This window comes from Panthera tigris, chromosome D1 (genome assembly GCF_018350195.1).
Source record: "Panthera tigris isolate Pti1 chromosome D1, P.tigris_Pti1_mat1.1, whole genome shotgun sequence".
Taxonomy (NCBI): domain Eukaryota; kingdom Metazoa; phylum Chordata; class Mammalia; order Carnivora; family Felidae; genus Panthera; species Panthera tigris.
In genome coordinates this window covers 78,268,361-78,412,539 of record NC_056669.1, presented here as the reverse complement: position 1 = coordinate 78,412,539, position 144,179 = coordinate 78,268,361, and the positions used below count along the sequence as shown (strand labels likewise).

The following is a 144,179-nucleotide window of genomic DNA, read 5'->3' as shown; positions in this document are numbered from 1 at the left end:
CACCATTATCTCTGGTCTGGATTTTTAAGGTAATTTGTGGAATTTTTGTCTTGTTTTCATCTTTGCAGTTCCTGCAAAATGTTCTCACTTCACCAGCTAGAATGTTTCCTACAAAGTTTTCAAATTGTGTCACTTCTCTGACCAAAATCTTTGTTAACACCCCCCCCCATTTATTAGGGTGCCTGGTGTCTTGGTTAAGCGACCAACTTCTGCTCAGGTCATGATTCACAGTTCATGGGTTCAAGCCCCGCTTCGGTCTCTGTGCTGATAGCTCAGAGCCTGGAGCCTGCTTCCTACTATGTGTCACCTTCACTCTCTGCCCCACTCACGCTCTGTGTCTCTCTCTGTCTCTCAAAAAATAAATAAATATTAAAAAAATTAAAAAAAAACCCTCATTTCTTGATATTAAAGGACTTGGAAGGCTCTGCATGATCTGACTCCAGGCTTCTCTGACCTCTCCTTCTCCTTCTCCTCTCTCTTTTGCTCACTCTGCTCTAGCTACACTGCCTTCCTTACTGTTCTTCAACACAGTAGGCCCAATATTCTCCCAATTCCATCAGCCAGGGATTTTTTGCATTCTCTTACTATGGTCTGGAATGTTTTCCCCATCGACAGCTGAATGATGCTTCCCCTTGTGTTTCAGGTGTTATGCAAATGCTATCCTCTCAGTGAGGATATCCCCCATAATAATGAAACTTTTCTCCATTATAGTTATCACCTTCCAGCCTCCTTCAAAATATATACCTCCACCCCAGAATTCTAATTCCAGACTTATATACACACCTGCTCTAATACTCCACTGGGGATCTGGACATTTCAGCTCAACGTCCCAAGCTGAACTTCCAAACCTGATTCACACATTCAGTTGATGGCAACCATATACTTACATTTTCTCAATTGCTCAGGTCAAAAGTCTCGAAGTCAACTTAACTTCCTTCTTTTATTAAACCTCAGGTCCAGTAGATCAAAAATTCTATTGGCTCATTACTTAAAATGCATTCATAAATCCACCGCTTATCAGCATGTCCAATGTTACCACCAGCTCAAGCCTCCATCATCTCTCATCTGGATTATCCGATGACCTCTCTTTGATTTCATTGCTTCTATTGTCAAAATAGAGCAGCCAGAGTGATGAGTTTATGACATGTCAACTATTTTACTCATTGCTCAGAAACTTCAGGGTTTGCCAGTTTTAGTCAGATTACAAACCAAAGCTCTTGCAATGGCCCACAGGACCCCACTATCCTTCTTAACATCTTAGCAGTTTTGCTCTTAGCAGCTTAGCTGTTCCCACTTCTTAAAGTACTCTACCATAAGATATTTGGCAAAAATCCTTTACCTTCTTCAAGCAATATCTATCTGACTACCCTATTTATTGCTGCAAATTACTCAGCAATTCCTACTCCCTCAGGTCCCCCTTGCCATGTTATTTGTTTGCTTATTTTTATATGACTTATCACCTTTTAGCCATGAGTATAATTTTATTTTTTAATTTTTAATTTTTTGTTGCTTTTGTAAAATTTTCAAGTATCTACCTCCTCTCAAGAAAATGTAAAATCTCAATAAAATGTAAAAAATAAAATATAAAATGAAATTCAGAACTTTTGTTTATTTTCCTCTTCAAGATATCCCAAGTATCTAGAACAGAGATGTGAGTAGTACACAAAAATAGTCACCAAGATATACCGAATAATTAAACTATGTTTTGTGTTCACATTGTTCAGGGTGTGTCATATTATGTAATATGCATCGTGTAGTCTATGTGAATGGTATTGTTGGTAAGATTACATGCACAGTCTCTGAAACCCAAAAAACTAGACAGAGATAAAGATTACTGTCTATTTTGTTCCCTGCTGTATCTTCAATTCCTACAACAATATCTGACATAGAGTAGGCATTCACTTAATTACTATTTAATAAATGAATGAATGATGAAATAATCCATTATAAAATATTAGAAGGTTGCAACTCAACTGAGGTTGATAGCTTAGACATTTTAAATGTAGGGCTCCTTGACATTAGTACAGTGAATGAAACATTTATCTATATGCTGTCAAATAATAGATAAAATCAATGTTTATGATTTAGTTGGAAGAGTAAAAATCAAGAATAGCAAGCTATAAATTTTATTTCTTCACGTTCACATTCTTTCACACTACACTCCATCATATTTAATAGCCACGGGAAAAAGGAAAGGGCAGAGAAAATCAAAGATACAAAATATTTTTTGCTACACACAGGTAGGGAATTGGTATAAGAGATTCCATGAGCCAGATCTGCAATAAACAGGGTGAAATTGATATTCATTACACGCTGGATCTCTGATAGAGTCTAGTATATACCAAAGAAGCCTCTGAATGAGGTACATAGGCATTTTGATATCTTATGTCAACAATAAGAAATACATAAACAAATTTAGAAATGACAAAAGAACATTTCTGGAAAAAAGAGAAAAAGGATGCAGTATATAACATTCACATTCTCTTCCTTTCTCTCTCTCTCTCTCTCTCTCTCTCTCTCTCTCACACACACACACACACACACACACACACACACACACACCTTGCTCCAAACTCTTAGATTGGAATTTCTGTACTCTGAAGTAAGATGATTATAGTGGGGGTAGTTAGGAGACTTTCAGTTTCTATTATTGCTTATTCATGATCATATTTCACTCTGCAGTGAAAAATAACAGGGACTGTAGGTCTGCAATTTTAATCATCAATATGATGCCGGAAAAGATCTTTGGCTACTAGATTTCTACTTTTGTGCCACTGATTGCCTCAGACAGATGCTTGTCCACATTTAATTTATCCTAAAGATTCTACTGTGTTAAAATTGTACACATTTTCAAAGCTCAGTCATCATTTATGAAGATAGCTGCTTTTTGGACTGTAATGGGGTTTGTGAAATTTCTATGGTAATTGATACTTTGCCCACTTTTCACCTGGTCACTAAGCATCACCCTTACAGGGAAATTTCTAATATTCCCAAAGTAATGGAAGGAACAAAACTTACTTAGAGCCATAGGAAAAAAAAAAGCAGACAATGATTCTGTGCTAGTTGAATTTACTTATTAGTTGTGGAAGACAGGCAGTAAATGGAAAATGGGTAAGTACATTGTATAGTAGAAGGTGATAGGTACTACTGAATAATAAAGAAATAAGAGGAGCGCCTGGGTGCCTCAGTTGGTTAAGTGTCTGACTTTGGCTCAGATCTCATGGTTCATGAGTTTGAGCCCCACATCAGGCTCTGCACTGGCAGCACAGAGCCTGATTTGGATTCTCTGTCTCTCTTTCTCTCTGCTCCTACCCCACTCACATTCTCTTTCTCTCAAAAATAAATAAATAAACATTTAGAGAAAGAGAGAAGAGCTAAGAGACATGTATTGTAGGTGATAGAAATTTTGCAGGTTTAAATTGGTAGTTACATCAGGTTCTCAGGAAACTGACCCAGAGGTCAAAGTAAGGGTACAAATGACTTATTACAAGTGTTATCAAAAGAAAATGTTGGGGCAAACAGGATACTGATGAAAAAGAAAGCAAAGATTCAATTTCAAGTGAATTACTGGCCCTAGCCTGATACTGCACAGGATCTCTGGACTCTAAATCAGTTTCTGTCTCAACAAGAGATGAGAGGGCTGGGCTATTATACTTCCACATCATGCTGAGGGCTACCCTGGTGGGACTGAGATGGGATGTAAGCTCCCAGGCACTTCTGGATCTCTGGAAATGGCAAAGCGGCTCCAGTGGCACGAGAACAATCTTTCATAGAGTGTCGTGGTTGCAAGTGTTAGAAGGAAAGCTAGGAAAATGGTAAAAGGAAATGGAAAAATGAACATTAGGGGATTGGTATAATGGTGTCTGCTACAAGAGTCATGGGAGGTTTCTTTGACAACGTAGATTTGCACAAAGACTTGACAGCTGATGAGTGTAGCCAAGCAGAATCAAAGAGGAGAACATTTCAACAAATAAGGAGAGCTAAAGCAAAGGCCTTTCGTAATTTAAGTAAGTCCACAAATTCTTTGGCACTTCCTTCAAACATTGGATCTAAATTCCCTTCCTTTTTAATGTGGCCCAGACTTTGTAGTTTGCTTTCAATGCATCCAATAAAACAAAAGTGATATTATGTGGTATCTGAAACTAGGTAATAAAACACATGGAAGCTCTGTCTTGGTCTCCTCTTGGGTCAGTCACTCAGTGAAGCCAAGTGTCATATTGTGAGGACACACCAAACAGCCATAGGAAGAAGGCCCTGGTGAAGAACTTAGGCCTTCTGCCTGTAGCCATGTGAATGCACCATTGGGAAGTGGATCTTCAAGGCCTAGTCAGTCTTTCAGATGACTACATCTCTGGCCAATATCTTGACTGTAAGATCATGGGAAACCCTGACTAGAGCCACCTATTTAAGCCACTCGTAAATTCCTGACTCACAAAATCTGAGGTTATGTAAATGTGTTATTTTAAGTCACAGAATTTTGGGGTAATTTGTTGTGCAGCAATAGATAATTCAGACCCTAAGTATAAGACATATCTAGCAGGTTCAAGAAACATCAGACAGGTAGCTTGATGTATCAAAGACTAATTTAGTAACAGGAAGACAGATTGTTATAATGCCAGATTGTTCTCAATAAGCTATATGGTTTATAGATTTTTAAAAAATCAATTGCATATTCAAAGTCAATTTTTCTATATAAAGTAGCATAGTCACAGGTTCTGGGAGACCTAGATATATTTGGGGAACCATTATTCAGCCTACCATGGTTGTTAACACTCATTTGCGCAAGACAGGACTTGCAAAATTAAGGTCTGTGAAAGCTATTTCTGCAAAGGCAAACAAGGCAATTGAGTTTCTTTTGCTATCTTTTTTTTTTTCTATGAAGCCTCTTGAAAACATATGGTACCAAGGTTCACTAGGATCTGATTAGAATAAACAGGCCTCAGCAAGCATGTCTCTAATTTCCTTTGGGAAAGAATAGCAAAAACCCCAATAGTGAGGGCTGAATGCTTGAGCTTTTTGAGTTTTGTTTTTATTTTTTACTTTGCCTCTGATGACCAAAATAACTATTTCAAAGGATGCCAGTTAGAAGATGGAATGAAATTATAAAATCTATCCATTATTTATATTGGCAAAATGTCCAAAAGATTCGTCATAGGTAGAGAAGGTGTGGAGGGTCCAAAATGAGCCCAGGCTAAGTTGTGGCCCTGAGATGCGGACGAGGGGCCATGGGCACAGTGTGGCTGTTTCCTGGTGTTAGAGCAGAGGTTCTGAAAGAGGACAAGGAGTGGAAAAGAGAATTCTGGGAGAATATAGGGTAGAGGAATATATATATTTGAAAAGTCACGTGTAATGTTATAATTCTGTTTTATATCTGAGAAACAAAAGACAGTATCATTGTTTTCATAACACAAATCAGAGACATTTTCATGAATTGAGAGTTAGGGGTTGAAAATGATTGGGAAGCACTGCTTTAGAGAATATGCATGCTTAATCCATTAAACACACGAATATATCATTTGATGAAAATCTTCCATATTCGATTACATTTTCTTCTTTTAACTCTTCAATATATTAGGAAAAGTTATCATGCATCAATTTAAATACAGCAATGCTCCAGAGTGTCCATGCAAGGCGCAGCAAGATAGAATGGTTTTATGTAAGAGAAAGGCATGAAGATGAAAGAAAAGGCATGACTGTGTTTTTAAAATTCTCATGTACTAAATCTGTACACCATGCAGTTAGCACTGAACACAGAGAAAGATTGTTGGTTTTGTGAATGTAATCAATTAAAGGGATAAGAAAGTCAATTGTTAATGCAGGTTTAGAATATGTCTTTAAGGGGCACCTGGATGGCTCGGTTGGTTGAGCATCTGACTTCAGCTCAGGTCATTCGTGATCTCACGGTTCATGAGTTCGAGCCCTGCGTCAGGCTCTGTGCTGACAGCTCAGGGCCCGGAGCCTGCTTAGGATTCTGTGTCTCCCTCTCTCTCTGCTCCTCCCCTGCTCACACTGTGTCTCTCTCTGTCAGAAAAAAATAACGATTTAAAAAATTTAAAAGAAAAGAATATATCTTTAAGGCAGGTTTATTGAGGTATAATTTACATAGACAAAATTTGACTCTTCTAGGAAGATAGTTCTATGAATTTTGTCGAATGTATACAGTCATATAAACACTACCTCAGAAAAGTTGATACCGAATTATTTCCATCACATCCAGGAGTTCCCTCCTGCTGTTTTGTAAACAATCCATCTCTTCTCCCTCCATTCCTGAAAGCCACTCGTCTGTTTTCTCTTTCCAAACATGTCTGCCTTCTCCAGAATGCTGTATATATGAAATCATGCAGTAGGTAACTTCTAACTTTTTTACCTGGCATAATGCTTTTGATAGGAAATGCATATTATTGCTTGTAGTTTATTCATTTTTATTGCTGAGTACTCAAATGTACAGAGGTACATCAATAAGTTTAAGTAAAGCTGTGCAAAGTATTCATAAACAGGTTTTTAAAAAATTAACATGAAATCAACTCTATGCACTTAATAAATATAATTAGGTAAGTTTGATATTTTTATATGCCTATGTGAACATCAGAAATCGAGTTATGGACGTACAGATGATTGTGAAATTTTCCATATGCTCCTTTGCAATCCCCCTCTCCTGCCCCTCCCCCATTTTCATACAACAGCAGCTTGCATTTTCAAGAATTTTCTACAAATGAAATTATACCAAATGTAGCTTCTTTTAACTGGCATATTTCACTCAGCATAATTATTTTTAGATTCATCTATGTTATTGAGTTTGTAGTCATTCCTGTCTATTGCACAGTAGAATTGTAGGGATCTCCCACAATTTGTTTTTATCCATTTACTGTTAATGCACATTTAGAATGTTTCCAATTTTTGGCCGTTACAATGAAGATGCTATGAACATTCATGTATAAGTACATGTGTGGACATTTTCTTTCATTTGGGGGGTAAATACTTAAGAGTACCTTGGTAGGATAATAGTTAACTTATATGATATGGTGAATATTTAACTTTTAAAAACCACCCAACTGTTTTCCAAAGTGGTAGTATCACTTTACATATTATCCATTAGTGCATGAGAACTCTAGATGTTCCACGTCCTTGCCAAAACTAGATATGGTAAATCCTTTAAATTTTATCCATACTTATAAGTATTTAGATATATTACATCGTGGTTTTAGTTTGCATTACCCTAACGACTAATGATATTAAGCATTTTTCTAATGTGCTTAATTATCATTCCTGTAACTTCTTTAAGTGTCTTTCCAAATGTTTCACTCATTTTTTACTGGATTGATTTGTTTTGGTTATTTTACCATTATAATTGAGATTTAAGAGTTATCTATATATTTTGGATAAAAGTCCTTTATCAGATGTATAATTTGCAAATATTTTCTCCAAGCCTGGACCTGTGTTTTCATTCTCTTAACATAGTCTTTCAAAAAACAAAATTTCTTAATTTTGATGAAGTCAAATTTATCATTTCTTTTTTTCTTTTTTGGACTGTGCTTTTTGGTGTTGCATTAAAGAAACATTTGCCTAGCACAAAGACAGAAAGATCTTTTCTCATGTTTTATTTTTACATTTAAGTCTGTGATCCATTTTGTGTTAATTTCTGTATGTGGGCTGAGTTATACATGAATCAATGTTGTGTTGTGTTTTGTTTTTGTTGTTTTTTCCATGTAAGTGTCTAGTTGTTGCCCCGTCATTTTTTGAAAGACTTTCTCCCTTGAACTGCCTTTGTTCTTGCATCCTAGGATAAACCCCACTTGATCAGGATCTATTATCCTTTTTACATATTGCTGGATTTCATGGGCTAAATTTTTGTTCAGAATTTTTTCATCCATATTAATAAGGGACATCGGTCTGAAGTTTCCTTTTGATATTAGAGTAATTCCTGCTTCACAGATTAGTTGAAATATGTTTACTTCTCTTCTGTTTTTTTGGAAGACTTTATATAATGTTGGTATTATGTCATCATTAAATGTTTGACAGAATTTTCAGAGATTTTATCTACCTCTGCAATTGTATTTGTTGGAATGTTTTCTTAATGGACTTTAAAAAAATATGTATTTATTTTTGAAAGGTGGGAGAGAGTGAGAGTGGGGAAGGGGCAGAGAGAGAGAGAGACAGAGGATCTGAAGCATGCTTTGGTACTAGCTCAGAGACTGATTCAGGGCTCCAGCTCACAACCATAAGATCATGACCTGAGCCGAAACCAAGAGTCTGATGCTTAACCAACTGAGCCACCCAGGCCATCCAATTTGCTGGAAGGTTTTTAACAAGAAATAAAAGCCTTTAATAGATATAGAGTTATTCAGATTATCTTTTTTTTTGAAGAGTATTTTCATCTTTCAAATTATCACTCCATTTTGTTTATGTTGATCAATTTATTAGTATGAAGCTATTCATAATATTCCTTGACAATCCAGCATATAGCTAAAATTTTGGGATACCCGGGTGGCTCATTCGGTTGGGCGTTCAACTTTGGCTCAGGTCATGATCTCATGGTCTGTGAGTTTAAGCCCCCCTGTCAGGCTCTGTGCTGACAGCTTGGAGCTTGGAACCTTCTTTGGATTCTGTATCTCCCTCTCTCTCTGCCCCTCCCCTGCTCACGCTCAGTCTCTCTCTCTTTCTCTCCCTCTCCCTCTCTATCTCTTTCTCTCAAACATAAACAAGCATTAAAAAAATTTTTTTAAAAAATAAACAAAATCTGTAATGATACCCCTTCTTCTATTCCTGGTATTGGTAATTTAGATACTCTCCCTACTTACACATACCAATGCTTAGGTAATTCGTTTTCAATGTGATGCACTATTGCTACCAAGGTCTTGAAAAAGTAGTTCTTGCCAAGATAAGAAAAAAGTTAAAAAAATCTTACTCTTTTTATCTGAAAATCACAGATATATATATATACAGTATATATATATATATATATACAGTATAGAATACACTGTAGATATGCACCATACAGATACACACAATACAGTAGATATGTACCATATCTGTAGTATTAAAATTTCAAAAGAGGAAATTAGGCAATTATCGGAGAAAGAAATAACTAAAAAAATCCCCTTCAGGACTAAAAATTAGTGAAAGTTTGAGAAACACTGACTTAGAGATTTAGTAATTTTATTGATCTAAAGAATCAGTTTTTGGTTTTATTTTTTTTTTTCTCTTTCTCTATTTCACTAGTTTCTGCTCTAATCTTTATCTCCTTTCTTTTTCCAGCAAATTTTTGGTGTCATTTTCTCTTTTTTACCTGGTTCTTAAAATGGAAGTTGGGTTCACAGATTTGAAAACATTGTTTTTTCATATATATTAACTACTCTAGTTTCCCTTAAATACTTCTTTAGCTGCATCTCACATATTTGATATGTTGGCCTGTCACTCACAGTCAGTTCACATAAGATCTGTTTTCTATTTTGCCTTTTGACCTTTTAAAAATGTATTTAATAGTTTTTTGTGTTGTTGTTGTTGTTGTTGTTGTTGTTGTTGTTGTTTTAAGTTCATTTACTCAGGTAATCTCCACCCAATGTGGGGCTGGAACTCATGACCGAGAGATCAAGAGTCACGTGCTCTTCTGACTGAGCCAGCCAGGACCCCCTATTTTAAAATTTTTATGCATAAGGGTGCCTGGGTAGCTCAATAGGTTAAGCGTCCAACTTAAGCTCAGGTCATGATCTCTTAGTTCATGAGTTTGAGCCCCACGTGGGGCTCTGTGCTGACAGCTCAGAGTCTGGAGGCTGCTTTGAATTCTATGTCTCCCTCTCTCTCTGCCCTTCCCCTGCTCACACTCTGTCTTTCTCTGTCTCTCAAAAATGAATAAACATTAAAAAAATTAAAGGTTTGATGTATTTATTTTTTATTTAGTAATCTCTACATCCAACACGGGTTAACTCCTGTCCTGGAGATCAAGAGTCACATGCTCTTCCGACTGAGCCAGCCAGATGCCTCTGACCCAGGAGTTATTTAGATGTTTCTATTTAATTTACAAATATTTTGGAATTTTCCCAGGTACCTTTCTCTTATTCTAAATTTCTAAATTAATTCCATTTTCTAGAGAAAATACACTTCGCCTGACTTGAATCATTTAAGTGTGTCAGTACGTGCTTTATGGTGAAGAACAGGTCTATTTTCATAAGTTTTCTGTATATATTTGAAGGAAATGTGTATTCTGGTATTCATAAATGGAGTGGTCTTCATATATGGGTCTATACATCCAGTATTATGTAAAGGTAGTTCACAGATTTCAAGTTTTCTTTATTCTTTCTGATTTTCTGTATACATTCTATCATTAGTGAAACACTGATGTGAAAAGTTCTGACTGAAATTATGGTTTTGTGTACTTCTGTGTGTTATTTTATCAGTTTTTACTTCCAAGTGTTCTGAAGATCCATTATTAGGTACATAACCATTTGGGGCTATTAAATTTTCTTAATGAATTAAAAGTATTATCATTATAAAATGATCTTTTGTATCCCTGGTAATATTTGTTGCACTGAAATAGACTTTGCCTGATATAAATATAGTCACCCCAGTTTTTTCCCTTAATACTAGCATGGTATATCTTTACATCCTTTTGCTTTCAACATAATGATGTCTTTATATTTAAAGTGGATTTCTTGTTGGCAGTGGATAATTGTGTCTTATTTTTTTCTTTTTCTAAATAAAAGAGACAGCAGTCTTTGATGAGAAGTCTACTAAAATGCGTATCTTCTAGTTATCTGCATAATGCGATTATGGAGCAAATAAGAGATATTTTAATGGCCTAGAAGTAGCAAACATCACCTTTGCCTAACTTATGGTAGCTATAGTCAACCACATAACCACATCTAACCGTAAAAGAGGCTGGGAAATGTAGCTTTGCTATGTTTCCAGGGAAAAGAGAAAATAGGTTTTGGTGAAAACATCACCTCTTCCACATTATACCTTTTGGATCACCAAACCTTCACATTATCCTTTTTCAGTATATAAAAACATCACATTCACCCTTCCCCAAGGGAACAGCACCAATAACTGCTTTGAACTCAAAAGTCCAAGATCTGTGTATGATGTGCCATTTTCCCATATCGAAGCTCCGTATTATCTGGCAGACTGTTAAATAAAAAGTTGCCTTATTTATCTTCTGAATACACATGTACACTCCATTTGTGGTGGTGGATCTGAGATGATAGCTCCACCAAGAGATCATAGCAAGAATTCCTCCCATTGAAACAAAGAGAAAAATGGAAAACATACAACATTCACTGGCTCATAGCAATAATGCCAGGCAAAGATTTTGAAGCTCTTTTTTTTTTTTTTTTTTTGTGGACAGAGGGCCTTTATAATTAGACTCTCATTATCCTGAGTTATGTGAATTTCCTTGTCCATTGTTTTCTATGGTCCCTGGATCTCCCTTCTGTGCAAAAGGGTGTCGACTCTCTGCTTTCATTCCTTTTGCTAACGTCCATCTTCTCTAGCTCAGAGTCAATGGTGAAGAAGACTAAACAAAGAAGTAAATTACAGGTAGCTGGTTCATTAAGAGTCATCAAGGTAGCATAACTTCAATTAGTTTTGAATTAGAAAGCTGGAATTGTACTGTAAATCCAGCCCCCAATTTTGGGTTTGTTCTACTCTCTAAAACACCAGAATGCTTGAGGTTTCATTAGATAAAATGTATTTGGAAAAAAAAAATGGTGTATCAAATTGATAGTCAATTTTAAGACACTGAACATTTGCTTTCACACTCAAAGTGAACTTTACTATTTGGTTTACTTTTTTTCTGAAGACACAAGGTAACACCACAAAAAAAGCCTCACATAATAATCATCCTGCAGCATTCATGGAAAAGAACAAAGAATACTTCGACTTCTATAATTTCAGCCTCAGACCAAGGACAAGGCTCTCAGTCTTTGAATTAGAACGACATAAATCTTATAGCTTCAATCCAACACACACACAAAATCCCTGCTCTTGTCAGTTTTGGGGTTTTATTTTAGAAATTGGTGAGTAAACCCTTGAATATAAGAAATTATAAAGGACATTAAAGATCTTAAATTTCCAATCTCCTTGTTTTATGCACAAGGATAATTAATTTAAGGGAGATTAAGTGATTTTCCCAGGGTCTTATAATTAATTAATGATAGAACTTCCAATTTGATAGTTCTTTCCAGTAAAATGATTACCTAACACATTTCTATTGCCTGTGTCTTTTATGTCAGATTATGCCCTCCTCCCAGACTTTTCTGTCACGAAAAAGGAACTGCTTTTCTCAGGCATCATCCTTTCTCATCAAATTAGGAAGGACATAGTTTTAATACCAGGTAGTGGCACAGCTCTAGAAACTCATTATTGCTGTCTTTGTCCTGAATTTTCACACAGAGAGGAGGTGCCATGGTTTGACAGCTGATGAAATGCTTTACTTTCAAGATAAATTTTGATGGCATGCAGATTTTCAACATTTTTGTGCTGATAATTTTTGAAACTATGCAGGAAATAAGGAGTTATTCAATGTATTATTCATATTACAATATGTGTGGTCAAGCATGAGAAATTGATCTTACTGCCTAGTGTTTGTATGCGTGCCTAAGTAACATAGCTGGTTTTTATTGTGAGAAAGTGAGAGACTGACTTCTTTGTCTAATTTTATTTTGTTCTTGGATTCTGTATTTTGCTGTACTATAACCTAATGGCAGATCTGAATTCATCCAATTATTTAAAAAATGTGTCCAGTAACAAGAAAAAAAAATCATTACAACGAATCAGCAGCATTGTTCATTCTTATTGATTTTCCTTGTAACAAAAACTATATTCTAGGAATTGTGCTAGCCATGTTCTGAGAACTGTTAAAAGCTGTGAATAAAAATATGAACATGGGGACACCTGACTGGCTTAGTATGAGGAGCATGTGACACTTGATCTTGGGATTGTGAGTTCAAGCCCCACATTGGGTGTAGATATTACTTAAAAATAAAATCTTTTAAAATAAGATGAACACAAAATGGCTTTTGCCTTCAAAACTCAGAGTCTAACATCAATGAAGTATGTGCCATAGAAGTGGAGAGCAGGAAATGAAGCCCTACCTAAGTCGTGAACACAAGTAAAGGGGTGATAAATTAGAAATCATGCTTTATTCTTCTCAGTTTTCTGAATTCTTTTAGATAAACTTCTATATCCCATAAAAGCTTCATCTGCATCTACCTATCACACCCTCCAGCTCTTCCAGATCAATATTAAAGATGAACTTTATTTTTTTAAAGTAGCTTTATTGAGGTATTTGATATACAAAACACTGCCCATATTTAATGTATACAATGTGATGAGTTTGGACATATATATGCCCCATGAAACTATCACCACAGCATGGTAACAGACATATGTATCACTTCCAAAAGTTTCTTTGTGTCCTTTTTCCTTAAACTTTGTAATATAAATATTTAAAATGAGATCTACTCTCTTAACAAATGCACAACATAGTATTGTGAACTTGGACACTAGATGGTACAGCAAATCTCTAGAACTTTTTCATCTTACATAAGTGAATCTTTAGACTCATTGAGCAAACTTTCTATGCTACAATCTAAAACAAATCTTTGCATTTAAATGCTGGATCAATTCCCTATTCAAGGACAATGAACAAGTAATTTTACTTTATTTTGTTTTATCATTTTTAATATAATTTATTGTCAAGTTGGCTAACATATAGTGTATACACTGTACTCTTGGTTTTGGGGGTAGATTCCCTTGATTCATCATGTCAACATCATGTAGATTCCGACTAATAATGACCAGTGACTGTAGCATGCTTTCCCGAAATGTACAAAGGTTGTACTAAATAGTCCTTTGATTTTAACATTAGGTCAGTTCTTAAAGGTTGCTTTCCCATGATACAACCATCATTTCTAAAATGTGGAGGATACAAGTTATTCTCTAAGGCATTTATCACAAATGCACTGGTGTAAACCCTAGCCCAGACACAGAACTGATTCATTGTTTTTTAAAAGAGCAATCTATCAAGTGATATAATTACTGTATATTTTCAGCAGTTTAATTCAGATGTTTATTCAAATACTGTAGCCCAGATGGCAACCAAGGCATTGTAGATAATTACCATGACTAAGATAGTGTTATTTCTTTGAAGAAACTTAGCATCTAATGTGAGATAACACAAAAAAATGTACATTATTTAAATATATATTATAGGAATATATGTGTGATTATATGCATTTGATAAAATGCTGTGAGGAAGGTTTGCTTTCTCTAGGGCTATAATAGAGGACTTAATATGGGAAGAAGACTATGAATTGGGTCATAAGTATGTGCTTAATTTCACCAAGTGTATAAAGAACAGAATAGTAGCTGTATCCTAGAAAAGCTTGGAAAAGCTTGGAATTCACTTAGTTCTATTTCTCCATTTTAATAATAATGAAACTAAAGACCAGAGAGGCTATAGGATATAGCCAAATTTTCATAAAGATTTTGAGATTGAGTCAGATTGGGTCCCCAGAACTATTTGTGGATTAATCACCTTTCTGTTGTATAATATTATACCTCAGATTGCAAAGGAAGGATGCTGGTGATTTTGTTTCTCTATATCTTCCATTAATAACTAGCCACTTCTTTATTAACAAAACCTTTATTAACAAAAACCTTTTTTTTTTCTCTGTCTTCTCCTATGTAAGAGACTGGAGGTAATTCCTAATAAATGTAAATTCTTTTACCCTTTTAACAGTTACTTTCAGAAAAAAACACCTGATACAGTTCTGCCCAATAATGTCACAGGAAGACCTTTAAGAGTTGCTTTCTGGTAAATCTTTTATCCTTGATAAAAAGAGAATTATGGTGTATCAATCAGAATTCCATCCAGATTCAATTTGCCTAGCCAAATGGACACATAAAATTATCACCCATAGTGGAAGAAAGGCCTTCTTTTTCTGATGAAAGCCTTTCTGAAATGCCTGGAACTTTGCCAGTCATCTTGTAACCCTGGGTCAAATTAAACTGACACACTGAAGATGTCAGAGAATAAAGATGAAAAATTCTGGATCCTTATAACATTGTTAGACCACAGATTAAACTAACCCTGGAGCTACTTTTATAAGATGATAAGTCTTTTTTGTTTAAGCCAAGTGAGTCAGAATTTACTGTTGCTTGCAGCTAAGAGCATCCCACTATACTTTGTTCTGAACAATCTCAAAAATAGGTATTAAAATAGAAATACTTTTAAGATTACTATGTTCTTGCATTTAAGGTTTGTTGTTTGTTTGTTTGTTTGTTTGTTTGTTTTTCTTTTTTTTCCCCCGTGAATGTTACCCACAACTATACCAGATAAATGAATGTGGCCTCTGCCTTTAAAAAGTCCATCTAACTTTCTGGTCCTAATTGGTTTAATTTAGAATACCGGCATGCTTTGCAATAAGTTGCTTGATTAATGAACGATGATTTGAGGTCCCTCATTAAATACAATATTCACATTTGGGGATATCTTAATTAGCTAAATCCACAGGCTTGCCTATCAGCGTGTGGGCTGATTTTGAAGTCAAAGTCAAAGTAGAGTGTTAAACAGAAGTGAATGTGGAGAGAGTGAGTGCCTGCCTGCTGGGATAACCCCACAGTTTTCACTGCTGGTAATGGTTTTCCCTCAGGAAAAGGAGAAATCTGATGGACATCAGAAAACTGGTATATATAGGGCCCTGAGGGTAAACAGGAAGAACAATGAGGATCAAGGTGACTCATATGTATATGTAGATGTACACATAGTTTATCAGCAGAGTAATACATGTCCTCCCAGCGTGTATCCAGACCGACAGAAACGTTATTGGAAAGACTTACGCGAAGTTGTCCCCAGCGATTTTCCCTGGATGTGTGGAATTTGAGATCACTTTTTATTTTGTTTCTTTTCATGACTCCGTATTTTTCTCTAATGTCGATTGCTATTATATGTGTAAATGTGAATGAAATTAAAATCGTGTTAGTGAAATTAAAATTACTGTGGTGGCAATTTCTCCAACACTTCAAGAGATCGCTGTTGGTTAACGGCCCAGATAACTGAGATCGAATGGTTTTTGATTAATAGTCCTGGGGCTACTACCTATTAACTCGATAACTGTACTGGTTATGTCTTTGTGTAGTTTTGTTATTTATAAAATGGGGTCATAATGATACTATGCTCCCATTGTTGTAGTGAGACAGTGAGATAATGCATGTAAACTACACAGTAAGGGTCCAATAAATAATAGATATTTTGTCACTCTTGCCTTGTCTAATTGAGAAATAACCGACATAAAACATTGTGGAAGTTTAAGGTGTACAAAGTGTTGATTTGATACATTTATATATTCCAAGATGATTACCACACTCTTGTTAGCTAACACCTACCTCTATCATGTCATATAATTGTCTTTTTTTTTTTTTTTTTTTTGAGTGTGTAGTGAGAGCATTTCGGATCTATTGGTGACTATAGTCATTCAGCTGTACATTAAATCTCCAGATTTTATTCATCTTCTAGGTACAAGTTTGATCCTTTGACCCGTATCTTCCCAAGTGCTCTACTCCCCAGACTCTCGTAAACCCCATTCTACTCTCTGTTTCTTTAAGTTTGGCTTTCTTAGAGTCCACGTATAAGTGGTATCTTACAGTAATTTGTCTCTCTCTGACTTACCTCACTTAGCATGATGCCCTCAAGATCCATTCATGTTGTCACAAATGGCAAGATTCTCTTTTTTCTCATAGTTGAAAAAATATAGTCTATTATATATTTTTGTCTATTGAGAGAGATATTGATATCTATCCATCTATTTTTTTTTATTTTTTTTTACATTTTTATTTATTTTTGAGAGACAGAGAGAGACAGAGCGCAAGTGGGGGAGGGTCAGACAGAGAATGAGACACAGAATCCGAAGCAGGCCCCAGGCTCTGAGCTGTCAGCACAGAGCCCAATGCGGGGCTAGAACTCACTAACTGTGAGATCATGACCTGAATGGAAGTTGGACGCTTAACCAAATGAGCCACTCAGGTGCCCCTATCAATCTATTGACTGATAAGATACATATAGGTATATATATCCTATATCCTTTATCCATTTATCTTTTGATAAACACTTAGGTTGTTTCCATATCTACCTTACCTATTGTGAATAATGCTGCAATAAATATGGAGTGCCAATAGCTTTTCAATATCTTGTCTTCACTTCCTTTAGATATATATATGCAGAAGTAGAATGGTGGGGTTACATGGTAGTTCTATGTCTAACTTTCTGAGGAATTTCTAAACCATTTTCCATAGAGGCTGAATAAATTTACATTCACCAATACTACACTAGGTTTTATTTTCTCCACATCCATGCCAACACGTATTTCTTGCCTTCTTAATGACAGCCATTCCAGTAGGTATGAAGTGATGGCTTGTTGTATTTTGTTCCAATGTTCATTTATTTAATTTTTTGGGTTTAATTTGAGGGGGGGAGGGGCAGGGAGAGAGGGAGAGAGAGAAAGGATCCTAAGTAGGCTTCACGCTGCCAGCACAGTCCAGTGCAGGGCTTGGACTCTTGAAATGTGAGATCATGACCTGAGACGAAATCAAGAGTCAGACACTTAACCAACTGAGCCACCCAGGCACCCCCTGCTCCTTGTGATTTTGATTTGCATTTCCCTAATGATTAGTGATGTTGAACATCTTGTCACTATTGTTGATGTTCCTGTGTCATGAATGAAGTCAAGGAAGAATAATTAGTATCACTTTTGCAAAACAAAGAACACACACATGCACATACACACACATGATTAAAACCAAACCTTTTAAGCAATAGAGCAGAATGTTAATGCAGCAGGTTTCTAAGGGCACCGAAGACTCTTGTAGCACCTGACATCATTTTGCTACTTGAGGTTTAGCCCTAATTACTATCATAAGCATAATCATGAGGCCACAGTTTCAGCGATTGGAATCTATATCAAGAGAACTTTCACCTCTGGGATGTAGCTTAACAATTCTATATAGGCTAAGTGCTCAATATCTCAGATACTTTGAATATCTAAAGTCTTTGCGTCTACATGTTTGCCCAGTTGAATAACTTCAGAGTTGAAGGAAGGATGAATTGAAGGTAAGAATCAATAGATGTGTAAATATTTACTAGCAGCTGCCTTATAGGGTATATAAGAGCATGCACATATACAGATATTTGTATATATTAAAGGGGACAATGCATAACACAATATTCCCTTTTCTACCCAGATAGTATAAAACTGTTCTTTCAATACACATACATACGATTGGCAGAGACACTGTGACTGGAATGATATATGCTAGCACAAGAATTTTTGGCACAGAGATCTCTTTGGGGTGCCTGAGTGGCTCAGTTGGTTAAGCGTCTGTCAATTTCAGCTCAGGTCATGATCTCACGGTTCATGAGATCAAGTCCACTGTCCAGCTCTGTGCTGACAGTGAGGAACCTGCTTGGGATTCTCTATCTACTCCTCACCCACTTGCATTCTCTCTCTTTCTCTCAAAATAAATAAATAAACTTAAAAAAAAGAACTTAATCATCCTAAAAATATTTTAGATGTCTTCACAAAATGCTACCCATGCTTTATTTTTTTGGGTTTTTTGTTTTATTTTTGTTTTTTCTTTTAATATTTTATTATTTATTTATTTATTTATTTATTTATTTATTTATTATTTTTTCTTAGGGGGCCCCATGTTGAGGAATTTCCACTCTCATTGAGAACACAGAATTGTGCTTATGTTCCATTATCTGTATAGCCGGTTGCCCTGGTTCACTGTCCGTGTCAGGTGTGGGGAATGGCAGTGTGTCATGTTGCAGTGACACAAAGCTGTCACCTACTGGGGCAGTCACAGAAGTACCCAATAGTATTTTGGCTCTGATTTGACTGGCATGAATTTATATGCATATAAATTATAATACAAAATAAAGGTGTATGTTGTGATGTACAGTAGAGAGGGGGATGGTGTTTTGAGATGCCTGGACTAGGATATAAACCTGGCTAAAGCAATATAACTTCAAGTGGTCTGGATTTTTTAGGCCTGTCTTCTTGCTGTTTTGTTTGTGTATGTAATGGGTACAGTGATGCCCAACTCTCAAGTCTGTGAGGCTGAAAGAAAAGAATATAGAGGATCCCCTAACATGCAGTGGAGTATCTAGGAGGCAGTAAAAATTGTTGACCCTCTTTCCCTTCTCATTTATTTACATGACTTCACAGATTGTGTGTACTTGCACACACAGTATATGCACACACACATATGCACAGACATAGAGGGTTTTCGTTTTTTATTTTTTTATTATACTTTCAGACTTTTTTGTATGGTTCTTTAACAACGTTCCAAACAAAGCACTTACAGATCTTAGGAATACCAAAGTGAGAAATAGATAATGGATGGTGAGTTCATATCACATATATTTGATGGAAATATATGAATCTTCTATTTTTTGTGGTCAAAAATTGCTGAATATTGACAGTTATACATGCTTCAACCTGATACATTAGAAAGGCTCTGAAACTTTTTTGAGGAAGTTGTGAGTTAGAGAAAGGATATGCTTTTCTCCATGAAGAATGGACAAGTTCTAGATAGACAGCAGTTGGGGAGGAAGTTGTAAGTATCAGAATAAAGCTCTAGCCACAGCAAGCTTATTTAGAGTATACCAAGCCAAATAAAGCCTGCCAGGTGTTCCCAGTGACAGAGACAAAAATCTACCCTTCCTGCTCAGCTAAATGTATTCAAAATTTAAGGGAGGAAATGACTTAATACTTATTGGTAACTGCTTTAATTACTTGCATTCATTATAGCTTACTTGTGATCAAGTCTGGGTATTTTGAGGACAGTAAAAAGTTATTGCAATTCTTTACTTCATGAATAATCTTTCTCTTGCCAGGACGTGTATTTTATAAAGAGATTCTCATTACAATCCAATGCTTCATTCAGATCAAATTGTCCATTGCAATTTCCAGGAAATAAGATATGCTCAAGCATCAACATAGAGTTATTTGCTAGATGCCTTATGTTGCCATTAGAATTACTCCTGATGGCTTTTGTTTGGTGCAAAACCTAAATTCCCTGATGCATTAAGTGCAAATGATGACAAGCATAAAACTGTGTCTGAGTCTTGCAGCTAATGAGGAAGCCTGTCAGAAGAACCATCGTTTCCATGTTGAGACTATTCTGTGCTACAGAAGATATAACAAAGGCTTTACTCTCGAAAAATCTACTGTCACAGCTAGTCTGCTGCTTGTTAGCTCTGACTTTGGACAATTACCTTAACCCCTCCATGCCTCAATTTCCTCATCTACCAAATGGATATAGTAATAATTGAATATATAGTAAATGAGTTCATTTTTTTTAACACTATGACAATATTCCTAATAGTGTTTATAAATGGTAAAGGAAGGTCCGTATGCTTGTTTTGGTTCAACAAAAAGCTTTTAGGTGGTTACTAAGTGTCAGACACTGGATCCACCTCTAGAGATACACAGATGAATACAGCAAGGTCACTACTCTCAAAATCTTCTAGTCTAGTGAGGAAAATGGTAAGACATGATTTCCCTTCAGTGTTGTAACAGCTGGTGCAATAGGTAAAATTTATGGAGCCTTTCCTATGTTTTTGGATCCTCTGCAAAAGACTTTATTTGCATAATATCATGCAATCTTCTCAATCTGATGAATTTTCATTTTAAACTTCATTTTGGAGATGAGAAGAGAGTTTTTAGAAAGGTTAAGGTAATTTTCCAAAGTGGGGGAGGAGGGATTTGAATCCCTATGCACTTATCTCCATAGCCCCAGTCTTGGCCACCACACCATAGTGCTAGGATTGAGGAAGGAGCAATCTGCTAATGCAAAGGTCGTTTACCTAACACATCCTTGAGGTTAAGACTCTCTAGAATATATTCATGGAGAACATAACTGAGTTTCGTATTATAGAATGAGTACAGGTTACTTTTGATAAAAAAAATAGAAATTTATAAGCACAGGCAAAAGATTTAATCAAATATCAGAACACTGAAATAGCATGATGTTTTTTCAGAATCGCAATAAATATTTTGTTACTGGAGCATTCTTTGTGAAAGAGGAATAGCTGGTGATTGAGGGGAAAAGAGGCAGGGCCCAAACCAAGGAAGTTCCTGTAAGCTGTGCTATAAAATTTATCTCTGCCCAGAAGATTATGAGGGACCATTGAGGTGTTATAAAATGGGGAATGATATGGTCAGACTTTCGTTTAAACTATGGCATCCCGTAGAGGCAGAGAGTCAAAAAAGGGTATCACAATAGTTTGAGTAATGGACAATTAAGGGCCTAATCTTTGACCATGTAAGTAAGGATGTTGGGTACAGAAGAAACATAAGAAATATTAAAGATGTAAAATTAACAGAACTGCATGATTGATTGGATATATAAGGAAACATTATCTACAAGTTTCAAATTTCTTGCTTGGCTGATATAGACAAGTTACAGGCTGATATTCATTGAGCTATGAATACAGAGGGTATTCACTAGTACTGTGATCATTGTTACTAAGAGACCAAATGCCAAATGTGACAACAAATGAGCAGACAACACAGCCAACTTGGGAAATGCTATATCCAACATAGAAAAATATATTTGTTAATTCCCATTCATCCATATATCCAAATTTAAAATTATTTAGTACATATAAAGTTTCAGGAAATGAGGGTTAAGTGTGATAAATGCTATGTTTTTAGTAATCACACAGTTCCAAGAGCTTATATAATGAGGTTTGTACCTCACTTTTTGTATGTAGCAAGTTATATTCTGATTTATTCAACGTTAATTTGTTTAACGTTATCTTTTATACTAGGTATTGAATTTCTTAAGATCAATGACTATCTTACTAATTTCTTTTTGTCTAGCAAGGATTTTAACTTTTTCAAACAGAACAATTTCCAAATAATTCTTTCTTTGGATTGATTTAAATGAGAATGTAATCCAGATGAATCATTAAGCTTTTTATGGATTATGTAATATACTTGAATGTTCAGTTTTGCATGTGTATATTTATTTGGGTTATAAAAACACTCAGCTTTTTTTAAGTATCATAAATATCTCAGTTACGTTGCAATCATCAGCCAACTTGTGACTTTAGGGAAAAAAAATCAACTAGTATCCTTAATACCATCTATTCCATCAGCCTTATTTAATCAGTTAATCTTATTGCTGCTGGGACTCTTTGAGCTTATATCAACATGTGAGGATATCCTGGTAGGTACAGCGGAAGCTGTGGGTGTATAGCAATCAGAAAATAGTTATCCTTATCACTTTCTATGAATGGACAGAGTCAGGGAATTTACATAGTATATGCTAGATCAATAAGTGGCAAAACAGAAAAAAAAGCAGTGATCTTTAATCAAGTATCCATTAAGACTTTCACATATTTTCTTTTTCATTTCTTATATCAACTCTAGGAGATAGATGTTGGTCAAATGTCATTATCATCATTTTAACAATTGGAAAATTGCAGCTTTGGAGGTACTCCAATATTATTTTTGATGTGTCAATATTGTATTCTTTTATTTTGTGGAAATCACCTTTCAGTGGAGCTTGAATTTTTCTATGCTTGTGCCCAACTACAATAATCATCTTCTATTTTTCCCCTAACCAATCAGATTAGATTGCAACTTTAATTAGGTGTTAACTATTTATACACCCACTTACAAATAATCACACCCTAAGAAATGTTGAAAGAGTCACTACCTTTTCTTTTTAATATCTTTTTTGTCTTCCTCTATGCTATATCCTAGGATTCTAGAGCCCATTTCTTAGCAACTGAGAAAGGTTTATTTTTCCATTCACAGATTTCATTCTCATTTCACTATATCAACTACTGAACTAAGTGCTAAAGTGTGTAAAAAATCTCAAGCAGCAAAAATATCTAGGAAGTAAAAACAATATGTTCAGAAGGAAACACACATGCACACTCAAGGTAATAAGTGCAATCAATGAAATAAACAAAAGGTGATAAGGAAGCAAAAAGGAGTGACCTATTAACCCTTCCTGGAAGATAAGCATTTTATTTGAGACAAATGTCAATTATGTTATTTGAATGGTCACTTTGAATTCAGATTTTTGGCTGACTCAGGTTAGAGAAGACTCAGTTTCAAGATATTAATCAGAAGAGGCAACCTGGAAACTATACAAGTTACTCTCTTACATAATTCTCATTTAACAAGCCAACACACAGTTGGTCAATTTAACAATGAAACAGCTATGAGCCAACAGAAAAGAAGGTATGCACTACCTTGTTCCAGGACATTAGTCACGTTCCTACTTTGGCCTACTGTTTACTTCTAAATATTGCATCAGAGCAATCCTTTGTTTGGGTGTGTTCTTTAACAAAACAGTTCTAGGTGATGCAAATGACCTATGCCATTCAGATATTCTGTGTCAGGCTAGGCTCCTTATGCTAATTAGGATCTTGGACCATTTAGAAACAACTTGTTTTATTGGCATAACAGTGTATCATCCCTATCAGTACTTTCATATTGTAGTAAACAAGGATGGGACTTACACATGTCACTTGTATGCAAATCATGTTTTCATATACATCCTTACAATTTCATACTGTTTATGGTATAAGTGTATGTATATCAGGCAGTTATCAGAGAGTAGGTGGGCTAAACAACACTGGTTTATCTTTGAGGGAAGCAACTGTCATGAATAACATGTTATATTTTAGTAAATTAACCTAGTGCCCTAGCAACAATGATTAAAAGTTTAAATTTTTTTTTAATCTTTTTTTTTAACGTTTATTTATTTTTGAGACAGAGAGAGACAGAGCATGAACAGGGGAGGGGCAGAGAGAGAGGGAGACACAGAATCAGAAGCAGGCTCCAGGCTCTGAGCCATCAGCCCAGAGCCCTATGCGGGGCTCGAACTCACTGACCGTGAGATGGTGACCCGAGCTGAAGTCGGACGCTTAACCGACTGAGCCACCCAGGCGCCCCAAAAGTTTAAATTTAAAAATATATTTATTTACAAATTGTTTCTTTTGCCCACAGTAAATATTAATAATACAAATTTTATAAATTACACATATCAAGAGAAGGAGTGTGAAGGCTAATAGATGATCCCTTAGGATAGTGCTGAGCTGGAATTAGCATGAGCTAATAGGTCAGATTACATGAATTTGGATTCTCATACTTTCACTTACTTGTTGTAAGTATACCTGTAAAGTCTTGTTGACCTTAATTTGTAGAAAGGGTTAATGGCTAAAATCCCAAATCATAGGCTTTTAAAGATGTAATTACAGAAGATATATATAATATGTACACATAAGAGACATTCAATATGTAATATGTGTGGCACCTGGGTGGCTCAGTCAGTTAAGCATCATACTCTGATCTCACAGTTCCTGAGATCCAGCCCCGGGTAGGGCTCTGCACAGAGCCTGTTTGGGATTCTCGCTCTCCCTCTCCCTTTTCCCTTCCCCTCCCCCTAAATACATAAATAAACTTATTTTTTTTTTTAAAGTATGTAACAATCAGGACTATAAACAAAGGTAGTATTGAATTAAAATATGCTATTGAGAGTATAATGCTAAGTAAAATAAGTCAGAGAAAGACAAATACCATATGATCACACCCATATGTGGAATTTAATAAACAAAACAAACAAGCAAAAGGAAAAAAAGAGAGAGTGAGAGAAACCACAAACCAAGAAAAAGACTCCTAACTTTAGAGAACAGATGGTTACCAGAGTGGAGGTGGGTCGGTGGGGTGGGAGAAATAGGGGGTGGGGATTAAAGAATGCACTTGTTATCATGAAAAAAAAGAAATAAAATGAAAGAATACAATAAAACCCCCAATATAAAATAAAATGAAATAAAATATGCTATTGAGAAAATAAATGACTCTATTTATTTATTTATTTATTTATTTATTCATTCATTCATTCATTCATTCGTTCGTTCATTCATTCCATGATTCTGGAAGAAAGCATGCAGATATTGGAATTAGGTTGTTTGGAGTGTTTTTTAAATTTTTTTAACAATAATACCTACTGATGATGAAGTTTTAGAAAAATGGAAACTTGTACACTGCTTGTGGGAATGTAAATAGTATAAATATTTTGAAGATAAATTAGGTAATATGTATTCAAAAGCCTAAAAATTCAGAAGCATCACCTATATCATTCCAGACTCCTGGTAGATGACAGTATCCACTGTACCTAATTTGAGACAACAAAGATTTATTAAAGAGTATTCATTTACAGAATTAATGGGGCCTGTAACCAACACATCTGCCACAGAAGTCAGAAGAACTAAACACTACCACCTCTATGCTTGAAGGAGGACCAATCCCCTTGCAATGGCCTTGAACCCTGGAATCTAGTAAATGTAGTTTCTCAAATGCCAGAGTGCAGAAGGGAATCTAGAAGGGAGGCAGTCAGTATTTAATGAGCCAATCTGCAGTATCTTCCTCATTATTTATAATGCTCTTTTGTATCATGCGGGAGAAAAAAACAAAGGGGTTACACAAAAATGGAAGTAAAAATCTTTATTATACCAAGTTGAAAAGTTTGAAATAATATAAACAAACAACAATAAGTGTATGGTTAAGTAAGAAATATTTCATTTCATACAAGGACGTAATATTTGGCCAATTGAAATGGTGCGGGTGAGGATTGTATAATGGCATGTGTATGTGCACATATGTATGTGTAATTACTGTGAATGGCTTTGGCTGCTTTGTAAAACAAAATAGAACAAATAGTACCGAAAGGATCAAAGCTAGTTTAAAATGACAGAATGTTGGAGGCCATAGCTCCTTCAGCAAGGGGAGGGAGGACAAAGCCCCATGGACCTTGCGAAGGGGCAGATGCTATGGTGACTAGCTGAGCTGCTACACGACAGTGACTGTCTATCTACATCTATGAGCAAAGGGCCGTCAGCAACTTTGCAGTAGTATTTCTTTCAACATGTCACATATTCAGTATTAAAACATGGTACCAAATTTCAGAAATAGTTTTTGAACTCTTTCTGAACATTTCAGAAATGTACAGTTTCAGAAATAGTAACAGCAACCTTATTTCTTTGATACCTATTTAACTAAGGACCTATTATGCCAGAATTTGGGAGATGAATAAGGCCTGGATCTACCCTCAATAAATTTTCACAATCCTGTGAGCATTATAGACATAGCAAAGGATTTCAAACGTGTTAGGATTCTTCCACTATCTACCTAAGTGAAAGGAGTAGGACAAAAGAAGGAGTAAGCAATTGCTCTGCTGCAGGGGGAGGGTGATAACAAAGGTTTACAAAAAAGGAAATAAGCAGGTGTAAGTAAGACAGCCAAAATAGGATAGTAATAAATGAAGCTTTGGATTTCTTAAGATGTGCTAAGTACTTGGCATAATTTATCACATCTGATCATATCACAGCCTATGACATAATTATTATTATTATCTCTATTTTGAAGAGAAGGCCCTGAGGAACAGAGAAGTTCAAACTTTGCCCAAAGACAATTAGTTCAATAGGGGAGGGGAGTTCGATCTTTGCTAAAGCCCTTGCTCAACCACCGTACTATACAGTTGATCTTATAGAAGGAAAGAAAAGTATCTCTGGCAGAAGGCATATGTATAAGAGCCAGAGGTGAAACAGCACTGTGCTTTTGGAGAGCTATAAATAACTCAGCATGGCTGGAACAAAAGCTGTATTTGGGAGTGGTGGGGTGAGGGGTCTGATGGAAGCATCAGGAAGCAGACAAAAAGATGTGAATGTGAAAGATGAAATGCAGAAAGGTAAGACTAAGTAGGTCAGGTAATCAGTGAGAGAAGACCACAGTAATCAAGGTAATAGCACGGTGGTAGACTGATTAAAGAATAGTAAGGATAAAGAGGCAGGCAGTGCCGAGCAAGGGAGTGATGGCAGAGGGTAGACAGAGTTTGGAAGTTCATTGAATGTGGTGAATGAAGAAAACTAGAATGACTTCCAGATTTATCTCTGAAGCCAAACTGGTAGATGCTAATGCCATAAGCCAGAAAACAGGGAAGAGTTGCTTTCTCAGAAATTAGAATCCTTCAGTCTGCTGTCTTTGAGTGTCATGCACATCTTTTAGATGTGCCTACACCTAGTGAACCACTGTGAAAGCAATCATTATTCATCAGAAATTTATTCAAGGTAGCCAAGCCTCTCTCCTTAAACCTTCATGCAACCATAGAGGAATGGCATCCCTGGTGCAGGCAAGAGAGGATCTCCCTTCACCTTTCCCCAGTATTCATAAAGTCACTGAAAGAATGCAATTTCATGGGTTTCCTTTTCAGCCTCTGGGTCAGAAATTCCAGCAAGCTGCTCCAAAAACAGTTGGCCCCCCTTTTTTTCCCTAAGACATTCAAATTGTTTCATAGACATTATCTCACCAATAGCCATTTCATCTTGGTGAGGAAGGCCAAGGAACAATTTATTCCTATCTTTAAAGGGTAAAGAGAGGTTAAATGACTCATCTGGGGAGCTGGAAATAGAAGCTCAGTCTCCAGAGTCAGCTCTGTGTGTAAGAGCAAGTGCCAAATGACTCTGTAAATGGGTGTGAGTTAAGGGTTATTGATATCTCACAAGACCTGAGTTGTTGGAGTCATCATTTACGGGTAAATAAAGAGCTCAGAAATGGAACAGGAATTGAAGTTTGTTTTCAGAGGGTAGGCAGTTTTTCTGTTTTCTGCGTAAGCTTTCCTCTGACTCGTAGACCCTGTAAACAAGAATAATAGGGTGATTTTTCAGTATTAATAGAATATCCATAGCACATGGACAAAAGTGTGTACTATGTTTAAAATAATATAAAATATGTTTATATTATATATCATCCATTATGCTACTAGTCATCATTATATGAGGATGGAGAAGTATAGGTGACATTTAATATCTAATGATTTTATATAATCCAGATGTTTCTTCCATACAAAGACATCCTAAGAACTGGTCTGTCTCTATATTTTTTACTATAACTTGGTAAAATCTTGGATACAAAACTGTAGTCCTGCATTCCTAATGAAGGAATATATATATATATATATATATATATATATATATATATATATACACACATATATATGTGTGTGTGTCTACCTTCTGAAAGGTAGATTATATATATATATATATATATATATATATATATACACACACACACACACACAAATATATAACCTACCTTTCAGAATTTCTCAATCACTTGATTTTCTTGATATACTTCTGGTCATTCTGTGCCAAGATTTAGCTCTCAGACCCCTTCTCTTTTCTGTGTGTGCTCACTGCCTACATGATCTCATGTAGTTTCTTTATCCTCCCTCAGGTTTGCTGTAGTCTATCCACGTTGGCTTCTTGCCTTTACCAGGCACTCTCGCTTCAGGGCCTTTGCACTTGCTATTTCTTCTGTTGGGATTTTAATAATCTATAATACATTAGAATAATTATTTTGTCACTCAGTTCAGGTTTTTTTCTATTCCTTGAGATAAGCCACTTTAAACTGCTTTCCCCATTTCCACAACCTAATCCTCTTTCTCTGCTTTTCCTTTTTTCTTTGAAATTATTAGTATTGCAAGGGAAACAAAAGCAAACATGAAGTATTGGGATTTCATCAAGATAAAAAGCTTCTGTAAAGAAAAGGAAACAATCAATAAAACTAAAAGGCAACCAACAAAATGAGAGAAGATATTTGCAAATGATATATCTGATGAAGGGTTAGTATCCAAAAAATCTATAAAGAATTTATCAAACTCAACACTCAAAAAACATATAATCCAGTTAAAAAATGGGTAAAAGACATGAACAGACATTTCTCCAAAGAAGACATCCAGACAGCTAATGGACATGTGAAAAAATGTTCAACATCACTCATTATCAGGGAAATACAAATCAAAACCACAATGAGATACCACCTCACACCTGTCAGAATGGCTGAGATGAACAACACAGGAAGCAACAGATGTTGGCAAAGGTACAGAGAAAGGGTAACACTCTTACACCGTTGGTGGGAATGCAAACTGGTGCAGCCACTCTGGAAGACAGTATGGAGGTTCCTCAAAAAGTTAAAAATAGAAGTACCCTATGATCCAGCAGTTGTACTACTAGGTATTTACCCAAAGGATACAGAAATACTGATTCAAAGGGGTACCTGCACCCTGATGTTTTAGCAACATAATCAACAATAGCCACATTATAGAAAGAGCCTAAATCTCCATCAACTGATAAATGGATAAAGAAGAAGTGGTGTATATATCAGTGGAATATTACTCAGCCATCAAAAGGATGAAACTTGACATTTGCAATGACATAGATGGAACTAGCATGTATTATGCTAAGTAAAGTAAGTCAGTCAGAGAAATACAAATACCATATGATTTCCCTCATTATGTGTAATTTAAGAAACAAAATGGATGAACATAGGGGAAGGGAAGGAAAAATAAAAGAAGATAAAAACAGAGAGGGAGGCAAACCATAGAAGACTCTTAACTGTAGAGTCTGAAGCAAACTGAGGGTTGCTGGAGGGAAGGTGGGTGAGGGCATGGGCTAAATGGATGAGGAGCATTAAGGAGGGCACTTGTTGGAATAAGCATGGGGTGTTATATGTAAGTGACAAATCACTAAATTCTACTCATGAAACTAGTACTATACTGCATGTTAAGTAACTTGAATTTAAATAAAAACTTTTAAGAAAAAAATAAATTTTTACTATTTAACACATCGTAACTACCTTTTATTTATTTATATTATTAATTTTCATTTCCTCACTAAATTGTGAATTTTGTGAGGGTAAAGAAATTGTCTCTTCTGTACTATGCCCTATACATAGCAGCATATGGTCATGACTCAATAAATATTCACTAAATGAATGAAGAAAAACTAAATCTATGATTAATAGAATAGCCTAAAATTTTACAGTGCATATTGATCATAATTTCAGCCATCTCATCATGAAAAATACCTATTAGCTGTTACAGACCTATCAAAAGTTTTGTGTCTACTTTCTCTATTAAATTGAACCATATGAAATTGCCAATAATTGACGCATTTTGAATTATAAAAGCATTAATTTCATGATTCAACCTAGATGTAAAATGAGATCTGGGAAAAATGCACAACAATCTAGACAAATATACTACTAATAAAATTGTTCTGTTTCTTCCTCAATGATGATTGTTTCCACTTTTGACTTCCTGAGGTTTACAAATACAGTTCTCCAATTATAAAATTTACAAACCAAATGGAGACCTGTTATTTGCATTAAAAAATAAAATTAAAAATATGACAATTACCCAGAACCCAACAGTATGTGATATAGCCTTACCTCTGCAGTTACCACTAGGTTTCTGAGAAAGTTTTATGCAGGAAAGGTAATAGAGTTGGCAGCTGAAATGTGTGTCCCATGGATGATTGACAAGTATGTAGTTGAGGAATAACAATGTTCAACATCTGGTTGAGTGGCAGCAATGGTGGAAACCAACTTATGTGGTAAAGTATCAAGTTAATGGGTAGGCTAACACACTGATTCCTGCAACACTCACTATACAGTGATTCTATACTTCATATTTAAGTCAAGAAATGCTTCTGTGGCATGAACCTTTTTAACTTCAATTTTATCAGCTAAGGAAATATATTGATAAGAATAGTTATTGAGTATTGCAATTTTTCAAATTTCACAGTTAAGTAGATTGCACATCTATTTAGAAGCACTATTAAAGGACCTCAGAGATAGGAACCAAACAATTACTTAGAATTGATCTTGTCTATTTAGGAAAAAATTGTTTGGACTAAAGTATATGGCAACAGTTACAATATGGATCTCTTGGATTTTCCTGGAGTAACTTGAATAATTTGAAATTAAAGATGATCATATATGAGAAAGTGCTTTAGAAACTATAAAGATTCACAAAATATGCATTGTTGTTTTATTTCTATTACTATCATAATAACTTCTGTTTAAATGTTCTTAACTGATTTACTAATAAAGTAGCACAAATTTGAGCAATATTGTCCCCCTATCTGTTTCTGGAGAGACACGGTTTCCATTTGATGAAAATAGTTTTATTTCACTTCTGATCTCATTCACCATTTGTATGTAACCTCTGTGACCATTGGCTCCACAGTCTTCTTTCAGTTTTCATGCATTGAAATAGACCCTAACCAGAGTTGCCCGGTGTGAAGTATCCAGATCATTTCTTTCCCTTTTCTGCCCTTTGTTGTCTCTAATGGATCCTAAAGAGTACTACTATTTGAATCTCAAAACATTTAGTCATCTTTTAAATTGGATGTCTATTTCTGTCCTTTCCCCCTAAACTGGGTACTTCTTTACCACCAAATAATTCATGCATTATTCCATAGAGATATGCACAAGGATCTCTTTCAAATAAGAAAGCTATGGTTGTTAGAATTTTCCCTCTGAAAGTAGACTAAGTCTTTGATGTTATATCATAGTTTTTCTGAGCTGGGTATTCTTTTCATGATCAGTCCCTTTCCAGGAGCCTCAGTCAACACTCATGTGGATTTGTTTGACTTACCCACCAATTTTCTAGAGGTAGTTGATCCCCAGGACTAAAACAACTGAGGATCAATATAAATACAAATAGCAAACTCAGAAAAATAATTATTGTATGGAGATACAGTAAAACCTTGGATTGTGAGTAAATTGTTCTGTGAGTGTTCTGCAAGACAAGCAAACATTTCTAATAAATTTTAACTTGATAAACAAGCGATGTCTTGTAATACAAGTGGTACGTGACGTTGAATGTCACATGATCACAACTGAGCTAATGGTTCTTGAAATTCACTTTGATATAAAGCTGCTTTGGATTACAAGCATGTTCCCAGAATGAATTATGCTTGCAAACCAAGGTTTCACTACAAATATTACATTATAGCTCAGTTGTGGGTTGAGGCTACTTGGTGTGACTTCCGTCATGGTTTTCCTTCACATTGTGGCATTTTCACAAGGTATGCCATATGAAACTCATGCCTGAGAGCTACCAGTTTATGAAAAGTGATTTAAACTTTATACCAGATCACTACAACTCTGATTAAAATATTCTAAAACATCAACTCAAGGGCTTTGAGAAGGGAGGAAAATTGGTGTAACCAGTACCAGCCTCAGCTGGTCAAAGCCAAGGGTTTGATTGTTGATTCAGATAACTTATTTCATCACATTTCTCGGCCTCATGTTCTCGCTTAGTAAACAAGAATAACCCTCCATGCATAATTTTTTATATGGATAATAAATAGAAAATAAAGAATTAGAAGTTCTCTGTTGAGAAGAGGTGAAATAATAATACCAATGGCATATTACTAATGTATTGGTATCAATATGCTAATATATTAACTAATATTAAAATATCATTATATTATCTAATAATACCTAATTTTATTAGGTAATCATAATTTATATGATGGTTATAACAAAATGTGTATTTTAGACACAGGTTGCTGGAAAGCTTTGGTCTCAGAAAATAGAGCCAGTATTAGAGGCTAAGAAGACAATAGATAGAATTAGAACAAGGAAGATGTGGTGTGTTCCGATTGGCTGGAGGCCAGCAATGCAGGAGTAAAAGAATTCACCCAAGACAGAAGAAAGGAGATAGAAGTTTATTGAATACAAGGCAGGGGAGCAGCTGAGAGGACAGCAAAGGAGAGTCTCTATGCCAGGAGGTGGTGGTAAGGGACTGTAGTTATAGGGTGGAGTGAGGAAGTATGGGAACACGGAATTTTCCCTTTTTTGGTAACTGTGCCTGGTTATAATTAGCCCATTTGTTAGTTAGCACCTATGGCCATTTTGGGGTAGCCTGTTTGTTACTGAGCCTGTTTGCAGTCTGTCATCACTGTGGGCCCTTTTGCCTTACTCAAGTTTGCATTGTTCAAGTTTATTGCCTAAAGGCGACCTCTACAGAAGGAACAGGAAATTGTTGTCACAGATTCTGGTTCCCACTGCCTTAACTCTTACCAGACAAATCTATGTCTTCTTTCTACATTTCTGCACTTTTAGTCCTTACGAACATATTACTACTTCTATAAACCTAATTTTCCTTATTTGTAAAATATAGGCAATGAGATTAGATCTTAGAACTCTAAAGTCCTGCTAAGAAAGTCTAGTCCTATACAATGTTTGGGAGATAAAAGGAATGTTTGTTAAACTGTGTGGCAATCACTCATAATATACCCCTATCCAGACGCTACACAATATATATTTCATTCAAATACTAATAGAACTGAAAGGACCTAGAGTGAAAAAAAAAAAACAAAAAAGAAAACAGAACTTGCTTATGTTTGCCTAACCTAGCTCTTATCAAAATAATGTCTAAGTTTATAAGGGCGTTAGCCCCATCCAGAACCCCTTCCTCTTACCATTTTAGTGCAAATCTGCCAAAATTCAATATGCCATTCCCTGCTTCTTCTTGCCTGGGGGCTTTCTCTGTCCCAACCCTCAGTGTTTTGTGTGCCTATAACAAGACTAGAAATGCTGAGTAATTAACTCCACCCTATCCCAGCATCACTGCAGGAGTTGAGGTGCTGGTGTATTCTAGTTCCCTCACACTCTGAGGTATGTGTGTGACTGGCTTCTGGACTAAGCTCAGGTCATCCTAGTAGAATCTGTCACTGTAATGTACCCCTTCATTTGGATTTCCTTACTTATTCTTCTTTCCTGATCTTTGCTTTGCCTCCCAATAAACTATTTCTACTCAGGATCTGTTTGGGGTAAAGGGTGAACATAAGTTAATTTACATATTTGGAAATTAGTGGGCTATAATACCTTAATGGCTATTGCCAACTCCACTATTCAATGACCCAAATGCATTAAGAGATTATTTCTGACAGTTTCAGGACACAAGTCTCCAGTACCTGGCTTCTATGAGTCACTTAATAAATGTTTCCTGAATAAATTAATTTCTTCAGAGGACAGTACCATAAGTCTTTGCAAAGGAAAAAGCATGAATTCAGAAGACCCCCACTTTTAACCTTCCTATTTCTTAGGAGACTTAATGGACATGTAGTCTATGTCCTGGCTGTTTTTCCACTGCCTCTTTGATAGATCTTTTTGTCTCTCCTGCGACACTTACCTCCAGTGACTCAATGTCTTAGTGCCCTTTTCTTCTTTCAGTTTTTGAATACAAGAAATTCTTATTCTTTCTATGTCCTTTACAATTCACCTTCAAGAAGTGGAGGAAGAAGAACTCATTAAATCCAATATCAAAGCCACCTACTAAAAGTCTAATATGTGCACTATGGTAGAATATATATATTTACACATATATAGTGATTTCATTAACTCTTGATTAAATCTTGGTATATATGATTTCATTAAATCTTCAAAGAAGCCATCGTCATAATATTGTTAGTCCAATTTGCAGATGAATAAATGAACTCTGGGGAGTTTAAGTAATTCTTCCCAAAGTCATATAGCTATTTGGGAACAAAATCAAGTTTTTTTTTAATTTTTTTAATGTTTATTTTTGAGAGAGAGAGAGCTGTCAGCACAGAGCCTGATGCAGGGCTCGAACTCACAGACCGTGAGATCACGACCTGCGCTGAAGTTGGATGCCCAACTGACAAAGCCACCCAGGTGCCCCCAGAATCAAGTTTCTAAATGACATATGTAGGATGTCAAGTTCATCTCTTAATCTCAATACTACCTTGCTTTCTGCAGTAGTTTAGCTTTTTTTTTTACATTTTAGATAACATTTATTAATATGCTTTTAACACATAAAAGACTAAGAACAAAAATGACTCACATTTTCATTGCCAAAAACAACCTGGTATTTTAAGCTTCTTTAAAACATTCAGTTTTAAAAATTACATATAATAAAAATGTACCTTTTTGTCATTTCGAGTCTTTAAATTCTAGGTAGTTAACATACAGTGTAATATTAGTTTCAGGAGTAGAATTTAGTGATTCATCACTTACATACAACACCCAGTGCTCATCACAAGTGCCCTCCTTAATAACCATCACCTATTTATCCCATCCCTCACATAATTCCCTCCATCAGCCTTCAGTTTGTTCTCTGTAGTTAAAAGTGTCTTATGTTGTGTCTCCCTCTTTTTTCCCCTTATGTTCATCTGTTTTGTTTCTTAAATTCCACATATGAGTAACATCATATGGTATTTGTCTTTCTCTGACTGACTTGTTTCACTTAACATAATACACTCTAGTTCCATCCATGTGGTTGCAAATGGCAAGATGCCATTCTTTTTGATGGCTGAGTAATATTCCACTGTATATACGTACCACAGCTTCTGTATCCATTCATCAGTTTATAGATACATGGGATCTTTCTATACATTGGCTATTGTTAATGCTGCTATAAACATCAGAGTACAAATTTCCATCCAAATCAGGATTTTTGAATCCTTTGGGAAATACCTAGCAGGCAATTGCTAAGTTCTAGGGTAGTTCTATTTCTTTTTGAGGAACCTCCATACTGTTTTCCAGAGTGGCTGCACCAGTTTGCATTCCTAACAACAGTGTAAGAGGGTTACCCTTTCTTTGCATTCATGCCAAAATCTGTTGTTTCCTGTTTTTTCATTTCAGCCATTCTGACAGGTGTGAGGTGATATCTCATTGTAATTTTGATTTGTATTTCCCTGATAATGAGTGAGGTTGAGCATGTTTTCATGTGTCTGTTAGCCATCTGAATGTCTTCTTTGGAAAAATATCTATTCATGTTTTCTGCCCATTCTTAACTGGATTATTTGTTTTTTGGGTGTTGAGTTTATTAAGTTCTCTATAGATTTTGGATACTAACCCTTTATCAGATATGTCATTTGAAAATATTTTCTCCCATTCCGTCAGTTGCCTTTTAGTTTTGTTGACTGTCTCCTATGCTATGAAGAAGATTTTTATCTTAATGAAGTTCCAGTAGTTCATTTTGGCTTTTGTCTCCCTTGACTACAGAGATGTGTCTAGCAAGAAGTTGCTATAGACAATGTCAAAGAGGTGGCTGCCTGTGTTCTCCTCTAGGATTTTGATGCTTTCATGTCTCACATTTAGGTCTTCATCCATTTTGAGTTTATTTTTGTATGTGTTGCAAGTGGTCCAGTTTCATTATTTTGCATGTTGTTTGTCCAGCTTTCCCAAAACATTTGTTGAAGAGACTTTTTTCCATTGTATTTTCTTTCCTACTCTATCAAAGATTAGTTGACCATATAGTGTGGGTCCATTTCTGGGTTTTCTGTTCTGTTCCGTTAATCTGTGTGTCTGTGTTTTTGCCAGTTCCATGCTGTCTTGATGGCTACAGCTTTATAATGTAACTTGAAATTGAGAATCGTTATACCTCCAGCTTTGATTTTCTTTTTCAAGATTGCTTTGGCTATTTGGGGTCACTTGTGGTTCCATATAACATTTTAAGATTGTTTTAGCTCCGTGAAGAATGCTGGTGTTGTTTCCATGAGGACTGTATTGAATGTGTAGATTGCTTTGGGTAGTATAGATGTTTTAACAATATTTGTTCTTCCAATCCATGAGCATTGAATAGTTTTTATATTTCTTTGCGTCCTTTTCAATTTCTTCCGTAAGTGTTCTATAGTTTTCAGTGTACAGAAATTTTACCTCTTGGTTAGGTTTCTTCCTAGACATCTAATGGTTTTTTTGTGTCATTGTAAATGGGATTGATTCCTTGATTTCTCCTTCTACTGCTTTATTATTGGTGTGTAGAAATGCAACAGATTTCTGTACATTAATTTTGCATTCTGTGACTACTGAATTCATGTATCAATTCTAGCAATTTTTTTGGTTGAGTATTTTAGATTTTCCACATAGAGCATCATGCAGTCTACACATAATGAAAGTCTGACTTCTTCCTTGTCAATTTGGATGCCTTTTATTTCTTTTTGTTGTCTGATTGCTGAGGTTAGGACCGCCAGTACTATGTTAAATAACAATGTTGAGAGTGGACATCCCTGTCTTGTTCCTGACCTTAGAGGAAAAGCTCTCAGGTTTTCCTCAATGTGGATGATATTAACTGTGGATATTTAATATATGGCCTTTATGATATTGAGCTATGTTCCCTCTATCCCTACTTAGTTGAGGGAGTTTATCAAGAATGGATTCTGTGTTTTGTCAAATACTTTTTCTGAATCTATTGAGAGGATTGTGTGGTTCTTATCCTTTCTTTTATTAATGTGGCCTATCACATTAATTGATTTGTGAATATTGAACCATCTTTGCAGCCCAGGAATAAATCTCACTTTTTTGTGGTGAATGATTCTTTTAATATACTGTTGGATTCAATGTGATAGTGTTTTGCTGAGAATTTTTATATCCATGGTCATCAGGGATATTTGCCTGTAATTCTCCTTTTTAGTGGGGTCATTGTCTGGTTTTGGAATCAAGGTAATGCTGGCCTTATAGAATAACTTTGAAATATTCCTTCCATTTCTGCTTTTTGGAACAGTTTGAAAAGAATTGATATTAATTCTTTAAATGTTTAGTAGAATTCCCCTGGGAAGCCATCTGGTCCTGGACTCTTTTTTTGTTAGGAAACTTCTGATTAATGATTCAATTTCTTTGCTGGTAATTGGTCTTTTCAAGTTTTCTATTTCTTTCTGTTTCAGTTTTGGTAGTTTATATGTTTCTAGGAATCTATCCATTTCTTCCAGATTGCCCACTTTGTTGGGCATTTTATTTATTCATTCATTTTATTTATTTGGGTCATTTCTTTTCTTTATTTCTTTTCTTTTTCTTTTTTGATAAGTTTGGCTAGGGGTTTATCAATTTTATTAATTCTTTCAAACAACAAGCTCCTACTTTCATTGATCTCTTCTACTGTTTTTTGTTTGTTTGTTTGTTTCCTTATCATTAATTTATGCTCTAGTCTTTATTATTTCCCTTCTTGTATTGGCTTTAGGCTTTTTTGCTGTTCCTTTTCTAGCTCCTTTCTGTGTAAGTTTAGGTTTTGTAGTTGAGATTTTTCTTGCTTCTTGAGGTAAGCCTGTATTGCTATATATGTTCTTCTTATGACCGCTTTTGCTGCATCCCAAAAGTTTTGGACTTCCATGTTTTCATTTGATTCCATGTATTTTTTTTTAATTTCTTCAATTTCCTGGTTCATCCATTCATTCTTTAATAGGATGTTTTTCAATCTCCGTGTGTTCGTGGCCTTTCCATTTTTTTTTTTCTTGTCTTGTGGTTCACTTCAAGTTTCATAGTGTTGTGGTCTGAAAATATGCATGGTATGAACTCAATCCTTTTGTACTCTTTGAAGCCTGATTTGTGACTTGGTATGTGTTCTGGAGAATGTCCCATGTGAACTTGACAAGAATTTTTATTCTGCTCCTTTAGGATGAAATGTTCTGAATATATCTGTTAAGTCCACCTGATCCAAGTTGTTATTCAAAGTCATTGTTTCCTTGTTGATATTCTGCTTAAATAAACTGTCTATTACTGTAAGTGGGATGTTAAAGTCGTCTACTATTATTGTATTATTATCAATGTGTTCCTTTATTTTTGTTATTAATTGATTTATATATTTGGGTACTTCCAAGTTGGGGACATATATTTATAATTATTAGATCTTGTTGATTAGACCTTTTACTATGATATAGTGTCCTTCCTCATTTCTTATTACGGTCTTTGGTTTAAAATCTAGTTTGTCTCATAAGTATGCCTACTCTGGCTTTCTTCTGATGCACATTAGCATTATAATGGTTCTCTATCCCCTCACTTTCATTCTCCATGTGTCTTTAGGTCTAAAATGAGTCTCTCGTAGGCAGCATATAGATAGGTCTTGTTTTTTTATTCATTCTGACACACTATATCTTTAAATGGAGCACTTATTCAGAGTGCTCCATTCAGAGTGATTATTGGTAGACTTGAATTTAGTATCATTGTATTACATGTTTGTTTCTGTTCTTTTCTAGTCGTTGTCACTTTTGGTCTTTGTTTCCTCCTCAGAAAGTCCCGTTTAATATTTCTTGCAGGGCTTGTTTAGTGGTCACAAACTCCATTAGTTTTTGTTCATCTGAGAAACTCTTTATTTCTCCTACTATTCTGAATGTCAGCCTTGCTGGATAGAGTATTCTTGGCTGCATATTTTTCCCATTCAGCACGTTGAATATATCAAGCCACTCCCTTCTGGCCTGCTATGTTTCTGTGGAGAGTTCTGCTGCTACTAACCTTATTTATCTTACCTTATAAATTAGGGATTCTTTTTCTCTTATTGGTTTTAGGATTTTTTTCCTCTCATCTCTATATTTTGCAAAATTTTCCACAATATGTCTTAGTATGGCTGGCTTTTGTTGATTTTGATGGGAGTTCTCTGTGCCTCCTGGATTTGGATGTCTGTTTCCTTCCCCAGATTAGCGAAATTTTCAGCTATAATTTCTTCAAATAAACCTTCTTCCCCTTTTCCCCTCTCTTCTTCTTCTGGGACTCCTATGATATGAATGTTATTATACTTTATGGAGTCACTGAGTACCCTTGGTCTACATTCAAATCCAATATTTTTCTTTCCTTCTTTTTCCCTTTCATTATTTTCTACAATTTTGTCTTCAATATCACTTATTCATTCCTCTGCTTCTTCCATCCTTGTGGCCATTACATTTAGCCAGTTTTGCATCTCAGTTATAGCATTTTTTTTATTTTCACCTGACAAGTTTTTGGTCTTTTATTTCTGGAATAAGGGACTCCCTTGCATCTTCTATGCTTTTCTTAAGCCCAGCTACTATTCTTATGATTGTTTTTTTAAATTCTGGATCAGGCATATTACTTATATCTGTTTTTATTAGATCCTCAGTCATGAACTTTCCTCTTTTTTTAGATAAATTCCTGTCTTGGTATTTTGTCTAGGTGTCTGTCTTCCTGCTCTTAAGAACAATGGGTTTATTAAGAAGAGGTCACATACTGTCCAGGACCTGGTACTTCAGGAAGTGTTTTCTACTTCATGCTGTATGCACTCTGCTGCCGTGTTTTGTCTGCTTTTTCCCTCAAGTTAGTCCTCTGCAGAGTTTCTCCTTGCCTATGGGCCAGAATGTGTCAAGTTTTAACTAGATGTGATCTGTCTGCTTGTTAAAAGAGGTCTGATCCTATTTTCCTATGTCTACTAGAGCTGAAGCTTTGTAGCACTCTATGGTCAGTAGATGTGGTGCATTCAGGGGTGAGGGCAGGGAGGGGGTTGAGCTGGTTTTCTGGTGAGGGGCCTGCTGCTCTGGTTCTCAAGCACATTCGCTCTAGTAAAGAACGACCTGCAGAGAACATTAGGGTGGGGCTTGGTGTAAGCAATTTTGGCAACTACTGTTGGCTTACTGACTAAAATAAATAAATAAACATACATACATACATACATACAATCCCTGGAGAGGGGCATTTGCACCTACTGCTGTCTGGAAAGAGCAAACAATCTCCCATTGTGTATCCCAGGCATCCCTCAGATCCCTACCTTCACTTTATCTTCATCTGGGCCATCTTCCCTCCCAGAAGCACAGTGCACCTGTGTTTTATCCCTAGCATATTGGCTGAGTTTTAAAATTTCAAACTTTAGGGCCCACACTGGTCCTCTTGGGGAGGGTCTCACTGTGCTGGGGTTGGTGCACGTTTGTCCCAGAAAGGCAGTCCCACCAATGTATGGGACCTTGGAGTTTGGCAGAAAGTGTGGCAAAAAGCCAGTGTCCAGTGCCCTCAGCAGGTATTTTTGTCCTTTTGTTAAAGGACAGGGGAGCACAATACTGCCCACAGCTCTTTTGTCCCTGAAGAGGCAATGACATGTCTCCCAGATGCAGTCCAAGAAAGGGGAACCATTTCTCTCAATGCATCCCAGGGGATCCTCATATCCTGTCATCTGCTCCTAGGCTTCTTCCCTCCTTGTCCACAGGAGCAATGCTGCACCCACCAGGCTCAACACCAGCCACAGCATGGAACTCTAAAATGCATCTTTGAACTCCACCAGTTGTAAAAACTCACAATAATCAACCCCTCTCATTTCCCCAGTCAATGGCTTTGGAGAAGTGTTTTCCTTGTGCAATCCTGTGCACTTCTCTCTCTCTTTCTGTCTCTGTCTCTCTTTCATCTCTCTTCTCTCTGTGATGAGGGATTCCTCTCTTTATCAGCACCCATGATCTTTTTCTCCCTTAAATCATGTCTCTGCATCTCTTACCTTCCACTATGTGGTCTCTTCTCTCCCTCTGGTTGTACAGTTTGTTCTGTTCTGTCAGTCCTCAGATCAATTTACTGGGTGTTCAGAATGACCTGATATTTATCTAGCTGTGTTTAAAGCATCAGACAAGCCTAGGGTTCTCCTACTACTTTACCATCTTTGCTCAAAAGAAAATTGTCCCTTTTTATGTGTACTATTTTTTTTTTAAGTTTATTTATTGGCTTTTAGGTTGGGGGGGGGCAGAGAGAGAGGGAGAAAGAGAGAATCCCAAACAGATTCCGCACTGTCAGCAGAGAACCAATGTGGGACTTAAACCCACAAACAGCAAGATCATGACCTGAGCTGAAATCAAAACTCAGATGCTCAACTGACTCAGTTACCAGGCACCCCTAAGTGTACTATTTAGTAAGTTTTGGTAAGTGGTTTAGAAGTTTATTAGAAAAAGCAGAAGTGGTTCCAAACATTAAGTCTGTCACTTACTAGCTTTGTAGCTATAGTAAAGTATCAAAGATATTGTAAGCATGTTTGCTCATCCTTAGAATCATGCAAATTATAATATCTATTTCATAGTCATTACTAAGCACAGTTTAATTGCAGAGGGGATTAGGATACCAAAATAATATTTCTGTAGACATTTTTGTGTGTGTGCCTGGAAGTTAATAAAAGTTTAATGTTCCCTACAGGGACGAGTCTAGACACCAGGAAAAATTTAACAATTGATTGATTGCTACAGTCAGGGTGACTTTTAATTGAGGTTCTGAATTAATTTAGTTAATGAGTTAAACAATGCTTGATGTCATGGAAAGTAAGCCAGGGCAGGAGTCCCATGTTTTCAGTGTCCATAGTTCTGCTCCATAAACACCAGGATTTCCTTTCCTTTCCTGTGTCTCACTTCATATAACTATCTCCTCTTTTATTTCCTCCTTAAGGAAAGAAGAGATTTTTCCAGGGTTGGTGTCTTATCAACAATTGCTATGAAAATATTACAACTATTTTTATCCCCATTCCAACTCTTCTGTACTTTTTAAACCTCCTTGACATACTACTAGGGATCTATTTTAATCAAATCTTCCAATTGCCAACTGTTTACTAATAAAATAGTTACTGGTTATTGCTGTCTTATCTGGGGTCACCAGATAAAGTACAGGACATGTTTCTTTAGTATGAGTACATCCTGTACCGGTATATTTGGAACATGCTTATATTTTTAAAAATATATTTATTGATTATCTGAAATTCAAATTTCACTGGATATCCTTTATTATATTTGTTAAATCTGGTGACAGTTTTGTATCTAACTCAGCATTTTTATCCCTTTTTTTTTTTTTAATTGTCTGTATACAGCTAATTTCTTAGGTGGCTTTTAGACTGATTTAACATCTTAATGTCTCTCAATTATTAATGGATTAACTAAAATAATTTTATATTTGAATGAAAGCCATGATTTTACCTTTAAAAAATGATACATTAACAATTTATATTGATCTGTTTATTCACTGGTACAAATTACTTCGCCAAAATTTTGATATATTATTTTTATTAAATATCAACTATTCCTATTTAACGATTAATTTTATAACAATTAATTTTAATGAAAACACACTGCAATATCCAAATTGTGTTCACCTCATGTTAAAATAAGATAGTAGGGGTGCCTGGTTAGTTCAATTGGAAGAGCTGGAGACCCTTGATTGACCTCAAAGTCGTGAGTTTGAGCCCTACAGGGGTGTAGAGATTATTTAAATAAATTTTAAAAATTAAAAAAAAATCCTTCAAGATAGTAATACTGTTTCTATGAAAATACAATATTCAAATATTCAGAAATTTAAAACATATCTAGATTATCTCAAAAGTATTGGCATTTTGAAAATACTGGCCTAGATAGAATTCCAGCAGGTTTTAACTCCATTGAAAAAAATTAGTACTCTTAGAGAACAGTTATAAAATAATTCTCAGAAAGACAATTTATTTTTTCAAAACATAGTAATTATGCTTAGTAAAAGTCAAAGGTTAAAACTCTTACTTTTAGACAAATTGCATTTCATGTAGAACAAGTAAAGCCATAAAAATCACCCAAGGTAGTAAAATGTATAAAATGCACTTTAATATCTTTAAACACGCTGGCCACATGTGAGAGCACATTTGCTTTCAAAGTCTGTAAAGGTTCTCTATTAAGAACAGAGGTTTTGATAGATTTGCCACTTTGATTATGAGAAGGGAAAGAGCATAAGGGGAAAAAAGTATTGTGAAAAGAATTAGATCAAAATAAGTTCCCTGCTTAAAATCTGTGCTTTACTATATTTTGATATAGCATCTAACACCATCTTCCTGCTTAACAATATTTATTTATGAATTTACTAAATACTATGGGTATTCAAAACTTTGATTTTTTCATAAGTGATATATACATTTTTTCCCTTTCAATGAACAAAAAGCATAATGATAAAATAATGATAATAAATTCTAAGAAATAATATAAGAAGGATTTTTTTAAAATTTTTTTTAACATTTATTTTTGAGACAGAGAGAGAGCATGAACAGGGGAGGGTCAGAGGAAGAGGGAGACACAGAATCTGAAACAGGCTCCAGGCTCTGAGCTGTCAGCACAGAGCCTGATGCGGGGCTCGAACCCACGGGCCGCGAGATCATGACCTGAGCTGAAGTCGGACGCTTAACGGACTGAGCCACCCAGGCGCCCCAAGAAGGATTTTAATAACTTTATCAGAAAGAGACTTGAAGTGTTCTTTAACATTCAGATTATCAAATCAATATAATTAAATAGCTTATAGCTACTAAAGAAATATGAAATGTTCTCTTTGTAATTGGAAAATTAATCATTATGTAATATTGAAAAGAAGTGTTATTTTAGTACATTCATGTATATGTGGCGTGCATGCTTGTCATACACCCTGCACATTCTTTCATAGTTAGAAAAATTTTGCAGTGGAAAAGTTGACACTTTTAAAATCTGTTGTTGGCATGTCAAAGAGCTAGAATCACAGGTGATTTCTATTTTTTTTCTTTTCCTTTTCATTTTGTATGTGTCATTTGTGTGTTAGTTTGTTTTCTTTCTGTTTTGCATTCTGTTCTAGGACAAAGCCAAGGCTGTTTATTCATTTCCCTCTTGATGGACAGTTGGGTTGTTTTCAGTTTGGTATACTTATAAAATGTTGTTATAAACATTAATATAATTCTTTCATGAACATAAGCACTCATTTTCTTAAATGTTTACTTAGTAGTAGTAATCACTTAGTTACCGGATACATGTAAGTTTAATTTTATAAAGTAAAAAGACTTGTCTCAAGTGTTTGAACCATTTTATACTCCTACCACAGTGTGTAAAAGTCTCAGCTACTCCATATCTTCATCAACACGTAGATTTGTAACACTTTATTTTTATTTTTATTTTTTAGATCAAAAGACAGAAACTTTTAATTTTTTATTTTGTATTATGGAAGGCTATTCTTTTTTAAAACTTTATTTTAATTCCAGTATAGTTAACATACAGTGTTATATTAGTTTCAAGTGTAAAATACAGTGATTAAACAGTTCCATACATTACTCAGCACTCATCACAAGTGCCGTCCTTAATCTCATCACCTATTTCACCCATCCCCGTCTACCCTCCCCTCTGGTAACCAACGTTTGTTCTTAATAGTTAAGATTCTGTTTTTCAGCTTGTCTCTCCCTCTCTGTCTCTCTCTCCCTCTCTCTGTCTCTCCCTCTCTGTCTCTCACTTTTCCCCCTTTGCTCATTTGTTTCTTTTTTTTTTTTTAATTCCACATATGAGTGAAATCATAAGCAAAAATTGAAATCAGGGCCTTGTGTGTGTGTGTGTGTGTGTGTGTGTGTGTGTGTGTGGTGAGAATCATATTTCTCTTTCTAAACATGGGGCTGCAATTGCTGAAAGATTTGTAATTTATAATACTTTACCCGTTAGCCATTCTGGGAGATGTGTAGCAGTATTTTCCTGTGATTTTAGTTTGCATTTTCTTGATGACTAGAGAAGTTTAGCACATTATAATATGCTTTGTGGCCATGTAGATATATTTTATGAAGTGCCTGTTGAAGTCTTTCCTTTATTATTGTATTGGGATGTTTGTCTTTTTCTTTATTTTATTTTTGTTTGTCTTTTTCTTATTGTCTTATCAAAATATTTGTATATGAAGGGTATAGGCTTTTGTCGGATATATGTACTGAAAATATTTCATATGGTTATAGGTTACATTTGTTTAATGGTATCATTTGATGAGTACAAGTTATAGGTTCCATATATCTGTTCTATAAATTTACTATGCATTATATATATATATATATATATATATATATATATATATATAACATATACATGTTATGTATATGCCCACACATGAATTTATAGATAGACTATTAACTTGTGTGTTGTTTAAGAAATTTTTTTATACCAAATAACAAAGACATCCTCCAATGTTTTCTTCTAGAATGTAAACATTTTAGACTTTCTTATTTTGACCTATATTCTATTTTAAATTAATATTTTAGTATAGTATGATTTAAGGGTTGACTTCTTTCCATATGGATAGCATTTACTTCAGCACAGTTCATTAACTAGATCTTCTTTTCATAACAAACTAAATTTGTTTGAAAATAAACAATTAAAAAAAGTGATTATACACACACACATACACACACACATTGACTCTTATACCCTCTATCTTCTGTTCCACTGAACACTTTATATTTCACATTAATCCCTCACTGTATTAATAATTGTAGCTTTTTGGTATGACTTAAAATATGGCAGTTTAAATTCTTTAAGTTTTTCCTTTATTTCAAGATTATAGTTCTATAACTTTAGTAGAACCAGATTGTTTATATCTTCAAAAAACCTACTGAGATATTGATTAGGATTATGTTGAACCTATACACCAAAATGGAGCAAATTTTTATCTTGGCAACAAAGACTCCACAAATTGATAAGTATCATATATCCCTCCATTGTTTTAGGTATTTTAAAAATTTATTTCAGAAAATTTATGTAATGTTTTAACACTCTTGCATATTTTTGTTAAATTCATTTCTAGGTGTTTGATGTTTTTAATGCTACTGCAACTGGTTTTGATCTATTTTCAAATTTGTATTTGGTAATGTATAGAAATACAATAAACTTTTTATAATATTTTGTACCTACTAATACATAAATTCAGTAATTGTAGTTACTGTAGATTTTTATGATTTTTTAAACAAGATATTGCATATGTGATTGAAAATATTTTGCTTTTTTTTTATATTTATGCCTTTTTTCCCCCTTTCTATAGCACTGCCTAGGACACCTAGTACAATGTTGAATAGATGATATCATAGTGGATATCTTTCTATTATTCTGATAAAAGAGAGTCATAAACGTAATATTTTATCATTAATATGATGTTAGTGTTTTTTTTTTAATTTTCTGTGGATATTCTTTACCAGATTGAGGAGTTCCGTTGTATTTCTACTTTATTGAAAATTTGTATATAAATTAATATTAAATTGTATTAAATGTTTTTCTTAAATCTATTGAGGTGACCATCAAGATTTTCTTCCTTTATTTGCTAATGTGATAAATTACATTGATGTTCAGTTGTTAAACCTTTCATTCACCTTAGTTATGGCCATCATGTATTACCCTTTTGATATATTGCTGGTTTTATTTTCTAATACTTTATTTAGATTTTCTGCATTTATATTCATGAGCAATAATTGGGCAACAATTTTCTTTTCTTCTCATGTCAGATTTTGTATTAGAGTTATGTAGGTCTCAAAAAAATTGTATTTGAGAAGTGATTACACCTTTTCCATTACCTAAAACATTTTATTTAAAAAATGGTAATATTTGTCCTGAACATATTGAGTGGAATTTATCAGTGAAGTTATTTGAGAATGGAGTTATCTTTATGGAAGATATTCAGTTACAGATTCAATTATTTAATTAATTTTCTATTTATTTTCTCTCATTTAATAAGTCATGTTTTTCAAAGAACTTGTCAGTTTTATACGCCATATATACTGTTATAAAAATTTCCACGATCTTCTCTTATCTCTCCTATAACCTTGGATTGTTCTTAATATGGGTAATTAATACTATTATCTTTGTTCTTGATCGTTCTGATTGGGACTTTATCAGTTTTACTATATTATTATAGCTCTTGATGCTACATATTTGACAGATTCTGCAACAAATTGCTCCTTTTGGTGTTTAAACAGCCAGTAGTCTTTTATTTTTTAATATTCTTATATTTCTTCATATACTTCTTATGTTTTCAGTAATGATTATTTTTCTAATAGTTCCCTATGTTCTTGTATATTTATTTTCATCATCCTTAGGAATTTCTCTCAGTATTTTAAACATAAGGAATACTATTGATAAGCTATTTTTACTGCTTCTTGTCTTGAAACGTGTATATTACCTTATCAATCTCTTTGAGTTGACTTTGAATGACCTACAGAGATCTAATTGCTTCTGTAGTTTAATAGAAAAGAAAGAAAAGACATACAAGTAACATATATAATATGCTGGAAAGCGATTCCATTGACAGCTTACCAGGATGTGAATTTACTAGCTAGAGAAAAAGTTACCCAAGTCTTGTTAATAGAGTGAAATTTATTACTCCTAACTGAGGAGTACTACTCCTAACTGAGTAATTCTTATATACTCAGACCTATGTCATTATCAGAAATACTTTGAGGCCTAAGTCATTCTGTGAAAATGAAGACAGAAAACTTCTCAATATGAACTTTGGAATGGTCTTTTTGACTAGAGACATTGAAAGGAAGCCTATGCCAGAAGCACTTTTCTATTTTTGGTAACAATCATGTTAATGAGGTGGGCTCTCTCTGCTTCTCTTGCTGAAAACAGAAAGCAACAACGACAACAACAAATATCTTTTTGTTCCACAAAATTACCATGTATAATAGATGGCTTCACAAATAATTTCTGTTTTTAAAAAACATCACTATTTTCTACTGAAAAAGAACAAAACAAAAACAAACACCCAGCCCTGACTGTTGTCAGCTGGCTCTAATAACTATGCTATACCAAACATGACTAATGTCACAGAACACCAACATAAGACATGGTCATTATCTGACTGTAATGGAAGGAGATAAGATGAAGACCACTCTGTGGTTATGTCTGAACACAGACAAAAATAAAAACAAAACTACACACGTGACCAAAAGTCTACTTCTAGCACACATAAGTGACTTCTGCATCTTTTTCAATTATACCTTTTGTCTTGCTCTTTACCTTTCACCTGCTAATTTAAATATTTAGATACCTGACTAAATACTTTATCACAAGTCCAACTTGCCCTGAGCCCTCCTTAGTCCCTTTAAATGAGATCCCCACACTTCACTTTGGTATGCTATCTCTCTTGTTGCCTCATTTCAATTAACCCAAGTTTGCCTGTCTATTGTTATGGTTTTGGCCTGGAGGATATTGACTTTATCAATGAGATATCTTCTCAGAGAGATCTAATGTTAGATGAGATTCTGTTTTCTTTTGTTTCTTTTTTAATTTCCATTTTTTTTAATTTGAGATGGAAGAACAAACTTATTTAAGAAAAAATAGGAGAGAAAAATCCATTTTAAAATTTAAAACTTTCCAATTTGTGTTAGAATTCCCTCTCTTAGTTCCCAAAATACATGCACATGAGAGTTCTGCTTCCAGTGACATAGAATAAGCTCCTAACACATAATTCTCCCAGAAGAAATTACTATAAATCTTGAGCAAGATACAAAAACTCTCTGGAGGATGAACAAAAGCAGTCAGATTTTGGCTATGAGTCAAAACTTGAATTAGGGACTGTCACTGGGTGAGTTCTCCAATTTTCAGATTTAGCTAGAAGTTCAACTGCATTTGGAGCACAGAATAGCTATAGCCCTTATCAAAAACTCATCTTTCTAGCCTTAAAAACAAGGGAATAGAGCTTGGACAACCGCAGCTATTACGTGTATAAACTAATTCCACGTATAAACTCTACATTACTGACAGGCTGATTCCTGACACATGCATATGCTAGACAGTATCAAAGAAGCTTGTAATTAAGACCAAAAGAACTAAACAGATTGAAAATGTTCAACAAAGACAGAGTCTGAGTGTAACCTAATAAAACAAAAACATCAAAACTCTTTAGAGAAATATAACAGAACCAAGAATCTCTACAATGTAACATAAAATATGTCCAGAAGTTGTTATTAATACATTGTAGAAACCTTGGATTAACTTAAATTTTTCTGAAAAGTTTTTGTTTGTTTCTTGTTTTTTTCTTTTCTTTGCTTCTTTCTTTCTTTCTTTCTTTCTTTCTTTCTTTCTTTCTTTCCTTCCTTCCTCCCTCCCTCCCTCCCTCCCTTCCTTTCTTTTTTCTTTGAATTAATTGGCACTTTATTTTGTTGGACTCACACTCCAATCTTTATCTCTTTTATTCCAGGAAACTTCTGAAATCTTTGCTCAGTTCTTTCAACTTCCAACTGCTGTCTTTGTCTAACACTTTGAATTATCTTCCATGCATGTGTCGTTCAGTGTTCAGGCAAGCATTTGGAAAGGGTTTAGTACAGATTGCAAATATTATTCTCCCTGCAGCTCTCTCCTTTTTAGGATTGTATTTTATTATTTTTCTTGCTGGTCTGACAGTCCTGAAAACTGTCTTCTGACATATCTATCCAGTAAATATTAAGCTTTCAGTATCCCACCCTCAGACAAAAACGTCAAATTCCCATCTTTAAATGTTGATTTCCTTCTAATTTCTGCCTATTTTGGTAAATCTACAGTTCCATTACTTTGTAAAAAAATAACATCTTGTCAAAGCTTTGTAATTTTTATATAGGTGGGGGTTAATCCAACTCCACAATTACTGCATGCTGAATTCCCATTGCTCAGTTTTTGGTACCATTATTCCATAGCACTCAACATAATTTTGTCTACCTATGCATAGGCAGAAACTTACTGAGGTCTATCTGACTAAGGTATGTAGAGGTCAAAGAGGTCAAACTATGTTCAAAAATTTTAGTAAAAAGTGTTTATGATACATTTATATATTTAGCAATCTTCTTCCTTTTCAAATTCTTACTGAACACTAAAATGCATCAAGAAATACAACATGAGCTTTTTTTTCTATTTTTTTAATTTTAATTTTTGTCTTTGATTTCCTGTCTCTCAAACTATTGTACATTTCAGAGTTTATCTTGGAAAAATAAAGATTTATAATTTTACAATAGTCAATATGGCAAGCAGATCTGGAGATGGGAGTTGGGAGAGAGAATAAAAGCAGGGGAAATGGAAAAGAGCTTCCTAATTCTAAATTTTAGAAGTTTCTGAATATTATTTGTGGTTGTTTCCTCGTGGCTTTCCAAAGACTGTTTAAAAAGGGGGATGAGACAGGAGTTTTTTGTTGTTTTTTGTTTGTTTGTTTGTTTGTTTGTTGTTATTTTTGGTGAAAAATGGAGGTTAATGTTTCTTTTAACTGTATGGACCATGATATGCCAGCACTTATTCCTAGAAACAGTAATGTACATAAAAACCATGCTAGTGAGCTCAGTTCTAAGAACACATACAGGAATTTATGATACCTACTGATACATCCCAGTGCCCAGTGGGTCAAACTGAATGAGATGACTTTGGGCCTTTGTAAATTCAATAGGGGGAGAAATTGTTCTACAAATAATCTAAGTCTCTTTTCTATAAGAGAATATAAAAATAGTATCTCCACTCTGTTTCAAGTTTTACTGTGTTCTCTACAGGTATGATAATACTGGGTCCAGTTTAGTTTTTTCAAATACAAAGAGAAATAAATAGTATCCTTACATAAATCCAAAAATCACACAGTTCATGATCAAAGAAGTCAAAGATTAATAGCCATTTATTGGTCCTTTCTATTTGGTCCTTTCTATTTATTATTGGTCCTTTCTATTTATTATTTATGATCAATACATTAAGTCCACAGAATTCTAGAACCATGTTTAAAAAAAAATTTCTGTAGTGATAGGGTATTAAGAAAACTGTTAAAATAATAGAATTCCTCAACCAGTAGATGTTTGTTTAATCTGAAAAAGCCAAAATTAGCCTACAATGACTTAAGTAATAAAAGAAAAAAAACACTGATATTTTTCTGATAGGCAAAGAGCTGCTGGGCAGCTTCTGAAATGATTACCAATGATCCTTCTCTCTTAGTGTCCATTGCCTTGTGTATATAATCCCTTCTTGTTAAATGTGGATAGGACACAGTGACTTCTAGCCAATAAGATATAGCACAAGTACTAGTATGTCATGTCTGAGATTAAATCACCATAAAATTGACTTCTTGTATGCATGTCTGTCTCTCTCGTTGTCTCTCTCTCATTTTCTGTCTGGAAATCCCCACTCTGGGAATAGTAGGCTAACACACTGTTAGCTCCCCTGTGGAAAGACTCCTGTCTTATATAAAACATATCTCTAACTAATAGCTTGTAGAGCCCTAAGGACTGACAACAGCCAAATGAATGAGCTTAGAGGTGAGTCTTTCCATAGTCACACTTTGAGACTATCATAGCTCAGGCTGACACTTCAGTTGCAGCTTTGTGAGTAATCCTCATCCAGAATTACAGCTAAGCCAAATCCACATTCCTGACCCCGAGACCATGATAATAAATGTTGTTTTAAGCTACTACATTTTGGGGTATTTGTTATATAGCAAATACATTGTCTTATTAAGCATCCCTAAGAGATTTCTTAGTTGAACATTATTATTTTTTTAATGTATATTTATTTTTGAGAGAGAGAGACAGAGTGTGAGCAGGGGAGGGTCAGAGAGAGAGGGAGACACAGAATCTGAAGAAGGCTCCAGGCTCTGAGCTGTCAGCACAGAGCCTAACATGGGGCTCAAACCCACTAACCTCGAGATCATGACCTGAGCTGAAGTTGGACACTTTAACTGACTTGAGCCACCCAGCCGCCCCCTTAGTTAAACATTATAATCATTGTTAGAACTATCAAGGTAACCTCATTTCTATTACTAGTATTAGCAGTTGATTTTTTCCCCCTTTTCAAGCTTTTATTTAAATTTCAATTACTTAACATACAGTGTGGTATGGTTATTAGATGGGGATGGCTTCAACAGGTAGGGATAGGGACCACAGAAAGAAAACAAACAGTTACTAAAGAAATATAACTTTCCAAAAATTATAAATAACTTCCAAAAACATAGTAGCTGCTATCATGAATCTTCCAATGTAATAGTGAATAGAGACAAATTATAATAGAGTGTGATGCATTATAATGGTGATGCAAGATGAACCTCTCACTATGATGAATGACTGATGAGTTTAAAGTTCGTAATCAAGAAACAGTCAATGAAAAGAGTTCTGCCAATTTGGAAACAATAATTTGATATTATACCATGGACAAATCAAGAAGTGAGCTTAAAGTGAAAAAAAAACCAAGTTACAAAACATGGATTTAGAGAATAAAAATGCATAGTAGTCATCTGATCTTGGGCACGTCACAAAATATGTTTCTTAATTTCTGTGTATTTGAAAAAAAAAGTAATTTTGATAAGCCTACTTCAGAGGGTTATAAAGAGGGCTCAAAGAGATTACAGATGTCTACATATACTTGGCAACAAGTTGATTACACACATATTTATTACATTATCAATCATCTGCTATACCCTAATCACTCTAAAAAGAAACTAAAATACAACCAAATATTGATATAACTATATTTTATTGATGCAGTGTCTTGGGTGTCATGGAATTCTACCACTTTCCGGTGTTGTGGATACAGTGAAGATCAAGATACGTTTAAAAAATATATTTTATCTGAGCAAAATCTTAGTCATGATCAATACATGATCAATACAAAGTAAATGTTACTACGCATGTTTTATATCTGGGGAAATAAGACTTGGATTGGTCGAGTGAATTGCCCAAAATTATACAGCATATATGATGGCCCCAGTTTTCAACCCAGATTTGAATGGTTCCATAGATCACTGTAAGTAATGTTTTCAGACTAAGCTTCCTGAGGTGACAAACTTTGTCTATCTTGATCATCACTGTATACACAGCACCTGGAGGTGGTGACACGCCATGGAGTGCAGTAGGCTGTGTTAATTAAATGATAGTTACGTCAACCTTTGTTTCCTCAACTATTACCTGTTTGTAATCACGTTTGATTCGCTCTTGCTCATTGGTTGACATTTAGTAAAAATGTAATAAATTATAATTTTTATAATTTATTCTGTTTTGTTATCCCTTAAGAATACATTTACCAAGTACCTTTCTAGCTTTGTAGGAAGGTGATTGGGTCCAAGACTCCTAGCCAGGCATAGAGAGACCTAGTGCCAGAAGTATTTCAAGCACAAATCCCTTCACAATCGCTCCTGGTTACACAGCTTTGAAGAATTCTAGCATGTACTTGCATTGCTCTAAATTCACATTGCTTCTCAAGATCCTATGATGTACAGATGCTGGTTACGCTTTCTCCAGCCTTATTCAACTGGCAAAATCTTACTCAATATCATGTCGCTGCCTACAGTGCTACCTGAGGAACCTTTCATCCAAACTGGGTTATATTTCCCCTCAACACTGTTTCTTCATGCTCCAAACATAACTTCTAGTTCCTCTCTGCCATGTAGATTTCATATGTCTCTGCACAGTGAAAGACTTTTTTTTTTCAATTCTGTATTCTCTATACTCTACCCAAATTCAGGTTCAAAAGCATGGGCTTTGGGTTTAAATCCTGTCTCAAAAATTGACTCACTCTGTGTCATTGGCAAAATCACTAAACCTTTTCAGACCTCAGTGTTTCCACCCCTAACATGAGGATAACAATAATAGCTCTTCTGTGAAAATTACATGTACTTATTTTAGTGGAATATCTAATACAAGGTCTTGCAGATATTCAATAAATTGAAGATGTTGGCACCGTCATCACCATCATCACATAAATGCATAAGACCTAAAGAGAATGGGGACACTGGTAGACAATGGTGACTGTCATGGTTCAATTTCTTGCTGTTAGCTCTTTCAACAAGTGACTTATCCAATTTAAGCTTGCTTCTTCACCAAGAACGTGGTGGATAATTATAATAATATAAACCTTTTAAATTTGGCATGAGAATTACATGAAATAATGCATGGCAAACTTCTAGAACAATAGTAACTGTTCAAAAAAAGAGAAATATAAGTTATTATGAAGGTGATATATTGCATGAGATATCTGTTTGCCCTTGTTTTTTTTTTAACCTGAAACTTCACCTGTCACAAATAGCCATTTTCATAATGGTAATTACCTGTTGCATTTTTAGTAAAACCTTATGCTTTAATTGACAATGGTGTCTTTGGGACACCTGGGTGGCTCAGTTAGTTAAGTGTCCAACTTCTGCTCAGGTTGTGATCTCATAGTTTAAGTTTTGATCCCCACGTTGGGTTCTATGCTGACAGCTCAGAGCTTGGACCCTGCTTCAAATTCTGTGTCTCCCTCTCTCTCTGCACCTCCCCTGCTCACACTCTGCCTCAAAAATAAGCGTTAAAAAATGACAATGGTGATTTCTTATTTGTTTACCTTCTAAAAATGTTTAAAAATATTTATAACATATTTCATTTTGCAATAAACCTTAGTAAACCACTGAACCCATGGTAGTTACCTAATAAAAGTATAACAACTATTTCTGAAGAGTTTGTCATGCTTCACAGAATTTGCTTGTTACATGTCCTTAGTGTCCTCCAGTCTGAGACATTTTGTTCAGATTTTTCTTATTTTTTTAAAACCTTGACAGTTTTGAAGTATACTGGGCATATATTTTGAATAATGTCCTTTAAATTGAGTTTGCCTGATGTTTTCTCAAAACCAGACTATGGCTATGGGATTTAGGGAAAGAGTACCATAGATATGAAGTAACACTTTCTTCATATCATGTGAGAGGATACATGACTGATCACTGGTGATATTATTAAGTATTTATTGATTATTTGTTAAAATCGTGTCAGCCAGGTTCCTTAAATGTAAAGCTACTCTTCTTCTCTTTCATACTCTATTTCATGAGTTGATAAATCCAATCCATGCTCAAGAGGAGGGAAATTAGTCTTGACCACCTAAATTGGTGTATATCTATCTGCCCTTAATGCTTTGGGAATTGTCTGTAAGAAAGATTTCTCCTCTTTCCACCCTTTGTACCCTCAATTATTTATTTATATAAGTAAAGGTTCATACTTAATTTGTTCTTTGATTATAATCCAATATTACCATTATTTATTTTTTGTGACTCAAATTGTTCCAGTGTTGACTATTGAGAGCTCTTTAAAATTGGCTCTGTGTCCACAAGGGCTGTATGAGGAACTAAATTTCTGTTGTTTAAGCTACCATTCTGTGATATTTTTGTTATGCAGCCCAACCAAATATATTTTGTCCAAAGAACTTAACTAATTGACTCAACTCTATGACGGCTCAAGAGCAGTGGCTCTTAAACTTTGAGACTTACAAGCTTCTTTAAGAATCTGGTAAATATTATAAACATTCTACCTATAAGAAAAATGCACTCATACACTCTAAAATTCTACAGAAAAACAAAAAGCCACAGATGTTCAAACCCTTTGTAACCCTTTCATGGATACCTTGTCATTAACGTAGGTACCTTCACTTGTAATTAATGTAGGTACCTGCCACACACTCTTCCTTAAAAATAAAACAACAAACAAAAACAACAAAACCTACCTTAGTTGAAGTCATTTAGATATTTGAAGTCTTTCTAAAAGGGTCCCACAAAGTAAGTAATGGTGTGATTCATCCAATGTCTGTACTGAAAAAGAAGATACACCTATAACTTTTTATTTACATCTATGTGTTATTTATATATTTATATCTGTTAGCTTCAAACACAGCCGGAGAGATGATAAAGATAATGGCAGGAGGATTTATGCCAGGTTGTTCAGCAACAAATTGAGCTTCTTAGAGCAGTGCATGGATTAAAAAGCTGCTGTGGTGTCCCGCCTCTCTGAACTACTGCTTTAATCATATCCTTAGATTAGGAGGCATTGTAGTAACCAAGTGGCAAAGTCTGAGCTCCAGGTAAACGTCCCCACTTTGGGAAGTAATACAAATTCATTCCTCTGGCAAAAGCATTATCTTTGCCCCCAAGTTGACTATGATTATCATTTCCTAGGACCAGACCCACTTAACATTTTAATAGGCCTCTGTCTGTGTCTTCAGGAGCAACTGTGAGGATCAGTGGGATGGCATTTGTGAACCACACTGAGTTCCTGAAATGAAAGGATTTATATAAATGAAAGGTGATGATTTCATTACTATAAAGGTGCCTTTGGAGATCGCCACATGTACAAGCAGAGGAATCAGGCAGGCCTATGGCTTTTCATTTATTTTCTCATTGTAGAGTCATTTCCTAACTGGGTATAATGTGCACATGACAGATTTGAAAACCACACAATATACAAGGATTGTCAAATGCAAACAGTAGTCCCCTTCTTATCCATGGGGGATACTTCCAAGACCCCCAGTGGATGCCTGAAATAATGGATTAGTACAAAATCCTATATATCTATATATCTATATATCTATATCTATATCTATCCTATATATACTATGTTTTTTCATATATTTATATGTATGTATGTATGTATGTGCATACACACACATATATATGTATGCATGTATTATATATATATATAATATATACACCTATGATAAAGTTTAATTTCTATATTAGACTCAGTAAGTGATTAACAACAGTAACTAATAATAAAATAGAACAATTGTAACAACATACTATAATAAAAGTATGTAAATGTGGTCTCTCTCTTTCTCTCTCCAAACATTCTATTATACTGTATTCACCCTTCTTAAGACGATGATGATGATGTGAGATGATAAAATATCTGCATGATGAAATGAAGTGAGGTGAATGATGTAGGCATTGTGACATAATGTTAGGCTACTATTGACCTTCTGACCATACATCAGAAGAAAGATCATTTGCTTCCAGACTGCAGTTGACTGTGGGCATCTGAAACCACAGAACGAAAAACCACAGGTAAGGGGGAGATTGGATATGGCTCCGCCATCAGATATAATGCAGAAGGTTTATATCATAAACCAGTCATGAATACCTCCACTACTAGTGAAATGTGTTTTTTAAAGGATACACACAGTTAATCAGAAGGCAACATATCGATCAGGTATTGACAGAGCCAGTTTTTCTATAGTTAGTCTCACATTCTTTGCTACAGCTAGCCTCTGATTTTTTTCACTACCTCAAGTCATTTTTGTGTTTTCTTTTTCCGAGAACACTCTGTTTACAGTTATTTTAAATAAGAAAACAAACGATGAAATAAGTACTCATAAGGAAGTTTTAAGATATCATATTTCAAATAGTCTTTAGGATTCTTGGTTTAGCTATATTCAGATGGCCTTAAAATTTTTCTCCCTATCACTGAAGAAGCGCATTCTTCACCTCAGTGAATCCTTTTGAGCATGAGTGAAAGAGGCCAATTGATGATTGACTAGTAAAAGTTAAAAGTTTAGTAATTTAGTGTTTTAAAATACGTTTGTTACTTTATGAAATACTCCTTATCTTTGTCTTTTTTTCAACCCATTCAAGTGCCTCCCATTTTTCTGGCACTATGATAGGTTCTGGACATAAAAAAATAAATAAGCATCCTAAAAATAGAGATATCTCTATTATATTTCCTACCTTGGCTATATAACTAACAAGTTTTGGGAATACAAGAAAAAATATTTTATATATCATGAAATTCCCAATATATAGAGTAATTCTTGGCACCGAGAAGATTTTTACAGGTCAAAAATTTTCAGGGTTTACTAAATCCTATAAAATACCAATACAATGACTTGACATAGAGCAAAATTGATTTTATAATTTTACTGCCTTAAAGGGGACCACAATTAATAACCTCTCAGAGGGAGTAGGGGAAAAGTTGGACTTTATGGCTTTGGAGTAGGTTAGGTGGATCATTCAAAAAGGAGGTGGGATGAGGGATTTGGTAAGCATTGGAAAAAGTTCATGACATAGTAATTTATTTTATTTTATTTTATTTTATTTTATTTTATTTTATTTTATTTTATGTTTATTTATTTATTTTAAGACAGAGAGAAAGAAATAAGGGAGGGTCAGAGAGAGGGGGAAAGAGAGAGGGAGAAAGAGAATCCCAAATAGACTCCACACTGTCGGCCCGGAGCCCGATGCGGGGTCATGAGATCATGACCTGAGCCAAAATCTCCACCCAGGTGCTCCAGTGACATAGTAAGTTAGAAATGGTGAACAGAGCAAGGTGATATCTGAGCAAACCTTCAAGAGTAAACAGTCACGTGATGAGCTTTCAACTGTCTTATGAAGGAGGAATTTGCCTAGGAGTCATCTGTTGTTCAGATAAATTTGTTTATATAAGTTCCTGAAAAAACAATAGTTATTTGTCATCTCAGCTTTCAGTTTTTTTTTGATTATTGAAACCATGTTAACATAGATAATAAGTGGTGTGTGTATAAATGGATTTAGTTCTTACAAGAAGTAGGTGCCCAGTAAAACCGAATGTAAATTGCTAGCTTTTCAAAGTCAATTGTAAAATGTGATATGTAAGAGGCAGTTGTACAAAGTGTACACAGATGATGCAGAAATTGTGGTAAGCAATAAAATATAATGGATTTCAGGAAATAGATGTAAATCATGACTACACAGAGAAAAATTGTCACCGTGTATTTGATTTTTGAGGGGAAAGTGTGTTTACTCAGAGTCTTTTCTTCTTGTTTTGCCAAAGCATGTCTAGTACTCCTTGCCACATCTCTCTGGAAACTGCTACCATCTTCAAGCTTTCCTGAATTCCAGTTGATGTCACTAAGTCCTCTTATTTTGCTTATTGCACTAAATGCCAGCTTTCTCCTAAAAGACTAAATGTAATTCATATTTTAAATAATAATAATAATAACGTCAACTAAAAACAAAAACTCAAGGGCAAGGGCTCATGCCAACAGACATACTGCTATAAGTGAAAACTCTATCTCCCCTAAACTCTGACTCAGATAAGCTAATTAATCTCTGAGCCTCAGTTTTCTTATTTTAAAAGTGATATCCACTTTTTAAAATACAACAATTGCATTTTTAGTGCAAAATCCCTTTTAGGTGACGATTTTGTGTTCTTTTAGTTAGCAAATACATTGATTGTAAATATAGGTTGAAGCTCAAGATGTGGAAGATGATAAATAAATAGATGGCTGGTTTGATCTGTCAAAGAAGTATGACTATTTCTGTAAGAGAAGAGAGGAAACATGAGGTGTGCCCTGAAAACGTAGTGTTGGGTGGAAAGAAGATAGAAGGAAAAAGTAAAGAAATGAAAGGAGAGAAATAGCTCAACAAGAGACAGAAGAACAGGGATGAGGCAGAAAACTTGGGCCATGGGAATTAGCAGTAAAGGAAATGGCTAATCAACTTTCAAGAACAAGGATGCCTGATAAGGTATTCAATTTTACATCAGTTTCTGAAATATGCTGTTCCTTGATTGTCCAACATTTTCAGTGATTGTCTTATGTCAGTTGGATGTTGGAAGCCATTAAGGGAGAGGAAGCACTTTTGGGGTCTACTTGGGGTCTATAAGATATATAGATTAGAGGATAAACAAAGAAAGTAACACAAAGAAGAGCAACTAAACATGACTAGAAGTAAGACATGTTAGCAAGACTTTCTTAGGTGGGAGAGAAAGAAGATCCCAGAAAATTCTTAAGGGTATTGAAAAATGACACTGGATCTCCATCTGCATATGGCATGGAATTGGGGATTGAGACAGTTTTTTTTTTTTTTTTATTTTTTAAATTTGTTATTTTGAGAGTGAAAAAGTACAAGCGGGGGCGGGGGGCGAGGTGGGGGAGAGGCAGAGAGAGAAGGAATCACAGAATCTGAAGCAGGCTCCAGGCTCTGAGCTGTCAGCACAGAGCCCAACCAGGGGCTTCAAATCACAGAGCACAAGATCATGATCTGAGTCAAAGTCAGATGCTAACCCACGGAGCCACCCAGGCGCCCCGAGACAGTTTTTAAAATAATTTTTTTTAAAAAGAAAAGTGGAGCTCCTGAGAATATGTTCAAGCCCGTGATACTTCCCTTACAAAAAAAATCACGTATGTGGGAACCATGTAGCATTCAGTAAATGTTCTTTCACTTCTTTTTATTTGTCATCAATATATTAACATATGTGATTAACTTTGAAGGATTATCAAAATCATTTCATCTTTAGCACCACCATCATATCATTTTCATAAAAACATTATACATAACAGAGACAGAGGTCATATGGTCAAGTTTCTGGGGCCTCAAAATATGTCTGTTCCTTCACCCATCTGGAAGAGGTGTGTCAATATACTTACTTCGCTACACCACTCACAAGGAAAAATTCCCCATTGTTTTAGGAAGTAGTGTCACCCAGATGGTTGCATGCTTTGGTTTAGCTGTCACTCAGCACTTTCTAAAATGGCAGTCAGCTGCTTTGGGAGACATTTTTTATTTGTTTGTTTGTTTGTTTGTTTGTTTTACTGTTTAATTTAATTTTTAGCATTGCAAGCACACAATTTCACTTTAAAAGGATTTTGGAATGTAAACAAGCAATTTTTTTGAAATTATGCATCAATATTATGAATAAGTATACATTTGCACTGATTACATTAATGGCCACATTTAAAACATAAAATGTCCTTTTTTAAAGGCCCAGGTGGCATCGTAAACAACTATTAATCAGGGTGAGCAGTAGTGCCTATTGGCATTATTCCAATTAGTGGAGGCCATCGGCAACATTTTAGTTATAATTGTTTAATATCAGTTCCCAACTTATTGTTTTAAAAGTGAAAAATTTTCATACTATCTTGCTATCACCAGGTTGCTACTTTCCAAGAGTTTCCAGCAGGCACAGCTGTTTCTTATTAGCAATCACAAGGAATATATGTTGAGGGTTTATTTGTAGTAGATATTGAAACTAACAGCTTCACAATTGTTTAGCTTCATATCTTCAGAGAACACTCTACCTTGTTCTGGATTTTCTAAAATTTGTCAACTGACCCATTGGTCCACAAACCCAAATTGGGTTTAATGAAATTTTAGCTGTAAAGAGTTGATTTGAAGAACTATTAGGGAAAACAAAATATGACTATAATCGCCTCCTACAAATACTTGTAAGAATTTTTTTCTCCTTAGTCTTTGCTTCCATCATCTCTGTTTTATTATATTCTAGCAACAAGTACAACCTACTTTAATTACAAAAGTTTAGAAAGAACAAAACACACTAAAAAATGTTTTTAAATAATCACTGCTCTTGAAAATTAAAATTCAGATAAGTGGTTTATTACTAATTTGATTTCCCTTTTTCCTTCACAGAAGGAGGAAATAACCTGACTTTCTGAATATACAGTGATAACTTGCAAGGTTTATAGTTCAAATAAAACTATCACTATAACTGCTATGTCAGACTAATCAGCTACACATGGAATTACTGTGGTGTAGGTGTGCCTGTTTAAAATTTGATGTATACTGCCAAAATGCCTTCTCTAATCTTTTTTTTTTTTTATTATTCCAAAGTTAGATAACATACAGTGTAGTCTTGGCTTCAGGAGTAGATACCAGTAATTCATCACTTACATATAACACCAGTGCGCATCCCAACAAGTGCCCTCCTTAATGCCCATCACCCATTTCCCCACTCCCCAGACCTCCACCCCCATCAACCCTCAGTTTGTTCTCTGAATTTAAGAGTGTTTTTTGGCTAGCCTCCCTGTTTGTTTTTACCGTATTTTTCCTTCCCATCCCCTGTGATCGTATATTAAGTTTTTCATATTTCACATATGAGTGAAATCATATGATATCTGTTTTTCTCTGACTTATTTTGCTTAGTGTAATACCCTCCAGTTCCAACCACATTGTTGCAAATGGCAAGATTTCATTTTTTTCATTGCCATGTAGTATGCCATTGTATATATACCACATCTTCTTAATTCATTCATCGGTTGATGGACATTTGGGCTCTTTCCATAATTTGGCTACTGTTGATAGCACTGCTATAAACATTGGGGCACATGTGCCCCTCCAAATAAGCACTCCTGTATCCTTTGAATAAATTTCCAGTAGTGCAATTGCAAAGTATTAGGGTAATTCTATTTTTAATTTTTTGAGGAACCTCCATACAGTTTTCCAAAGTGGCTGCACCAGTTTTCATTCCCACCAACAGTGCAAGAGGGTTCCTGTTTCTCCATATCCCCACCAACATCTGTTGTTTCCTGAATTGTTCTCTAAATTTTGTATCACATTACCAGAAAACCAATAGGGTCTACTACTATTTCCCCTCGTCTTAAGCAGAACTAGCTACCACTGATTCTCTTAAATTTGGTGTATCTGATTAATAAAAAAAAACATATACTTGATGATTTATTTTATATTTATCATCATCAAAGAGTGTACTTTAATATGTGTGTTGCTCTTCTGTATTTATGTTTCACTTGAATCATTTTATTTTATATTTGTGTGTATGTACCTAATGTTCTCACTAGAACTTCATTGAAAGGTTAAGATTTCTTTTGTCTCTGTTTCGTCACATTAACAGCCAAAGTATCTTATAAAAACAGTGTATGAAAATATGCATTTACTATTGGATATTTACCCATGGAATACAAAAACACTAATTTGTAAGGATATATGAATCCCTATGTTTAATGTATCATTATTTACATAAGCCAAATTATGGAAGCAGTCCAAGTACCTATCAATAGATTAATGGATAAAAGAGATGTGATAGAGGTATATAATTCAGCCATATAAAAAATTTAAATCTTGCCATGACATGGATAGAGCTAGGGAGTATAATGCTAAGTGAAATGAATCAGTCAGAGAAAGACAAATACTATATGATTTCACTCATATGTGGAATTGAAGAAACAAAACAAGTGAACAAAGGAGAGAGAGAGAGAGAGAGAGAGAGAAACCAAGAAAGACTCCACTATAGAGAACAAACTGATGGTTACCAGAGAGAAGGTAGGTGGGGGGAAGGGGTGAAATAGGTGAAGGGGATTAAGAGTACACTTATTATGATGAGCACTGAGTAATGTATAGAATTGTTGAATCACTATCCTGTACATCTGAAATGAACATAACATTATGTTAACTATACTGGAATTAAAATTAAAAACTAATAAAATTTTTAAAAAAGGAAAAAATAATCATGTAATAAAAGAGCAAATAATTGAAAGTTCTATTATAAGTTTAATTCAAAATGACCTCTAAATTGTATAGTAAGCACTACTATTCAACTCTCTTATACATATTATTTGTGATTTTCTTCAGTATATAACTTTTTGCCAAATAATTATCATGTGTTTTATTTAGGATTAAACATGAAATAATGTCATAACTGTGCAGTAAAATATATTACAGACAGTAAGCCTGTGAGATCAAGATGTCCCCTTTTTTTGTTGTATAAAGAATAGTACAGTGAATAGAAAAATCAGATTTGTACTCATGTTGTTCTGTTTTCATTTTCATGGTAAAGGTCAACACAAAACAACAAGAAACAGTCAAGAGAATTTCGTTTTAATTTTGAGTGTAGTTGACACACAATATTACATTAGTTCCAAGTACTAGGACATAGTGATTCGAATTTTCTTTATGTCATACTATGTTCACCACAAGTGTAGCTACCATCTGTCACATACAATGCTACTGAAATGTCATTGGTTATATTCCTTATTCCATACCTTTTATTTCCATGACTATCACTCTATAACGGGAAGCCTGTATCTTCCACTCCCCTTCCCCCACTTTGCCCTTCCCCCACTCCTTCTTTCTGGCAACCATCAGTTTGTTCTGTGTATTTATAAGTCTGATTTTTATTTTCTTGTTTATTTGTTTTGTTTTTTAGATTCCACATATAAGTGAAATCATATGGTATTAGGCAATAAAGCTTTTAAAGCCAATTTACAATGCTTTATACCTCTTCTTGAGAGCCTTAATGAGATAAGACTGATTTTGGTAGCTTGTGAAATAAAAATTATAGCACCACTACCAAAATTAAAAAAAATTATAGGAGAATATTGAATTGGTCCTGAGATTCCATATTTCTAAAAGGAACCATTGAATAAATATTTGGATTTAAGTAAATAGAGAGACAATAGGGAAAAAGTTTCTGAAATAAGTGTGTATGACTATAAATTGTTTTAAATGATCTGATTAAAATAATTTTTCTGAAAATTTTAGAATATGCACTATATTGTTTTAATTACATAACTTTATAATTAGTGTGATAGGAAAATTATTTTTCTATAATCAACCCATGAAATCAACCTTTGAATTCTCAATTCCTGTTACTAATAGTATACATTGCATCCTATAGAGATGGGTGCTAGGAAGACAAGGACAATCATAATCAATAGAAAGCTCCATCTGGCTGGCTGGATTTCACTGGGTTTTACTGGCCCATGGAAAACCTCATGCCTTTGGTACAAGATATGTACCATTCTCAGCCCAACACAAAGGTATATTTTCCTATGTTTATAAGGTCCAAAATTAGAACAATTTCTCAAGTCTCCATCCACGATTTCAATTAATCCTCCTACATAACTGAAAACTGGCCCCTTTTATCTAAGAGGATTAATCTTGTTCTCCATTGTTTCTATAATGACAAGTCACTTTCTTGCCCCATGCTTATCCCCAAGGAGAAAATTTTTCATACTTTATTTTTATGTCTTTTGCTTTTAGGGGCAGATCTAGGTTTACAGACCTGGAGTTTTACAACTTCTTATTGCCTTTTTAAGAAAAACAATAAGGGTGCCTGGCTGGCTCAGTTGGTTGAGTGTCCGACTCTTAATTTCAGCTCTGGCCATGATCCCAGTGTCGTGGGACCAAGCCCCACACTGAGCCCCATGTTGAGCTCTGTGCTGAGTGTGGAGCCTGCCTGAGACTCTCTCTCTCTCCTTCTACTCCTTTTCCCTGCTTAAGCTCTCGCCCTCTCTTTCAAAGAAAAGAAAAGTGAAAAGAAAAAAAAGAGAAGAAAAGAAAAATAATACAATATTATGAATACAAAATAAGATATGCAAATGATTATGTAAAATGAAAAGAATAAAAACAAATTACTAATTAAAGAAACCTGAGAGTTAACAAAACTATTACAATATCCAGAAAAACATAGTATAGTATTTTACCAATAAATTACCTGCTAAATCTCATACTATTCACATTGATTCATTCATGGGTCTCCACAAGAGTTTTTCCAGGAATATTGCACTTCACTTGAGGTCTTTTCACTCCACCATGGTAATTTTGCCAGACTTTTATCTAGAATCACTCGACTTCATCAGGATAAGTTGTGTCAAATACTGTAAGATATAATCCAACTCATAGGGATGTATGAAACACAACCTCACACAAGTGGACATATCGCATGTTTCAGGAAATACAAGATTTATGATAAATTTCATTCCATGACATTTCCACCAAAATTAAAGTATAGTATGTTTACAGTTGCATATCCTTCATTATTGGATAGAATCTTAGCAGAAGTCAGCTTCCATGTCGACTTGATCACCATGTGAATTGAATCCTCTGCTTAACAGTTTATATTCTGGATAATTATGGGATTGATTATGTTGCCAGCTTTTCATTCTGTACATTTCAAACATTACTCCTCTTTCTGACTTCACATTTACTGCGCTCAGAGTATGTACTAGTATCTCAGCAAGACCTCTGAACCTATAGCTTCAGATCATGACACCAGATAAGTTGACACAGTGGACAGTTGAGTTCTGGACCTATCTCCATTTCTCACCCCAGACCAGTCCTGTAACTTCCCTGTGTCCTTAGTTATTTATGTGTGTAAGATGAAAAGTCTAGACTAGCTGTTCTTTAATATATATCATTCAACTACTAAAGTTTCTAAAACATGGGGAGAAGAAAATTATTATGGGATCAAGAAACAAATACTTGGTTAAATTAGATAGAATGAGACAGAGAAAGAAAATGGTTGAGGGAAGGGCATTATAAAAAAGGGATGCATATATACAACTGAACAAAAGTTGGGGCAGAGGCATGAGATCACTTCTGATGACCCAAAGATAAAAGATATCTAAAGATATACGATGAAAAAGGTAAAGTTAGTAATTTCAAGAGGAAACTGATTTGATAGTAGTGGTATCAGGCAGGTAAGAAAGCCTGAGATCTCCAGATCTGACAATCAGTAGAGAATTGCTCCAGAAGGAACGGCAAGAATACTTTTCATATTAGGAAGAGAAGCCAAGGTCAACAAGCGAAGCATAATAGCAGACACATATGAAAGCCTTAGTAGCTTTACCAGAACTAAGGACTTCCATGTGTGTCTATGGAGTTTTGATGAACAATCAGAAAATGAGCACAAAGAAGCCAGGGCCAAGTCGCATACAGTGATTGATGCTATCGTCAGCATTGGAAAAATATGTCAGCAGACAAACTGAGGATTATAAATAAGATTTCAGTCTTTGGAAAAATGAATGCAAAATGCAGCTGAACCACAGTCCTATACAGCTAAGTTTAATCTGGAGACCGAGTCTCAAAAGTCCTATTTTTAAAGCCACACAAAAAGCACAAACCGGGCAATGACATTTTAGACATTCTCATTGAACATATTGATTATGAAGTCTGACTGCCTGACTTCCAGCCCACATTATGTAGTTCATCAACTGACTAACGTGGGGTGAGGTATTAACTCCTCTGAGTCCACTTTCCTCATTGTGAAATTGAGGATCGTGATGGTGAATTGGTCATGAGGATTAGATGAGATTGTAGGAGTACATAAGATTTTTTGCTGAACATGTGGCTCAGATGATCTATAAATGTTAACCATCATTCTTGTTAATATTGTTGTCATTGCTGCTGTTATCTTAATCTACTTTTGGTTAAAAAAAATGTATGTAGGAAAAGGAGCTGTATTCTATATGTGGACAGCTCCTGAGAATGAAAACACTGATTGGTAAAGAGAAAGTAATAGAGATTGCAGGGAGGAACAGTACCTGGGCAAGAACCCATTTCCAGCCACAAGGTGAGTTCAGTAGAGGACGTGAGGTGGAAAGATTGAAATGGAAGAGATTACATTTATAGCTCATTTATAGAGATTCTGTGCTTTTGGACCTGTCCTAATGGCCTCAAATACATTTATTCTTTCGTACCACCTCTGGGCATTGGCATTCACATTTCTGGTCCGTGTATTTTATAGGAAACCAAACCCCAGAGAGGTTGTATAGCTTGCTTGTAAAGGAAGAATATATGCTGGTACATGGATGTAGAGATCCTGTGACATCAAGGAGCTACAGCACCAGTGGAGTAATTAATAGAATCACCTGATAAGCCAGTAGCCAAGAGGAGTGTGTGGAAAAAAGCAGTGCAGCAGTTCAGTATAGAAATTGAGAGCCACATGTTTGGCACAAAACCACTTTAGTCCACAGCCTGCCTCTAACATTTATGTGACTGTAGGAAAGATATAAAACTCCTCTGAGCCTCAGTTTCCTCATCTATAACATGGTCCTAAAAATAGTGTCTCACAGTGACATTATGAGTATTAGAAGAAGTAATATGTACAAAGTGCTAGAGAGTGCCCCAAATACCGCAAATGTTAGCTTACTTAGCAAACACTGCTGCTTTTCATAATAATTCTAATCTTTTGAATTTCACAGGCAAGTAAATATCTCCAAAATATGTTTTGGGGAAGAAAAGTAAGTTTTAAGAACTTTGATTTTTCCAAGTAAGGACATTTGAAAGTAATTAACATCCGTCTATTGTCATCACCATTTCATAGGACAAGTGGTATTGTAATACAAAGAACTCAGGAAAAGACATTATCTCAAAACAAAGAATATACGTTAAATGAATCAAATCAACTTGCTGGAAAATGCTGAGGTACAGTGTTTTTTATTTTTGTTTTTTTCTGCTCAGACATATGAAACTTTATCATAGACCAGTTTATGAGGCACAGCCCAGTGGATCCCTTGGCCATACAAGTAGAAATAAAGCTTCTTCTACGAAATTCTACATTTGGAACACCATGGAAGTCAAGTTCCTTGGCATCTTTGTGGAGGATAGAAAAAGCAACAAGAGCAGGGTCAGACCTTCCTCATAAAAACTCTAAGGACTTCAGTTGTAAGGTAAGAAATCTGAGGCCCAAGTATAATGGGATGGATTAAAAAGTGGCCATGTACAATGAGAAAGAATGAAATATGGCCTTTTGTAGCAATGTGGATGGAACTGGAGAGTGTGATGCTAAGTGAAATAAGCCATACAGAGAAAGACAGATACCATATGGTTTCACTCTTATGTGGATCCTGAGAAACTTAACAGAAACCCATGGGGGAGGGGAAGGAAAAAAAAAAAAAGAGGTTAGAGTGGGAGAGAGCCAAAGCATAAGAGACTGTTAAAAACTGAGAACAAACTGAGGGTTGATGGGGGGTGGGAGGGAGGGGAGGGTGGGTGATGGGTATTGAGGAGGGCGCCTTTTGGGATGAGCACTGGGTGTTGTATGGAAACCAATTTGACAATAAATTTCATATAAAAAAATGGCCATGTAAAGGTAGTAGAATTTTGGATGACACTGCTCATAAACACTGGACCATATTACTGCCCAAAAGGGTTAGAAGTCAGCATTTGGGAAGCCAAATTCCTAAGAAGAATTGGATTGTTTCCTATAGGTACCATATGAGAGACTATTTAGATGAGCCTCAATATGAGAAAAATGTAAATGGATTTTGGGTAGATGTACTTAGATCTCTGAGTGGGGGGAATGATTTTTTAAAGCATAATTGCTGAGTTACTCAACTCTACAAAGGGGAAAGGTAACATAGGACATACTAAAGCTCCTTTTCTAGTATATCTTATAACTAGCTTGGGCACATTCCAGAGTGGCCTTTGAATTAAATGTTATGTTAAGAGACAAATGTCTAGAGAGTAATAGTTCCAAGCACTAAATGATACCACAGTTAAGCAGAGAACATGGCTTAGCAAAGGGAAATTAAAAGCTGCAACAATAAGCTATTCCAATGACAAAGGAAGTAACTCAGTGAACTATCACTTGTAAACCATATTTTTTTTCCTTTCCTAGTATTTCTAAAATCCTTCCTGCCAATGTTGTACAGACAATTTCTCATACTTCCTTATTTCATACTGAAAACAAAGCACAAGGTGATGTTTGCCAAACTCAGTAACTATTAATGTTATTGGTTTACCTAGTATTTCAATATTCTGATGCATAGTTTTTAAACTATGTCAGGAATGAGTGACATATACATGATAGTGTCAGTCAAACATGAGAGAATAAATCCTTACCAGTTTAAGTATAAAGTAGTCTAGTATAATACATGTTTTAATTCTCTTTCAAAAATATTTGGAAACAGGTCATTAAAGTGCATTAGGTAGTCCCATCTTATAGGCAAATCAAAATTCTAATAACAATTAATTAATTTATTTAAAAACATGTGTTGATCATCTATTCTATGCTGGGTAGGGACTGTAGAGTCACATGAATTAAAAGCAAAACATAGTTTCTGTTGCCATTACTTAACAGAAATAGGCAAGCAGACATTAAGTAGGATCAATGTCTGACCAGGCAACTACAACTTGTAACAGAGAAGGTGAGCGATAGACTAGGTCAGAATGGATGGGTAATCAGAAAAGTCTTTTAGGAAATGATGTATGAGCTGGTTACAGAATGAGACAGGGAAAATTACATATCATGTTACAGGTAGAAGTCACAGCATGTTACAGGTAGAAGTCACAGGAAGTGCAAAGCCTCAGAGGAAAGAAAGCATGGGACTTTCAGAAAAAAGCAGCATTCGCTGGGGGAAGGACTTATGAGGGAGGTTGTAAGAAAAGATAAGAGTTGATAGGTAGGTAGATGCTGGATCCTGAAGGACTAGGGAACTTGAATTCTATTCTGAGGAGAATGGGTGCCTATTTGCCATGCAGGTGGTCCCATCTGAGCATGACTCTCAGAAGGGTAAATTTATACTTGGAAGAAAATATGAATTTTATTTTTGAGAGGATTGGTAAGGCTTATAGAAGAGACGTAAGGTTAACTTAGATTAGTGTCTCAGAAATGCAGCAAAAGGCCAGGTTACTAGGAACAAAAGTGTCTAACAAGTCATTCTTGGCATCTAGCAAAGGCTAATATAATTTGATATGTGTCTTAGTCCATTCAGGCTGTTGTAACAAAATACCACTGACTGGGTAGCTCATAAACAACAAAAATTTATTCCTGGAAGCTGGGAACTCTAAGATCAAGGTGCCAGCAAGGTCATATTCTGGTGAGTGTTCATAGCCAAGGCCTTCTCATTGTGTGCTCACATGGTGGAAAGGGACGAGGGAGTGCTTGGTTTCTCTTTTAGAAGAACAACTAATTTCACTCCTGAGGCTCCACCCTCAAGACCTAAGTATATCCCAAAGGCCCCACCTCCTCATGCTATCACCTTGGGCATTAAGATTTTAACATATGAATTTTGGGGGAACACCAATATTCATACCACAGCAATACATTATGTTGGTAATTATACCATTATTTCTTGCATCGATAATCCTTAGCAAACTTCAGTAACATAATGCTCACTGAAAGTGGAACTTTATGGTAAAAGTGGTAAGGGAAAGTGACTGTCTGATTAGGGTGAACCCGGGCTGAGAAAACAGAACAGCTTAGGTGAAATTATGAGACAACAGAGCAAGAGTGACCAAGAAGACAGAAGCTTAAGAACCTTAGAAGTATTAATGGGAGATAGTGGTTAGGATTCAGGTACAGAGTTGTGGAAAATTTTATTTAGATTATTTTGTTTGCTTGCTTGCTTGCTTGCTGTAGGCAGCACAGAGCAAAGTGAAAGGAGGTGAACAAAACTAAGCTCAGAACAATGAGCCTTGTAGTCACGTGTGGGATGGATTAAAAGGGGGAACATTAGAGAATGGAGAATAAGGAGAAATTATGAGAATTGAGAAAAGATTTAATTTTTAAGAGAAAAATCAGTTTTAAAAAAGAGAAGAAAAATAAGAGAAATATAAAGGAAGAATTTCCAGGGCTTGAAGTTCGTCTGTAAGAGGTGCAATAAAAAGTGAAGTTAGATATGACTCCTTAATCTTACTGCCCTTTGAAATCAAGGATTTAGGATATTGATTTTGGTGTGGTGAGGATGTGATGATAAAAGGACAATGGGTCCTCTTTTGGATGATCAGTTGAAATCCGTAAGATGAACACACGTGCCCAGGAAGGTCAAACCTCAGATGGGTGGGTTGGGGCACGTTGGACCTATTAAAAGGGATGAAATGGTTCATCTAAAGGAGAATGGTAAGCAAATGTGGCACTGTTGGAAGGGTAGGGTATGTATCTGGGGAAAGTACATGCCAGTAATGGAGAATGAGTAAGATGTAAATAAGAAAAGACTGACCAATGTCTTCCTAACTACAGTCAACAGAACATGCTATGCAGTGTTGAAAGATGAAGCCCAGTTCCATGGAAATAGACTTCTCTGTAGAAGGATGTGTGATACAAGACAAGGGGGAATTCAGTTCATGACTTGTACAGCTTGGCATTACTGAACATTATTAGCAACTGATAACCATTACATAATGATTGGCATGAAGTAGAGAAAGAAGGGAAAAGAAAATTAAAAGGAGGGGAAACAAGGAAAGAAGACAGAAAAGCTAAAGTTCTCCTCTCTAGGCACATAAAAAGGAAATGAAGACTCTCTGATGCCTTTATGGCAGAAAAGGAGCGAGGCTCAGGACTTCCACATTTTTAAAGCTCTTCACAGCTTCCCTGTGCTGCTTGCATAGGAGCACTAAACTTGCTTAGAAGGCAAACATGTCAGATAGTTTTTAAATCTTAAAAAGATATCTATCAACCTTATGTATATATCACCTCAGGGTGATACTTCACACAGCAAGATTAATAATGTCGTAAATATGCTTCCTCAGAATGATTCAGCTTGGGTTCAACCCAGACTTCTCCAAGACCAGCCTTCCCTTTACCTCTTCATTTCATACAAAAGGAAACAAATAGTTAATGAAATTAACATGGTATGTCAAGGCTGGACAGAGAGTGAGCCAGTGGTACAACCAATCTTTAGGCCCTGTTGCACTTTCTGCCTCCATGATTCCTAGGGTTAGAATTTTCAATTGTGTTTTGAGATGATTAACTGAAAATGTCTTGCTGTGAGGTCACTGATCATACACCTCTCTGATCAAGGCGATAAGAAGGGCTCTGGACCACAAAAATTACATATAATATTTACAAAGTGCATGTTTAATGGGAGATATTACCTTCAATTAAACTAAACTATCCTTGATTTAAAAAAAAAAAAGGAGCATGGAGACTAAATTCAGTTTCAATCTATCACTGAAGTCTATACTCTTCCCACTCTTGAGGGGCAAATCACTTGCCATTCATCATGAAGGGACTGAACTTGATAAACACCTTATAAATCTATGACTACATTACTTTTCAAATAGACTATGTTTCTAAGATTTTATTACCTTACAAGCCTTCTCAAGCATTTGTTAATATAGTGGCTTAGAGGTTCTGATTTCCTTTGAAAGAAGAAAGACTTAGATGGCCAATAAGTTTGCAATTTGGAAGGAGATATGGTGATTAATTATTTCTCTGAGTTTATTGGTGGATTAAGGCCATTGCTATAGCCTCTATGGCTTTTACTTACTATGTTCTTACTGTTAGTACCTATCCACAGGCATAGATGATACTAGGACTATATTAGACATCTATACTGATAAACTATCACGTTGAAGTGTTGCAGTAATGGCACCAATGAATCACTCTTCCCTTTGTCTATTCCTTTGCATAATTACTAGCCACAATGGTCCTGGGTTTGGTCAGATGACTTTCTGCAGCTAATGGGACATCAGTAATCATGGCATAAGCAGAGGCTTGAATAGCATTTGCACCTTGGGGCTTGCCTCCGTGGAATTCTGTCAACATACAAAAAGCCAGGCTAGGACAAAATTGTTGGAGACAAATGGCCCAGCCTACAGCTAGCACCAACATGTGAATGAGACCATTTCTTATTGTGTAGCCCAACCAAATTGTTAGATTTTACAGGCTTATTAATGGCCCAAGCACACGGCCAAGCAGAGCAACAGAATTTTGGGTAAACTACATCGTTCTTATTTTAAGCTACTAAGTTTTGGGGTGATTTGTTACATACCACTATTTTGTTGTTACAGTTACATAGTCCTATGTGCCTATACTATGATATTCTTGTTTCTTTTTGTTTTTCACTCCTTTGCCATATAGAGGTAAAACACATTCCCTACAGGAAGAACTACATGTTTCTTAAAACACAAAATATATTGGTTTTCATTTTCCCACATTCAATAACCTCTAGCTTTTCAATTTATTTGCATTATACACTATTTATATTAGTTTGCTATGTGTAACAAAGTGCAGACAGTGTGATTTAAAGTGCATTTTCCCTGAAATAAAGTGTATTTTTCAAATGAAAACATCATACTATGCTAACACACATTTTTAGTTAAAATGCAGACCTTCCAAATGCAAGAAGAAATATTTGCAAACACTTTTTAGTAGAAAGTCTTGATTCTACACCATCAAAAATTGGTTTGTTGGATTTCCCCTATCTGCTTGACATTTTAAGGATTCTATGTCAGAAGACAAAGCCATTATTATAATAATGACAATAGGACTTATTTGTAAAATATTCCACAGTTAATAGATTGTCCTAGACTACCATGAAGACTGTATAAATAATACTTTATATGTTAAAAAGAGAGAGAACAACTGGTATTCAATAGTTTATGGCATATTTATTATGATTTATCCAAAATTATCAGTATATGCTATGTCTATATATGACAGAAATTACAGAAAAGCCAAAACTCTGCTCTATTTCCAACTTTTAACTTTTCCGTAGATGGTATATATCATTGAAGGTTTTCTAAGCACTTTAGTTTCTCTTCTTTTGGCCTTGTCTCTGTTCAGTAATTTACAGATGATATTGTAAGTAGGCTTAGCAAGGATGCGAGATGAGGCTCATATTACTTTATTTCACCATCTTCCTTAGTAGGTGTCCAATAATTCTTAGAAAAAACAGTTGATGAGCTGTAATGTGTTTAGGGGATTATTTGAGAGTCAGATTTATCACATTATCTCTGCCACACAATAGCAGGTTGAACTCAGGGTCACCTTTCCTGATTGTAAGGGCTTGATTAATTGAGTCTATTGATTTCCTAAAATCCCTAGATAATATGACTACCTACTCAACACTTGTACCTATCACTCTTTAATTTCTCACGTTTCCTTCCTCAGATTTGGTCCAAGTGAATTTAAAATGCCAGCAACGTTGATCCCTGAATTTGCAAAAATTATTTTCATCTTATATTAGTGTTTCAAGATGAAGTGTGAATATTCAGCTCATAATGGAAATAATGGGACTATTCCTAGAGGGATTAATTTTCTCATTCAATATCCAGTGAGGGTCTCTTATGTGTACTATGGTAGATGCTAATAATAAAGAGCAAATGTAAAACGTAGCCCCTACATAAAAGAAGCTTATATTCAAGCAGAGCTAGTCACTGTAAGCTAGTGTAATTACACTATAATGGAGAATTACACAGAACTGTATGAGCATATTGGAGAGAAAACTATCCACCACATCAGTAGCTCATGATTGCATAGGACACTTCCAAAAGTTGTTCAAATGTATGAAGAAGGACCAATATTACATAAGAGGACACCAAGGCCTACTGAGGTTAAGTAGTTGCCAGTCATCTCATACCCAGTGCACATCAGAGCTGGAGTATTACCAGTGTTTGATTTTGAGACCTGCTGCCTTTCTGCTTAACTAGAGTTCTTTCACAGAGAGAAGTAACTTAGTTTTGTCTATCTGCTATTTCAGTACCCCGTGATGGTGAGGGTTATCATTGCCTCTGAAAATGCTTAAAGGATCAGAAGTTAGAATGAAAAAACTATCTAGCTATATGACAGCACTTAGTCCTGAGACTGGAACCAGCTCTTTTGCATTCAGGTCTGAATACAGGAAGTAACACTGTATCTTACTTTGCAGAAAATAACCATTCAAGAACAAATGTATCTTCATAGATATATGAGCTCTCTCACAAATAAATTCACCTCTTAGTTGTTTTTCCTAAGTTAATAAATTGAATAAGTGCTATGCTTTCTAGAGAGATTGAAAGTCATGCATTGAAGCCAACTTTATTCTTTTTGGATACATTTCAAAGCTAGTAAATACATATTATAAGCAAGAATCAAGTCAACACAATAAAAGTGACATTGAAGAGTCCTGAAAAATGAGAGGAAGCCAGTGTTGCAAAGAGTAGGAAGTTTGGAATTCCATGTAAAGAAACAGTATGTGCTGATTCACAGGAGAAAGTCTCAAATGTTAGTAGTTATCAGGAGTTTATAAGCTATTCTTCCAGAGGAGCAACCATAGGAGAAGTGCCAGTCTAAAAAAAATCGAATTAGTCATTATGTATTAGATAAATCAGTCATATTTTTACATAAAAAATGAATTTCGATTTTCAAATTAGAAGGGCTGCTACCCAAAATTTCTGAATTTTCCCCTAGCTTCATTCTACCTGTGAAACAATTGCACTAGCAAAGCTTCTATTGTATCTTGTGGTCTGGAGCTGGTAAGGTTGGAGGGATGGACAAGAGGGATGAGATGAGGAAATGGGGGCAGAAGAAAGAAAAGAAATGTGGGAGACAAGGGTACTATTTTGAGTCAACCTGTGAAGAGTTAGTTTTGAACTTGCCCAAAGGACATAGAATTTAATGATGAAAACAATCAAAATAAAGTTTAGAAAATAACCTTTGGACAGAGATTGTCCATGAATAATTGAAGCCAATCTAGACACTCAAATTTGCATCCATATGCACGTATACCCTCTGTTGTGCTTTTATTCACTAAAATAAAATAAAAGCAGTAGAGGACATGTAAATGTCATTTTGCATATCCTAAATTATTAAAAAGTTAACTTTGTCTTCTATCATCATTTCCTACTGTCAGTGAATTGTATATTTGAATGGAGAATCGGATGCACAAAAATTATATATTTATAAAACCATTACCTATAGGAGAGCAAGCTGTGTAGACTATATTGCCTGGTGAAAGGGGTTAATCCAGAAACAAAGTTTGCTTTTTTAATTGTATATTTTTAAACATTATGATTTGTTATTCATATATATAGTGAAATGATTTCTACAGTCAAGCTAATTAACATATTCATTTTCGCACATATTTATCTTGTGTGTATGTGTGGTGACAGCATCTGAAAGCTATTCTCTTAGCAAATTACCAGTATTCAATACAGTATTGTGGACTGTAGCTATCAGTATTATTGACTATACTTTACATCTCTATACTTTTTCATTATATGTAGCTGCAACTTTGTACACTTTGGGCGTCGACCCAGTCCCCGTTCTTGGCTTATTTTATCTAGCATAATATTTTCCAGTTTCTTCCATTCTGTTGCAAATGTCAGGGTCTCCTCCTTGGGGACAAACCTATTTTTAAGTGACAGTTTACATGCAAAAATGACAGTTGCCCTCATACAGTTTACTTTTCCAGGGGAACCAGAGAAAAGGAAACTTAGTTTCTTGATCTGAAGAAATCATCAACTACACTGTTCTAAGAATTTAGAAAACTGTGTTACCTCACCTGTTTATAGCTACTGTTATTGCTGCTGCTTTTGATGTTATGCAGACTATTATCTCATTATTTATAGAGAAACTGATAAGACAAAAAAATATCTGGGTATTTCGCGTTGGGAATATCAGAAAGGAACAGAGATGGTGATTGTACTCCACTTTGCAATGCTCTTATCAGAGCAAATGAGAAAACATACTTACAGGATGAAGGAGACTTTTGTAAGTAGGATTCATATTAAATCCCTGGGATCATTTGGGAGGGAAGAATAAAGATAAATAAGTCTGGACCAAACCTAGGACTTCAGGATTGAAAAGTGATAGAAACATGATGAGGGCGAATGCTTTTCAAGAATGTATTAGCCAGTAGTTCCAAAGAGACCTAATAATTCAATACCAGGGAGATACTCTGAGGAACAAATCATACAACAATGTGCTTATATATAGTCATTGTGTAAATTATTTCCCCTTCAGTAAAAGGCTAATTTATAATGTGTAACTCTTCATAAAGTATCTCAAAGTGCAGGGTGCTCAGTAGTGTCAGATGTATTAGAATTGAAGGAAAAAGCAAAAGATCCAATGAATTTAGCAATTAGAAGCTTAATGATTTTTTTTTAATAAAAATTTTTCATACTGAAAATACTAGTAGAAGCTCATGTGAGGTTAATTTAAGGGCGGATTTTGCATGATAAACACATATATTTATATATATCAAGAGCATCCCAGAACCCAGGAGCTTGACTTTGAAGCAAATAAACTAAACATAAGTTCATGGGAAGGTCTGTTTATTTAACCTGAGGAGAAGTAAAACACATATATGCTTACATCCTGAGAGAAAACAGTCAGCATAACATATGAACTTAAAGGAGAAATAGAGTCTACTTGCACAAAACAGACATCAGAAAAGGCAGGATGTAGATTCAAAGCAGAGACACTTTGGTGCAGACCATCCCTCAGGAGGGTGACCAAAGATGGAGGGAAGCTAGACTGGCATCTAAAGCTGCTTTGGCATTTGTGGAAACAAAAGACAAGAAATTCCCAAGGAAACAGAGAGGAAAATAGGGCCCCTCAAGCACAGCTTCAGAGTTTCTAAATGACTATGCTGATGATTTTCCCTGAAAGAAAGATTCAGACCAGTGGTCTACAAATAAATGTGTACAGATCAGGATACAATGACAGACAAAACCTGGCTGCTTTTAAAAGTGAGAGAATTTTTTTTATATATGTTTGTGGGTATGATCGCTATAAATTATTTTTAGTATGTTGTTTTTTAAGTACTTCTTTCCTGCTATGAGTGCAGTGTGTACATGAGGTTCATAAGTCCCCATACAGATACAACCCAAAGAGGACTTCACTAAGACACATTGTAATAAAACTATCAAAAGACAAAGATATAGAGAGAACTTTGAAAGCAGCAAGGAAAAAGAAACTGAGGTCATGCAAGGGAACTCCCATAAAACTACTATAGCAAATTTCCTAGCCGAAACCTTACATGCCAGAAGAGAGTGTAATGATATATTCAAAGTGCCAAAAGTCAAGAATGCTTTACCCTAAAACAAACCACAAGAGACTCATAATGAAAGAGAATAAACTGAGTGTTGATGGAGGTAGGTGGGTGGAAGATGGGCTACATGGAGGATAAGTATTAAGAAGGGCACTTGTGATGAGCACCGGGTGAAAAAGAATGCTTTACCCTACAAACCTTTCCTCTAGAAATGAAGGACAGATAAAGGCTTCCCCAGACAATCAGTTAGACCTGCCTTACAAAATACTGAAGTGCATTCTTCAAGTTGAAATGAATGGACACTAATTAGTGACATGAAAATGTATGAAAGTGTAAAACTCATTAGCAAAGATATATATAGATATATATAGATATATATAGATATATATCTATATATATCTATCTTTAAACAAAATCAGAATACTCTGATATCGTAATTGTGCTTTAAATCGCTGAACTCTAGTATACAGGTTAAAAGACAGACATTAAAACTAGTGATAGCGACAGTAATTTGTAAGTGAATACACAATATAAAATATTTAAATCATGACAACAAAAGCATAAAATGTGAGAAGAAAGGGTAGAGTTTTTCTATGTGATTAAAGTTCTAAGCTTAAAATAGATTGTTATAATGAAGATGTTTTACACAAGCTACATGTTACCCACAGGGCAAAAACCTACAGTAGATACAGAAAAGCTAGAGTAATAACAGCATACTACTAGAGTAAATCATCAAATCACAAAGGAAGATAGTAAAAGAAGAAGAAAGGAGCAATGGAACTAAAATCATCCCCAAAACAATTAATAAGATGGTAATAGTAAGTCCTTACCTATCAATAATTATTTTAAATGTGATAGATTAAATTATCCTATGAAAAAACATAGAGTGGCTAAATGGGTTTTTAAAAAGACCTAATCATATGCCATCTCTAAGAGATTCACTTCAGCTTTAAGAACACACATTGGATGAAAATGAAGGGAAAACTAAAAGAGAACAGAGGTAGCTATACTTACATCAGACAAAATAGACTGTCACTCAATAATTATAACAATGAAAGTCATTGTATAATGATAAAAGAGCCAATTCATTAAGAGGATACAACAATTATAAATATATATGCATCCAACATTGGGTTGCCATATTTACCAAGAAAATATGAACAGAAATGAAGAGGAAATAGAGAGCAATTCAACAGTGGTAGGAGACTTCCATACCCTACTTCAACAATATATTTCATCTAGGCCAAAAATCAATAAGGAAAATATGTATAAACCATAAGGACTTAATGTCTAAAATATAAGGAACACATACAACTCAATAGCAAAAAAATAATAATAATAATCCCATTTAAACATCAGGAAATTGTATGAATAGTCTTTTCTCTCAAGAAGATATACTAATAGCTAACAGGTACATGAAAAGGTGCTAAACATCAATAATCATCAGGGAATTGCAAGTCAAAACTACCTCTTACTTCTTAGGATGGCTATTACCAAAACAATAGATAACAAATGTTGGTGAGGATGTTGAGAAAAGGGAATTATTGCTCATTATTGGTGGGAATGTAAATTGGTACAGCCATGATAGAAAACAGTATTCCTTGAGAAATTAAAAATAGAACAACCAAGAATCCAGCAATCCCCCTTCTGGATAAATATATTGCATAGATATATGCACATTAATGTTCATTGAAGCATTATTCACAATAACTAAGATACAGAAATAGCCTAAATAAGCTCACAAAAACAAACAAACTCATCAAAAAAAGAATTGTTATTGCCAGGGGTTTAGGGGGAGGGGAAATGGGGACATGTTGGTCAAAGATCATAACTTTCAGTTATAGGATGAATAAGTTCTGAGGATGTAATACATCATGATAATTAAATTTAGTAATACTGTGTTTTATACCTGAAATTTTCTAAAAGAGTAAGTCTTAAATATTCTCATCAAAGTGGGGGAGAAATAGATCTATGTGAGTCAATGGACATGTTCGTTAACTTGATTTCTGTAATCATTTAACAATGAATACATATACCAAATCATCACATTGTATACTTTAAATATATACAATTTTATTTGTCAATTACATGGCAATCAAGCTAGAGAAATGAATAAATATATAAGCCATGATTCTATGAATTTCTCATTATTTGATCTTGAGCAACTCATTTAGTTAGCACCATTTAGCAATACCTGTGTATTTGGAAAATTAAAAGAAAATGCCTATGCTAAATGCACCTGGTAGCTGTATAATACATATTAATTCTTCTGCTTTAAGAGAGAAATTAGCAAAATCATTTCATTTTTCATGAAATAATAGCCACTAAATTCATAAAAATAAAGTATGATTTACACTTAACTGTCGTAATTATTATTGCATTTCTCTTGAGGAGCCTCATTTCGCCATACAACCTTGCTGGTAAATTTGATAACTCTCTAACTGACCCAAGACTTCAGAAGTTTTGTCGCAGTGAGCGAGAATATGTTGGGGCTTATTATGTAGGTCAGAAAATATAACAATATAATTTCTTCCTAGCATTTCCTGAGTGTATGAATGAGTTCAGTACTTCCCCAAACCGAATTGCACATTTAATACATCACGCACCACCAGAGACATCTTTTGATTACAAATACAAGTTCACACTCTAGTCTGCTCAAGAGTCCATTTCTTTACAACATATTTTGTCTCTTAATAAACACCGTACATATAGAACTAAATATATGTGTGAATGTGTGTGTGTATGCTTGTGTGTGTGTTTCTGCTAACTAAAGCAAAGCAAACATCTCCTATGCTCTTCCATTTTTTTAAAAGCTGAATCAAGGGGCGCCTGGGTGGCTCAGTCGGTTGAGTGTCTGACTTTGGCTCAGGTCATGATCTCGAGGTTTGTGGGTTCGAGCCCCGCGTCGGGCTCTGTGCTGACAGCTCGGAGCCTGGAGCCTGCTTCCGATTCTGTGTCTCCCTCTCTCTCCGCCCCTCCCCTGCTTGTGCTCTGTCTCTTTCTGTCTTTCAAAAATAAATAAAATGTAAAAAAAAAAAAAAAAAAAGCCGAATCAGAGTATCATTCCTCATTCATTTATTCTCCTGATCATATCCATTCCTGTGATGTCTTACAATTAGTAACACTAATGACCTTTAATGCTGTCAAAGATTTGCAAACAAAATTTTAACAAGGTGCATCTAATATTCAGGAAATGAGCTCTTCTTCGATTGCTCTGTATGAAACAAACAGGAACAATAACAAACATAAAAACCACCTCTCCCGTATACTGATTAAAAGTGTTCCTATGGTGAAAGCAGCATCTGTTGAGGTCAGTTAAGATACCTGTCTCAATTTCCTTTGAAATTAAGCTCGTGAATTAAGAATGTGTAAGTAAATTGAAATTTTTATAATAAATTCTAATATAGTGTTTTAAGCTTTAACAAGATTGGAGACATGACTTTTATTTAAGTAATTAATAATGTGATTATTAATAGGATTTTCCAGTGTGCCAAGCATTATTCTTTTTATATTTACCCTTATATATGATATAATGGAGGTATCCACATTCTGAACATGAAAATAATTTATTTCATTTTATTTTTTTTAAGTTTATTTATTTATTTTGAGAGATAGCGTGCTCATGAGTGGGGGAGAGGTAGAGAGAGTGGGTGAGGGAGAATTCCAAGCAGGCTCCACACTGCCAGCACAAAACCCAGCGGGGGCTCAATCTCACGAAATGTGAGATCGTGACCTGAGCCAAAATCAAGAGCCGTACACTTAACCAGCTAAACCACCCAGGTGCTCTGAAAATAATTGACTTTAATTGGCAAGGTATTTTATTCAAGATCAGCTGGAAGACTCAAAACCAGGACAGTTTTAATTCAGGTTCTGTTTTAATAAGCATTCCCCACTGCCCAGACAAAATGATTATCTGTGATCAAGCTTATGATTTGCTCAGCGCTGGATTGTTTATAAATCATGCGAATATCTCATTTTATCAGAGAGGATGATTTGATCTTAAAGAGAGAAAATTGCTGAAGTGAAAGAGCAGGACTTACAATTCTAAGACACAGTCCTATCTGGTGAGTTTGCCGGTCCAGAGTATTCACTCTAAATTCACTGATAAATTTTTCAAACCTTAACCCCAACACCAGAATCATGTTTGGTCTTACTTCAAGGGGAGAATCAAATGAGGCAATAGAAAAGGAGCTCTGGGGCTAACAGAAGCATCTGTCTCTGGCTCATTGAATAGGACCCACAGAAACCCAAGAAAGGATGCAAATTATTTTAAAAGGGCAGCAGGTGTTGCTTCTAAGTTGCAACAACCATCAGGAGGTTTCATTTAAATTCACATGCCAACGTCTGTTAGATTTTTCTCCTAATAGGCAATCACTTGACAATGAAGCAGAGTAGCTCAAGTTGAAATTTTCCTGGGATTCAGTATTCAATATTGCCTACAGATTGGTGAGAATTGCCAAAAGCTTAAGTAACAAAGAATATTGTATTTTTTAGTATAATTCAAAAGTCTGAAAAGAATGAAGTCAATTTTTTGCTGTTTTATAGCAAATAAAAATAATGACTTAGAGATCAAAATCTGTACTGTATCAGATTCATATTTTTCTCAGTCGAGGGCTATGAATTCAATGTGTTAGTTAAAATATGTGATTATAAAAAATAAAACATGTCTGAGAAAAACAATGACAGTATAATCTATGGGGGGAAAATGTTTTATTGTCAGAGCATAAAAAATGTGGAATTTGCTTCTATAACATAAAACAGTGTAGAAATTACTAGGAAATAGGTTTCATTTTTTCAAAGTTCATTAATTTTTTTGGGGGGGTAGGGGCAGAGAGCGAGGGAGACAGAGAATCCCAAGCAGGCTCTGCACTGTCCACACAGAGCTTGACGTGGGGCTTGATCTAGGGAGCCAAGAGATCATGACCTGAGCCAAAATCAAGAATTAATTTAGAGGTCTGGGAACTTCCTCCTCCTTGGGTTCAATTAATTTGCTGGAGTGGAAACTCAGAGGAACATCTTACTCACTAGGTCGTAATGCAAGAACAGCCAGATGGAAGAGATGTGTAGAGCCAGGTATGGGGAAAGGGTGCAGAGCTTCCGTGCTCCCTCTGAGCCACTCTCCCTGAATGTCCACATGTTCACCAACCTGGAAGCTCTCTGAATCCAGTCATTTTGGTTTTTTATGGAGGCTACATTGCATAGGCATGATTTATTAAATAACTGGCCACTGATGAATGATTTCACCTCCAGTCCCTCTCCCCTCCCAGGAAATCAGGGAGTGGGACTAAAAGTTTCCCTCCTCTATGTTAGGTGGGTTCCTCTGGCAACCAATCCCCTTCCTCAGGTGCTTTCCGAAAGTCACCTCATTAACATTAACCCAATTGTGGTGGAAAGGGGCTTATGAATGACAAGATATCCATTTTACCCTATGGTCCAGAGTCAGATTTCAGGAACTGAGGGCAGGATTAAATATTATGACAAAAGATGCTCCCATTGCTCTTATCACTTAGGAGATTTCAAAGGTTACGGAGCTGTGAGCCAGGAACCATGAAGGAAGGCCAAATATATACCAAATATGCATTTGGTCATCAGCATGAAATACATATTTCTTATAAATCACAATACTGCAAATTCATTTTAGTATATTTTGTTTTGTTTTTAATAGTGTATAGTATATTCATTGAATAATATTCTGAGAAAGGTCTATAGGCTTCATCCAACTGACCAAGGGGTCTATAGCAGAATAAAAATTTAAGATCCCTAACTCCACTCCAAAACTTTTCTCTTTCTCCTATTCCACATTCAGTAACATCGTGACCTGTCCCCTCTACCTTCAGAATATATCTCAATCTAACCATTTACATTATCTCTAACACTACTCTCTTATAATAGGCCACCATCTTTCTGACACTACTGAAACAGCCTTCTCACTCATCTTCTTGCCTCCAATCTTGACCTCTAGAGCAGGTGTATCTCAGCTGGGGGTTACTGTTCTCTCCTTCTTGCCAAGGGAATTTGGCAGAGTCTGTGGACAGTTTTGGTTGTCACAACTTAAAGGGTGTTATTAGTATCTACTGGGCAAAGGCCAGGGATGTTGCTAAACACCCTACAGTGCAAAGGATAGCCCTGTACAACAACAATTTACCTGCCTTAAAATGCCGATGGTTCTTAGGTTGAGGACTCCAGCTCTATAGTCTTTCTCCACATATAATATTCTTTTAAAAAATTCAAGGAAGATTGGGTTCCATGCCTTTTGTAAGATTCTCCTCACATTGAGAAGAAACCCAGTACTCTTTACTGTGTCCTATAAAGCCTTGCATGACCTGCCCCCTGACTATGTCTGCGAGACCTCCTCCTCATTCACTCTGATGCAGCCACACTAGCCTTACTGATTTTAAGAGAACTCCACCCCTTTTGGTTTTCTCACTTAAGGGCCTTGCATATCTAAATTCTAGGATCTAGAATATTCTACTTTTAGATATTTACTTGGCTTACTCCATTCTGGGATCAGAAGTCACCTTTCATAACTAAAATAACATCTCACCAATTCACCTGTGGTCCAACAGTACTATTATTATTTCAATCAGGAACTAATGAGCATGTGCAAATCTGTACCTGGTAATTCTACTATCAGTAACCCCTATGGGTCAGATCTTTCTTTTCATGTCGGTTTTCATTCAGATGGTATTATCTTCTCATCTGCATGGATATGTTTTACTTTGTGCAGGTCATTACATTTGTAGTGACTGTTTGTAGAACTTTGAGCCCTAAGGTAACATTTTTGTCCTCCAGGTAGAATTTGTCTGCTTCTATCAATACTTTTAGTGAAAGATCATCTTCATCCACTTTCAGAGACTAAAACTATTTGAAGCTGAGGCAAAGGCCCTGATAAGTTCCTTCTAGTTCATTTGTGCTCCTAGGGCTTTTGGCGGGGTGGGGGTGAAAGCAACCCAAAGTGAATTGGCTCCATCAGGGCTTTCTGGACCAGAATAACATGGTCCAACATGTCTGTGAAAAAGTCCAGTTTAGTCTTTGGAGCTCAGCTGTCCCATCTGTAATCTAAAAAATTATTCTCTGCATTAACTCCTCAGTATTGATAATAAAGGGAAAAGCCTGAAGTGGAAAAAAACCAGTAATAAAGCTAATAGTGTAACCTAAGCATTCTCTGAAAAAGTGAACAGGAATAGAGGCCAGGGTAATAAGCAACAATAACAACAACAGTTAACAGAACACTACTGTTTAAGGTGAATAAAGCAGATGAGTGAATCAGATGTCACTGTGAGTGATTAGACTTGGAAGACATGTAGTCTAAAACATAGTGGAAACATTAATAGAGAGGGTTTTTGTTTTCTTTTAGGAAAATTCATTTAAACTGTTCATTTAGGATTAATTCATTAAGTCCCTGTATGTGTGTATAATACATGCTATATGCCAGGCCCTAATCAACGTTGACTACAATTGTGATTAAAGGAAGCTCCTGGTTTTCAGCTATGCAAATTATACTGTGAAAGGCAGAGAAGTGGACAGAAAACTAGAGTACAGTATAGTATGGTACAATACAGTGTGGTATAATAGGGGTGTATATGAAATATTACCACAGAGAAGGGGTGACTATCTCAGGAAGAAACAAAAATGAAAGCTAAGTAGAAGTCAACCACACCAAGAGTTGGTAGAACATGTATGGAGTGTTTTCACCTTAAGAAAGAGAAAATGTCAGTGAAATCATGGCTTGTTTAAGTAAGCACAAGACACTCAGCATGTATGGAACTACAGTATGAGGTAGATAGTGATAGAAGAAAGCAGGTCCAAAATCACACTTGGACTTTATTTTGAAGACAGTTGAAGAATTTGGGCATCATGATATTTACCTGATCACAAATAGGTATGACATGTGCTTGTTGTCCTTCCAGAGTAGGACACCTGTGTTGCAATAATGTGTTTCTGGTATTGATGGGTTTATCATTCTCATTTGACGTGAATTATTTAAAGTCTGAAACAGAAACTTTAAAAAAATCATGACAGGAGTTTCTGAGCGGCTCGGGTGGTTAAGTGTCAGACTTTGGCTCAGGTCCTGATATCACATCTTGTGAGTTTGAGCCTTGCATCGGGCTCTCTGCGGTCAGCGCAGAGCCAGCTTTAGATCCTCTGTCTCCCTCACTCTGCCCACCCCCCTACACTTTCTCTCTCTCTCTCTGTCTCAAAAATAAAAACAAACATTAAAAATTATAATAAGTTCTTAGGTATTTGCCTTTATGACTTAAAATGAGTGTGGGCTTTGAAATCTCACAAACCTTTGCTCAAATCTCAGCTCTGCTCCTCCTGTATGTGGGTGTGAGCAAACCATTTAGCCTTCCAGACTGGGGTGTAATTTCTAACTAATGCTTATATCACACAAATAGCTAAACTAGAGGATTCCTGAAGACCCGGAAATACTAAAAAATATAGATTCAGAACTTTGCCTCTGAGAATACTAAGAATGAGATAAAACATTTTTAAAAGTTACAAGGCAAAAATGAAAGTGCTTTAGAAGAAGCTACACTAGTCACTAAGTTTTAAACATTGAATCTTTCCTTTTGACACTGCAGGTTATGCATGTTTCTTAGAATTCCCCACATGGCACACAAACCTGGCAAGAGATCACTCGACTCTGCACTCATCGTCTTATGATCTGTCTAAAATTTTACCTTTCGCTTTACCAGTTTTTATGCTATTACTTCTTATAATGCCCTCTTCAGCACCTCCAGTCTCAGGAGATTATGGTCTCCAGGACCTAAATGTTCAACATTACCTTGCGATCTCTCACTCTAAGTTCATTTCCAGATCATAATCCTGAATAGTCTCTGTGACTCTAATTATTGAGAAAACTATAAAAGAGAAAAGCTATAATATTGATATCATTATATCCAAACATACACATACTGTCACTTCCCAAATGCCTCTTTCTGGGACTCCAGGTAACTATAACCAAGGATAATTGGAATTCTAACCACCTGCATGTAATTAACCAAACATCACTGTCTTCGTTTATGATTAGGGTCCCTGTTGACAATAACTGAATTCAAGGGCTTAATTATAGCAGTGTGTAATTGAAACAAAGGTGGCAAAAACTCAAAATACAAAGCAAAACAAAATATATATTTCTTCCATGGTTAATTGCTACTGCTCTTACAAAGAAGCAAGTTCAAATGAATTGAATTCCATAGAGTATCTATCTATCAAACTAAATTAGCTTTTAACTTTTATATGCAATTAGAGAATATAGGATTTCTACATATACATACACATATACAATATATCCAAGATAATTACCTAAAAAGTACTGCCTATCAGGTATTACAAATATAAAGTAAATCAAATGTAAGGTAGTGCTGTCCAATAGAAATATCATGTGAGAAATATATGTAGTATTAGATTTTCTAGTAGTCACATTTAACAGTATAAAAAATTAAAGGTGAAATTAATTTTAATATGTATTGTATGTAACTCAGTATATCCAAAATACTATCATGTCAATACCATATCAATATAAAAATATTCACTGAGATATTTCTTATTATTTTTTTCACAAAGTCTTCAAAATCTAGTGTGGATTTTATGCCTGGAAGACATCTCATTTCACGTCAGTCTCAGATCAACTTTTCAGCAGCTGCATGTGGTACTGTTCTGGACAGTACAGATTTAGATAATTGTTTATTTCTAATAGGATATTATATTCCAAATGACCACTCTGTAATTTAAGATTTTGTAGAAGATTGAAAGAAGCTGCAGGGGCACCTGGGTAGCTCAGTCGGTTGAGCCCAACTTTGGCTCAGGTCATGATCTCACAATTTGAGAGTTCGAGTTCCACAGCAGCCTCACTGCTGTCAGCCTGTCAACACACAACTGGCGTCAGATCCTCTGTCCCACTCTCTCTGTCCTTCCCCAGCTTGTGCTCTCCCCCAACCGGAAAAAAAAAAGTCTCAATTGACGACATGATTCAATATTAGAATGTTTTAACTCTTTGCTATAAAAATTGAGACATTACTCTCTTCCTTTCTACAAGTCTCCAGTAGTTGAGTTAATTATTCTATTCCCATAAAATGTGGAGATTTAGACATTTATATTTTCCTCTATTTTTTTCTTTCTTTCTTTTTTTTTTAATTTTTTTTTTGTAACGTTTATTTATTTTTGAGACAGAGAGAGACAGCGCATGAACGGGGGAGGGGCAGAGAGAGAGGGAGACACAGAATCTGAAACAGGCTCTAGGCTCTGAGCCATCAGCCCAGAGCCGGACGCGGGGCTCGAACTCACAGACCGTGAGATCATGACCTGAGCTGAAGTCGGACGCTTAACCAACTGAGCCACCCAGGCGCCCCTATTTTCCTCTATTAACATAATTCTTCAGCAATATTATTTTCTTACGTGTGTATGTAAATGAGTTAAGTGCTCACACTATTTTTTTTGTAAACCATTTCTCCAAACGAAATGTTTAACATTATTTTATTGTCTTTTGACTTAACCAGAGCCTCCCAATGTCAGCATCCATTAAGAATGGCTCGTGGAAGCTGGTGTCCTTGACTTATCATGTTCCTTCTCCTAAATTGACTGTAGTAGGTACTATAATACCTATACAGTGGGGCCGCACTTTCTCTCAGATATTAAGGTATTGGCCTCTGGCTTCTTCCACTGAGTTCCTTTTTTTTTTTTTTTAATTTTGTATTTAACATATAAAAATGTCACAATGTATGACTTAGTCTTTTCATTCTGGATCTTTTTTTTTTCTGTCTAACATGTGGTTGGTCCTTTAAACATACAGTTCCTATTTTTGTCTCAGGAAACCATTTTGTAATCATGATATCTTTTTTGTCTCTTTTATCTCTTTAATATTAATTTTTATTAATTCTATGTCTGTGGGAACAATTTGGACACTTGTATCTTTCACTCCCCTTACCGTCGCTCTAAATTTTTTCTTCCTTTAATTTAAAAGAATCTTTTTTTCTGCAGAAGAAACTTGATTGTCACATGAGTTATCTGATTTATTGATGTTCTAAGTTATACAATAGTTTTTGATGGATTTATTTTGGCCATTAATTTGTTTCTTTAGTACTGCAATCTCCATTTTTATTTCTCTGCTGTTTTATCTTCATATTTTTGAGATCTTGCCATATCAAATTCACATTTTCAACAAATTTTCTGATAGCAATTTTTATGTGTCTGAAATTTTGTACTCTTCTTAGGGGATTTAATTTTTTGTCCTGGTATTCCCCACCCCCTGTCTTCTGCATGTAAATTCTATTCCCTTTTTTTTTTCCTAATTTTCTTCACCTAGATAATGTCTATTTTCATGAGTTTTAATGTAACCTATTTTCTTAGCCATATTATATGGGAATCCCCCATCACTAGTTTTACTTTAGGCTCAAGTTTGCTTGCATCCCTTACTGAACCACAATTTAAGTGTCCTTTATTTTTATACCTGATGTAACCGGACAGAGGGAGAACTCAACAGGAAGGAACTCTGTGAATATTTTGTTGGAGGGAATGATTCTAGTTTATTTGCCAGTCTGTTTGCTTCTATGAGATTTTGGTAAATGTCTTATCAAACGTTCTCCGTGAAAGAGGAGTTATATATTCCACTTCCATGAGAGGATATTGTTGGAATTTGCACAATACCCCTAAATCAACGTGGGGAATTAAGGCATTTGCTTAACATAAGAAGCAGTCAGAACTGGATATTCATTTTTAAATTTTCATCCTGATAGTAGTTGTGATCACAAAACATCACAAATATATATATATATGAAAGGATTAAGACAATTATTTTATGTAGATTTAATTATTGTTCCAATATATATTGTCTAAATCTACAAGGTGAACTTTTACAGTGATTTTGCAAAGAAATCATATGATCCTCGCCAAATTACATTAGATTGAAACAATACATAATGAGCATAAAATAATTCGTGTTGCTTTCAGCCTAAATTCAATTACTCTGTGTTATAAGAATAATGATCCGAAGAAAATTTAATCTTATAATATAAATGCACATATGTAATGAAGAGAAATACATCTCCAGGAAAAAATGTTGACTAGCCTTTATGGTGTTGACATTACTCACAAGTGTAATAGATAAGGAAGCCACTATTAAAATCCAATGAGTATTACTTAGTTAAAAGAAGAAAGCAGGAATATATATTCATTAATTTTTTTTTCAAAAATACACTTATTGAGCACCTATTATGAGGACAGTGCTTTCTTTCCTAGATCGAAACTATGCAGCAGAAAATGGAATACCCAAAATCTTACACACTAGAGTGAGAAATAGACAATATATAAGTAGACAACCGTGCAGCATAATTACAGCTTCCATGAAGAAAAATGAGGCAGGTCAAAAAATAAAAAGTGTGTGTCTTTTTAAAGAGAACTAAGTGAAATGACTTGTGTATCTAATGTATTTGATGAGATAGTTTGGGGAATTTCATTTGTGGGAAACATTTTTGGTTTATTTGCATGAGAGTTTACATATTTTGTATCTCTTCATTGGATAGAGTTATACAACAAGAGAAAATATGCACGTGTATTTACATAAATTTTAATACACTAGAAACTAAGTAATAAAAAAATAGGACCAATGTATTAAAGGTGTGAAAATAATGGCAGAAAATTAAAGGGGTACCGGCTCCCGGTAAATCTGCTTTGAAATGTGCTCCAACGATCATGCAATACTAGAAAGACAAGGATTGGTGATTTAAGTGATGACAGCATTAACAACAACAACAAAAAACCATGTTAAATAATGACATATAAATGTGAATTTATTACGTTTCAATTACTGACACTCCAAATATATTTTTAATGAAACAGGAAGTGGTTTGCCAAATGTGTGTTGTTATACTGAAGTTCATTGGCTGTGCTGACGGAAGGTGCTGGTACAAATTTTTCTAAGGAGACAAGAAATCACCGTTTTTTCATGACAAAGAAAATCCATGATTGAAATACTTAATCTGATACAATATGATTATATCAAATTACATACTTCGCTATTTTTAACAAGCTAAATAAGCTTGATTTGATGATTTAGTGTTGCACAGATACTACCTTGATGAAAGATGCAGAATTCCATGAGAAAATTCAACGTTTTTTTTTTTTTTTTTTTTTTTATTTATTTTTGGGACAGAGAGAGACAGAGCATGAACGGGGGAGGGTCAGAGACAGAGGGAGACACAGAATCGGAAACAGGCTCCAGGCTCCGAGCCATCAGCCCAGAGCCTGGCCCAGAGCCTGACGCGGGGCTCGAACTCACGGACCGCGAGATCGCGACCTGGCTGAAGTCGGACGCTTAACCGACTGCGCCACCCAGGCGCCCCTCCATGAGAAAATTCAAACAAAGTTTGGGCATATTGAACAATTTGACTTTTACAATTTTGAGTGAATTAACTTAAAGGATAAGTAATACAGGATTTAAAAATTTCTAAATTATATTCTTGGGGATGTAAAAGTGTTATATGATATGATATAATTGGATACATCCAACACATAAAGTAAGAATATATTGCTGAGAATCTATTGAACTCCCTCTAAATGAAAAATTTATTGATTCAAGAAAATGAGTATTTCATACCTCAATTTTGAAAATAAAATGACATTTTATTTTTTTTCCAACTTCTGGCTCAAGCAAAGTGAGCATCACAGATTTAGAAATTGTGTGGGTATTATATTCATAATGATTTATGATTACAACACATTTCAATATCCCAACTTATAATGAGGATATGATTCACAATGGCTGGCAACCAAGGTTTTCTAGATAGTATTTATTTAAATTAAAGGGAGTAATAAATCAATATAGAAAGGCAACTGTTATCTAGAATAACTAGTTTTTAAACATATAAATCAAAATGATTTAAAAATAAATTAGTAACTAGTTAAATAATAAACAAATGTTAACATATAATGATATACAAATATTTAATGACATAGAAATACATCATTATTTAGTTAAATAGTGGACTTTCACAAATAACTTTATGTAAAATAAATGAATCCTCAGATAAAAAGTTTAAAAATTACTTTTACGGAAAATATGGAACTGTTGAAGGTTTTTTTGAAGGATTATATTTGAATTTAGATAGCTCCTTAAGGTTGCCCAGGGAAAAGTCTAACAAGTTGGGCACAATGGAAGGTAAGGAAGGCAGCCAGAGAACTCTATTATAAAATTAGAGTTAGTTTAAGGGATGGAAATCTAAATTGTGAGAAGAAGGAAAGGATGGATTCAGAATTGTTTTGGGAATGCACTCAAGATGTTTTTGTTGGTTCAAAGTGAGGAACACATATATATATTCTCTGCAATAATAAGTCATCATTATTGCTAGGACTGATAACCAAATAGCACAGCAGTTGGTGTCTCACGTGAGTAGTACGAGAGTGGTGTTAATATTCTCGCTGACCTACATCAGTGACGTCAGGGCAGATTTTGCTCTCATCTGAAATCCTCTTTGTATCTTATGGCAAACACACAGAGCCTATGCAACATCTCATTGTTATGATGCAATGAGATGCAACATCTCATTCCATACTAAGAATATGTATGGACTAATCAATAACAAGTTGGGTCAAATGATCCTTAATCCTGAGGATTTATTACAAGGCAAGTGGAAACGTGTGGAGTACGTGCATTGTCCTACCTTCATCATCCATTGGTTAATTAATAACTCTATTTAAAAGAGGATACTTATCTAAGACCAAATATCCTCTATATCATCTTTATAAGATGATATCATGATATCATCTAAGACTAAATGTCCCCTATATCATCTTTATCATCTCCAGTGAAGGAGAATGCTGTCTCTTATAGCTACACAATTTAATTTGGGATGATGCTAAACATTAGAATGCTCTCTCTTGATTCAAACTGGAATTGCCTTCCCTCTCAACCAGTAATATTACATTTACCTATAATCTGAGGCCACACAGAACAAATTCTAATTTCTCTTTGATTTAATACTGCTTACAAATATGCAGGCAATTTTCATACTTATGGTCCTGAACTAAGAATTAGTGTTGTAGATTAGATTAAATATTCTTATTCCCAAATTCCTGCACTGATTTCTTGGATGATATAAATCTAACCCTAGCTATTTTCTCTTGAATGTGCTACAGTGTATCTGCAGCTCCCCCAGAATTTTACCAAAGAAATCAGACCTTTGTCCAGCAGTCCCACTGTGTTGCTAGAGTAGAAGATGTTCCTTGACTCTGCCTTGTGTTTCTGTCTGGTCACTTGCTGGCAGCTGGGCATGCTTTCACACTACAGTGTGGAAAATTCCAGATGAGGACTGTAAGAACAGCATGATGGGAGTCCCTCACAGTCTGTCTTCCTGGAAGCTTCAGTAGATCTAACTCAGATGCAGTATACACTTGTGCAATGAAAGGTAAGTGCCTCATCAGCCACTATCCTGTTCACACTGCATCAGGAAGAGTGTACCACCCTCCCTCACTTGCAACCCTCTTATGCACAACTAACCAAACCATACGGAAAAAGCTAGAATAAATAGCTACAATACTAACATGTTTATTTGTAAACCTGGCGCTCAAGGAGGGTTGGAGATGCAACATTATCGTGCACACTAGGTTTCAAGACAGCCAAATCAACAAGCACTGGAAGGCAGAAAGCAAAGCAGGTGGAATTCTTGGCTGGGTTATGTCAACACATACATGTCATAATAATTCTTTTTCATTTAGAGTACCACTTGGATGGTGCTATCATGAAACAATGAACACCAGGAAGCAAGCTTAGAATTCCCTATATCATTTGTGCCCTAAAAGCTATTAATCCTTGAATACTTTTCTTAATTTCTCAAATCATTACTGAGCAGATTGCTCAATACCCCCCAAAATGTATTTTGAGTTGTTCTTTCGAAAAGTCTCATTTAAATGGAAAAAAACCACAACAGACATTTATTGAACATGCACATGTATCAAATTATATATTAATATATTGACCGTACAAAAGAACTTTAGCACTTTATCTCAAATATTTATTTTTTGTGTGTGTCAATAGTATTTTATGGACACCTTTACTATTGTTTTATAGATAACAGAAACAGGGGCTGAGAAACCCAGCAATCTGCTCATAGTGAGAAACCAACCTTGGTAACCTGAGAGTTGAATCTCATCACATCTCACTTCAAGTCCAAGCCTGTGTTTTTGTCCACTTGCACACTTATTTGTGACTTTGAATTTATACTATCAACCATCAAGCCATTTCTCTGCAGGTAAAACCCAAATCAATTGAATGCCACATACATTTCTCCACACACTGCTAAGTATACACACAAACAATAAGTATTCAAGGTAAAGTGCTAAATTTCCACTGTCAAAAAAAATTAGGAGTTACTCTCTTGAATAAAAGAATCCCCTTTTATGATACAATGGCTTCCCTCTTCTACTTTATCTGATTAAATCCTATACAACTCTCAGGCCAGTTTTAATTTTCTCTGGGTCTTTAATACCTACTCTCTCTTTGGTTAGCACCAAACAATTTAATGCTAATAGTAATTGATTTTCAGTTTAGTTTTGTTTATTTAGTTTTAATCTGCTGTTGTTGCTTTGTGAAAAGTAACAGAAAACAGGTCTTCCTCTTGAATATCTGATCAAACAAACTTGACATGTTTATCTGACCAAGGAACAAATAATCCAATTTCTAGTAGGTTATCTTGTTTCTTACTGTTCATAAAAAATGCATTTGCAATATTCATACATTTTAGGACATTCTGTGTTGCCCTAGTCGAAAGAGAAGCAGCATTGAGGTCAATGGGACCTATTTAACATTTTCTGGTTGAATAACATGTAGGGAATATTTAAACATATTCTAAAAACATATTCATATTCAATCACTTATAAATACAGTTTCTTGACATCACAGAGTTGGAGACAAATGTGATGACACATGAGAAACAACCTGTATTATTTGATTCATTCTTACCAGAACTAAAGAGTATGATTAACCCCAGGAATAAAAACTATAGATGTCGTCAAAAAATTTCTAAACAAACACAGTTCTCAAAAAAAACCAGACAAAATTCAGCATATATCTATTCCTATTGGGCTGAAGATTTAGGGGGTGACGAATAGTCAAGAAAAGTTTGTTTTCATGCCCTGAATTCGAATTATTTCTCTCTCTCCCTTCTCTAAGTGTTCTATTGGTGTAACTCTGCTTATAAAAGTGTTTTCCTGTTTCACTGCACTTTGAGTATAATACAAACTATTCTGAAGCCTGCTGGCATTGTGTACAATAATGATGTGTATACTCAGCTCACTATTTGCCTGCCTATTGCCAATTTCATAATGAAAGAAGAAAACATGTTTTCAAAGAAAGAGGAGTGTGTGGGGGCGGGGGAGAGATGATGAGAAGCACAGACAATAGTGCTGTGAGGTTTCCAAGAATTTCCTCTTTTCATTAAAGATGAAAAATATGAGATAGTTCTCCTGAATATATTGAAAGCCAATTAACTCATTTTTTTAAGGCCTCTTATTATCAAATTGTCATTTGCATAATTGTAAGAGTGGAACTGGCACATTTCTTTGAAATGCAGATTGGCCTTGGATTCTAGTCACAAAATCCTGAAATTAGGCCAAAGCCCTGGGGGAGAGGAAGGTATGGGCACCGAGAGCTCTCATTCAAGAACATTTGAATACTGCAGTAGCTATGTTCAAATGTTTCCACAAATATCAGTTTTCAGGGCAAACAAACACACGGTTTTCAACAAAGCTAATTAGCCAAGTGCCCAGTAATTGGCCCCCTAACCCCTTGTTAGTATTTTCCTTAAAGTAGTCTTCCAAAAAATTAAAACATGCATTACTTGGCCATTTCCAATTCCATTAGGGATACTTTTGGCACTTTACTTATAGCTATGTCCTGAGAGAGTATCAAGAAACTATTACATGAAAAATTACAGAAGTATACATAAACAATGAACTTGACTACGCAATGAACATATATGTTGTGTTAGAAAGGTTCTTTCCTACTTTCTTTCTCCCCACCCATCCTGAGCAAATCAGGGCTTGCACATTAAGTTACATTTTGGTCCCTTTCACCATGTATAATAAAATGGATCATTAATTCTAGAAGCAATATGGCACAGTGATTAATACAAGTAGGACCAAGACAAATCTGAGTTCAAAACTACATTTTACACTCATTGGGTGTATAACCTGGGACTAACTACCTCATAATTTTGAACCTCAGATTCTATCTACAAACTGTGAACAGCAATAACACTATATTTCATAAAATTTCTTGGATAAATGGATGAAAGCTGGCTTTAGATCTTAGGCACATAATAGGAGCTCAATGAATACAGACACCTTTCTGTTTATCTCCATTAAGCTCAGAGTAACTGGATTCAGGGCAAGTGTTGTGCAAGAACACAAGGACACCAAAGACAAAATAAGAGAAAATTAAACTGATGGGTTTATATTTGATTTTCAAATAAGTAGTAAATAGGTCATAGCAATTACAAAAGTATTTATTTGTAAGTGACAAAAAGCCTGACCACCAGTGTCTTTAAATATAAGGGTACCATTTCCTCATGCAGTATGAAGCAAAGAGGTGTGTTACCACTAGCATCAGTGATTTAGTTCCTCAGTAATACTATCAGAGACTCAAGATTTTCTATTGTAAAGTTTTGCTATTTTTGGCTTTTAACCTTGGTCCCCTGTATTTAGTCTCATGCTTGTAACATGACTGTTTCCGCCGGAACCACCATATCCATATTCAATACAGGAAAAAGTGAGGACATGTGCTATATGTGGGAGACAACTAATTCTGCTCCTTTTCAGAAAAGGAGATGATTTCCCACATCTCTATAAAAGACTTGCTCATGTCTTATTGTCTAGATCTGAGTCAAGCTGTTAGGTCCAGCTGTAAAAGAGAGCAAGTTTTTAGCTGGGCAAATTGCTACCTCCAACAAAAACCTTTTGCTCACAGGGAAGATGGGAGAGAATGGGGACTGGGTAAACCATGTTAGTGTCTGCATAATAGTCAACAATAGAAACATCAAAATGGTATTAGATTTGTATTCAGTCATTTTATGGTTTCGTCATTACTGTTCTAATATTTAGGTAATGTCAGTGAAGATAGAGGAGTGAGAAATTCTTCTCCTCCACAAAAGCAACAAAGAACTTGTATTAACTATCAGAATCAACCTTTTTGGAACTCTGGATTAACCAATTTTACAGCAACCCAAGGAGCGCTTACAAAAAAAAATCTGATTTTTCTTTAAGAACAACAAATTTTGTATTATTTTAACTTACCCCTATACCCTCTTTCATTCACCAGCTCGTCGGTAGCCATGAAAGTAACAACCCTCATTCCCACTACCAGAACCAACCTCATTTGTCAAGATTTGCAATTATTCTGCCAATTATCTGGCCTGTCTGGGGGCTGCCTTGAAAACTGGCTCAAGAGGTTTGTGTTTATTTCAACCAAGTCAAGCTGACCATGTGCTGAAGCTGGACATGAGATGGGGGAAGATATCAAAAACATCTATAAGCTAATGTTTTAGTCACTGTTCTTTGGGGCAATAGATAACACTTGGAGAGATCAATAGACCCACTAGGCTAAGGATGTTTCACATACAAAATTTCTAAGGTTCATTGCATTCAGCTGGGTAAATAGTATCAAGTCTACTTAATGTAGTAGATACAGTCAGAGTGCCTGAACCACTCACCATCTCCATGGCTGGAAAGCTTCCCAAGAGTCAGGATCGCATCTCACTCCCACATCTAGCCTTAGAAGAATAAATAAATTGAGGACACAGAACTCAATACTAGTCAAACCTTAGGATAACCAAAGATCTATTTATTATAAACTTGGCATACAAACATGACTTATCCAATCAGATGCTATTTTCTTGAATATTTTTACTAAGAAACATCAAAGAAATCATGGCACTTAGCAGTAAGTAAGAATGGAAGCAGAAGAAGCATCATGAAGAAAGAGCAGGGAGAAAACCAAAGATAAGTGGCAGAAACTATGAACCATAACAACTCACATAGAGAACATGCATGTAGACTAGTAGATGAAGGGGATTGATCAGGAAAGAGAAAATAAGAAGCAGTTACTTCTTAGCCACGTGTGGCAAATCCTGAACAGAAGCTCCAAGTAGCTACCACTGTTGCGATTGCCCTGGATCCAGAAACAACCATCAATCTCTACAGGCTGGACTCCTTTTTTGTTTTTTTGTTTGTTTTTAGTTCAGACTTCAATAAACCCAGTGTGAATTTAGTTACCTTTAGGATGCCTAGACAAAATAGCTCGATAATAATTGATTGTGAATGGAATTCAAATAGGATTTCAATCAGACAGAACTCAAACAGTATAATGTGTATTTCTAAAGGATTAGCCCATAAACCTATGGTGTTCACACTTAGCAGTTTCATTGCAGTGTTAAGATTTTTTAGTTGGTTTGCTTGATTTTGGTTTAAACAAATCATCAAACCCAGATAAAATCGAATAGTTACCTCCCAAGACTTGACACATCTCCTAGACATTTTTTTTAAACTCCATTTTACAAGGTATATTCATTCAGTCATGTAAAAAGAAAAACGAATAATTGTTTTTGTTTCTATCTCATTTCATTTAAAACCATAAATAGCATTGCTGACCCTCATTACCTACCTTATTGAGCAACTGAAATAATTAGCTGGTTTTCAAAATCAATCATCTATCTGTAAAGAATAAAAATTTTCATTTACTGAGTTTGTTTACAGTAATCTATTCCAGGTTCCTGCTGAGGACCTCTAGAAATTCCTATGTATTATTGAAATAAGTCTCCTGCTATCGATGCTCATTAAATTTAAGAACATCATTTCGATAATGTAAGAAAGAAGTTCTGGCTGGAGTCTATCCCTTTTATTTGATTGATGAGTTGAGAAGATTGTCTTCTCAAGATTTGAATCTATAGTACTTTTAGTGTGTCAACAATTAACTTTGACTAGTTTTGAAACTTTTCTATCATGTCAACCAATTTGTTTTTATTATATTACCCAAACTTACCTGTCAGATCCCTCCAAATAACAGTAATACTAGAAACTAACACACACAGGACACTCTTCAAATGTCAGATAACATTTTTAGCTCTTTAATAATTCAAGTAACTTTTATAGCACATACAAAAACGATAACTAACATATAAGTATTAAATAATTTGTTTCTGATCATACATCAAGTAAATTCAAGTAACTTTTATAGCACATACAAAAATGATAGCTAACATATAAGTATTAAATAATTTGTTTCTGATCAGACATCAAGTAAAAGATGAAGATAAATTCATTGCTATAAATACCTATATTAAAAAAATGAGAAATATCTAATATCAATAATTTAAGCTAAAGTTTCAGAAAGAAAGAAAAAGAGCTAGTAATACCTAAAGCAAGTAGGAAAATAATGAATATGAGGGCTGAAATCAATATTACAGAAAACAGAAGTAATATACAAAATCAATGAAATTAAAACCAAGTTTTTGAATACATAAATTACACTGGTAAACTTTCAGCTAGACTAAGCAAAGTAAAAAGAGAGAATATACAAGTCAACAAATTAAGCAAGGAGGAGAGGGGCTTACTAAAATTCTTACCCAAATTAAAAAGCTTATAAGGGAATATTATGAACAACCTATATATAACAAATGACTACTTAGATATAATGGATAAATTCCTAGCAAAACCTAACAGCTATCTCAAGAAGAAATAGAAAAGTTGAATAATACATATAAAGTTTTTAAAAAAATAAATTTGTAATTACAAATTTTCCCACAAAGAAGAGTTCCAATCCAAATTGTGTCTCTGGTAAATTCTAACCAATATTTAAGAATGCAATATTACCAACACTATACAAAATGTATCAGAAAATGCAGGAAGAACTATCTCTTAATTTATATTAAGAGAAAAGACAGAATTTCACAAAACATGACCTATATATTTCATGAACACAGATAAAAAATTCTTTTTTTTTTTTTAGTGTTTATTTATTTTTGAGAGAGAGAGAGAGAGAGAGAGAGAGACAGAGCATGAGCGGGGGAGGCTCGGCAGAGAGAGAGGTAGATAGAATACGAAGCAGGCTCCAGTCTCCAAGCTGTCTCCAAGCTGTCAGCACAGAGCCCCACGTGGGGCTCGAACTCACAAGCTGTGAGATTATGACCTGAGCTGAAGTCAGACGCTCAACCGACTGAGCCACTCAGGCACCCTGATAAAAAATTCTTAATGAAACATCAGCAAATTAAATCCAGCAACACATAAAAAAATTAACATGCTATGACCAAGTGAGTTCACCCAGTAATGCAAGGTATGTCTGACATATAAATATCAATGTATACTATGTACTATATTCATGGAATGTAAGATATAAACTATATGAAAATCTCAGTCGACCCAGAAAATAATTTAAAAATCTCAATATCCGTTTATGACAAATGCTATAAACATAACAGGAATAAAAGGAAACCTTTTCAACCTCCAAAGGAGCATCTGTTGAACACCTACAGCCAAAATTGTATTTAATAGTGAAAGATTGAGTGTTTTCTAAGTTCAGGGGCAAGATAAAAATTTCTTCTCTCACAACTTCTGTTCAACATTAGTACTGGATATTCTACCTAGTGAAATAAGGCCAGTAAGTAAAACAAGTCAGAAAGATCAGAAAGGAAGTGGTAAGATGGTCATTATTTAAGGCAGACCTGATCTTATCACCAAAATGTCCTAAGGAATTTACAAAAATATTAATATATGAGTTTAGCAATTTTGTAGCACAAGAGATTAATATAGAAAAATCATTAAATTGCTGTTACCAGAATAATGCATTCCAAAAATGAAATTAAAAGGATTTAATTTCATTTGCAATAGCATCAAAACTAATACTTGAGAATAAATTTAGCAAATGAAGGGCAAGACTCTTACATTAAAAAATGCAATTCATAAATATATAAAAATCAATATATGCAAGTATATGAATATTAGAATATAAATATATATTAATATATAAAGAATAAATTTAGTAAATGACATATAAAACTCTTATCTAAAACATTGCTGAGTTGGGATGCCTGGGTGGCTCAGTCAGTTAAGCATCTGACTTCAGCTCAGGTTATTATCTCCTAGTTCATAAGTTCAAGCCCTACATCAAGCTCTATGTGCCTGCTTCAGATCCTCTGTCTCCCTCCCTCTCTGTCTCTACCCTGCTTGCACCCTCTCTCTTTCAAAAATAAAATAAAAACATTAAAAATTATTTAAAAAATATAAGTAAATAAAACTTTGCTGAGAAAAGTTAAACAAGATTTAACTAAATGGAGAGATACACCATGTTCGTAGATTGAGAGACTCATTATTGAATAGCAATTCTTCCAATTTGATATATACACTCAATGCAAACCCTATGAAAATTCAAAAAGGCTACTTTGTAGAATTTGACAAGCTGATCTTAAAAATAGCAGATTATCACATTAGTTATAGCAAATATAAAATTCAGTGGTTTCAATCAAGAGTCATTTTGTCCCCACCCCTCCAGAGACATTTAGCAATGTCTGAAGACATTTGGCTGGTCATAAATGGGTAGAGGCCAAGAATGATTCTTAGCATCTTACAGTGCACAGGGCTGCCTCTCATAACAAAGAAGTATGGGACCCGAAATGCCGATAATGCTGACTTTGAGAAATCCTGATATAATTGCATTAGAAAAAAAGTAGATTAATATCTCCAGCTCTTAAGCCCAGGTATTCTACCTCACCACAGCAAAAAGGTGTAGTAATAGAGAAGAAAAAAGAACTCTTTGAGCCCTTTCATACTTGGTGAGTGCCTTCATGGATTCTGCCAATTCTGGCTATACAAAAGCTCTCTTTTGTACTATCGCATGTCTTAAAACTTTCTTCTTTTTATGGACGCTTTCTTCCAATATCTAATCAACTGATCATGGTCACATCTTTCAAGCATAACAGCCGCTTGCCTTTGTTAATGTCTGCTCTAAGGCATTAAATGTAATTTTTAAAAATAATATTCTCGGATAATAAAAATTTACATTTTTCTTTAATTTTGAAGCACTTGTCTGTAGTTTCTGTATGCTAAAAACTTGTATTAAGAGTGTTTTAAAATGGTTGACTTACTTTGGCATTCTTATATACAAAGTGGTGATTTATCATCTTTCTCCCTTAATGTTTATTAAACAACACAAATGCTCCAAAGTCTCTAACCACTATTTAATTCAATCTATGAGTCTCTGTGCTTCTATGCTTCTCAGAGACCAGATTGCTTTGGGAAATTTTAGTGTCAACATGTAATAGTAAAATTGATCAACTGCATAGAAACTAATAAGTACAAATTTGATTTTCTTCTAAAAAGTGATTATTTGGCTCTGAGGTAAAACAAAACTCATATTTATAAGATGTAGTATGTATAATGTGTCATTTTAATAATCACATGATAGAAAATAAGGCATCTTAAGTATGGATATTATGATTCTTACAACCAATTTCAATGTATTTTTCCCCCATACCACCGAACACTTGTCCGACGCCAGCTGCGTGTTTTACAGTTCATCTTTATTCTGACATTACCTACCTGGAGATATCATCAGATCTCACATGTTAAGGGCTCAATCTTACAAGACTGCACACACACACACACACACACACACGCACACATGCACGCACACATACCCACACACGCACGCACACATACCCACACACACCATTTGTAGGTGGGTGATTCTAACCGCCAGTCTATGGACTGGGGGTTCTAAATGACTCCCTCCTTGGGTGTGATTAAGTTGCTAGAGCAGCTCACAAAATCAGACAAGCAGTTTACTTACTAAATTACTGCTTTATTACAAAAAAGTTCCAAATCTCAAACACATAGTTGGTTCCCTTGGCAACAAACCCCTATCCTTAGGTGCTTTCCACCAGGCACCTCATTAACATAGACTCAGGTGTAGTTGAAAGGGGTTTGTTATGAATATTCAAGACACATTTTTCACTGTTACCATTTAGAAAATTTCAAGGGTTCTAAGGTCTCTGTCCCAGGAATGGGAACAAAGAACAAATATGTATTTCCTGTTATAAACCACAATATCACATATACAAAAATAAATTCCTGTCTTAGCAGACAAGTAAAAATTAAGGTCTTCTAACAACATTTCATATGACACATGAAATAACATAATCAGTGCTTCCTATGGTCTTTTGCCATATATCAAAAGATGGATATTGGATATTGATTCAAGGCTTCAGTGTGTTAGCATGACACATTGAAGCCCATACTCAATATTAGAACAACTTTTAATTCATTTAATAATTTTGAGATTTAACAAAAGCCATCATTTTCTGTCTCTATTAGGATATTTTCTACCATTATTATTATAATAATAGTTTATTTTTTTCTGGTAGTTGTTGCTTTTCAAATAATTGGGTAAAGAGCAACAGGTTAGAAATTATGAAACTGGCTGTGTCAGTTTCATATTTACAAAACCTGTAAGTTTCATTGATTGCTGCTCTCCTGCCTCATTCTATAGCTGGCTAAAACTTGCCTTCTTATTAATGAAAATCTACCAGGAGGCAAGACAATATAAACTATCGATGAAATGTCTAAAGGGGAAAAATGCAATTGTGATTTACTGTGAAATTCCACTTGGGAATCTGTTTTAAGGCTTCACACTTTAAAGGTAATTTTATTTGTTTTTCTCCTGCTTATAAGCTAGTGTTTCAAACCGTAGGTAGTTGCTGCAGGATGCAGCAATGATACTTCCCAAATTTCTTTCCAGCAGACACAATTGAAGGAATATAGTCTCTTTTGTACCACCCCTATTGTTACTGGAACCTCCCTCTCCCCAGGACCACATGTATTTCCATCTCCCCACTCTCCCCCTCCCAGGGGAAGATAGGAATGGAAATAGCTGCAATTTATTGAGGGATTATGAGTGTCCAGACCTCTGTTCGGCATTTCATGGACATTGCCTCTTTTATTAAAATGATAATCTCCCAATTTTGATATTTTGCCGCAATTTTGTAGAACCTTAAACTCAAAAGGTCTTAATAAGTTGTTTGATGTTAAAACATAATAGGAAGGATCTTTCAAGTTGTAATACTTGCTCCTAACCAGTGAGTTTCTCTCTCCCTGCATAACACAATGCCATCAAGTGGAGGGAGACATCAGTATTCTCCAGACCATTATTACTGCTTCCTATTCACTATACCTCCACTTTCATATATAAGAATGATTTTTTAAAAATCTCATGCTAATCTTCCTGATAAGCTTCTATCATATTATTGAATGATCTGTGAAATTCCTGATTAATCCCGTTATCTATACTGAGCCTTTTCCCTGGCCTTAGGTGTTTCAGTGTTCCTGTTGACAATCTGTACCAAACATTAACATCTCTTATTTGCTTCTCCAAGACTCTGCAGATCCACTCCAGTAAACTATACCCATGATGTGTCTAGACATTGTCATTAACCCAAAATGCTTGATACATGAAATATTAAGACTTCAACATTTCGCTCATAACACAACCAGTTGTTTGTTCCATCATTATTATTTTACTGTTTGTTTTGAAATTTACCTCATCATTATCCTTTTATGTCTTCACTTTTCAATTTGTGTCTCAATTCTGTTAACTCCCTTATTTTTTCAATTACTATCTCAACATAGCAAAATGATAACAGCATCAAAAATAAATAACGCCATCTATTTTTTAGCAACTATGTGCTAGAGACTTTGTATGTTATCACAACTGAGGATTATAGAGGTAAGGCAAAACATCCCAGTTCACACAGGAAATAAATGATATAATTGGGATAAGGAAACATGTCTTTCTAAGTGATTCCAAGGTCATGTTCTTTTCACTACCTCATACTGCTACAACGGCAAAGATACAGTCCTTTAATTATCTCTCATCAATTTTTATTTGTATTTGTTTTTGTTTTTGTGAGATCTGTTCTCATCTGCCCAGCACAGCTCAACCTCTGAATCATTATTCACTCCAATAAAAAATTGGTTCTTGGGTTGCAGAGAAGATGAAAATAAATTAGTTTATATAATTGTTTTTTGTTCTTCAAAAGGCATACAGGGCATGAAAAGTGTATCATAGTATTAAATTTTATGGGGTGATGGGACACCAGGGTGGCTCAGTCGGCCAAGTGAATGGCTTTTGGTTCAGCTCAGGTCATGATCTCACCATTCATGGGACGGAGCCCCATATCCAGCTCTGCACTGACAGCATGGGAGCCTGTTTGGGACTCTTTCTCTCCTTTCTCTCTGCCCCTACCTCTGATCACACCCTCATGCGCTCTCTCTCTCTCTCTCTCTCTCTCTCTCTCTCTCTCAAATAAATAAATAAACGTTAAAAAAAACTTTTATGGGGAGGGCAATTAGGAAAAAAAATCTCTTAAAAGGCTACTCAGGGGGAGAAAAGATGTGGACAAACAATGCCATCAAGTCACATTTTCAAGCTACTACTTTGTCCTCGATATTGTGTTTAATGTCTCTGGATTATTCCAGTCAACTCTCTGTCTCCTTTATTTAGACTCTCACTTCAAACTTTATTACTCCTTAGACTCCTCAAAACTCTTGGCAACCAAGTATGTGTAAACACACATGCATGGATGCACACACAGCAAATGATTTTACATCCTACCTCATGGAGAAAATTGAAGTTTCAGGTGAGAGATTTCTCAATAGTCTGCCCCTCCTTACTTGTCATCCTCTTCTATGAGCCTATACTCACATTCAGAGCATCTTCCCTTTTCCAGTAGTGTGGTCCTGTTTACTTCCATTCTGGGATTCTAGCATCTCAGTATCTTGATCCCTCAACCTATTTCTCTATTAATTATATATATTTTTCCCTTTTAGTCTTCACTAATTCAATGAACATGTAATTACTTATCATCTGTGCTTTCCCTGCAAGAGACAGAAAACACAACTCTCAGTGACTTAAACAAATAGAGGTGTTTGGTTTCTTATCATATAACAAAACCTACAGGTAGGCAGTTGCTGTCATTGGTTTGTTAGCTTAAGAATATCAAAAGCTGGCGTGTCCTTATTATTTTGCTTTTGCCTCATGGTGTTGACATGTGGCTGTAGCTTTGTGCATCACATGTCTTTAGAAACTTTCTACAGACATCCACTTTGGTCATATTGGCCAGAATGCATTGTTGGAAAGGTGAATATCTAGTTTTTCAGGCCTCAGAAAGGATGTAGAAAAGAAGAAGGAAGTCAAGAAAGAGTTTAGAGTTAACTAAGCTGTAATATATAACTACATTATAGTATAGTGAAAATATAACTAAACTATAGTACAGATGCTAACCTGTAGTATCTATAGCATTCAAGTTTACTCTCTTAAAAGAGGAGGGTTATGTAAAAAAGAACCATGCCAAATGTAAAATGTTTATTTTCCCTGTTTTTCCACTTCATATCTTTCTCTTCCCTGCATGATAATCAGTCTGTAAGTGTTAAGAGTTTGGCTGAGCAACCATTTCTCTATTTTCTGGATCCCTTGGTGTGAGCATTTCTAGATCTCTCTCTATAAGCATTCTGAGGATTCCAGAGAGGAATCCTCTGGATTCCTTTACTCTGATATAAGAATAATAAGTTTTCTTTCCTGTCTCAAAAATTATATCTTGAGTATTAAGCGATCTTTTCTTGTTTTCTTTTCAGTTATAGGTGTCTGCATATTTTTATCCTTTTAATAATATTGTAATTTATTGTGAGTAGAGAAGAAATAAAAGTATATTCAATATGCTATCTTTAACTGGATGTTTTATAAACATATATTGTTATTATTATTTTATGTATCTGTATAAATTGGAAGACTATGAGTCCTTGAAGGCAGAGACCATCAATTCTTTTTTTTTTAAATCTCAGAACCAAACACAATTAAACAGCACTCACTTAGTTACTGCAAAATGTGAGTGAAAGAAAGAGAGAAAGAAGGGGAAGAAGTAAAGAAGAATACTTACAGGGGTGCCTGGGTGGCTTAGTCGGTTAAGCGTCCAACTTTGGCTCAGTTCACGATCTAATGTTCGTGGTTTTGAGCCTGGCGTCGGGCTCTGTGCTGACAGCTCAGAGCCTGGAGCCTGCTTCAGATTCTGTGTCCCCCTCTCTCTGCCCCCCTCCCCTGCTTGTGCTCTGTCTTTCTCTGTCTTTCCAACATGAATAAACATAAATTTTTTTTAAAAAAAGAAGAATGCTTACAGAATATAGTACAAAGGGTTTTAGAATTTATAACTGAACTCTCTCAACCTTTGTGAACCATGAATATATATTTGTCTCTGGTTATCAGTTTACTTCTTGTTTAATTTTGAAATGATACTCTCTATTCATGTATCTCAAATGACATTGCTAAAATGAGAACAGATAATGAATATGAGCATGTTTATGAAGTATAAATAGTATAGGACAATCATTTTGACAATCATTTTATTGCAGCATTGATGTATTGATGAATATAAAACCCCACTGAATTTCAGTAAACTAAGAATAGAAGGAACATCTTTGACTTGATAAAGAATATCTCCAAAAAGCTTACACTTAATATCATACTTAATGCTGAAAAACTAGAAGATTTGTTGCTAAGATCAGGCAGAAAGCAAGGATGGTTCTTCTTGCCACTTCTTTTCAGCATCATACTGGAAGTTCTAGCTAATACAATGAGAGATATTGGGGAAAAATGTATATTGACTAGGAAAGAAGAAATAAAATTGCTTTTGTTTGCAGATAACATGATAATCTCTATATATAATCTGAAGCAGTCAACAAAAATTCCTGAAACTAAAGAATGATTATAACCAGGTTGTAGGATATAAGGTTATTATGCAAAATTAAATAACTTTCTGATATACCAGCAATGAACAAGTGGAAACTAAAATTAAAAACAAAATGCCGTTGTATCCTGCAACTTTACTGAGTTCATTTATCAGTTCTAGTAGGTTTTTTTCTGTATTGTCTTTAGGATTTTCTCTATATAATATCATCATGTACAAATAGTGAAAATTTTACTTTTTTCCTTACCAATTTGGGTGATTTTCACTTTTTGTTCTTGTCTGATTGCTGTGGTTAAGACTTCCATATTTTGGTGAGAGTGGACATCTCCATCTTATTCCTGACCTTGGAAAAGCTCTCATTTTTCCCCCTCTGAGTACAATGTTCATGGTAGGTTTTTCATATATGACCTTTATTATGTTGAGATGTGGTCCCTCTAAACCTACTTTGTTGAGAGTTTTTATGAAAGGATGTTGTACTTTGTCAAATGCTTTTTATACATGTCTTTAGATGATCATATCATTTTTATCCTTTGTCTTGCTAATGTGATATATCACATTTATTTGAGAATATTGAACCACACTTGCTTGTCTGGGTTAAGTGACATTTGATCATGGTGGCTGATTTTTTAAATGTATTATTGGATTCAATTTGCTAATATTTGTTGAATGAAGATTTTTACATCTATGATCATCAGAGAACTGGCATGTAGTTTTCTTTCCTTGTAGTGTCTTTATCTGGTGTTGGTATGAGTAATGTGGGTCTCATAGAATAAACTAGGAGGTTTTCCTTCCTCTTCTATCTTATGGAATAGTTTGAGAAGAATAGGTATTATATTTTATATTTTTATATAAAATGTCCATGTTTTTCTATTTATATATTTCCTATACTTATATTTATATATGCATTGTTCTTATATTTCTTAACGAGAAAAATGAATTAACAACACTAAAATAACTTGCCTAAATGTGACATTTGACTATATAGCTCTTGGAATCAACCCTATTGTCCCCCAACTTGCACACCTACTTGCCTAATGTGTGTGAGGTTCTTTTAAAAAAATTATGTTTATTTATTTTTGAGAAAAGGGAGAGACAGAGCATGAGCAGGGGAGGGGCAGAGAGAGAGGGAGACACAGAATCCCAAGCAGGCTCCAGGCTCGGAGCTGTCAGCACAGAGCCCGACGCGGGGCTCAAACCCATGAACCATGAGATCATGACCTGAGCTGAAGTCAGACGCTTAACCAACTGAGCCACCCAGGTGCCCCAGTGTGAGGTTCTTTTTACTATGTTCACAAAATGCTGTTTCTTTAGGGAAAAAACCAGGATAAATAACAGATAATCAACACTAGCACAAGCCATCTTATGCTATTAATTTACTAATTCTTCCCCATAGATTTTCAGGTTGGTTAAGACAAGCTAAAGAGACAAATTATGAAGATGGTGTTCTATTAAAGTGAAGAGTAGATCGTATTCCACTCTATTATGTAACTCTTCTGTGTGAGCAATGGACTTTGCAAAATGCTTAAAAGAGTTACATGTTTAAAGAAGAGTATTCCACTGATGCAGAAAAATTTAAATATAGAAGCATAATGATTTTAAGATTAAGAGTCTCAGAATTTTAACTTTTGACAAAGGAAATTTTCACCTTTAAGGAAATTTTTATTTTGATTGCTAAATCCAGTGTGCCATGTGTGTTTCAAGAATTCAATATATTACCAAAACCCAAGTTTGGCTCCTCGCTCAAAAAGCCAATACTCGAGAGACGAATTTTGATTGGGAAAGTATATGAGCTTTATTTAGGAGGCCAGCCACCTAGGGAGAAGGCAGATTCTCATCCAAAACCCAACTCCGAGGTTTCTGCCTGAACCAGGGCTTTTTAAAGGTTTTTAGGGTAGCTAATCAGTAAAGGGATGTTGGTAACATTTCTTGATGATGTGCAGACTCAGTGGTGCCAAGTACAGATATCCTGGTGCTCGAGGTGTTGTACAAGGGCGTTCGGTTCCTGCTTTGTGATGTGCAGGAGTACCCTGTTCTTTCTGCAAAGGAGAGCAAGGTCTACAGATACACAAGGGGAAGTTAGAAGAATCATTTGTGTGGCCTAAAAAAGAAAAACATTTTGCTAAAAATTTGCCAAGCTAATCAGAAAGCTGAGGCAGCTCAGACCGGCTGTCTGTGGCCTGGGAAAGTTTTGACCTTCACTCAAGGCCAGTGGTCGGTCTGCTATGAATCAAGAGACTCGGGTCAGCAAGTAAGGAGTGTGTTAACTTGAAGTAAGTTAACCCTTGAGGCTGGTTAAAGTACTGTTGCAAAGATAGGATAAACTACGTTAGAAATGGTTGAAAAGGGTGCTTATTTCCCCCTTGGATTTCAATGGAGAAAAACAAATAGGATATTGACACATATACAAATGTCCAATACCTTTATGAACTAAATAGGAAAGGACACTTTTATAAGAAACAAGAAACAAATTGTGATGTGTCTGGAAGAGCCACATGGAGTTAATCCACCGGAGACAGGGAGGTTCCAGTTCAAGTCTAGGCATTGTGCCACTCAAGATTAGTTTCTCTCTGAGTTTTTATCTGGTCTTCAAGAGGATAATTTTTTCTAATTTATTTCTTTATTTTGAGATAGAGAGAGAGAGAGAGGTGGGGGCGAGGTGCAGAGAGAGAGGGAAAGAGAGGATCTGAAGCCGTCTCCACGCCATCAATGCACAGCCTGATGCTCGTGAACTGTGAGATCATGACCTGAGCTGAGATAAAGAGTCAGATGCTTAACTGACTGCGCCACCCAGGCGCCCCCAAAAGAATGATTCTAAAATATAACATTTGGGGCGCCTGGGTGGCTCGGTCGGTTAAGCATCTGACTTCGGCTCGGGTCATGATCGCGCAGTTCTTGAGTTCAAGCCCCGCGTGGGGCTCTGTGCTGACAGCTCAGAGCCTGGAGCCTGTTTCCGATTCTGTCTCCCTCTGTCTCTCTGACCCTCCCCCATTCATGCTCTGTCTCTCTCTGTCTCAAAAATAAACGTTTAAAAAAAATTTTTTTTTAAAAATATATAAAATTTATGGGGAACTGGTCACAAAGTCTTATATACACTTTGCTTCTACATATTAGGGAAAAAGTCCATGGTACGAGAATAACACACAGGAATATTATCCAGATGTGCCAGAGTGTGAGTAAAAACTTCCGGGAGGAGGCGATGTCTCAGCTGGATGAAGGATGTACTTAGTCAGGTGAAGGAGGAGACAAGAAAGCTTTCTCAAACTAGAGGAACTGCAAGTGGCCCCAAGGCAAGGCAGACTGTAGTAGACTGCCACTTCCAGCTGCTAACAATAGATCATGGTAGATGACAGATACCGAGGCTGGAGAGAAAGCAAAAGTAAAGTTAATCAAGATTAGGACCAACCCAAATCTCCAACCATTTATCTTTTGCTTCACATAAGGTTAGGAAAGGGTGGTGGTTAAGGTATCAATCCATGAGAACACTAGCTGCTCCAGCCCGGGAGCAGGGTCCAGAAAGACTATGTTGGTAGAAGGATTAACCATTAGGACCTGAGTCATGGAATGTTCTAAGGAACAAGGATCAGGGCAGTGTGATGCTCAACATAGTAGCTACTTCGAATTACTATGGAAAATTTTCAACATTTAAACAACCACAATACTCATCTCTTTGTGTAACAGCGAATCAATCAGATTTAGGTTAAAAGACCAATAAATCACAGCTTAAGTTCATCTTTACTTTGAACTTACTTTACTGTAATTTAATATTCTGCTTCTATTCTGTGTGTGTATGTGTGTGTGTGTGCGTGCATGTGTGTGCGTATGAATTTCTCAAGATATACACTCCAACTATCAGTAAATAGTCCAGATTAAAAAAAAAACACTGCATTACTTATTTATAATTTTAAATTAAATTTATGGTATTAAGTTGGTGATTCTGGCACCATATACAGTGTCATCCAGCCAAATTGACCTACAAATCACAGACAATCACATTTGTATAGAACCTTGCCAGTTTCAAAAGTACGTCCATATTATCAAATGTAATCCTCACGACAACTTGGTTAAGGAAATGGAGCAGCTATTCAATAATTTACAAACACTCTTCAAGTTAACTTTCATTGCTGCAATTCCATTGGGAGCAAAGGGGGGCAGGTATTACTATCATCTCTACTTTGTAAATGAGGAGCTTGAGACATGAGAGATAAAATGAATCTTGACAGCTAAAATGAGTTTGGTATCTGTAGGCTGAAATTTCCAAAAGAAATATGTAGGGGTATAAAAATTTAAATTAAAGAACTTGCACAAGTGTTCTCATTGCAGTCCTTATTTTTTTTTTTTTTTAAGCCTAGAAACTACTTTCCTCCAAAGTCTCTAAAACATACAACTTTTGGAAGCAGATTCTCTCACCTCAAAAGCTTCTTTCTGGCATGCCATTTTTATAAAGAGTTAACAAAATTACAATTTAGTTTTGGAACCAGTAACTAAAATATGTCTATTTTAAAATACCTCTCCTGGAATTCACAAAATACTTTTGGTAGATAAGAGGCAACAACAAGGATTACAAATGAAAACAGAAGAATATGGGTGAAATAATGCCACTTTTAGTAAAACTGCTTCAAAACCTTCTTACAGTCTTTGTAAAAGTTACTACTAATATTGATTTTACTAAACAATTATTGAAGAGGTCTGAGGATACAGATGATATGGCCTGTGTACATGGTACTATCAGTCTGTTATGATACATATAAAGAAGTGTTATATAAAGAAGTTTTATGGGAAATACTAAATTTGTAATCAGAGAAAACACTTTAAAGTTAAAAATAATAAGAAATTAACAAGAAATTTCAGATACAGTAAGCATACCTTCCAGTTTAGTACCCTTGGCAAGTTTCTTTGGAAGAGCTGGTGCCTACAATGTGTTATATGTAAAAAAATATGATATGTTGAGGTAAAGTAAAAATCATACAAGAAGAAATAAAAGGAAAGGGAGAGAAAAAGAGGAAAGTAGAATGAACTCATTGATTAGTCAATAAATAGAAGTTAAATGACCACATTAAAAATGACAAAGTAGCTAGCATAACATTAAATAAGATAGCAAGAAACTAAGAACTGTTTTTAAATTTATTTTGAGAGAGAGAGAGAGAGAGAAAGCATAACTGGGGGTGGGGGGAGCAGGGAGAGAGGGGGAGAGCAAAGAGTCCCAAGCAGACTCTGGGCCATCAGCACAAAGCCCAATGGGGAGCTTTATCTCATGAACTGTGAGATCATGACCTGAGCCTAAATCAAGAGTTGGATGCTTAACTGACTGAGCCACCCAGGTGCCCCAAGAACGTTAAAAATATATATATAAATACAAAAGTTAGTGCTAATATAAAAACACAAAACTCCATAAATATCCCCCTAAATCTTTGTGAATTAAAGAGTAAGAAATATACATTTTCTATAGAAACATAGCAACTATAACACAATGCACAGAATTGAAAAACATCATGATGGAGTTAAGATGAAACATCAGTCATGCCAATAAATGTGAAAGGGTTTAATATACCCATTGAAAAACATATTTTTTCCATTTGAGTTAAGCAAGGTCCAACTATGCTCTGTACATAAGAGACAAATCTAAAACAAAGTGGTTTAGAAAGGTTAATACTTAAGAGATGAACAAGATGAGTGGAAAAAATAAGAAAGCATTGGCAGTGATCTTGATATCAGATAAGTAGTAATTTGCCTAAACAATATAAGTTGGACAGATACTATGGACACGTCAAATTTTATGCCCCCTAATGAGCGAGAATAAACCTCTTCTTGTGTATTCATGCAACATTCACAGAAAGCAATCATATAATTGGTCACAAAGGAAATATTGTTTAGTTCCATGAAGTAAATGAATTACAAGCAAAACCTATATGTGAAAAATTTGAAAGTATTCCTGAAAGAAGCAAAAGTAGATTTAACAAATAGTAAAACATCCCTCGATCTTAGTTAGAATGAATCATGTTAGGAAGATACCACTTCTCCCTCTGTTGATTTATAATTTTAAACCATTTTATGTAAAATAAAGATTTTATGTACAGGTAGATAAGATGATTCAAAAGTTCATATAGGTAAACAAATAGGCAAGAATAGTTAACAAAACACTAAAGAAGACAAACTAAAAATGAGGATATTAAAACAGATAAACCAGATATTAAGACATATCACAAAAACTCTATAATTAAAACACTGTAGTATTGATCCATGAACAGAAAATGAACTAATTTCAATTGTATGAGGCATGGATCTATTTTTATCTTTCCATAATAGGTTACCCAGTGGTTTAGGCATAACTTATTTTAATATTCCATTCTTGTTCCTGTAATCTGAAATGTCACCTTTAGTCTATCATATATAAGAATAAATTCAAAATGTGTTAGAGATCTAAATGTTAGAAATTGAAATCATAAAATAACTAGAAAAATACATGAGTAGAGAAAGTCTTTCTACACTTGATTTAAAATCCAGAGGATGGGGGTTCTGGGTGACTCAGTTGGTCAAGCATCTGGCTCTTGGTTTCAGCTCAGGTCATAGTTCTAGCCCTACATCAGTCTCTGTGCTGGCAGTGCAGAGCCTGCTTGGGATTCTCTCTCTCTCTCCCTCTCTCTCTGCCCCTCCCCTGCTCTCATTCTCTCTCTCTCACAATAAATATATTTTTTTTTAATCCAGAGGCAATACAATTCTGGTAAATATAAATACATAATTAGTTTAATTACATAGCCAGAAAAAAAGCTATAAACTAAGTCAAAAGACAATTGACAAAGCAAGAAAATCCTTGCAAAATATTTCACACAAAAAATGGGGAATAAAGGACAAAGGGGAAAGTCGTGAACAGACAATTTACAAAAAAAAGGGAAATAAAATTGTCCTAAAACTTATGAAAGTCATTCAAACTTACATTTATAGAATGCAAACCAGAAAGTTATAAAGGCACCATTTTTTTTACATATCATATTGGCAAAAATTTAAAAGTGACAACATATTCAGATGAATGCTATGGAGAAACAGGCTTTCTTACACATTGCTGGTGGGAGTGCAGACGGCTGCAATCCTTCTGGTGAGAAAGTTGGAATTTATATTATACATCCACTTCTAGATGCATATCCTGAAAATTCAATGATACAAACAATGATATATAGGCACATGTTGGTTTGCAAACTGGCTCCAGTACATAGAGAGCAAGGAGAGACCTATGAAAGAGACAAAACACTCCAGATTGGTAAGGGGCATATTTAATCCACAAGGGAACTTAAATATTAGGCTTACCTTAGATGGTCTCAGATTGAGTAAATTTCTGCACCCACCTGCCAGAATCTTAAAAGTTTACATAGAGACCTTCACGGGGTTCAGTCACCTACACAACCCAGTCACCTACACAACCCAGTCATGGTCTCAACAACACCTTAGTGTCTCAAGCCTCTGTCCTTAGAACAGCTCCTACTGCAGGAATGGTAGGTAGAATGCACAATACAAAGGCAGGGGAGGGAATGAGGAGCCTCTAAATCCCAGGTCTAACTCAAGGGTCAACCATGGTCATACCCTCTCAATAACTCCCTCAAATAGTATGCAAATGTCTGTAACTGCAAAACATTTGAAACAGCCTGAATGTTCTACATATGAAAGTGATTGAGTAAACCAAGATATATTTACACAATGGAGTATTGTATATCTATAAAAATGAAGGAGAAAGTTTATGACTTCCCATGAGTGATTTTTAGCACGTATTATCAAAGATGCATATAAGATATACGTGTCAGAGACGAAAGAAAGAAAGAAAGAAAGAAAGAAAGAAAGAAAGAAAGAAAGAAAGAAAGAAAGAAAGAAAGAAAGAAAGAAAGAAAGAAAAAGATACCAAGGGAAAAAAGTAGGAAAATCCAGAGACTAAAGAGGTGTCTTACTTTTACAGGGCACAGGATGGAATAAGATAGAAAGAACACAGGAAGAGAAACAGGTTACAAAATATGGGCTCAGTGATGTTTCTGTGATGATACATTTCTGTATACTTTTACTTCTCAAACCATAGAAAAACTTTACATAACCGCCAAAATAAATCAGTTAAAATCAACCAGGGGGTAGGTGGAAGATAAATTGGATTACTAACAGCAATAAATAATCCTAAATGTATTACAGATGCATATATTTGCATGTCTAGCAAAACTTCACTTGTTGGTGTGGAATTTAATTCTAAAGTTAATTCTAGAAACAAGATTTTGACAGAAATGCAAAATAACTATACACAAATACTGTATTCTAGTTGGTAAATTTGTTTTTCACAGGAATATGTGTTAACAATTCTGAAACTATGTGAATTCTAGGTTTGAACAAAAGCATAGATTGTGTAAAACTTACTATCCACGAAAGAATTTACAAATAAGGAAAGGGAGAAGATTAGAATGAATCTTTTGGTGTCGGATTAGATACTGGTGTAGAAACAGTGAAAATATGTTTGTAAATAGGGTAAATGTGTATATTTCTATGTGGGTAATACATGTATTTTCTAGCTATCTCCTTTGGGAGGATGTAGAAACAATGACATTCCAGTGGTGATGAGCACACTCAGGGTTTTGGTTTCTAAATATCACTGCTACGTGAAAGATGGGGAACTCCTTGAAAAAATAGACAGATTCCAGGGTTGAGCAGAAAAGTACAATATGAGTCAAAATTATCTTGTGCCAGAAAGTAAGGACTTTAAAATTGATGGGGTCATGTTGAGATTACACAGAATCCAGTGGCCAGATGGGGGGCAATTTAAGCAAAATAAAAAAGTATAGTAATGGATTAAAACCCATTGAATAAAAGATATATTAATGAGTCTGTACTGATATAACTAATTTAATTAATAAATGAGGTAAAAGTACAGCACTATTTATATTAGATTTTGAGCTAATATATGTGGAAGGAAAACAGGAAGTTACCATGTGGAAAACACCAGAGTTCATCAATGAATGCCAAAATAGTAAGCAGACATATGATGAGAAAAAATATACGTATATAAAGTTTTTTCTCTAATATACTTGTTGACTATAAAAGGAAAAATTGTCACTTCACAGGGGAGAGACCAGATATTTACTACTTATTTTAATTAAGTGATCAAAGTTAACATCATAAAAAGGCAATTTCAACATCATGTACCCCCTGATGTTATGCATTTAAAAGGGTGTATATAGCATCACCCCTCTAGCAATTTAGACCAAAGTGCATTACTGGAATTTAAGCATAACACAGCAGACTAACCAAAATAGGTAGACATTGTGCAAGAAAGGTCGTCAGTAGACTTCAAAGGCATCAAGGTTATCAATGCAAATGAAGTCTGACTGTCCTAGATCAAAGGATTATGACAAACTAAGGAAGGAAAATAGACAATACTTTTATATGATAAATACAAGTGCCTTTAAATTTACAAAGATAAAGAAAAGAAAAATAAACTGATTATGTGATTGCTATTAACACACCAGGACAGGAAAAAGAGACTACTTTATAGTGAATCATTCGGTATGGCACATCTGTAAATTAAACACAAGAGGATCTGACAGAAAAAGAAAGATACACCCAATGAAGAAAATTATAGCAAGAGAACCCACTACATGGATTTTTCATCCTTAAAAGAATATTTCAATAAGTTAAGCTTCAGACTCTTGATTTCGACTCAGGTCAGGATCTCAGGGTCATGAGATCCAGCCCCAGTCTAAGCACAGAGCCTGCCTAAGATTCTCTCTCTCTGCGCCTCCCTGACTCGCTCTCTCCCTCTCCCTCTCCCTCTGTCTCTCTCAAAAGAAAAAAAAAAAGGAATGCTTCAGCTATATTACAAGCTTTACATTAAAAAATGAGTTTTCCATACGAGCCATAAAATGTCTGGAATAAGCTGTTTACACACAAGGAATTAAACATTGCAATACACTTCCAATGAAAAATTGATTAATTGATGAAGGTTATGCTCACTTCTTTGGAATATTTGTTTTCAGCACAATGTTTGTTGCCCTAACTCCTTGACATAGAACTGATTATCACATATATATCTTTAAGTTATTGTTTTGAATTTCTTTTCCTTTTTCTATTCCCATTGCCATTACCTTTGTTTAAACTCTCAACTTCTTTGGCTTAGGCTATCAAAGTTTTCTGAAAGTATGATTTTTCTCTTCCTCAAAATGTCTTCACTATCTTGAGTCAACTCTACAAAGATTGATCATTTGAAAACAAGTCATTTCATACAATTATTGGTGACTCAATACTTCCACAAATCTAAATACATTGACATTACACAGATAGTATGGTCTAAGACTTTTATACCCTTTATCTCCTATTAGAACCTTAACATTACAACCATATCTAATTATTTTCTCTCTCTCTGTCTCTCTGTCTCTGTACACACACACACACACACACACACACACACACACATATATATATATATATATATAACATTTTTTGTGAAAGTGGGTATATTTAATGGTTGAGAATGTGGGCTTAGCTCTAGGGAGAGGACAACTTGGTTTAGATTTGGCTTTGCCACCTATTAGCTGTGTGACTTAGAATCCTCTTTTGGTGTCTTCATTTCTTTATCTGTAAAATAGTGATAAATATTGTATCTACATCTTTGACTTTTATAAAGTTTAAAAGGGTTAATCTTTAAAAATTTAGGACCTCACATGGAATAGAGTAATAGCTTCATAAATGTTAACTATGAAACAATGATGATATGGTACTGATGCTGATCATAGAAGCAAACCTCAATATTTTTGAAATGTCTATGTTCTTTTCCAGAAACACCATCTTTTCCACTCTAGTTCTCAGATTAGGAAACTCTGAATTATATTTCATGACCTGGACAAAGTTTCACATTATAAAACAAGTCTTGCCTGAGTCCACGAATATCTATAACAGAGGCTATCCTATAATACCGTGTATATTTACTTGTGTGTTATTGCACATATTATTTATATAGTATAAATCTGTGTATTTATCTGTAAAATGATCATGATACTCCCTACATTATAAGATTTTATGACTGCTAAGTGAAATATCTCTGTAAATTTCTTCCCAAAGTGATTGACATATCATGAACTATATCCAAGTGTTATTTGTGGTTGCTATTTTTTTTAATTTTATAAACTTTGAGTTCCTTGGACTGTGATTTATTTATAATATCTCCTATATCCACCACATATAACACTAAACATGATTTCACTCATGTATAGAAGGTGAAAAAGTCAAATTCATAGAAACAGAAAGTAGAATGTAGTTACCAGGGCCAGAGGTTAGATGAAATTGGGAGATGTTGGTCAAACTGCACCAGCTCTCAATTGTAAGATGAGTAAGTTCTGGATACCTAATGTCATGGTGTCTATAACGGATAAGGCACTGTATACATGAAATTTGCTAAGAGAGTAGACGTCAGATGTTCTCACCACACACACACATGCATAAACAGAAAATCTAACTACGTGTGGTGATGGGTATGTTAATTAGCTTGATTGTGGTAATATTTTCACAATGTATACATATATCAAAACGTGGTACATCTTAAGGACATACAATATTCATATTTTAATTATATTTCAAGATGGAGAAACAACATTTTAACTTATTAACGAATGCTCCAATTTATCAAGATTTAAATTAAAACAAACTAAGACCTTTAATTGCATTTCTAGCCCCTTAAAACAAGATTTAGAAACATTGGAGACAGTGTAGGTCAAATAAGCAATATTTCTAAATTATGGACCATGAGTTAAAACAAAATAGTACTCAAAAAGGGTTTAGTTTAGTCTACATTCCAGTGTCTTTATCATAAGTTAGTCTTCAGATGCAGTTCTTCAAAATACAATTCTAGATACTTACAAGCTCTAAATACAAAGCTCTAGCTGGACTCTAAACTAATAATAACCAACTCATACTTCATAAGCAGAATCATTGAATTCTGTGACTTTTTGAACAATCCTTATTGATTAAACTAAGCAAATGTCTCCATCCAAACAAGGAACCCTAGCAGCATTCTTTCATTAAATGCTTATTGTGAGTCAATTCTGTGCAAAACATTATGCTAAGCATTGGTACCCTGGCTAATGAATGAACATGATCTCTCCTCACAAGGAGATCTGAGTCTATAGGGAAGACAAACATTAAATAAGAATAACTCTTACCTTTTAACCATTTCTTTTGTTTGTTTTTGTTTTTTCACTTCCAAACTATTTCTTAAACAGAGACATTAAAAAACTAGATATTCATAGAAGATATATGTTACTCTCTGCCCTTTATTACCTTTTAGTTGCTTCCTATTTTATATTCCATTCCACTTCCATTTAGCCAAGTATAGAATTTTCACCAGAAAGCCACACAGACACTCTTCTAAGATGTCCTGTCGTTCCTGAAAATGGACTGTTAGGTGCCTTAGTGATGTTGTTGGTATGTTAAATTCTTGATAACTTCTTACTGAGCTGAGAGCAACAGGACAGATATTAAAATGGAGTTCAAGCTCTCAAATGCTACAGATTAACCAGTGGCCCTTTATGTAACTTGTCACCATGCAAACACATGGAATTCAATAAACTCAAATCACTCTACAGTCTTATAATGATTCAGCCTGAATTTCCCAAGTGTCAATTTCTGGGTAATGCATAACAGTGTTGCATAGAGGGCTTTTCTTTACTTGTGGTTATGTAAGAGGTCTCTCACTGGTAAGAAAGACAGTGTGTTTTCAAGAATTCAATATCCCTAAAATGGATACATGAGAGCCAGTCACAGAATCTTAAACAATCTCAGTTTACCCACCTGTCAGTCTTTTTTTTTTTTTAATTTTTAATGTTTATTTATTTTTTGAGAGAAAGAGACAGACAGAGCATGAGCTGGGGAGGGGCAGAGAGCGAGGGAGACAGAATATGAAGCAGGCTCCAGCCTCTGAGCTGTCAGCACAGAGCCAGATGCACAGCTTGAACTCACGAACTGTAAGATCATGACCTGAACCGAAGTTGGATGCTTAACCAACTGAGCCACCCAGGTGCCCCCTGCCTGTCAGTCTTTAACCTGGTACACAATAAATATTGGAGATACCTTCTTCACAGGCAGGGTAGAAGAGTCCCCTAACACACATTTAGTGCTCACCAGAGTTGAACACAGTGCAAAACTGAACCCTGAATTTAGAAAAGGAAGTGGCCACCACTCTCTGTGTGAATGCATCTATCTTCCACATCTCATCAATAAAATTTCCTCTGCTTTGGATTGATTGAAGGCCACTGTTAAAATGTTACAACATACATCACCCACCAGATGGAGAGAAAAGGTCCCTTTAGAGTTTTAAAATAACACTTAGGCCAGCAAGAAAAAAAAGCCTTATATTTGGTAGACAGCCCTCATAGACAACTCAATTTGAGGACAATGTTGACCACATCTCTGTATTTCACCCCCTGTCATATGGTTTATATTTACTCTGGCCTATCCCAGTCTAGAACTTTTTAACCTGATCCAGCTTGAATTTCCTAGTCTTCTGTGCTCAGATGGCTCCTCTGGATTTCATTCTAGGAAAAGGGAGATAGGAAAGTATAACAGGCTTCTGGCATCCATCCATATCAAACATTGAATAAGGTTGGCTAACTGTTACCTTAAATAGCCAGCCACTTGTACCTGAGAAAGTTGTCAAAAATGTGACTCCATCAGATCTTCCCCAAAACATCAAGTTCTCATTTGGGCCCATTTTGTAGAGGAAGAAAAACCCTTGAGGAGGATAAGTGAATACAGTAACAGTACTTAACTTTGGGCTTTATTCCTTATCTCCTGTTCTTTGCACCATATCATATACTTACCAATAGTTGAGGTTCTGAACAGTTTGCATTTTTTCTAAGCAATAAAATATTATATTGTGATCAATCTGTGTATTGCTAAAGTACGATTACAACATATATTAACCTACATTGTAAGGTGAACAAATTTTTTTTTAGAAACCCAACTGTATCTCTCATTATTAGACAAAGCATATGGAAATAAAGCCGTGTGTGTGTGTGTGTGGTTACATATTTTGCATTAGGCATAAGAGTTTCTCAGAGTATCTCTCATTATTAGACAAAGCATATGGAAATAAAGCCGTGTGTGTGTGTGTGTGGTTACATATTTTGCATTAGGCATAAGAGTTTCTCAGAGATGTACTTCAACTTTTTATTTGTCAGATGAAGAAAATGGGGTCAGTTAAGTGATTTATAGTTTATTCACCTAATAGGCATAATTGGCACGTTAAACTCAGTCTCCATAGCTCTATTTTCCTTTCTCCTATAGTTGAACCTTTTTATAATCTCCTGCAGTACTCATAAGGGTATTATACACATTGTACATGCAGGGAAATACACCTAGAATGAAAGATAAAGGTCCATATTTGCAGCTAAGCAACTTAGTGTCATATGGCAAGTCGGTGGCAAGGATAGGTCTGAGCCTGTGTCCCCTCCCTCCTTCTCAAGGGTTTTTTCCAGTGTATTGGACTTGTGCTTAATCTCCTCTTTTCATGAATCTACATATTGTTTGAACTCTATCATTAGGAAGAAATAAAAAGGGCTGTGTCTCATAAGAACTAATGTCAATGTGTCAAATAAAAGAGGATCCTTCCATGCAACAGCATTTAGGAAATGTTTGCATATGTTTGTATATGTGTGGATGAGTGAAAAGTTTTGGTTATTTATTTATTTATTTTGACACCACAGTACTGCTACTGGAAGCAAAATACATAGGAATAGCTAGTTAACCCATGTAAAGTGCTTACACAGTAATTATCTAATAAATATTTATAATTATTATTACTATATCGGACTACCTTCTAAAATTTTTGTTTCAGGGACACCTGGATAGCTCAGTTGGTTAAGCACCCAACTCCTGATCTCTGTGACAATAACTGGTCATGGGAAGAGAGCAAGATGCAACATTGAGGATTAGGGTTGTCATCTTTATTATTATCATTATTATTATTTTATTTTTATTTTTATTTTTAGAGAGAGAGTGCCCACAAGTGGGGTGGGGCAGAAGGAGAGTTAAAGAATCCCAAGCGGGCTCCACGCAACCTGGGCAAGGCATTTTGGTTTTGAAGATCTCATTCTTTGTCATGTCAAGAGAATACGCTTTTATTATTAAACTAGAGGTGAATTAAATCAGAGGTGAATTAGATAAACTAGAGGTGAATGTTCTTCCCCCAACATTGCTAACACTTACAGAGCATTTCCCATGAACAAAGCACTCTCTAATCTCAATATTTTCCAAATATACTATCATTTAGTGTTAACATAACTTCTTGAAAGTGGTCATCAATTAATAGATGTAAACATTGAGAATCAGAGAAGGTAGTAGCTAAATGTGACAGAACAGGGATTTACACATAGATCTCTCTGAGGACTGGCTTTTTTGTTACTTTATTCCAATTCTCAAACACCAGGTAAACATTTCTTAACATGTGAACCTTGAAATTCTCAAGAAAAAAGAGATGAGAATATTAGAATTTGAATATCCTCTCCCCCATCCGCAAATGGAAACCCATACTTGGTGAGTAAGTGATTGAGAAACATTTGGGTTATTGCAGATTACAGCTGCAGGAAGACAATGCAAATAAAAAAAAGAAGAAGAAGCCTTAATCTCTTCATTCCTTCCCAAATTCGATGGGGTCTCTAAAACTTTAAGGAAATTATTGATACATATCTTAGACTAGTGAGATTCACAAATGATCTCGCATTTTAAGAAGAATATAAAAGGAATGTAACATATTCTAAAAGAGAGGGTAAAGAGAACACATATAATGTCACATGAGAAACATTTGAGGGGCTGGGAGTTGGTTAACCCAGGTAGTAAAAAATTATGAATTATGTTTGCTCTATATGGGCATTGGGTCAGCAGGCAGAACAATTAGGCAACATGCAAGATACTAAAGGTAGATTCGATAGATAATTGCAAGCAAAATACAGAAGGATTTCCTAACAATTAAAGTGTCCCAGATATGAAATGGTCTGTCTTCTAAGAGGGAAATAACTAGAGAGATCAGCTGACCAGCTAGCAGTGAAGAGCTGGCATGGATACACTGATAAAATCAGAGTTGGGGTGATGATAGTGATGTGAAATGTGAGTCTATAACTTTAATAGTTTTGCCTGGTTCAACTCTAGTAAAACTAACTCCTTTGGTGTCTATGTGTTAGTGCCTTTCTTTCCACCTAACTGCCTCAAAGACAAAGGGATGGTTGTCTTAATGTTCTCATTGCTTTGTTGATAGGTTAAAAAAAATCTGCCTTAAATGGAGGTTTATAAACCTGAGTTTAACCCAAATAAGTCTAAAACTTAAAAAAATAATGGCTGTAAAATTTCTACTTAGACAGCCTATTTAGAAGAAAAATTCCAAAGGCCACAGTCTGGCTTATATGACAGAAAACAATCACTTGACCATTTGTACAGAATCAGTGATTTCACTATGATTACTACACCAACTTCTTATTTTTTCCTGATCCTTTTTGTACTGGCAACCAATCTATCTTTGGGATTGTTTCTCTGGAGGCAAAAATGCCCACTGTGTTATCAACAGCTGTATACAGCCTTCCCATATCCCATCTAGTTTCATTCAAATGGACACAACTATATTGCTTTCTTACCTTTGCAAAGCTCTTTTGTCTGAAGAGAAAAACTTGCCTGAGAGTTATCTTTGCAAAAGATGTACTCATTGGTTCTAACTAATTTAGCTTATTTTCAGGAACAATGTGGCAGGATTTATTTTTCATTCATCAACAAATGAGAGATGCATACCTTCAACTTCTAGTCTCTATCCATCCTCACCTCTTCTCAACCCCACCCACATGCATACATACCTTCTTCATCTGAATTATTTCAAAGCCCGCTTAAATATGTTACTCAAGCATTATCTTCCCTAGAAGTCATTTATGCCACACTGTGTTTCTCCGTTACTTCTTACGAGCCCTCTTCTAGGCTCCTATAAACTCTGGGAATCATAATCCCTTATTATAATCACTGAAATCATCAATTTACTCATCTCCTACAAGACTGATGATGGATTTCCTCATTTTGTTCTCAGAATCTGGCCCAATACTCCTGTCCCTACAAGACAGAGTAGGCACTTGGTGAATGTTATTAGCCAGGCAACAAATGAGTCAACAACTATTTCTTACAGTATGAACTGCTCTCTGAGGTACAGGCAGTGGGAAGGCCTATCCAAGTGGATATTGCAAGAAAAGTACTGTTACTTTGCTTTATACAACATAGGATTTGTTGCCATGAGGACCAGCCAGTAGAGCCCATGTAGAGTCTGCTGCTTTGACTAGATGTCCACTTTTTGTCAACAGAAGAATCAACTTCCTTTATAGGCACATGATGTCTCATCCTCTTCTTGAATTAGTTACTATTTACATCCTTAAATCTTCCTGTATTTAAAGACATTCAGGGGCACCTGGGTGGCCCAGTGGGTTAAGCAGCCAACTTCAGCTAGGTCATGATCTTGCTGTCTGTGAGGTGGAGCCTCATGTCAGGCTCTGTGCTGACAGCTCAGAGCCCGGAGCCTGCTGCCAGTTTTGTGTCTCCTTCTCTCTCTGTCCCTGCCCTGTTTGCTCTCTGTCTCTGTCTCTCTCTCTAAAATAAGAAACATTAAAAATTTTTCAAAACAAGAAAAGAGATGCAAAACCACACCATCCAGCCCACTATACATAGAATCAGAAAGTTTGACACCTCTTAGGACATGCCAACCCTGAAATCTGCTTAAAGAAATTTAAACAGTGCTGTATTGTATCTGGAGGTATTTTGAGTAAAGCCATTCTGTGGCAGTCATGTGGAAAACTATGCAAGATATTCCCTTTGTGCAGCAAACACAAGCCCTGGTCTGATGCATCACAATGAAGTATAATAAAACACTTGAAGAACACGCTCATTAATTACAGATTATAAAAAATAATAACAATTATCTCTCACACTTCACCTAATGTCTCCACATGATGAATCTTCAGTAGCAGATGTGTGCCTCTTTTTGACAGCCTCTATTTTTCCTCCCTAATAGCCCTCTCATTTATTGTCCTGCAACTATGTCTTCACTACTGGAAGAAGTCTTTCAGACACAGACTGTAAACAGTAGTTATAGCTTCCCAAACGCAAGCCTCGCATGACCAATTAGACCAATTAGATGCTTCTTTCTTAGAATATGACAATTCAGTAGAAAATGGTTTGTTTTCCATTTCTTCTGACAGGAGTATTTTAACTGGATTTTTCCTGCTATGGAATTGCCATCCGGGTCCCTATCCCCTACTACCTGGATCCTGGTGGTTTTAAAGCTTGTTTTTCGAGCTTTCTTCTTTTCTGTACTTTCTTCAGGACATTTTAGTTTATCTTCTCTTTCTGTGCTCTGAAGCAACTGTCATTTTCAACAAGTGAAGAAAAATGTGAACAAAATATAAAATTGTACCCAATGAAAGAAGAACTGATGGAATTAGGATAAAAAGATTCCCTTTTGTATTTATTCGATGAGTTATGTAGTTTTCACTAAATGTAATGCATGCTCAGAGGCAGATGTACAGAGCTGACATAACCACAAATTAAATTTATCTTCTTTTAAAGTTTATTTATTTATTTATTTATTTATTTATTTATTTATTTTGAGAGAGAAAGTGTGCACACAACTGGGGGAGGGGCAGAGAGAGAGAGAGAGAGAGAGAGAGAGAGAGAGAATCCCAAGTAGCCTCCACGTTGTCAGTGCAGAGCCCAATCGCCATGTGGGGCTTGATCTCATGAACTGTGAGATCATAACCTGAGCAGAGATCAAGAGTCAGACACTTTACCATCTGGGCCACCCGGCGCCCCCACCAAAATTAAACTCTGACCTCAGGGATATTATAAAATATATGGATAACAGACCAAGTGGAGGACATGAGGTATCTATATAAATGGTTTCGTGTGCACTAGAGGATATGATGAAACAGTCTATTAAAGATCCAGATACACTGCTATGAAAGTTCTGAAGGGAGTAAAAGTAGTTATGGCCTAAGAGGCAGAAATTGAGTAATAGCTGAGGAAGAAACAACACACATTATGTATGAATACTAAAAAGTCAAAACTGTGTCCCTGTCATGGGAAATTGAGAAAAAAGATGGAAGTCAGGAAGCATAGATATGAATCATCTGTAGGTCATTTAGGCACAAAGTCAACGACTTATAAGGGAATAGTGGGTAGAGGTTATAAACTCATCTAGGGATAAGATCTTAGAAGGCCTTGAATGCATTTATTTGTAAAACAATTGGGAGTAGCATGCTTCAGGAAGATTAGCCCAGTGATTCTGCGGAGGATGGATGGGAGCATGGGCAGAAGCTGACAGTCCTACTGAAAGACCATCACACTGTCCCCCTGAGCTTTATGGAGTATGAGCAAGCCCTTAAAATTCTGAACATATGCAGCCTTATAAACAGGATTCCTTTTATTCTCTTATCCTTTTCATTTGTTTTCTGAAGCAAGAAAAACAGACTCTGGTATATCAGTCTATTTTAAAGTTACATTCAAATCTGACAGGGAAAATGCTAAAAGTCCATTTGACTCAGCAGAAAACAGGACAGGCATTATTTGAATTTTGGGCATCACTGATATATATCTTCAATGGATTTTATTCTGAAAAGCACAAAGAATTCTCCTGAAAGACTGTTTATTTTCCCCCCTCTCTTTCCAATTTTATCTTCCTCTACTCCTAGTATTATTTGGCTCTGACTTTTAAAATAAATATTTTCCTTCTTTACATATTAGGTAATGACTTGACCACCAACACATTTAAAAGGTCATTTATGTTATGATTTCTCTTTCAATTCAGAGAATGATAATCAGATAAAATGTTTCTTCAGCATACTAGCCCTGAATATATGGACCATGCTTAAATAAGTCTTATTGAATAATTTAGCATTCAGTAGAACATGTTCAGGCTTCAAGTCTGTCTGGGAGGAAGGCTTTCAGATACAATTTTATAAGCCATATATTGAAAACCATATCTAGACAATAATAGCTGAAGAATTTCTAAAACTAAAGACATATCATAAAACATTCCGGCTTCCTTAATCAGCACACATCATGGTTTTGCACACATTATTTTGCTTGTCTCTTAAATATACGATTGCATTAAAAAACAGTCTAATGTTGACAGTTCTTTTCTTAGAGGTATATTGAAAACTCAAAACCTCAAATTAAATATGAAAAGGTCCCACAAATACTACAAACAGCCAAGACAATAATAGGTCTGTTTAAATGCAACACATAAAGAGATATACGGTACCATATATATTTGGCACACACTGCTATCAGGCAATGTGTAATCAAAAATCTTGGCAAAACCTCCCAGTTAAAAAGCTTAATATTTGCTCAGGGCCAGGCATATAAAATCTTAGTGGGAAATGCTGCTGGCTGAATAGCAGCTGTGTACAGAAAAACCCTGGTGTGGTTTTCTCTTGCCTGCCTGCATGGTACAGTGCTTTTTCCCAACCATTCTTTGTTAATCTGCAAGGGGCTCAATAGGTATATTGTAGGACAGTGACAATTTGCTAAAATGGACTTTAATGAACACTGGCAAGTATTTGTTTTTCATTAGAGGCCAATATGCCCTGGACAACAGATGCCCAAATCTCTTCAGAGAGTATCTTGGAAATAAATATTTCTTAATGTTATTATTGCTATTATTTTTATTGCAAGTGGCATTTGGCTTCCCATAAAGTGCAGCCTGCTTTGTGGTTGTTACTACATTCATCTTCCCAGCATGGTAAGCAGGTGTCAACAATGATTATTCTGGTTTTGCAGATGGTAAGAAGAAACTCTGAGAAGTTACACAACTTGATCAAGGTCGTAAAACAATCTGAAGCTACAGCTGCCATGGACCTACTAGGTTTCTTATTAATTTAAATAGAGGAGATCAGTCAAATAGGGCTCAGGAGAAGGTAAAGTGTATTTTTTAAATGACTACTTGCCATAATCCTAGTCTGCATATTATCATTTATCCTTAATAATGGTGCAGATGAGAAAATTAAGCTTTTAAGGTACCCATGTTTTTCAAGTTTAAGGAGCAAATTGAAGGGTAGAGCCAGAATGTGGACCAAGATGATCCCTATGACTCTTCCCACTGCATTTTGAATGTTGATCTTCACTATTACTACAGTTTGTTTTTATTTGCCAAGGTTAATGCATAGGAATAGCAATTGTGACTTAGCTACCTGGGTGTAGAAGGTGGGGGAAGTAGGAGGTGACTGAATCCATCGGTATCCAAATCTATCAAATTATACTCCAACCCAGAAAGGCAGCTTGCTTTAATCATTCTATGTGTTTTCCTGTGAACTTCCTACTATTGTATATCACAGCTGGCACTTTGAAGTTGACAGAGAATCTTGTCCCGCAAACCAGATTTAACAGATGGAGAATCCATAGAAATGTTTCTCTGAGGACCAAATGTCTAGAAAGAAACTGCTCTATCTAATTCCTTCTGCTCTTGCTAGAGGAGGCTCCAGAGAGAAATGGTTGAAAACATGATATTGTGGACAAACTTACTACCACTTCTCATGTCACAGTTGCAGATTAACACCAACTATGGCTCTCTTCTTTCACATTTTGTTTTTAATTCCACATGGTAGACTCATAAAGCAGTGTACATTTGAGCTTAAGCAGATATCCTAGAAAGGGCCAAGATCACACAAATTATACTATAATATAAAACTTACAAGAATAAGTCCTTATGCTTTGGCTGCTCACTTTGTGCCAAACCTTTCCAAGGAAAGTAGTCTTAACAATCTTGTATGAAATCATAGGTTTTGTGGTTGGAGTGTGTGTGCGTGTGTGAGCGTGTGTGAGCGTGTGTGTGTGTGTGTGTGTGTGTGTGTGTGTGTGTGTGTGTAACATGACAGGTAAAATCCCTTCAGTTTCAAAAAGGTTTATTTGAGATATAAAAAAAAATAAAGTCACATAACATAAGCTCATACTGTCTGCCAAAAGGAGAAAACTAAATTATAATGACTCCAAACTGATAAATATTGTTTCACACTAACACAGTGAATGGAAATTGATTCATATCGTTCTCTGATGTCAAAGAAAACTAGAAAAAGCAAGCAAATTATAGTTGCCTAAAACATCATCATAATATTATTATATTCATGACAGTGTCATTTTCCATAATAAACACTAATCAGTCCCTGGAAATTTCACCCATTTTAATCCCAACACTGAGTGTATCACATCTGGCCGGTCCATTGTTATTACAATGGGAATATTGATTAATGACAACAATCCAACCATGAAAATTTGTGACTTTTAATGGTTATTGCTCCTTTGAAATTGAATCACAAAAGCTAAAAAGTTATATTTACTAAATTAGGGGACAGGGTTGGTCTAAATGCAATCGAGAAACAGAGGAAGAGAAAGGGAGACAGGGAAAGGGGGAGAGAAAAAGAGACAGAGGATCTTGCTCATCTAGAAGACTATATAAGTTTTAAAAAAATGTATTTCTGAAAAAGAAAACTACTTATGCAGATGCCTTAAGAGAAAGCAAACATCCTGTTGAAAATTTGGCAATAAAAACATTTCTAAATAATCACAGAAGCATATCTGCTTTAGAAGCAAGTAGCAGAGTTGAGAGGAATAGTATAATTTTTAGAGTCCAAAATATGAAAAACAAATTTTAAATTTAGTGTCTCTTCATAATATAGTTGACTAGATCAGGGTTTAGTGACTGGTTTTCTTAGTTCTAAAGAATGAGTCAACGAATAACTTTCAAATCGATGGCTCCCTTCTAATGTTATTTCTGGGCTTATTTCAATCACTCATTTGAATCTTCATGAAAGTTATCAGAAAGAAATAGAAGGAAAATGGCAGTTAATTACTACATTGGGCAGGCATGGAAAAATTCAAACATTGCATATTTCAATATTAGTATTCATGTTTGTTTCTTTTTTTTTCAAGTTTTGATTTTCCTTTTGAAATATCCTACCAATTTTCTTCTAAACTCTTTAAAGTAGTTGTAGTGACTGATTTAAAGCCCTTGCTACTATTTCCACTAGGTAACCTGTTGATCTACTTCTATTTTTTGTTTATGAGTAAGGTTACCTTTTTTTTAATATAATTTTTTATTTTTTTTAATTTACATACAAGTTAGTTAGCATATAGTGCAACAGTGATTTCAGGAGTAGATTCCTTAATGCCCCTTACCCATTTAGCCCATCCCCCCCGCCACAACCCTTTGTTCTCCATATCTATGAGTCTCTTCTGTTTTGTCCCCCTCCCTGTTTTTATATTATTTTTGTTTCCTTTCCCTTATGTTCATCTGTTTTATCTCTTAATGTCCTCATATGAATGAAGTCATATGATTTTTGTTTTTCTCTGACTAATTTCACTTAGCATAATACTCTCCAGTTCCATCCACATAGTTGCAAATGACATATCAGATGGGTTAGTATCCAAAATCTACAAAGAACTTATCAAACTCAACACCCAAAAAACAAATAATACAGGTTACCTTTTTCCTATTTTATTCAGTATCCGGTAATTTTTAATTATATTCTGAACACTGTATCTAAAAAAAACATTGGAGACTAATGTGTGGGTGTTTCACAAAGAATGTAAGGCCTTTCCTTTATCTGACAGTTAAGACATGGGGCAGGTAATCTTTCTAATTTCTTCAGGAGTTGAGTTATTCTGGGCTGTGTCACAAATGTAATTCTAACTATGACTATTCCAACCACAAACCAACCCACCATCCTGGAAGCATACTTTCTTCTATTTATATTTTCCTTCCTTCTTTTTTTTGTTAATGTTTTTATTTTGATAAAATATCAAAAAGAGGAAAGTTGCAAGAAGAATATAAGGCACTGTTATCTACTGGATTTACCAATGGTTCATACTTGGTCCACTTGTGTCCTCTCTCTCTCTCTCATTCTCTCCCCCCCACTCCTGGAAAATGTATTTATATTTTATATATGCATTTTGTTTCTATGAACACTTTCAGACCATTTTTTTCCGAATGATTTGTAAATAAGTTAGAGTCATTGTATCCTTTTAACCCCAAAAACTCACTTGCGTATTTTCAAAGCAAAGATCTGACTTCCATGACCACATGGAATTTCCATACTGCAGTATGGAAATTAAATTTAATTTAATTCAAATTAAATCATTGATTTAACATTGATTAAACAATATTCTTTAGTCCATAGTCTTTTGTAACTATATTTTTCAAAGTCCAGAGTCCAGTCTAATATCAAGCACTGTATGGCCATGTCTCCATAGTCTTCTTTAATCTAGAACAGTTTACCAACCTTTCTTTGTTTTTCCTGGCCCTGATAGTGGCCAGGAAAGTAGGGGAGAGTTGTTTTGTAAAATATTACTTAAGTTTATCTAATGATTTCTCATGACAAGACTTTAGTAACACCTATTTTGGCAGAAATATATTTTTAAAATGACATGATATCTTTTTCAGTAAATCCTATTAGGAGGCTTATGATGACAATGTGTTTCAATATTAGTGATTCTGTTTCTTAAGGTGATGTAGGCCAAGTCGCTTCACTGTAAATTTACTATTTTCACTTTGTAATTGTGTGAGTTGGCGTCTTCTGAAAAAGAGGATGGGATTAGATGTACAAGAGGCTATTGGGAAAACCATATATGGAAAAAATAATGGAAAGAGTCCGAGAAGGCAGAGAGAGGCATCAGATCTGGATATGAAGGACAGAGGGAAGGCAAGATGCCTGGACAGGAGACTCAGCTGAAGTAGAGTGTAAGAAATCTTCCTTCAAGCCAATGGCAGGGATCCTGGAGTCCAAGCCAGCCTTCCAGGAATCCAAGTCTTACAGGCTAGGATACTTTTGTTGTGGGGGGGGAGACAGTCTTGTGCATCATAAGATGTTTAGCAGCATCCTTGGCCTCTATCCATTACATGCCAGTAGCAGCCTCCCAGTTGTGGCAATAAAAAAATGTTCTAGATTTCACCATATGTCACCTACGCAAGGGGTAATACTGCTTCTAACTGAGAACCATTGCTTTACACAAGTAGGTCTTCTCCTGTCCTCTGATGAAAGTCAATACTTCTGAAGTCCCACCCTTTGCATACAGGAGATTTCCCCTAAAGTTGTCTCCTCTTGCATGATGAGGTATGATTTGTGATTTATTACTAAAGTCTTGCTTACACTCCTTGTGCATGAAGCTTATTTACAACAAATGTGTCCTCTGGTGTCTAATAACAAGTGACTTCAACAGAAAGCCTTCCCTACATTTACTGCAAATAAGGTTTTTCCCTTTAGTGTGTTCTCTGATGTGTGCTGAGGGTTGCCTCATCACTAAAGCCTCTGTCACATGCCCTGCATACAAAAGGCTTCTCCCCACAATGTGTCCTTTGATGTCTTATGAGGGCTGACTTCTGCCTAAAGCCTCTCCCACATTGCCTGCACACAAAGGGCTTCTTCCTTGAGTGGGCCATCTTGTGCCTGACTAGATTTGCTTTTTGGCTAAAGCCTTGCCCACACTCAGTGCAAACATAAGCCTTTTCCCCAGAGTGTGTCCTCTGATGACTGATGAGGTGTGACTTCTGTCTAAAGCCTTTCTCACATTCCCCACACACAAAAGGCTTCTCTCCTGAGTGTGTCCTCTGGTGTGTCACGAGAGCTGACTTAACACCAAAGCCTCGTCCACACTCTGCACATAGGTAGGGATTCTCCCCTGAGTGGGTCCTCTGGTGTGTGGTAAGGTTTGACTTATCACTAAAGCCTCGTCCACACTCCTGACACACAAAAGGCTTCTCTCCTGAGTGTGTTCTCTTGTGTTTTATGAGGTATGATTTATGACCAAAGCTCCGACCACATTCATTGCACAAACGAGGATTCTCCCCTGAATGAATCCTCTGATGTTTGCTGAGAGTTGATTTGTCTCTAAAAGGCCTCTCACAGTCCCTGCATACATAAGGCTTCTCCCATGAGTGGATCCTTTGGTGTGTGATAGGGTTTGACTTATCCTTAAAGCTCTGCCCACACTCCTGGCACAAAGGGCTTCTCCCCTGAGTGTGTCCTTAGGTGTCTGATGAGGGTTGACTTTTGGCTAAAGCTTCGTCCACACTCCTCACATATGAAAGGTTTCTCCCCAGAGTGTGCCATCTTGTGTGTGACTAGGTTTGACTTCTGGCTAAAGGCTTGCCCTCACTCTGTGCAGAAATAAGGCTTCTCCCCCATATGTGATCTCTTGTGTGTGATGAGAGCTGATTTATAGCTAAAGCTTCGGCCACACTCCTTGCAAAAATTAGGCTTTTCTCCTGAGAGGGTTCTCTGATGAAAAAAGAGGGCTGATTTCTTGTTAAAGCCTAGCCCATAATTTCCACAACTCACTATTTCAAATCTGGACAGATCTACCCACTTTAATACTTTGTCTGTTTCTAAACGGGTTGCTTTCTCAGCTGAGCTGAGCTTTATTTCCACCACTCTTTTGCTTTCCCTCAAGCTTATTAGCTGTCCATCAGGTGGGTTGGAGAAAGTTCTAGAAGTAAACATCCCTCCTGTCCTCTCAAAGATTTGGAACCCTCTTCTCTGTCTTCATCTTCTACTTGTCATCGCAGAAGCTTTCATAAGAAAGTGGTTGCTTCTGCTGCTTCTGATATGCTGGGCAGCGAGTTCCTGCAAACAAACCTGGGCAGAATGGACGGCAATAATTGTGTGGCACATGTTGGCATGATTGTTGACTGCAGAAGTCCAGAGCAGAGTAGGAATAAAGTTGAATATCTGGCTTTGAATCTCCTGAACAGAGACATTCTCTCTCCTCTCTCCAGGGCTCTTCCCCTTGCTCTAGCACAATGACAAGTGTTGGCTTGGGAAATGGAATTCCCAGCAAGACCAGGTTGCTGTAGTTTTCTAGCATCGCATACCTGTACAGCAGCCTCTGAGCGTGGCTCAACAGCGGCCACTCTTCCTGGGTGAAGTCCACAGAGACATCATGGAATGATACAAATGCTTCTTCTCTCCTGGCTGTTAGTCCCAAGGGTATTTTCCAATCTTCTAAATGGTGTCTCTGAAGAAAGGTGAAGTCTTACCTTTGCTCAGTTTTGGATCCTGTGCAGTAGCTACCCCCAGGGTGGAGTCTACATGTCTGTGCAGATCCCAGATGTGGGGACGTGTCACAGACAGAGAGGTTAAAGCTGGTGAGGACACAGGTGCAATGTCTGTCCCACGGCAGGTATAACAACTGTAAGGAATGATGAGTGAGAGGCAGACTCCTACAACACCTGTCTTTCTTTTAGAAGTTATATAATTTTAACTTTTACATTAAAGGTATGATCTATCTCAAATTCATTTCTGTGTTTGGTGTATGATAGAAATCAGTTCGTTTTTTTCCATATGGAAAAAGGAAATTTTTCCAACATTTCTTAAAGAGACTTTCTTTTCCTTTTTAAATGCATTGGTGTGTTTGTTGAAACCAATGGGTTATATTAGTACGGATCTAATTCTCAACTCTATTCTGATGTCTTCTACGATCTTCTAGTTTTTGATGGTGTCTGCCCTTGAGTTGGAAGACTTGGCTGAAGTTTCAGACAGGTTTGCTATACTACAGCCTTCAATATCACAAAGTCCTGGAATCCAGTCATTTAGAGAATTCCCAAGGCTGAGTGATTGACTTCTCTTTACTTACCAGGCCTTTATCCAGCATTTCTTTCTCAAGGGTAGGGTGGGGAGAGAGGTACTATTGCTTCACTGAGTTGGGGTTCTTCCAATCTACATTCCATTCCAACCAGATCTCAGCGTCCTTATTCCTGGTATGGTACTCTGAATCCAAACCTGGCAATGACCCACAGATAGAAGTGGCTACTGCTCTCTCCTCCTCTCTGAGGGGTTTGTTTCTCAATAAAATTCAGTTCATTTAGCTTCTTCCAATCCACCAGTCTTCTCTGCTTCATAGAGAAATATGATTTGTATTTATATTTTGCTATTTTTCTTGTTGTTACCATTAGAACAAAGGTCTTTCTTTTCTTTTATGGTTTAACTGGCAGCAGAAGTGTTCCTGGTGGGGGAAAATGAAAAGAGTTTAGAATTGTTATGGAAAAGTAAAAAAAAAGAACTTATATGTTGAATATTTTGTGCTACCAATTCTTTTTTTCTTCTTCTTATTGCGCTATCCAAAATTGGTTACTTTTTTTCTTCAGCATTGAAATTTCCTCATAAACCTTTAGAACTATTCAACATTTACATTTAGTAACATTATTCTAGGATCAAATGTCAAAGTTTTACCTTGCTTTTGTGACAGGGGAAAAAAACGGAATGATAGAAGTCAATACAACAGTCAAAAAACCAGGAGTCACCTTAGCAATTTTTCTCTTATTTGTCCATTGAATATGCTATCTAAAAAGGTCTTCTCAATGACCCCCAAGAAAGTCCTTTTCAAGCAGAGACTCAGGAATACAAAAGGTCAGAAGTTTGTTCGTTATTTCTCAATTAAAAAGGAGCAGGATATATATTATTTAAATAAGACAGAGAGTGGTGAATACAACATTATGAAATGAACAAATAAGATACTTTCCAAAACATAAGCTAGAGATATCATCTCTGTTGGTTTAAGTGACACAGTGAGGCTTGAATTACAACTCAAAAAGCTAATAGTAGTTACACTGAATTTGAATCTGGCACTAGCTATTGATTCACAAGTAAGCCTCAGTCTTGGATTCTATGTGGTAGCATTAGGACAAACCCAGGCAGACACAGCTTCACTAGATGTACAGATTGTTAGAAACCTAAAGGCAGCATTCACTGTGGTGCTCCTACAGTCTTTCAAGGCATATAAGTCAAGTGAGTAGACAATGTGAAGGAAGAAAAGAGCCTTCTTGTGTGCTTTCCCTGTTTTTCATTTATTTACCCATATTTACATTCCCTTTACAACGTTTCAGCATTCACACTATATGGAACAGGTATTTGAATGGCAGCACTCTTCACACAGGAGCATGATTAGATGATATTAATAATAGCTAATAATCATAATAATAATCATAACAATATAATAATACTAATAAAATAAATTTCTTTATTTATCATATAGTGGCCAACTAGTAGGCATTCAAATACAAGCAAAGTTCATCCAATAATCTAAAAGGTCATTGTAGAATTCTCTATGAGTAATATGAAAAGATTAATTGTCTATTCTCAGCCTTTAAGCCACAGAATTGCTACCCATTCAGCCTAATGTAAGATGATTCTCAAAATATCAGTGTTACTCAAGCTACAAACAGGAGGAAGGAAATTAAGGGAATTCTGTGGTCCAGTAAGTTTGAAAATCATTTGGCCAACACATCTTATTCATGTTTCTTAATTAAAAATTTTTTCAGATACTTCAATATGTCTAAATCCACTCTCAAGCTCCAAGATAGAAACATAGGGTGTTGTGTTTGTGAAACTTATTTGATGAAGAAATTCCTTTCCCAAGAATATCCTCTAAGACTATTGCTCTGAAAAACATGCTTCAAAAAAAATTGGCCTAATTTCAATAAAACATATGTTATTGTCTTTTGTCTTTGTTTTTGTTTTCTCAAAAAAAAAGCAAGATCTGGAGTTCCTTTTATCCAAAAATAAAACAAATATGTCCAAAAGGAAAAGTTTTATTGCATTCATAGCTCTTTGAAAATTTTTGTGAAAATTGAATCATTTATTTTAAAAGAAGTAACTGGAGGAACCCAAGATATATGGAGAAAAATGTATAGTAAAACATTCATAAAAGATTGGTGTTTGTCCTTGGTTAGCCTTTAAGGGGAGTAATTATTAAATAGTGGCATTTTCTTCCCATACTTTCTAAATGCAAAATGCTTCATGCCCTTATCAGGATGTTTTGAGGTTGTGTTGTGTTGTGTTATTGGTGTAGATGCGTGTATATGTGTATGTGGTGTGTGTGTGTGTATGTGTGTGTGTGTGTATGTGTTGTGAATTTTAGAACATCTGATGAAACTAAACAATGAATTCCACAAGGGAAAAGACCAACTGTTACCATTTTTGTTTTTCAGAATGATAACTGTACCTATAAAGCCGAAGCTTCATAAAAAAACACTTCATATATTTAAACCGTTTCATCAGGCTCTTTTTCAAATCAGTAACTTTTACATTCTACAGTTTGCAAGATCATTTTCCTATGAAATGTAATATAACTCCGTAAATATTTAGCAAGTGTATAATATGGTAAGGCAATAGGCTATGTGCTAAAGATTCTTCTGTTACCACTGCCCATATATCAAGAAGCTCAAAAAATTAGAGTACAATTTATTTCCTAATATGGTGGTAGTTTAATAACCTTAATTAAGAGACCTAAACAACTGTGAAGAAACTACTACTGCAACAACACTTAGGTTACCTAGGGCTCTCTGCTTGATCTAGAGAAGTTAAGGCATTCATTCACCCTTCACCACATGAAGAGCAATATATCAGAAGTATAATTAGAGAATGGATAGAGACTAGTGCTTTTCTTTCCAGATGAACAATAATAAATGAATGTCAATTTCAGCACAAAGCTTAGGGATATAAAGAGCAACTTAAAAATATCTCAGGTACTGAAGGACAACTGAACGTCATACCAAAATTTTGGCCAGGGGACTGTGGTGGTCAGTGGTGGGGCCAGGGATAAAGGCAAGACCATGTGGGAAATGAGAATATGGGTGGGGTTGGAAATAGGTTAAGGTAGATCAAGTGGCAAAAGAGTAAAGTGAAAGAAACTAAAAGTAAAGCGGGAAATAAAGGTTCATATTCTCCTAATAGTGCACTAGCAAAAGAATAAAGTTTAATAACATTTAGAATGAGTCATAAGAATCCTGAACCGTGATCTTTCCAACATGAGTACACAGTACATTCTATGTAAAATCTATTATTCTAAATTTTCTATGAAAATAATACTGTGTGTGTGGCACCTGGATGGCTCAGTCAGTTGGGCGTCTGACTTTGGATCTCGACTCAGGTCATGATCTCATAATTTGTGGGATCGAGCTCTACATCAGCCTCTGTGCTGACACTGTGGAACCTGCTTGGAATTCCCTCCCTCTCTCCCTCTCTGCCTTTTCCTACTTGTGTGCTTTTGCTCTCTCTCAAAACTAAATAAATTCATAATGATAATAATAATAGTAATAATAATAATAATAATATTGTGTGTATGTATTTAAAATTTGAGATAGATACTGTCATGTTCCTCATCTGAGGGATGAGGCACTGATATGGTAAGGTTAAGTCATTTCTGAAAGTCTTAGAGTCAAAACCAGATGCAATAAGAGACAGAAGTTACCCTCATTATTAAAGCACATGAAGATAAGCAGAGAATGATAAGGACAAAGGAGAATTGGAAATGAAAAGGGCTAAGTCCCCTCAGACTTATCAAATAACAATAAGTTGCTTTCAATATGGAAGTGTTCTGCAAATGTAAGAGATATTGGGGAAAGTGTTAACTACTTCAAATATATACACTTAAAACTCTTACATTGAGAGGCGCCTGGATGGCTCAGTTGGTTAAGCCTCCGACTTTGGTTCATATCATGATCTCAATGGTTCGTGAGGTCGAGCCCCATGTCTGGCTCTCTGCTGTCAGAGCCTACTTCAGATCCTCTGTCTCCTTCTCTCTTCCTTACCCCTGCTTGCACTCTCTTTCTCTCTCTCAAAAATAAAATAAAACATAAAAAAAAAACCTGTTACATTGAAAAAAAAAAAGACAGAGCTAAGGATTTAAACAAAGCAATCTAGTTCCAGCATTTGACCTTCATCAATATGATGTACTATCACTCTGAACATGAACCCTCTGATATGGGTCTAGACCAGTTTATAAGAAGGAACTGAGCCCACAGGCAGAGCAGAGAATAAGGGGACAGGGTAAGCTATTTCCTAAGAATTACTGAAGAAATTATAGCTTGTTTGGGGCTGCTGGGTGGCTCAGTCAGTTGAGCATCTGACTTGTCTTGGGTCATGATCTCACGTTCGTGAGTTTGAGTCCTACATCGGGCTCGCTGCTGTCAGCCTGTACTGTGGAATCCACTTTGGATCCTCTGTCCCTCTCTCTCTGGCCCTCCCCTGCTTGTGCTCTCCCCAAAATAAATAAATATTAAAAAAAAGAAATTACAGCTTGTTGGATTATGTGCTTGTTTGAATTTTGAATTGATTTGTCAATAGCCCTATATCTGTGGGAATAAATAGTCCAGACACAGTGAGTGTCTGTTAAGGATGTTTGCTTAAATATTATTCTGCCAAGTATAAAGAAAGGCTGGTAATCGAGGGGAGAAGATAGCCAAGAGTTGGCCACAGGGAATTACATGAAAGCACACTCAGTGCTCTCTTTCAAGCCATGACTGCCTTTTGCTTCCTTGGTCAAATCAGAGAAACAGCTGCATATGGTCAGACTTCTCAAATGCTCTCATCTGTCTACCACATGTCAGCTATAAATCCATGGGAAGGATTTGGACTGGTTTCATATATTCTTTTTCTACTTCCTCATACTTAAAGAAATAGTCTTTATATTACCATCTTGTAAATTCACTGATAAATGACAAAGACATTTTTAAAAATGTATATACTTCAGCAACAGAGTCACAACTGGAACACTGAACTCATAGATTAGGCAAGAGTGTAATACTTTTTTTTAAGATTAGTTCAAAAAGTTTTTATATCTACATAAAATTTAAAAAATCAGATTGAAGGGTGCCTGGGTGGCTCAGTTGGCTAAGCATCTGACTTTGGCTCAGGTCATGATCTCACAGTCCGTGAATTCAATCCCCACATCAGACTCTATGCTGACAGCTCAGAGCTTGGAGCCTGCTTCGAATTCTGTGCCCCCCTCTCTCTCTTCCCTTCCCCTGCTCGTGTTCTGTCTCTCTCTCTCTGTCACACAAAAATAAATAAACATTAAAAACATTGAAAAAATCAGATTGTTTAAAATGGAAAATGACTTTTGGTTCTATATATCTAGTTCTTAAAATTGCTGAAGCCAGAAGTTTACAGTAAAAGATCAGATATATCTCCTTGCAAACTATAGCGTTGGTGTATTTGTAGTGTAATCTCTCTAATCTGTCTTCTTACAGAAAACAAACTCAGGATAAAAGTGAGCAAAATTCACATTGATAATTGTGTGGACTGCCAACTTTGGACTCATTTGGAAAAATTTTCATGAGAAAATATTTTCAAAACGTTCAAATAGGCTATAGTTAAGTTCTATGAGAAAGTCAACATTTTATAAGTTAGCAAGAATCCTGATGAATATCACATGATGATATTCTATGTGTTAGAGAAACACAATTTACATCCCCTGAATTAAAGCAATCAAGAACAAAATAATTGCTTGAACATGGTAGGATGCACTCCCAGCATGGTTTGCAGATGATAGTAGTGAGATGTGATTCCTTGTCCCTCTCCTTAATGGCTAGGTACAGTATGGGTGACTTCACCTCTCTACACATCAGCTCTTCACCAGTGAAATGGAGACAAAACCATATAACATAGTATCTATAGTTAACAATATAGTATTGTACACTTCGATATTTTTAGAGTTAGATCTCCTCACAAACAACAACTACAAAACAAACAAACAAAAAACCCCAAGAAAACTACAAAAAAAATAAAAACCACAAGGAAATTTTTGGAGGTGATGGATATGTTTAGTGCCCTGATTGTGGTGATGGTATATCAGATGTAAGCATATGTCCAAACATCAGGTTATATACATTAAATGTGTATGGGGACACCTGGGTGGCTCAGTCGGTTAAGCGTCTGACTTCAGCTCAGGTCATGATCTCATGGTTGATGAGCTTGAGCCCTGCATTGGGCTCTGTGTTGATGGCTCAGAGCCTGGAGCCTGCTTCAGATTCTGTGTCTCCCTCTCTCTGTGTCTCAAAAATAAATAAACAATAAAAAATAATAAATGTGTGCAATATTTATATCAATTTCACCTCAAGAAAACTTTTTAAAAAGAAGAAAATAAATGGAGAAAATAATATTCTTACTTCATAGTTTTGCTTTTGAAGAAAATAAAATGAAGAAATGCCCAACAAGGGTTACTGATATTATTTTATTTTTGTCTTAATAGTAAATCTCTTACAACTTTTATGCAATCCATGGTTTAATAATTATAAAACCCAAGTCCACTTGAATTAAAGACATTCTGAGGAAATTAAACAACCCTTACAAGGTCATATTCCAGAGCTCGTGTACTTAACTCCTACGCAATAACTCCTCTGACCATGCAAAGTGAGCTGTTGTTCCTGATAAGGATCCCAAGCTACTGTAAGAAGCTCAATTCCAAAATTAAAATAAAATAAATTGGAGTATAATAGCATGGATTAATGTTAAGTACACTTGACTTTCTTTGGAAATGGGCAAAAAATTCTTTTGAATTTAGCCAAACTAAGTGAACAAAGTTTGGCATTTGCTTACTTCCTATGTTAGGCCATCCTTTCCCTCTTTGATCTAATGCCTTTATTGAAGACTTCTCTGAGTCCCTGCTCCTAATTTTCAATACCTAATTCTCCATAGATCAATGTTCTACCCCAGGATAGACTATAACATTAACTGGTACTAATCGATCATTCAATAATTGACTTAGAAATAGCAACCAACACAGAAATATAACCACCAATGGAGGTTTGAGGTTGAAATAGGTGGAATTTTGTGCTCTGAAATAGCATTTCTTAGATACTCATCTACTTTTATTTGAGCCTTTAGCTTTAGAAGTCCCTATGCCTTCTTAAAAATCTAACTATCTTATTCCAGAAGACAGAACACGTTTATTGCAGAAAAAACACATCATCATCATCAACAACAACAACCACAACCACAACCACAATAACAACAAAGGAAGCAAGGAAACTCTAAACTCTTTCTATCTGGAGACATCCATTGTTAAGTCCTTGGTGCATTGTTTCCTAGATCCTTTGGTGTGAGATTATGTCCTCTATCCTCTGAGGCATGACATCTCTTTACACACTCAAACACAGTTTTATTTTGAGCTTGTGTTTAATTTTTTCCACTCAAAATTTAAAAACAAATAAACAAAACAAAACAAAAACCCAACACATTTCTTCTTAGCATTAAATGTTTGGAACCATGCCAATACATCCCAATGTCACTTTGCCAGTAAAGGGAATAAGAGATATTTTTTCTGTCCCTCTGAAAAAATTAGGATGAAGCAAAGTTTTTTATGCCTAGCAGTCTCCTTACTGAGCTTTGTCTAAGCCAGGAATTCAGAAGTGAGGCTTAGCAAAATAGGCTAGAATGTCGACACACATTGAAAATTAGACTTTATGTAATTGACATATAGCCTCTGGGCAAAAACATAATCAAAATGAGATTTCTATTTCTATTTTACTTACCTTTTATAGGGCAGTAAAATGTATCAGTTATTTTTTTTAATCAATAGAAGGAATTCTAGAACAAAAACTACAGTATGAATTTGTGAGAAATATTTTATCTTTCCTCATTTTCAAGATATGGAAAATTGATGAGGTTTTTTTTCTAATGAGCACTATATTCAATAACAACTTGGAATAAAAATGTAAGATGGTATGAAAGTAAAATTAGGGAGGCTCATTAAAATCTGTACATCTTCCAAACATGTACAGCATTGAATAATTCATTAGCTGTTTAACACATTTACACACCCTTAAAAACCATACAAACTGATTTTACTACTGGAATTTTATTTTTTTCATTTCCAAAAAGGATTATATGTCTTTTTTTTATCTCTGAGACTCCAAAAGTTTAAGTGCAAAATAATTAACATTGTGTTCTTGCTAATTAAATCAGCAGAGGAGATTTAACTGACACTAGACTAGGTTCTCAAATTAAGAGACTGTCTCATTGCATTACACAGAGTGCATTTATCACAAAGAAACTCTCAGCCTATTTATTTGATATGACAGTTAATGGGTAAAGAAAATGAATCTTCCTAATGTTGTAGGCAACAAATGCAGATCTCTCCTGCTTCTAATTGTCTGTTCTAGATTTGAAGCAAATAGAGGATATAAACGCTATTGTTCTTAAACTAAACCAGAATATAATACCTCAAGTAAGTTTCGTTTCAATAAGTTGGCGAGTGTCATTGAACTAAATAAAAAGATGAAGAATTCTGAAGATGTATGTGCAAACATATGTAAACTGTACTGAAAC

General features: G+C 35.4%; 1 long non-coding RNA gene, 1 other non-coding gene and 1 pseudogene across 3 annotated transcripts; 2 read left to right on the top strand and 1 right to left on the bottom strand.

Annotated features, from left to right (window-relative positions):
• Positions 1-32,546: 32,546 nt before the first annotated feature.
• On the top strand, positions 32,547-97,829 carry LOC122231132. 2 transcript variants are annotated; one of them, XR_006208287.1, is made up of 5 exons: positions 32,547-32,662; positions 68,040-68,248; positions 87,848-87,896; positions 93,413-93,681; positions 97,590-97,827. It is a non-coding gene; the product is annotated as an uncharacterized LOC122231132 (long non-coding RNA). The 2 variants fall into 2 exon arrangements; XR_006208288.1 differs by lacking the exon at positions 32,547-32,662 and adding an exon at positions 57,056-57,134 and having other exon boundaries at positions 97,590-97,829.
• Positions 81,105-81,189, top strand: TRNAQ-UUG. The gene has a single exon. It is a non-coding gene; the product is annotated as a tRNA-Gln (tRNA).
• A 35,412-nt stretch (positions 97,830-133,241) lies between the features above and the next one.
• On the bottom strand, positions 133,242-134,573 carry LOC102963830 (annotated as a pseudogene).
• Between the last annotated feature and the right edge of the window lie 9,606 nt (positions 134,574-144,179).